Raw genomic sequence first — 144,179 nt, 5'->3', positions numbered from 1 at the left:
GGCCCCACTATTCCTAGAGCCTGAGGGCTCCAACGTTGTGCATAGTTATTGCCAGAGCCTAGATGGCTCCAACCTTTGGCGCAGTTTGTTCTGTGGGCCAGTGAGAGCCCTTGCCACATTCTACCTTCTACAGCTGCCCAGCAAGTAGTGGGCAGCTGCACCGTTAAGGCGCAATTTGAGTGAGAGTCCCTGAGAGGGACAGAAGTGGCACAGAGGTGCCAGGTCTTCCACAGCTGCACAGCATTTAGTGCTAGCTGCATCATTTAGGCCCCCTTATGTTGTTCTCAGCTGCCCAGCAAGTAGTGGACAGCTGCAACATTTAGGTTTTGCGCAGTGGCGCACCCTTGACTTTCGCTGCCTAGGCAGCAGCCCTGACTTTGGGACATAGGGCGTTTGAGCCCCCTTTCTAAGATGGCCAGTTGGACAGGAGGATTATTCCATTTATAGGGCGCCAGGCCTTAATATGATTTATATGCTAATGTGATTTATGTGCTAATGCTTTTGGGTGCTAGGAAATGTATTGTGTATAGTATGATTTGCGCACCCTGTTTAATACCTCTACAAATGGTTTATGATTATGAGGTTTGTTTTACCTATGTTGGTTTGTGTTAGGGAGATTACACTTCCCTGTGTGATTTACGTCCCTAGTGTAATTTATACTTAGGTGGTTAGAGTCTAATGTATTTAGAGTTGTGGGATACTGTGCATAATGTAGTTTATGTCACAGACTGATGCAAAGTACAGTGATTACCAGTGTTTACTGGTTGTACGTGTTATGATCTATTTTACTTTTACCAAGTTAACTCTGTAATGGTTCTGACAGTAGTCCATGTGGCCCTGTCAGGTGTACATAATCCCTTGTAAATATTGCCCTGTGCCAGTTGGAACAGTGTACATTATGTGTTTACTATTCTAATGTGTTTTGAGAATACAAAGGCTATTTTTGATATACCCTTGTGTGGAGTTCCTTTTGGTGGGAGCCTGGGATGCTGTTTCTGATGGATGTTTGCACAAATGCTTTACACATTTCCTCCGGGATAAGCCTGACTGCTCATGCCATGCTATCAAGGGGGTGAGCAGGGGTTATCTTTGGAGTGTAACCCCCTTGCCCTAACTAGAGTGGTGGTCACTGCCTGGCTTTGGCGCAAGCCTCAGACAACCTGAGATCCCATTTCTAACAGACAGTTTAACTGACTGCTCAGTATAAACTAACTGTAAATCATTAGTGCACCCACCCAATGCCCCCACCCTTAGCAACCCTCACTAATATCCCCAACCAACTCTCTGAAAACCCATGTGCTCACACTCAATACCAATCCTCTCCCTACTGCATGCTGAACACCACCCAACTATCCAAAACCACCCATGCCAACTCTTCATCTACAAACGTGTACCAACACCCAATATCTCCATACTCACTGCCCGCCTCACTCAAACCACTGAAAACACCTTGGGCCTCATTTATGAAGCTGTGCGTCACTTTTCCGTCGCCGGTGCGTCACTTTTTGTGACGCACCAGTGGCGTAAAAAATGCGCCTTGTTGCGCCATATTTACAAAGTGACGCATCTAGGTAGATGCATCACTTTGTAAACCCCTTCGCCACATTATACCTGCACCATGTATAATGTATGCAAGGTGGGCGTTTTGACGCATGAAAGGGTCATGGAAGTGACGCAGTGAAATCTATAAGATTTTGCTGCGCCATTTCTTAGCCGCTAATGCATCAACATCTTACGCCTGCTTCATGGCAGGCGTAAGACTGGCGCAGGCACTAACAACATAGGACTTGCCCATGTGAAAGTACACATTGCTGGAGTTGCGTCACTTTTGTGACACACTCCAGCAATGCGTAATTTTTGCGCCTATAGATACGTCAGAAATACTGACGTATCTATATTATAAATATGATGCATCGATCATGACGCAAGGAGTGTGCACTGAGAAGTGACACATCACTGCTTTCACGCAGCGATGCGTCATTTCTCATAAATGAGGCCCCTTGTGTTCAAACTGCTTACAAAACCCCGTCCTTCTGCTCAATCCAAAAAATCCAACCATCACCTTAAGCATAGCTCGTTCTGATACGTGTAAACTCATATACATAACCCAAATTACCCATACACCTCTCATTCACTTCCTAACACAACACCGCCTCCCATTCAAACTTTCCATACCCATAGCCCATACAAACTCCGCCTCAACACATTCCTTATGCGAGCCAGAACCAGCAGCTTACTTCACCATTTCACTTCATCTACTGAGTATTATGTTCTCTCTCCCTCTGCCGATCGGACCGTTAAAGTGTTCTCACCCCGTGTGCCCAATCAACTCTAATCATCCACTAAATCAATTCAAACCCTGTGCTTTTCTCCTCCTATGACTGTGCTTTTTTGTTGTAAAGAAAGTTCTTGATGAGAACTCAGAATCCCACAATGCACTCCACTGACACCAAAAGAACCATGCGCTCAACATCCACCTTCCAATAAACCCACATCTATCGAATAATATAGTTTGTGAAAAATACGAATACAGAGATGTTCTCCCACATATATAACAACCCAAATCTAGATAAAAAGCAAAATGGTAACTGTCCAAAAAAATATATAATATTGTGTACAAAGTCCATGAGTGATTTACTGTAACCGTAGTTGCAAACACATGAAACCTGTCGAGCACTCCAAATTCAACAGCCACGCTTGTTAATTTCTGCTGTTCTCATCAGAAATGTTCCGTCATAACTACAAAAGCTGCACTCCAGATTTTCCATTTTACTCTGTCTCCGAGGTGATGAGATATTATTTGACTCTTTACGTACAACATTCAATTCCAACAATCCCTAGGGTGGAAACACGCGTTGGGATGATACATTGCAAAGCAAAGGAAGTATGTGACATTATGCACTGCTTCCCTTAAGTGTAATCCTTCATAACAAACTATTCTTTTGCCTAGAATCATCCCATATCGTGCCCACCTTAAAGCCAGACTTGGGGATGCCTGGAAAAGCCTACCTGGCCTGAGTAAGCATTTTAAACGCCACTAGACTAAAGGGTGTCTGGTCTGATTGAATCCAAGACATTTCTTACCAATCGAATTTTTCAGAACAACGATGACTTCAATATTTGTTTAGCAGAGGACAGTAGCCCAAGTGATGCAGTAAAGTCATTTGGAGCTTTGTGTTCTGCTATCAATTTGAAATTGACCAAAAATGATATTCCAAAGAAAAATTGTGCTAAGGATTGTTTTGAAAATGCTTGTAGGAAGACACAGACAAATCTAAAGAAGGTGCAACGTCACCCTAAATATCATATTCCAATTACCCAATGCAGATCTCAGTATAAGCAGGCACTAAAACATATTTGCAACTGTCCATTCTTTAGGGAGGTAAAAACTTGTCTTTAGGTCAGGGGAGCTCAGAAGACCAATGGATAGCCCACTAAAGCAAATATTCTTGGATGAGACATGCAAGGGTGTTATTATCGATGATCAACAAATTCCAGCAGTTACTTAGTTTAATATAAACTATTGTACTGATGAGATTCAACTGGCATTGAGTAGGAGGTATATAGGGGCAAAGCAGTAGAGCCTGATGGTGTACCAAATGACCTGTTTAAAGGTCATTATGAACTTTGGGTTGCACTATAAACCAAAATATTGAATATGGTCAACAAGGGTGGGCTCCACTCCACTTCGTGTTAAACAACATTTACCCATGTTTTAATAAGGGGGATAGATGTGTCCCTCAATGTTACCAGCCAATTCTCTGCTTGACAGCTCAGTAAAAATTCTGGGTAGGATGCTGCTGGAGAGGTTAGAAAATTGGGCAGAGTAACACTCTTTTAACTCTGACTTACAATATGGTTTCAGGAAGCTTTTGGGTACGTTAGAAGAATGCTTAAATTTAGAACTAGTTGTGGGTAAATACAAAAGGTAAGAAAGGCATTCTCTTTCTGGCTTTTACCGACCTTTGCAGTGCATTTGACTGTGTTAATCACACTAAATTGTGGCAGATGTTGTATTCAATGGGGGCCGATCCTCGAATACCTCATCTGCTGAATCACCTCTTTCTGAATGCTACTGCTAGGGTTTGGTTCGGTCCGGGGGGAGAGGGATGCACTAGGCCTTTTCGGGTGCCAAAGGGAGCAAGACAAGGGTGCGTTTTGGCCCCTTTTCCGTTGTACATAAATGGTCTTGAACTTGTTCTACTTTAATATACTATTTATTTACCTAAGATTGGCACCCAATTTATTCCTGCTTTATTTTACACAGAACGATGTGGTTCTCTTGGCCTGCACTGCAAATAGACTCCGGCCATTGTTAGATTCATTGACATCAAATATGAAAGAGCTGAACCTATAAGTTAATAAAAAAAAGGTTTTTGTTATGACATGCGGAAAGGGTATTCATAACTGGAGAAAGTTTGTGTAAAAAATACTGTGATTCTCAATGTATCTACCCTTTCTTATCTGAGGGTCTTGTGTTTGCTTGGTCTTATTTGATAAAAAGGTGAATTGGGCACCTCAAATACTGCTTAAGACTCAAAAGTTAAAGAAGACAGCTAAATCTGCCCTCCACTTTGCTGCACATGTAGAGTCTAGAAAAATAAGAGAGATGCTCACAATTTACAATTGTAAAAGCACCTCGACCACCACTTACAGATCTAGCATCTGGGGTTATGCTGATTGTCAATAATTACAGTGGGTGGGAACATAGGGGCATATTATCAAGGGGGTTTATCTCCGCTTTTTTGGCTTTAAAAGCCAAGAAAGCGGAGATAAAATTATCTCCCTATTACCTAGCTGTCGCTAACACCAGTTAGCGACAGCTAGTAGGAGATAGCGACCATCTTGGGCCCCACTTTGCATGTCAGTGATATTTATCACTAATGACATGCAAAGTGGGCGTGCCAAGATGTTAGCGACTGGAAACAGTCGCTAACATCGCTATCTCCTAATACCAACTTTTGGAGATATTCGTGCTAAGCGCGAATATCTCCAAAAACTAACACCTGGCCTGAGCAGTTCTTAGCCATGTTATCCAATGGGAGGTGGATAACATGGCTAAGAGCATTAGCTCGGTAATGCATGAATATCGCTGACTTTTCAGCGATATTCATGCATTGCGGCCGTTTTTTATTGCATTTGCGATAAACCTTGATAATAGCAAGGTTTATCTGCGATAATTTCTGACGATGCTTAGCGTTAAAAAATTCGTTGCTAAGCATCGTTAGCGATAAATATTGCTTAACGTTGGTAATATGCCCCCTAATTCTCAGATTACTTTTAGTTGTCTCCCAAGCAAGGAAGTGGGGGGCATATTAACAACCAATAGAGATCATTTTTGTCTCTAACTTGTTTAGAGACAAAAATTCGGCGATTTTTATCGCAGATAAACCTTGCTATTAGCAAGGTTTATCGCAAATGCGATAAAAAACGGCCGCAATGCATGAATATCGCTGAAAAGTCCGCAATATTCATGCATTATCGAGCAAATGCTCTTAGCCATGTTATCCACCTCCCATTGGATAACATGGCTAAGAACTGCTCCTGGGCAAGTGTTAGCTTTTGGAGATATTCGCGCTTAGCGCGAATATCTCCAAAAGTTGGTAATAGGAGATAGCGATGTTAGCGACTGTTTTCAGTCGCTAACATCTTGGCACGCCCACTTTGCATGTCATTAGTGATAAATATCACTGACATGCAAAGCGGGGCCCAAGATGGTCACTATCTCCTATTAGCTGTCGCTAACTGGTGTTAGCGACAGCTTGGTAATAGGGAGATAATTTTATCTCCGCTTTCTTGGCTTTTAAAGCCAAAAAAGCGGAGATAAAGCCCCTTGATAATATGCCCCGAAGTCTCCCTTGCTGTGAAGATACTATTAAATGATGACTGATGCACCTTTGGCGTTCAGTGTGCATGAAATTTGAACCCACCTTGAATGGGGCTCTAATTGTTGATTGGCTGTCCCGTGACTTTTCCCATAAAATAGCTTGGCTAGTATTATTAGATCGACCTACGAATTTTTAGGTTTTACCCTGGGCACTACAGATGAAATCATTCTTCCCACAATCACAAAAATCACAAAACTCGAACATAAGCAGAATTTGAAAGGATTGCCAAGTGAAGCCAGGGAACACAGAGAAAGTGCTAAGAGTTCAGTGGCAGCCAACGCTGTAATTCCCTCAAATTATGATCTGCAGTTGTATCTTTTGCTTGTTTTAAATAGCCATCAACGTTATATTTTAACCCGCTTCTGTCTTGGTGCAATTCATTTTATGGTGGCATATCCCACAGGACCATGGTTTAAAGGAAACAGCGGATGTTCATGTGATGAAGTGTCGGCACAAAGCACTTTACATTTAGTCTTTTTTTGTAAGTTTTATAAAACACCTGGGACTTGTTTTTTTTTTTTTTAGATAATCTGTATTACATTTTGAACAGTGCAGACCCAATCATATATTTAGTCTTTGCAAATTTTACCTATCTGTTCTCAAGTGTTAAGCTTTGTAAATAGTGCTTTGAGAATGAGGAAATCTTACCTGATATCCATGCGCGTTGTACCTTATTTAATGTTTCTTTTTAAAGAGTCTCTGTATTTATTGTTTTAATCTAACTTTAATGGCTGTGTAGCACTAACCAAATAAGGGGGCATATTACCAACGATTAGCGATATTTATTGCTAACGATGCTTAGCAACGAATTTTTTAACGCTAAGCATCGCCAGAAATTATCGCAGAGATAACTTGCTATTAGCATGGTTTATCTCAGAAGTGATAAAATTCTCACGCTAACTGCCAAATGAGAGATTATCGCTGGAAAACCAACGATAATCTCTCGAAGTTTGGCGTTAGCTTGATAATAGGGGCTCACAAACTTAGCCATGATATCCACCTTCCATAGGATATCATGGCTAAGTCAGGAAAATACCAGGTGTAAAAAAAGCAGTGCTAACCGCGGTTAGCGCTGCTTTTTTTATCACTAACAGGGTTAGTGAACTCCTTGATAATAGGAGAAATGTTGCTTAACAACATTTCTCCTATTATTTTTTTCTGGAACGCCCCCTTTGCATCTCATTAGAGATGCAAGGGGAAGCGTAGAGAAAAAGGGTGCTAACATGAGAATTTGCGTGTTAGCACCCTGTTGCTGATAGGGAGATAATTTTATCTCCGCTTTCTTGGCTTTTAAAGCCAGAAAAGCGGAGATAAATCCCTTTATAATATGCCCCAAGATTCTTTGAACTGATTACAGACATCAGGACATAGTGTGAAAGGAGACATATAATCAGCACATTCAAGAAAGTGATCAATCATTTGTTTAGTACAATTTAAAGCAACGTGTGATACATTTATTTATTTATAAAGTTTTATATACAAGTTGTCCTGGATGCTGGGCTAAAACCTAAGTTAAAACATCAGCACCGTAGTCACTGAAACACATCTCCTCCCTCATAGAAGTTAAGAATTGTTGTGCAAACATGTCTGGGGCAGATACGCCATGGTGCTCTTCATCCTACTTGCTACGAGGGGAACATATTCAGGCCCTTGATATGGGGGAGTAATTGTTTTCGCCGGACATAAATTTGGTTCTGGACTTCTGTGCCATCCAAAACCACACTGGGAGCCTACTGTTCATGGCATTACTCTTGTCCAATAGGGAAATGAATATGGCTTTCACTCTGCTATTCCTAATTCTGTACCCACTTATGAAAACATTACTGTTAATTCTTCAGAAGTTTAGGGTTTGGGGAACGCGTTAACCTCGATGATCATCCACAGTTGTTTTACTTATTTTCCAACAGGGATTTCCCCATTGATAGAAGAATACATAGCTTCAAAAAGCCATCTTCGATTACAGACAGTCAGGGTTGCTAGGATTCATTTGTAGGAAGCTAACTGCCAATTACTTTTGGATGAATTTCAGACAGTGTTTTCTCATCGTTATCCATGACTGGCAGAATAATATTAGGCTACATATTTTCTCTTATTGAGAGGTCAGTTTCTAGCCTGCATCCGGCTCTATGATGCAATTCATTTGGACACTGACCTCTTGTTCAGTAAATAAAAAAATGTTACATAAACACCAGCTTTGCTTCAATAACAAACCAGGAACTAGATAATGAGAAGAAATGATTGAGTGAAAGCAGAGCAAGAGGCACAAAAAGGCACCCACTTCCAAGTGATTCAAGGGAACATTTTAAGCAGGTTCTCCACGACTAGCATTCAACATCACATAAACACGTCAATCAAAACCATCACATGATTTGTGAATCTTGTCAACCTGTTCTACTCGTTTCTAGAACTTAATCATGTGATGGATGATACTCAAGAGGGCTCTCACCCAATAGAAAAACATAGACTGTCATCAGTACTGTTCCGAGCAATGTACTATTGTCTGTCAATGTTACCCATGTCAATGCCTTGAATATAGAGTTCTGTCTGCAGAATTAAGCACTGCTGATAGTTCTCTCTTGTTATACGAGCTATTAAGAACTGGAACTCACTCCCCAAAGATCTGTGTTGCAACCACTCCTTCCTCAGCTTCAAAAAAGGTCTATAGCAACATCCCGCTACCTAATCAGGGTCTCTCAACCTGCCCATGACAGTGCTATGTTCCTTTCCACATTATACCTGACTTACTTCCCCCGCCTCTCTCCCTCACATATACTTCCACCCTCCTTCTACTAGTCCTCATATAATCTCCACCTAATCCTACATGCTATCCCCTCTCCTATCACCCACCCCGGTTCCACCCTACCCCCTACTTTTCCCCGATCATTCCTTGCTACCTACGCTTACACAACTATCTAAATCATGGTAATGAAATTTCTGTACTTCTGATCTTCTTGTCCATTTATTTATTGTTCTTTGTATTTTGGTCATGATCTTTTTTACACCCTTTTTCTTTTTGTACGAATGTATTATTGCAATTTGTTTCTACTTCCAACCCCTTTAAAGCGCTCTGATACCTCTGAGTCTAGCTAGCGCTATATAAAACCGTTTAAATAAATAAATACAATAAATCAAATATTGCAATTTTCTAGTGCTAATTGAGAAATAGTTCACCTCCTGTTCCACCAAGAGAACACAGCAGGTGCACATTGGCTCTTTTACCTTGATCAGTAAGATCTTATGCAGAGTTTCTCAGGGTTCTCACATCACACCTTTGTCGTGGGGCTGAGCCTTGTTTTCACACTGTGTTAAGTTGACATGAGCTTTTTAGAAGTTTAAACGCCATTTTTCCTTTCTGCTGCCTTTTGCATAGGGTACACACTATAATAAATGTTTAGAGTTTAGCAAAGTGTTTTGCTTCACACGAGAATAATATGTTTTTCTATATTAGCAGCCTTGCTTGGTAAGCTTTGTCTGAACAGTGAGTGCCGAGGCCTTCAAGGTTATTTCAACACAGTGGTTGTTGTTCGGACTGATAAGCACACGTTCTAGACATAACATATATGCAGCTGTGGCCACCTCTGATTTTGGCGCGTTTAATAATGTACTGTGTAGGCATGATCACACACACTTGGAGAACATCTGTATGCTGAGAGCTGGTGCAGAATCTGATGTGATCCATTTCTGCTAGTACCAGAGGTATGGGGCCGCCTTTGTAATCCCAAGAGACCTTCTGTAGATGTAAAATAACCTACTAGCAAGGGAGGGTGAAATTTAGGTATATTTTAAACCTGTTTCCATTTAGCATTATAACATGCTTTCTCCCTTTGTATTTTATGGAATAGTAACAATGCTGATAATCTTGGTTCTGATCAAATGTCTGCTTGTATTAGCTAGGATACTGTGCATGAGAACACAGCATTAGAAATAAATATTTCAAACTTGCACGTGTCTTCTTTTACTCCCTGTTTTGGACTGGTATGAGAGTATAACGAAAGAGTGTTCATGTGTTCCACATTGCCTGAGGTAATCTAAGTTCCATGTTCTGGGTTGTCTAATCATTGGTCTTTTGGAAGAGCCAATGTGACACTGATGCTAGTCTGGTAGGGGATGTTGGGTACTAAGGTGAGTTTTGGCACACCCTAATTCACTGAGGTCCCAAGTCTCTGTGCACAGTTCTGTGTAGGAGCATAATCCCTGCGACATGGCGCCCTAACGATGGTGGTAATATTACATGACGCTTGAGTAGTACTTCAATCAGTCCTTAGCCGCTTCACTATTGTTTCCGGATAACAGTAGTGTCGGACAAACCTACCTATAGTTACATAGGTCTTTTCAAGCTTTTATCTAAACTGTTTCTTTTGAATTACTACCCAGTTGTGCTACATTGTTTTACATTGTACCTTTTCTTCTCTGTGTCGCTATGGCTAATGTTGACATACCTCAGCATAGTCGCACTGCGGTCCGTAATCATTTGCAGGCTTATAACGTTGGTTTGGAGGACATGGCAGTTACTTTGGTGGTGAGTGCTGAGGTTGCTTACCCTTTTGAGATTTTCTACTCATGGGTGATGTTTCATCCAGTGGATGCGGCTATGCAGGTATTTCACACTTACACTCACACAGCCGTGCCCGTTGAATATGTTCCTTATAGGACACAGGAGATTCCGATTTCTGCATGGCAGCACCATGTTTGGCTTGATGGCGCCCTTCCCCACAGTGTAACGGTGGTTAGATTGGGTCCTTTGTCCAATCCAGGCACTTCATGGCCTGTTTTGGCTGGATTCACCCAGCATCCTCGTATGGGGTTAGTCGTTGTTGCTGAATTACGGCCCCTGTATAACTCTGCAATCAGTATTATCCGGGCCCTAGTTCAATATATTACCCGTAATTTCCAGGGCGGGCCCCTGGTGTTGCGGCGCTTCCAGCTGGACCCAGCGGAATGAAGCTTAGTCCCGTGATGGTTAATGCGGTTATGGGCAAGCGTCCCCAAGATAAGGTTGATATGCCTTTTAGGCTTGCCAAGAAATTTAACCAGCTGGAGGGGGTTTTATCCTAATTCGACTCCTGTAGAAAAACACTGGATTCTTACAATTAGTTTACCCAAGGACTTGATACCAGAAGCCGGTGACTGCGAGACATGGGGTAGGATTTTTGAGGCAGTGTACACGAGGTTCTTCAGCACTCAGTCAATGGCTGTCCTTCCGACGGTCATTAAGTGTGTTCAGGATGAACACGGACCGGAGGCTGCGGTTGAGTTGGGAATGAGACTCGTGGGCTCATTTGATGTAGTTTCCAATCTGGTCCTTTCTAATATAAAGGGAGATGCTGGGAACTTTCAACTGGCTAATGCCTTACGTAAGGTCCCCGATGCCGACAAACCCCGACAGTTACCAAAAATTATTACGGCGGCTTATAAAACCTTTGGCCGCAATAGTTTAGGTGTCAAGCCCTTTTCTGCTAAAGATAAAAAAAACAACCTCAGGGTTCGAAGTCTGAAACGGTCATTTAACCCAAAGCTCCAAAGCAAAATTGGAACAGAAATAAAAAACAGGGGAAACAGCAACAGAAACAGGAGTCTCGTCCCTCATCACCAGTGCCTGTGTCTACTGAGCGCGTTTATGATTTGAGCGACCGCACTACGATTAAGTCGCCTGATAGATTTCAGGTTCCTGCTCAACGCTCTCCTCGTTCTTTACAGGACACATCGGCCTCTTCGTCCGGTGGTGGAGGCGGCGGCAGAGGTCGGGGTGGCCAGCAGCGTCGCGACCAGCCCCGCCGAAAATTGTGGAAAATGCAAGCAGGACGATTCTTCACAGAAAAGATCCCAGTTTCAGAGAAAGAAAGTTGCCACTTTAACAGCGAGATATGCCACAGATAGTGAGAACGCAGCTTCGGAATCAGACATGGGCGCTGACATTGTTGGACAGCGCGGCGGAGATTACCATAGTACAAGAAGCCGTGCGTCCACTACTGAAGGTGACAGCGACTGACCCATATGTTGTTGTGGAGACAGCTGATACTAGAGTAGCATACAACGTGCCATAAAAGGGGTATTTTGGGAAAATCTTACAACTACCTGACATTTTGTTAGCGGAGGCTGACTGGCCCCCACCTTTTGTTCTCGCAGCTCCGAGAGGGGAGGAGGTAATTCTCCCTAGTTTCGCGCACACAGTGTCTAAGGAGCATGCACTGAATTTTGCAGAAGAGTGGGCTGAGGCACTTGCGCCGGCTTTGTAAATTTTCCCCACACCACGAGATTCCCTCACGGTCTATGCCACAGCCTCAACCTCAATATCCCATGCGGCGTGAAGCAAAAGCTTCCGAAACGGAAGTCCTTAAACAATTAGAATATCAAGGAGTGATTGGAACTTGTGTGTCACCGATGAATAACCCACTTTTTACTGTGACCAAGCCTGATGGTTCATACCGTTTGGTATTGGATTACCGGCATTTAAACTCGCATTGCCGTACCTGTGCAGTACAGAATACCCACGGCTCTGCTTTAGTGGATGGTCTTGTGCGTAAACGGTTTAAAACCACACTTGACATATCCAATGTTTTTTTTGCCCACAATTTGTCTGGTCTAAGTTCCCAATAGGATTCATAAAGGGGGGTGGTGATGGACAGAGTATCTGAATTAAGCAGAACACTCCTACCCAGTCAAAAGATCAGGACTTGATCCATCACCGTTTATTAGCTCACTGCACCATCCCAGTTCAGAACCTGGCTACATGCAAATTAGTCTGTCCTGGCCCAGTGCATCATGGGAACAGGGCAGACCAAACTACCAAGCCAATTCTTTACTGGAAAGGAAACAAGCTTCCGGGGACCGGTTTCTGGCATTACACCCGTCTTCGGCCCGGCTTGCTTGAATCCTGATGGTGCAGTGAGCAAGGGACTCACATCTGAGCATACCCTTACACGCTTGTGGTGGCCAAAACGATTCATAAAAGGGGGTGGTGATGGACAGAGTATCTGAATTAAGCAGAACACTCCTACCCAGTCAAAAGATCAGGGCTTGATCCATCACCGTTTATTAGCTCACTGCACCATCCCAGTTCAGAACCTGGCTACATGCAAATTAGTCTGTCCCTGGCCCAGTGCATCATGGGAACAGGGCAGACCAAACTACCAAGCCAATTCTTTACTGGAAAGGAAACAAGCTTCCGGGGACCGGTTTCTGGCATTACAGCCATCTTCGGCCCGGCTTGCTTGAATCCTGATGGTGCAGTGAGCAAGGGACTCACATCTGAGCATACCCTTCCACGCTTGTGGTGGCCAAAACGATTCATAAAGGGGGGTGGTGATGGACAGAGTATCTGAATTAAGCAGAACACTCCTACCCAGTCAAAAGATCAGGGCTTGATCCATCCCCGTTTTTTAGCTCACTGCACCATCCCAGTTCAGAACCTGGCTACATGCAAATTAGTCTGTCCCTGGCCCACTGCATCATGGGAACATGGCAGACCAAACTACCAAGCCAATTCTTTACTGGAAAGGAAACAAGCTTCCGGGGACCGGTTTCTGGCATCACACCCGTCTTCGGCCCGGCTTGCTTGAATCCTGATGGTGCAGTGAGCAAGGGACTCACATCTGAGCATACCCTTCCACACTTGTGGTGGCCAAAACGATTCATAAAGGGGGGTGGTGATGGACAGAGTATCTGAATTAAGCAGAACACTCCTACCCAGTCAAAAGATCAGGGCTTGATCCATCACTGTTTTTTAGCTCACTGCACCATCCCAGTTCAGAACCTGGCTACATGCAAATTAGTCTGTCCCTGGCCCAGTGCATCATGGGAACAGGGCAGACCAAACTACCAAGCCAATTTTTTACTGGAAAGGAAACAAGCTTCCGGGGACCGGTTTCAGGCATTACAGCCGTCTTCGGCCCGGCTTGCTTGAATCCTGATGGTGCAGTGAGCAAGGGACTCACATCTGAGCATACCCTTCCACGCTTGTGGTGGCCAAAACGATTCATAAAAGGGGGGTGGTGATGGACAGAGTATCTGAATTAAGCAGAACACTCCTACCCAGTCAAAAGATCAGGGCTTGATCCATCACTGTTTTTTAGCTCACTGCACCATCCCAGTTTAGAACCTGGCTACATGCAAATTAGTCTGTCCCTGGCCCAGTGCATCATGGGAACAGGGCAAACCAAACTACCAAGCCAATTCTTTACTGGAAAGGAAACAAGCTTCCGGGGACCAGTTTCTGGCATTACAGCCGTCTTCGGCCCGGCTTGCTTGAATCCAGATGGTGCAGTGAGCAAGGGACTCATATCTGAGCATACCCTTCCACGCTTGTGGTGGCCAAAACTATTCATAAAGGGGGGTGGTGATGGACAGAGTATCTGAATTAAGCAGAACACTCCTACCCAGTCAAAAGATCAGGGCTTAATCCATCACCGTTTTTTAGCTCACTGCACCATCCCAGTTCAGAACCTGGCTACATGCAAATTAGTCTGTCCCTGGCCCAGTGCATCATGGGAACAGGGCAGACCAAACTACCAAGCCAATTCTTTACTGGAAAGGAAACAAGCTTCCGGGGACCGGTTTCTGGCATTACACCCGTCTTCGGCCCGGCTTGCTTGAATCCTGATGGTGCAGTGAGCAAGGGACTCACATCTGAGCATACCCTTCCACGCTTGTGGTGGCCAAAACGAATCATAAAGGGGGGTGGTGATGGACAGAGTATCTGAATTAAGCAGAACACTCCTACCCAGTCAAAAGATCAGGGCTTGATCCATCACCGTTTTTTAGCTCACTGCACCATCCCAGTTCAGAACCTGGCTACATGCAACTTAGTCTGTCCCTGGCCCAGTGCATCATGGGAACAGGGAAGACCAAACTACCAAGCCAATTCTTTACTGGAAAGGAAACAAGCTTCCGGGGACCAGTTTCTTGCATTACAGCCGTCTTCGGCCCGGCTTGCTTGAATCCTGATGGTGCAGTGAGCAAGGGACTCACATCTGAGCATACCCTTCCACGCTTGTGGTGGCCAAAACGATTCATAAAGGGGGGTGGTGATGGACAGAGTATCTGAATTAAGCAGAACACTCCTACCCAGTCAAAAGATCAGGGCTTGATCCATCACCGTTTTTTAGCTCACTGCACCATCCCAGTTCAGAACCTGGCTACATGCAAATTAGTCTGTCCCTGGCCCAGTGCATCATGGTAACAGGGCAGACCAAACTACCAAGCCAATTCTTTACTGGAAAGGAAACAAGCTTCTGGGGACCAGTTTCTGGCATTACAGCCGTCTTCGGCCCGGCTTGCTTGAATCCTGATGGTGCAGTGAGCAAGGGACTCACATCTGAGCATACCCTTCCACGCTTGTGGTGGCCAAAACGATTCATAAAGGGGGGTGGTGATGGACAGAGTATCTGAATTAAGCAGAACACTCCTACCCAGTCAAAAGATCAGGGCTTGATCCATCACCGTTTTTTAGCTCACTGCACCATCCCAGTTCAGAACCTGGCTACATGCAAATTAGTCTGTCCCTGGCCCAGTGCATCATGGGAACAGGGCAGACCAAACTACCAAGCCAATTCTTTACTGGAAAGGAAACAAGCTTCCGGGGACCGGTTTCTGGCATTACAGCCGTCTTCGGCCCGGCTTGCTTGAATCCTGATGGTGCAGTGAGCAAGGGACTCACATCTGAGCATACCCTTCCACGCTTGTGGTGGCCAAAACGATTCATAAAGGGGGGTGGTGATGGACAGAGTATCTGAATTAAGCAGAACACTCCTACCCAGTCAAAAGATCAGGGCTTGATCCATCACCGTTTTTTAGCTCACTGCACCATCCCAGTTCAGAACCTGGCTACATGCAAATTAGTCTGTCCCTGGCCCAGTGCATCATGGGAACAGGGCAGACCAAACTACCAAGCCAATTCTTTACTGGAAAGGAAACAAGCTTCCGGGGACCGGTTTCTGGCATGAATGAATGAATGAATGAATGAAAGTGGATTTTTAGAGCGCGAATTGCTGCCCTGAGGCGTCCAAGCGCTAGAGTAACCTGTTGGTAGGCTGAGTGAGGTTGCAGACCGGGGAAGAGGGATGTAGAGCTGAATTTGTTAAGGAGAGTTGAACAGGTGTGTTTTTAGTTGTTTGCGGAAGGAGACGAGGTCAGGGTTGGATCTCAAATGAGAAGGGAGGGAGTTCCAGATCTTAGGGGCATTGAAAGAAAACATCCTTCCACCCGATCTTGTCCTTTTAATTCTAGGGACTGTTGCCATAAAAGCCTGGCTAGATCGCAGGTCTCTACCTGGACGATACTGGCTTACTAGGCTCCGAGTAATTTGAGGTCCTGAGTCCCAGAAGGCCTGGTGAGCAATACACATTGCCTTAAAAATGACTCTCTTACGCACTGGGAGCCAGTGTACGCTGATCAGTGCCGCTCTAACTGGCATTCTGCGTGGGAACTGCAGTAGAGTGCGGGCAGCGCAGTTTTGTACTAGCTGTAGTCTCTTTAGTGTGTACTCTGGAGCACCCAGATAGAGGGCATTGTTAGAGTCCAAACGTGACTGTATCATGCCTTGTATAGCTATCTGCTTTGCCTCCATTGGGAGCAAAGGATGAACTTTCTTCAGTGTCCTGAGCAGACCAAAGCAGGTGGCTGAGAGCTTTGTGACCTGGGTATTAAGTGAGAGACTCCTGTCCAGCCATACCCCTAGGCTTTTGATGTTTTCTTTCGGAGCCGGGGGGGGGCCTAGACAGGAGGGCCATAATGAGTTGAAGAAGGTGGGATCAGCAGGGCCCAGGAGCATAAGCTCCGTTTTGTCACCATTGAGCTTTAGCGATGACAGAGTCATCCAGGCCTTCACCTCCTCCAAGCATTTTGTTAGTCCACCTGAAAGTGGCTGTTGAGCCTCCTGCGCTAGTGAGACCACCAGCTGGGTGTCGTCCGCATAGGAAATTATCTTAACTCCATCCGGACGAACTACCTCAGCCAGTGGCCTCATGTAGATATTAAAAAGTGCGGGGCTTAAAGAGGAGCCCTGGGGGACTCCACACTTCAGGGGCATGCTGGAGGACACTGTCTGTCCGTCAAACACTTGGAACGACCTGTTGCTTAGAAAAGATTTTAACCAGAGCCAGGCCTTGTCCACAATGCCGACGTTCGAAAGACGGTTCAGTAGGGTGTTATGACTGACCGTGTCGAACGCCGCGCTGAGATCAAGGAGGATCACTGCCACTGATCCTCCCTGATCAAGAATGTTCCTGGACTCCTCGATGACCATTAGGAGGGCGGACTCCGTTCCATGCTTAGGCCTGAACCCTGTCTGGGTGGTATCTAACAGCTGGTTATCTTCAAGAAAGCTAACCAGCTGGAGATTGACATACTTCTCCGTGATTTTACTCACCCAGGGTAACAGGGAGATAGGACGATAGTTGGCAAAGTCCAATGGGTCCAGGTTTGGCTTCTTTATCAGTGCTCCGACCATCGCCTGTTTCCAGGCAGGAGGGACGATGCCAGAAGCGATGGAAGCGTTCAGGAGGTTCTTGATGATAGGTAGGACCGTCTGAGATGCTAGCAGCATGGCTTCTGGGGGTGCTGGGTCAGTTGGAGATCCGGATTTTACTTTCCGAGCCATGGACTCTACCACTTCGAGATCCATGCAGGGAAAGTGGTCAAGCGTGGGTGAAGAGGCTAGAACGGGGTCTGACCTCCTGGTTTTATCCTGGGCTATCAGATGAGTAGTAGTGCATGGGAAGGAGGTGTATATTTTGTTTACTTTAGGCGAGAAAAATTCCGCCAGGTCGTTGCATTGGGAGACAGATTTTTCCTCATATACGCTGGGGGGGGGGGGGGTGGTTTTGTAAGTTTTTGCAAAGTTTGAAAGATTTCCCTGGGTTTAGATTTTGCAGCTAAAATCTTATCAGAAAAGTATGCCGCTTGGGCAGCTTTTACTTCCTTTTTGTAGGCTTTTATTTCCTCTCGATATCGAATTTTATCCTCCATGGAGTAATCTGAACGCCATTTCCTTTCAATTTTCCGGCATTGGCAATTTTTGTTCCTGAGGGCTTCCGAATACCAAGGTGCTGTTTTATGGGGACGTTTTACCATAGATTTCTTAAGGGGGAGGATGGTTTCGAGGGAGTGCCGGATCCAATTCTCATAAGCCTGGTACGCCAGACATGGATCTTCATTATTAAGGGGAAGTTCATTCATAAGTTTATTTTTCCATTCGTCTACTGGTATCCGCGCCCAGGATCTGGCATGTCTTATCATTGGTGTTACCGGGATAGGTTTCTGGGTAGACCAGGTGAAAGGCACCAGGGAGTGGTCAGTCCATGGGAGGGGGAGTGGAGGCCCCCCCACCAAATCCACACAGTTACTGAACACTGGATCTAAGAGGTGTCCCTTCACATGAGTTGATGTTTTTACTCGTTGGATAAGTTGAAGCGCGGCCAGGTCATCGGCTAGTGTGGTAGCCGTGTGGTCCAGCGGTGAATCAAAATGAAAGTTAAGATCGCCTAACACAGTGTAGTTGGTGGCAGCGCTAATGCGTGGTGCCACTATTGCTGGTAGGAGATTATGGAATTGTTTAGGGGGGCCAGGTGGGCGATATATCAATGTGCCCGAAAAACAGTGGTTGGGAGAAAGCTCCAGCGAGAAAGCTAAGCTTTCACAATCTGGGATGTTTTCCAAGATGAGTCTACAACGATATTGTTCTTTAAATATAATTGTTAGCCCTCCCCCTCTACCCTCCGGGCGGTCTTGTCGGATGATTTGAAAGCCAGAGGGGAGGGATGTTACAACATCAGGGTCAGAGTCTGACGCCAACCATGTTTCGGTGAGAAACATTGCGTCCGGCATACGCTCTTCCAGTAGGAAGGAAATTTCCACCTTATGTTTTGGCAGGGATCTGCAGTTTAATAGGAACATACAGTATTCATGCTTCAGGGTTTTGGTCTGGCATATGTTAAAAGGGACGTTACATTTAGGGCAGGTGGCTGGAAGAGACATTGCATTGAGGCAATGCCTTTCACAAATCTGTCCCAAGGACCTCATACCATGTAGAGCGTCTGCGCTGTAGGCTATAGTCTGTTTGGCCTGAGATGTAGGGGACGAGGCCCCTGGCTCAGACTTACAGCCATCTTCGGCCCGGCTTGCTTGAATCCTGATGGTGCAGTGAGCAAGGGACTCACATCTGAGCATACCCTTCCACGCTTGTGGTGGCCAAAACGATTCATAAAAGGGGGGTGGTGATGGACAGAGTATCTGAATTAAGCAGAACACTCCTACCCAGTCAAAAGATCAGGGCTTGATCCATCACCGTTTTTTAGCTCACTGCACCATCCCAGTTCAGAACCTGGCTACATGCAAATTAGTCTGTCCCTGGTCCAGTGCATCATGGGAACAGGGCAGACCAAACTACCAAGCCAATTCTTTACTGGAAAGGAAACAAGCTTCGGGGAACCGGTTTCTGGCATTACACCCGTCTTCGGCCCGGCTTGCTTGAATCCTGATGGTGCAGTGAGCAAGGGACTCACATCTGAGCATACCCTTCCACGCTTGTGGTGGCCAAAACGATTCATAAAGGGGGGTGGTGATGGACAGAGTATCTGAATTAAGCAGAACACTCCTACCCAGTCAAAAGATCAGGGCTTGATCCATCACCGTTTTTTAGCTCACTGCACCATCCCAGTTCAGAACCTGGCTACATGCAAATTAGTCTGTCCCTGGCCCAGTGCATCATGGGAACAGGGCAGACCAAACTACCAAGCCAATTCTTTACTGGAAAGGAAACAAGCTTCCGTGGACCGCTTTCTGGCATTACAGCCGTCTTCGGCCCGGCTTGCTTGAATCCTGATGGTGCAGTGAGCAAGGGACTCACATCTGAGTATACCCTTCCACGCTTGTGGTGGCCAAAACGATTCATAAAGGGGGGTGGTGATGGACAGAGTATCTGAATTAAGCAGAACACTCCTACCCAGTCAAAAGATCAGGGCTTGATCCATCACCGTTTTTTAGCTCACTGCACCATCCCAGTTCAGAACCTGGCTACATGCAAATTAGTCTGTCCCTGGCCCAGTGCATCATGGGAACAGGGCAGACCAAACTACCAAGCCAATTCTTTACTGGAAAGGAAACAAGCTTCTGGGGACCGGTTTCTCGCATTACAGCCGTCTTCGGCCCGGCTTGCTTGAATCCTGATGGTGCAGTGAGCAAGGGACTCACATCTGAGCATACCCTTCCACGCTTGTGGTGGCCAAAACGATTCATAAAGGGGGGTGGTGATGGACAGAGTATCTGAATTAAGCAGAACACTCCTACCCAGTCAAAAGATCAGGGCTTGATCCATCACCGTTTTTTAGCTCACTGCACCATCCCAGTTCAGAACCTGGCTACATGCAAATTAGTCTGTCCCTGGCCAAGTGCATCATGGGAACAGGGCAGATCAAACATACAGCCAATTCTTTACTGGAAAGGAAACAAGCTTCCGGGGACCGGTTTCTGGCATTACAGCCTTCTTCGGCCCGGCTTGCTTGAATCCTGATGGTGCAGTGAGCAAGGGACTCACATCTGAGCATACCCTTCCACGCTTGTGGTGGCCAAACGATTCATAAAGGGGGGTGGTGATGGACAGAGTATCTGAATTAAGCAGAACACTCCTACCCAGTCAAAAGATCAGGGCTTGATCCATCACCATTTTTTAGCTCACTGCACCATCCCAGTTCAGAACCTGGCTACATGCAAATTAGTCTGTCCCTGGCCCAGTGCATCATGGGAACAGGGCAGACCAAACTACCAAGCCAATTCTTTACTGGAAAGGAAACAAGCTTCCGGGGACAGCTTTCTGGCATTACAGCCGTCTTCGGAAGCTTGTTTCCTTTCCAGTAAAGAATTGGCTTGGTAGTTTGGTCTGCCCTGTTCCCATGATGCACTGGGCCAGGGTCAGACTAATTTGCATATAGCCAGGTTCTGAACTGGGATGGTGCAGTGAGCTAAAAAACGGTGATGAATCAAGCCCTGATCTTTTGACTGGGTATGAGTGTTCTGTTTAATTCAGATGCTCTGTCCATCACCACCCCCTTTTCTGAATCGTTTTGGCCACTATAGGAGTGGCAGGGTATTCTCAGACATGAGTCCCTTGCTCACTGCACCTTCAGGATTCAAGCAAGCTGGGCCGAAGACGGCAGCAATGCCAGAAACCGGTCCCCGGAAGCTTGTTTCCTTTCCAATAAAGAATTGGCTTGGTAGTTTGGTCTGCCCTGTTCCCATGATGCACTGGGCCAGGGTCAGACTAATTTGCATATAGCCAGGTTCTGAACTGGGATGGTGCAGTGAGCTAAAAAACGGTGATGGATCAGCCCTGATCTTTTGACTGGGTATGAGTGTTCTGTTTAATTCAGATGCTCTGTCCATCACCACCCCCTTTTCTGAATCGTTTTGGCCACTATAGGAGTGGCAGGGTATGCTCAGACATGAGTCCCTTGCTCACTGCACCATCAGGATTCAAGCAAGCCGGGCCGAAGACGGCTGCAATGCCAGAAACCGGTCCCCGGAAGCTTGTTTCCTTTCCAGTAAAGAATTGGCTTGGTAGTTTGGTCTGCCCTGTTCCCATGATGCACTGGGCCAGGGTCAGACTAATTTGCATATAGCCAGGTTCTCAACTGGGATGGTGCAGTGAGCTAAAAAACGGTGATGGATCAAGCCCTGATCTTTTGACTGGGTATGAGTGTTCTGTTTAATTCAGATGCTCTGTCCATCACCACCCCCTTTTCTGAATCGTTTTGGCCACTATAGGAGTGGCAGAGTATGCTCAGACATGAGTCCCTTGCTCACTGCACCATCAGGATTCAAGCAAGCCGGGCCGAAGACGGCTGCAATGCCAGAAACCGGTCCCCGGAAGCTTGTTTCCTTTCCAGTAAAGAATTGGCTTGGTAGTTTGGTCTGCCCTGTTCCCATGATGCACTGGGCCAGGGTCAGACTAATTTGCATATAGCCAGGTTCTGAACTGGGATGGTGCAGTGAGCTAAAAAACGGTGATGGATCAAGCCCTGATCTTTTGACTGGGTATGAGTGTTCTGTTTAATTCAGATGCTCTGTCCATCACCACCCCCTTTTCTGAATCGTTTTGGCCACTATAGGAGTGGCAGGGTATGCTCAGACATGAGTCCCTTGCTCTCTGCACCATCAGGATTCAAGCAAGCCGGGCCGAAGACGGCTGCAATGCCAGAAACCGGTCCCCGGAAGCTTGTTTCCTTTCCAGTAAAGAATTGGCTTGGTAGATTGGTCTGCCCTGTTCCCATGATGCACTGGGCCAGGGTCAGACTAATTTGCATATAGCCAGGTTCTGAACTGGGATGGTGCAGTGAGCTAAAAAACGGTGATGGATAAAGCCCTGATCTTTTGACTGGGTATGAGTGTTCTGTTTAATTCAGATGCTCTGTCCATCACCACCCCCTTTTCTGAATCGTTTTGGCCACTATAGGAGTGGCAGGGTATGCTCAGACATGAGTTCCTTGTTCAAAGCACCATCAGGATTCAAGCAAGCCGGGCCGAAGACGGCTACAATGCCAGAAACCGGTCCCAGGAAGCTTGTTTCTTTTCCAGTAAAGAATTGGCTTGGTAGTTTGGTCTGCCCTGTTCCCATGATGCACTGGGCCAGGGTCAGACTAATTTGCATATAGCCAGGTTCTGAACTGGGATGGTGCAGTGAGCTAAAAAACGGTGATTGATCAAGCCCTGATCTTTTGACTGGGTATGAGTGTTCTGTTTAATTCAGATGCTCTGTCCATCACCACCCCCTTTTCTGAATCGTTTTGGCCACTATAGGAGTGGCAGGGTATGCTCAGACATGAGTTCCTTGTTCACTGCACCATCAGGATTCAAGCAAGCCGGGCCGAAGACGGCTGCAATGCCAGAAACCGGTCCCCGGAAGCTTGTTTCCTTTCCAGTAAAGAATTGGCTTGGTAGATTGGTCTGCCCTGTTCCCATGATGCACTGGGCCAGGGTCAGACTAATTTGCATATAGCCAGGTTCTGAACTGGGATGGTGCAGTGAGCTAAAAAACGGTGATGGATCAAGCCCTGATCTTTTGACTGGGTATGAGTGTTCTGTTTAATTCAGATGCTCTGTCCATCACCACCCCCTTTTCTGAATCGTTTTGGCCACTATAGGAGTGGCAGGGTATGCTCAGACATGAGTCCCTTGCTCACTGCACCATCAGGATTCAAGCAAGCCGGGCCGAAGACGGCTGCAATGCCAGAAACCGGTCCCCGGAAGCTTGTTTCCTTTACAGTAAAGAATTGGCTTGGTAGTTTGGTCTGCCCTGTTCCCATGATGCACTGGGCCAGGGTCAGACTAGTTTGCATATAGCCAGGTTCTGAACTGGGATGGTGCAGTGAGCTAAAAAACGGTGATGGATCAAGCCCTGATCTTTTGACTGGGTATGAGTGTTGTGTTTAATTCAGATGCTCTGTCCATCACCACCCCCTTTTCTGAATCGTTTGGCCACTATAGGAGTGGCAGGGTATGCTCAGACATGAGTCCCTTGCTCACTGCACCATCAGGATTCAAGCAAGCGGGGCCGAAGACGGCTGCAATGCCAGAAACTGGTCCCCGGAAGCTTGTTTCCTTTCCAGTAAAGAATTGGCTTGGTAGTTTGGTCTGCCCTGTTCCCATGATGCACTGGGCCAGGGTCAGACTAATTTGCATATAGCCAGGTTCTGAACTGGGATGGTGCAGTGATCTAAAAAACGGTGATGGATCAAGCCCTGATCTTTTGACTGGGTATGAGTGTTCTGTTTAATTCAGATGCTCTGTCCATCACCACCCCCTTTTCTGAATCGTTTTGGCCACTATAGGAGTGGCAGGGTATGCTCAGACATGAGTACCTTGCTCACTGCACCATCAGGATTCAAGCAAGCCGGGCCGAAGACGGCTGCAATGCCAGAAACCGGTCCCCGGAAGCTTGTTTCCTTTCCAGTAAAGAATTGGCTTGGTAGTTTGGTCTGCCCTGTTCCCATGATGCACTGGGCCAGGGTCAGACTAATTTGCATATAGCCAGGTTCTGCACTGGGATGGTGCAGTGAGCTAAAAAACGGTGATGGATCAAGCCCTGATCTTTTGACTTGGTATGAGTGTTCTGTTTAATTCAGATGCTCTGTCCATCACCACCCCCTTTTCTGAATCGTTTTGGCCACTATAGGAGTGGCAGGGTACGCTCAGACATGAGTCCCTTGCTCACTGCACCATCAGGATTCAAGCAAGCCGGGCCGAAGATGGCTGCAATGCCAGAAACCGGTCCCCGGAAGCTTGTTTCCTTTCCAGTAAAGAATTGGCTTGGTAGTTTGGTCTGCCCTGTTCCCATGATGCACTGGGCCAGGGTCAGACTAATTTGCATATAGCCAGGTTCTGAACTGGGATGGTGCAGTGAGCTAAAAAACGGTGATGGATCAAGCCCTGATCTTTTGACTGGGTATGAGTGTTCTGTCCATCACCACCCCCTTTTCTAAGTTCCCAATAGACCAGTTTTACCAGTGGTGGCAAACAATGCCAATTTAAACGCCTGGCCATGGGCTGTAAGAATAGTCCAGATGTGTTTGCTGCCTGTATTGTCTCTCTTTTGGAGAGAGTTGACCCAGATGCGTGTTCGTATGTGGATGACATCTATCTCACAGACGACGAAATGTAGGCGCATCTGTGTCGTGTTGACAGCATTATTTGTAATTTTGCGGACTTCGGTTACAAGTTCAACCTTGCAAAGTCTCACATTGCAGAGCACACAGTGTTGGTCCTGGGCTATGAGCTCAACAATTAAGGTCGTGGATTGGCTCCTCACTTTTTGGAGAGATGCGCAAAGCTGCGCGCTCCTACAACACTGAAAAAATCAGTCCTTGCTGGGATTTTTGAACTTCGGGCGTACATATATTCCCGAATATGCCCAGAGTATCAAGCCATTGTATCCCTTGATACAACCTACTTTTACCAAATTGTGCTGGCTGCCTGAACATTCAGCCATTTTGCAATCTTTGCAGGCTGATCTTCTAGAATCTAGATTCTTATTGACTCATGATAACCACACCAACCTGGTGATAAGAATCATCCCTGGGGCTTTAAGTTTCACACAACTTACTTTTAACGAAGGTGACACAGTACCTATCGCTTACAAGTCACACTTGTACACTTCGGCTGGAATGCGGTTTTCCACTGTGGAAATTTTTTGACAGCAGTGCAAATGGCTGATTTTGTCAAGGGTCCGGCTTCCGGCAGATCCAAAAGGTGGATATATGCTATTTACAACGAGGTTTGGAAACTGTCCCGGATTGAGGCTGCTTCCCGCATTAAAGCAATAGATCAAGCAAATTTATAAAAAGTGCTAGCAGTTGTAGATAACAGCATTAACACGCTTTCTTCGTGCATTTACACATTAGATAATATTGTTTCATCTGTTGTTGATATTATGCAAGAGGATGTATCTGTTTTATACCATTGTCAAAATCAATTGCGTTCCATTATGCAATTTGCATGGACTTTGCAGACGTTGAAGTCAGGAAAGGTGCCCTGGCACTACATGAACACCTCATCTTTGTTTGCCCCTTTTAATTTGACTGAAAAGGAACGTTTAATGTCGATGAAAGATGCAACTTTTTCTATGTTACATATTGAAAAGTTTGAACCGTTGCCCTTTTCTGTGGCAGAAACAAATTCTGCAGTGTGGCAAGTTCATGGGTTAATAACTTTACCTTTCTTTCTGTTCAAAATCGAGTCCTGCATGAATTACTATGCAATTTTCAGATATGAACCTCTGGGCACCGCTTATTTTCATGAAGCTAGGTCACTACCATTTACCTATAGGTGCCTTAGGGAGGGTAAAGAGGTTTATTTAAATGGAGAGGATTGCACTACAACACCAGATCACTCAATGTGTAGGAATATCCAATTGCATGGCTCTTGTAATCAGAATGAGTCTAATTTAGCCTGTGTTTTAAAAGGTACACCGGCACCTGCTATCATAACCACATTCACATTACTAGCAAACAGTAGTTATTTACTTTTAAATAATGAGGATTGTTGTGGGATGGTAGGCGGCATTCCTTACGTGGTTACAGTCAGTGAACGTGCAGTCTGCTGTAAAAACTTAATTTTCCTCCTCCACATTGGAAGCTCGATGTTTCCATCTGGCCGTCGATTTCGACCTTGAAAGCAGAGTTCAACAAGATGAGTCGCATAAGAGCTCTATTGTCTCAAAAAGAAGTCGCTCTCACATCTGCTCGTGAAACATTTGTCCTTCACGTGGCAAACACCCGCACAGAAGTGCATACTTTATTAAATATGGATTTGCCCTTGCATTTCGGTGAATTAATTCCCACTATCTTTAATGCTTCCTCCACCACAGGGCTGGCTCACTTTTTTAAGGCTGTTAGCAGTGGCCTTGTGCCATCTTTTCAAACTATATTTGGTGTGTTCCCAAAAATGTTTCCTTCTATTTTTGCAAGCCTATTTGGTGGGTTTCCCTTGATGCTTGCTTTGGTTGCAGGCGTACTTCTATTGCTTTGTTTATTTCAAAATGGATGCACGTCCTGTGTTACGAGAAGATCTGCCACGGCTGTTGCTGCTCCGCAACCGAATGCTTGAATATTATGGAGCGCTTCCTCTTGCTATATTGAGTGCAGCTTATGTATTATCGTTTTGATTTTCCTTGTTCACATGCATCCAGCCTGTGTTTCATTGCCTGAGTTGCGATTTCGACTGGGCCCTGGATTTGTGTCTCTGCAATACGGTGTCTCCCAACGCGGAGTATGATCAACTGATGAGCCCCTTAGTTGCTCATGAATTGCTTTGTTCTGGCAGAGGGATTATGGCCTTTGCAGCGATGCATGGAGTCCTGGGACGTTAGAATGTTTTCGCAGCGTTGCATGATTTCTTGGCACGCAGTTTCATTGAAGAAAACCTGAGCTGTCCTCTGATGGTGCTAGAGGCTCCAGTTATTGAGGAACATACATGTTACTTCTCATTGCTGAATTGGATGTCTGAAATGTTTTCAGATGAGAACAATGACTTCCTATTGGAGGCTGTTGCGACATACTTTGCATATACATTGTTGGAGTGAGATCTGTCGACGCTTCTCTCTCTTCCATGGCCGAGGTCACATGTTGGACATCGGATTTTTTTATTACCGTCTTCATTTTTTTTCACCCAGGCCTATTGATTTCCCTATGCCCGTAGGTAAAATTGCTTGATTTGAAGTACTTTCGATTTTTGGAGTTTGCTCCCGTTTTTTCAATGTGGCAATTTGAACTTGGTTCTGACTGGTGTTCTTGAACTCTGCTTTCCAAATTTCCCCCCTTCTTATCTGCGCTCAGATCAAGGGAGGGTGTCGTGGGGCTGAGCCTTGCTTTCACACTGTGTTTAGTTGACATGAGCTTATTAGAAGTTTAAACGCCATTTTTCCTTTCTGCTGGCTTTTGCACACGGCACACACAATAATATATGTTTAGAGTTTAGCAGAGTGTTTTCCTTCACACAAGAATAATATGTTTTTCTATATTAGTAGCCTTGCTTGGTAAGATTTGTCTGATCAGTGAGTGCCGAGGCCTTCAAGGTTATTTCAACACAGTGGTTGTTGTTCAGACTGATCAGCGCACGTTCTAGACATAACATATATGCAGCTGTGGCCACCTCTTTTTTTGGCTCGTTTAATAATGCACTGCGTAGGCATGATCACACACACTTGGAGAACATTTGTATGCTGAGAGCTGGTGCAGAATCTGATGTGATCCATTTCTGATAGTACCAGAGGTATGGGGCTGCCTTTGTAATCCCAAGAGACCTTCTGTAGATATAAAATAACCTACTAGCAAGGGAGGGTGAGATATAGGTATATTTTAAACCTGTTTCCATTTAGCATTATAACATGCTTTCTCCCTTTGTATTTTATGGAATAGTAACTATTCTGATAATCTTGGTTGTGATAATATGTCTTTTTGTATTAGCTAAGATACTGCGCATGAGAACACGGCATTAGAAATAAATATTTCAAACTTGCACGTGTCTTCTTTTACTCCCTGTTTTGGACTGGTATGAGAGTATAACGAAAGAGTGTTCATCTGTTCGACATTGCCTGAGGTAATCTAAGTTCCATGTTCTGGGTGGTCTAATCATTGGTCTTTTGGAAGAGCCAATGAGACACTGATGCTAGTCTGGTAGGGGATGTTGGGTACTAAGGTGAATTTTGGCACACCCTAATTCACTGAGGACCCAAGTCTCTGTGCACAGTTCTGTGCAGGAGCAGAATCCCTGCGACACCTTATCACCTTAGCCATGGCCATTATTTTGTGGCAGTGCGGCAGTTCTGCAGAGTGGGTGGGGCCGCGTCGGCCGTTGGACGTTCGCAGCACCAGCGAGGTAGTGTTCGCGACAGCCAACGGCCGACGGCAGCAGGGAAGGGGTTATTTATTCTCTGTTGCAGACCAATGGTCCCTCTTACATATTCTCAAAGACTAAACTGTTCACAAAGTCTCAATCTGTGTTGTATTTAATGTGTGCAGTGTTCTGTCTAAAATGTTCTCTTCAGTGTTTTTCAGATGATGCATTACATGAAATAACTTTAAAATACTTACAGAAAGCTTTGGTTAAAATACTTCACCAGCCCCATCAAATGAGGAAAGGGCAAATGCGATGGAATGCCATTAAATGTGTAATGATTCTCGATGCCTTGGCCGGCCTTGGGTTGATGATGTCTGATGCCAAATGAGTCAGTGGTGTCACCATAGTTGGCTGGAATTAGGTTATGCCAATGATAACTAAACAAGCCTTGATAATTCAGAATATCAAGATGAGAATCAGGACCATGTGAACAGCATTAGTGTGAGTGTGACAGAATCTTGCAGCTCTGGCCTTTCATGTACACCTTTAGATGGAAGTAAGCCTGGGTCTCTATTACATCTGGTACACCTGGGGGATGGACAACTCAGAAGGCATTTTTGGTCAAAACAGCAAACCTCTTATTTAAATATATGTATACATTTTAGCTTCTGTGGCGATATTACACATATGTCGCAATTTGCTTGATTGTGCCGGGTGCACTTTTTAAAATGTGAACCCTGTGCAATCAAGGAAAATGCGCCGTATTAGGGTGAATGCGCTGCCCCAAGGGCACGTGAAAAACAGAGAGGCTGCTTTGTTATGTTATGTTAATAAAACTTCTAGAGTGCAACTGTTACCCAAAGGTGTTCTGGCACTGAGCACTGCCTAAATGGTTGCCAAAGATTCAGAGAAAACCAGGTTTTCAGCCCCTTCCTGAAGGAGAGGAGCTCGGTAGAATGAGATACAAGGGTAAGCTGTTCCAGGCCTTTCCGGCACAAGTGAAAAAACTCCCACCACCCCAGTTGGCTTTTTTAACACTGGGGACAATCACTTGTTTTGCCTCTAAGGAGCACAGCGTTCTTCCTGGGACGTACCATTGTAGGCGTTGTACCAAATAAGCAGAGTCAGTGCCCTTAAGGGCCATGAAAACCATACAGAGGGCCTTGAATTATGCGCGTTGCTTTACAGGGAGCCAATGAAGATATCGAAGTCCCTTCCACACTGAAACAAACCTGGGTGTGCCGCTTAGCAGCCTGGCGGCCACATTTTGTACTCTATTCAAGTGTCTCTTTTCAATGTTCAAATAGAGATTATTACAGTAGTCCAGTCGTGACAAAATGAGCGCTGTAACTGCTATCCTCAGGCTATCAGGATCCTGAGGTATAGAAGCTAGTTGAGACAACCCCACTTATCTGATTACCAAAAGTGAGTCCAGAGTCCACAATCACCCTCAGATTCTTCGCCTTCTCAGTAGGGGCCGGAAGCATTCCCATTACATCTGGCTGCAGTCAGGTGTCCCAAGATTTGCGGTGTGGCCAACTATAATGACCTTCATTTTTCCTACATTGTTTCAGGCAATTTGATCACATCCAGCCCACGTTTGCTTTCATGCAATTATGGCATCTTTATTCAGTCTCAGCTTCTTTGCCCCGCTTAAGGGACAGCACAATTTGCATGTCCTCCGCACAAGAAGTCAGTTTAACCCAAAGGATCTTATCAGGGCTGCCAGCGGGGACACATACATGTTAAAAAGTGTATGACTGAGGGATGACCCCTGCTGCACCCCACACAGAATGGAAAAAGGGTGAGGTCTGTCGTTGCCCGGGTCCACCGTTTGGATTCTATCGGTGAGAAAGGATTTTAGGAGATTCCAGGCCTTGAGTTGAACACCCCCTTCAGATAATCGGTCCATAAAAACGTCATGATGGACCGTGTCAAAGGCCGCCGAGAGATCCAGCATGATCAATATCACAGCGCCCCCCTGTTCCAAAGCCTCTCTGATCTCCTCTGTGGATTTGATCAGGGTCGACTCAGTGCTGTGTACAGCAAGGGAGCCGAATTGCGTAGGATCCAATAAACAATTTGTCTGGAGAAACGTGCTAATTTGGATGTTCATGGCCTTCTCGATTATCTTTGCCGGCAGTGGAAGACACAACATGGGTCTGTAGTTGTTTGGGTCTTTGGGATCCAGATTGGATTTTTTTAATAATGAGAGAATCAATGCTATTTTCCAAGATTTAGGGAACTGACCCAAATTAAGAATGGTATTGAACAGGGGGGAAAGGGCAGAGCCAATAATGTCAGGGATTTGTTTAATCACAGATGCTGGACATGTGTCCAGAGGGGATCCATATTGAATCGCCAACAGAAGTTTAATGGTATCTTGTGTCTCCAATGGCGTAAAGGCTTCTAATGTGAGAGTTAGTTTGGTGTCTGTGGGTACCACCTTGGCTAAAACCTTATTGTCCTCTGTTCACTGATGGGTGAAAAAGGAGAAGATGACCTCCATTTTTTTCAGAAAGAAGGAGGCGAGTGTTTCACATAGTTCGGGCTGCTGTGGGTTTTGGGGCTGGTGGGGGTTGTGAGTTTGGTTATGGTTTTAAAAAGTTATTTGGAGGAGGATTTAGCCTTCCTGATCTGCTCCCCAAAATATATATTTTTGGTGTTAAGGAGTAGTTTTTTATACAGTATAAGACTTGCTTTATATGCCTATTTATTGGTGTTTTCATACCCTCTTCTCCAGGCTCACTCTATACATGTACAATCAAGTTTGTTCATTTTTAGATTTTCTGAGAACCAAGGGGCTGAATGGAGGGCCCGCTTGGGAATGCACATTTTAGCCGGGGCTAATTTACTGCAAGCAGAATTTACCCATTCAGTATAGGCAGCCATAGCTTTCTATACACTAGAGGGAAGGATGTGGGTTGTTGCTTTGAAGCCGCTCTGTGTCTTCACAGTGCAGGCAGCAATCTGCCTGCACTTTCAAAGGGCATTAGAGATGGAGTGAGTGACTGTCAATGTGCCTCCTGACATCTTCTTTGACTCTGCACATGCGTCTGTAAAATGGGGATGGCGCAGAGGCAAAGGGATTCCCTCATCGTCTGCAGCCCTTTCTGTAATACCAAAATTCCCCGGGGGCACACAAAAATAATACAGCCCCTGGTGTGCAGCTCTTTGTGAACCAGGATGTTGTTTACTTTTTCTTGCAACTATCCAATATTTTGGTAAAAGTGACATAGCAGATGAAAGCACTGCTATACCTCTGACCATAAATATTTCACTATTCCCTCACATATTTCTTTTAGCCTCCAGGTTTCAGGTCTAGATTTGCAGAAAACAGGAAGGTTAATGTCCTAGCTCCATTCTAGTGAACAGTAGGGTGATTTGCCTTCCCCATTCTAGCATATATTATCTCCATAATGGATATTGCTGATATACATCTATAGACTTTGATACCACACTGTTCAACTGGAGGATATGAGATCACCATTTAGTATTTTTGTAAAAGTAAACCAATGCATAAGGGGGAGGCCTTGGATTTGTGATGCTAGTCTGATAATACAGTGCCTATAGAAATGTAGCCTTCTAGAGTGGGGTAGCAGGTTCAGTGGATTTCTAATAAAGATTTGCCCAAACCTAGGCTGAATTTACGTTTTCATAAATCATTTCCTCTGAGAGCATTTCCATGCTTAGACCAGCAGATATATGTTAGTCTCAATCTGGAAATCTTTCACTGGCTTTCGCTCCCCTGCTGTATTTTAATTGCAATGCTGATGGAAATGTCTTAAAGTTTTGCCTTGAATTCAATAGCGTTCCTTCATGGTAAATATCATGTCTACCGGTAGTCTGTGAAAATTTAGTGCTCCAGATTGCCAACCTTCTTACTTGGTCATTTATTCAGGCAGGTAGGTAAGACACCTATGTCAGGGACTTCTTTAGAAAGTGGGCTCTACCTTTTGCAAAGAATGGGATTTAGTATTCTCTGTGATTTCCCCTACCATGCCTAAGCAATGGAACGTTCAGCAGTTATGGAGTTCTGGGGATACCTGAAGTCCTCACCATTCTCACTAATTAAAGGAGGAAGAATGTTATCTTCCTCAGGCAGGCTGGGCTACATGGATGAAAAATTTCTCCACCTTTTGGGGATAAACTGGAGGGGCATCCTGGTTGGTTACTTGAAGGGCAGCTACTGCAACAAATAACCTTGATATTGGTCTCACAATTAACTGGTTGATCCTGGTGTGAGGGGTAAAACATTGGGAGTGAATAGCATGGTTTTGTAAGCCTAACAATGTGGATTTTTTTACAAAATGTTTCGGTTCAATGTTGTCTGCAGAACCTAGATGTAGTAGCTTATTGATTGCTATGTGGAACAGCTTTATTTGCTCACTGGAGTGGAAAACAGAAAAGGTATCCTCAGAGAATAAGAAATAGAACGAGAAAAGGAGGTGATTTGGGTATTATTTAATGATAATATTAATTTGTAATATGTGTACCATACACTTCCTCTCAGAGGTTTTTCTTTTTCCTTCCTTCTTGTATCAAGATAATGTCTCAGGATGTAGTGGATGTCAAAACCTCCATTATGGGACCAAATTAATCCACAGATGGCCTTTGATTGGAAAAGGGGTGTGGAAAGGATCTTGAGTTTCTGCCTTCTCGGATGGACCCAGGTGCAGGAGAACGTTTTGATTTAAGAAATGCATAATTTTAGTAACTACACTGCCAGTAAGCAACCTCTGAATTCCTCCCAATCCCTGTGACCTATATGCTGTAGCGTCTTCCTCAGCCAGGGTATCCGCCAATGACTATGCCACACAAAAAGCGTAGTTTTACACATCATTCTTCATCTGTGTGCAACTACTGACTCAACATTCTAAACCAACCTTCAATGCATTCTGCTCTAACACTTATGTCACAGTTCTATGGAGCCCTCTGGAACCATAAGGGTTCCATCATTTCTAATTTGCAAGACACTGCATCTCCTCTTCTGTTAAATAAAAAAAATCATTTTTTTTGCAAAATGTATCTATAGCCAGACATACACAATTAAATATCTTCATTCACTCTTTTTGGTGCTTTAATTGTTTGACCTGGTCTTGTTCTCGGAAATTGGGAACTGTCATCACCAATGTCTAGGATCTGTGTCAGCGGTAGAGGTAACAGCAGTCACTGATGGCTCAGACCAGGTCTGTTACAATAGTTAGATCTGATGAATGATTAGTTGAATGCCTAAAGTGAGACAAGCTTCTGGTAATAGACTTCCCATGGAGCTGAACAGTCACCATGTGTCCCTTGCTAGACACCACTTGAACAGGCTCCACATCAACTGGAGCATCAAATTGTCTTCTCAGCATCTGTTGTGCGAGCACTCAATCACCTTTCCTAAAGATAATGTTCTTCACGCATCGTTTGGTCAGCATATATTTTCATTATCTGTTTGTTCACCAAGTCTTTCTCATGAATTGCTTTCTCATCTCTCTTTCTCTGATTGGTCCATTGAGGCAATGTGGTGTTTTTTGCTCTCCTGAACATCAATGTTTCTGGACTTTCATCTGTGGTCTAGTGTGGTGTTGAACAATAAGCTCTCAATGTAGAATACAACACAGTTTTCAAATCAAGCTTCTCAAGATTAGCAATATGCATCACTTTCTTTAGTGCACTCATTAACTGCTGTACTGCCGCCAAAAAAAGTGTGCTCTTCTGATGCTTTATATTCAAATGCTACAAGAAATCTTTAATCTCTCAACTGTTGAGAGAGAGCCATTGTCAGACTTCACTATGACTGGAACACCCCATGCCTCAAAGATGCCATCTACTCTTTCAATGATTAGTTCTTGTGTAGTAGATGAAAGATCTTCAATTAATGGAAATCGTGAATACTTACCCATACCCATAATCATCAGCAGGTGATGTCAATTTTTGAGTAGACTAAAAAAGTAAACAGCTATTCTCTTCCAGGCATGCTTTGGGAGTTCTGACATGCTCATAGTATGGTGAGTAGATTTTGGAGAAAGGGAGTTGCATAGATGACATGCATTTAATTCTTTTTCAATCCTGTGATCAAGATAAGATGAATGTACAATGTCCCTACGTGAAGGACACACATATGTCATCAACTTTTAAGGAAAATTATTATTATAACATATATACATATAGCACTTGACTTATGCACAGATTAAACCACATACCAATGTGTAGAAATACAATTTCTTAATAGTTTCTTACTAAAGGAGAGAAGGAGCTATTCCTTCTCTTTGTCAGTTGGCTTAAAGATAATACAAATAGGTCCACAAGAAAATTTGTTAAAATTTTTTTTTACAATTTATTACACATATGTTGATAAAAATACAATTTGATAAAAAAACGATTTGATAAAAGCATTAAAACATTTTATACATCACAAAACAATTCAGATATTTGTTAAAACAGAAAACTACAGTCGACGCGGCGTTTCGGTGATGTTATAATAATAATTTTCCTTAAAAGTTGAAGACATATGTGTGTCCTTCACGTTGGGACATTGTACATTCTTCTTTTGCTTACTTACACAGTCCCTATCTCAATCTGTAGGGTATCTCCCTTCTTTTCAACCATCAAGATAAGATGACCAGGTATGGTCTCGGAGAGCTCATTGTTTTGCAATGATTCCACAATGTCCTTCATGAGTCACTTCAAATACTTTCTGTCTCAGAATCCCTGGAATCAGAATTCTCAACCCTCATACGATAACTCCTTCCTGAGTTATAAACAGTGGGCTAGTGTCAACAAAAACCTCTGCATGAAGCTTAGACTTGAAGTACGCCATTCCCGTAGCATTCTCAATAGCTTGTTTCATTCTTTGAAACTTTTCTCATATTCATTTAACCAATGAAATGAAGCATTCTTTTTCGTCAAGACTCTCAACTGAGCACCTACAGTGGCAAAGTCTTGTAGGTATCTGGAACAGTAACTGGCCATGCTAATAAATGAGTGCACCATAGAAACATCCTGTGGGGAATCAGCATTTGACAGTGCTTGCACTTTAGCAGAATCTGGTGTCATACCCCCATCAGAAAACATATGGCCAAATAATTTTAGTTTGTGTTAGAGAACTCACACTTGTCTACATTCAAATTCAAACCTGCTTCGGAAAGCAAACAACATGTGTAAGAGCTTTATCAAGTTCTTTTTGTGTAGCTCTGAAAATCAATATGTGATCGCTGTAATTGAACACATTAATGACAGGCTGTATGATATGTTGAATGACATTTTGAAACAGTTCAGCAGCTGATAACACACCAAAATGGGTCTTTCGTACTGAAATAGATCAACAAGTGTAGAAATAGTTGTAATGTACCTGCAATTTTCTTCAAGTTCTAACTGATGATAAATTGTATTTAAATTAAGGCGAGAGAAGTCCTTTGCACCATTTAATTGCGTTATTATGTCAGCAATCTGTGGACCTGGATGTCGATCATGTACAATTACCTTATCTGCCTGACGCATGTCAACGCATATCAACGCATGTCAATGCATATACGTAAAGTTCTTTCATGGTCCTTTTTAGGCACTACCTCTATCAGAAAAAAAAATTGAATTGGACCAGTTGAACGCTCAATAATGTCATGCTTAAGTAATTCTGCAAGTTATTTTTCACAGCTTCTTGCAAATGTAAAGCAATTTGTCTATGGGCCTTATTACACATCTGGTGGTCCATGGATCGCCAGCCTCACGTTGGTGGGGCCAATCACCGCCGCACTGGTGGTTGTACCGCTGTATTATATGTTTGGCAGTCAGATTACCATTTGTGTGCCACAACTGCCAGTTAACCATGTTACCAGGTAGTGGCGTGGCGATGGTGTTCAGGGGCTCAGAATATGCTGCGGCACTGCCATTTATATTTTCAGTTTCCCAACCACCAGCCTTACATGGAGGACAGCACCGCCATGTTCAAAATGGTGGTGGGGAAACAAAGACGACCCAAAAGGGCCCCCCTTGCACCATGTAGGTAGGTGCATGCAGAGGGGTCATGTTGTTCCCCATTATGTGCAAGCACACCCCCAGTTCCAGTACAGTCCAGGCCATGCTGGAATGGGCTGTGGTGGCCCCATGGCAGGGCAGCACTAAAGACTCATTGAGCCTTTCCAATGCACCTCAGTGGGAACATCACACTGCCCGCCCACCAGACGAGTTGTATCATAATCTGGCATGAGGACAGCATTTGGGTTTGGCGGTGTGGGACCGGGGCTGTGGCAAACCGCCCAAGCCCCCATTGGCAAATTCATAATGAGGCCTTAAGTCTCTGGGCAACAGGACTGACATCTTCATTAATATGCAACTTTACTTTCATAATCTTACGTTTTCCCAAACCATGAAATAACAAGGGGAACTGACTTACTGTTGCTTGGTGAGCATTTATGTTGTACTTTGAATCCACATGCGTTGAGTATCGATTCCGTACCTCAGCTGCAACACACGTGGAAAGCACAAGCAGTTTGCTTGGACCACGACAAACTCTCTGCAAGAGCACTGTCGATCTTTGGGTTACTTATCCCTTAACTATGTGCCAGTTGTCACAGCTTCAACAACTAGGGGACTCGCTAATGAATACATCACACAAGGACCTTAGTTTTACATGTCTTTATTTGTGTGCGTGTAACTGTGAACTCAACATTCTAAACCAGTCTTCAATGCATTCCCCTCTAACACTTATGTCACAGTTCTATGGAGTCCCTCAGGAGCCAAGAGTGTTCCATAATTTCTAACTTGCAATTCACTACACTTGCAACCAAGCACTTGGGATTGGCTTAAAGCTGTCATCCCAGAACATGGGTGCTTTGCCTTGCTGGCCATCTGAAATGTCATAAAGAATATATCACTTAATCAATGAGCTAAAATCATCATTATCATTCATCATAGTTTTGTCAGCCTAAAATTTGGCTGTAGTTGTATTTTTCCACCAAGTAGAATCAGTGTGGAGGTGTCCTTCACCACAGTTTGCATCTTCATTCCATAAACAAAGACAAGCATCTATCTGTAATCCACATTAACCATTACTTTGTCATGCTCAATAGTGGACCAGGAGCTAAATGGAGACTTGGAAAATCCATTGATATCAGCCACACATTGTACCAAGTGAGTGTATGAAGTGAGTCCACCCGTCTTTATGAGATTTGGAATGGCAAATTATATCTGGGTCTACAAGAAAACTGTGCAGGTTTCCTCAAGCCTCCTTTGCCGGCTGGATAGTTGATCATCATCTTGTTTATCCATCCCTAGAGGCAATCTGGTGGTCCTCAGCTTACAGGGGAAGCGTTGGGGGTCCAGTGCAAGGGTTGGAGCCAGACTGCATAGGTTCAGCAATTGAACCTGAGGGATGCCACAGGCAGGCAGCTATGAGAGTGAACTGAAGGGTACATTTCCACAAAAAGAAATCAATGCTGTCAGTGGGTCGCAAGCCAATGCTGTCAGTGGGTCGCAAGCCAATGCTGTCAGTGGGTCGCAAGCCAATGCTGTCAGTGGGTCGCAAGCCAATGCTATCAGTGGGTCGCAGGCCAATGCTGTCAGTGGGCCGCAAAAAAGAAACTGGAATCTGTGTCAGGACAAGCCCGTCTGTTTAACCCTAGTTCTAGTGTGAATGAGTAGGATGCAGGGTTGATAGCTGTTTAAAAAGAACCACAGGAAGACGATTATTCATTTCTTACCATACATAAGATGCAAATTATATTTTAGAGCAAACTGTTCATGTCACACTGTGCAGACCAAACTATTCATTAATTACCTCACTGCCCTCAGAAGTAAATCAGTGAATTACCCCAAATACAACGATGCCGTTTCTAATTATTTTTGAGGATCAGGCAATGAAAACTGCTGGCGTATGTCTCTCAAAATAAAATGACTGTGGGTGAGCATACTGTTGTAACCTCCCTCTTTCTCCCAAACCTCCCCTCTCCCATCTCCCCTCCTGGTACAGTCCGCTCTGCCTTCTGAAGAGCGCGTTGGAATGTTCGTTGTGAGAGACTGCCGCCAAGCTGGGAGCACCTGTTATACTTATGACAAATAAACTAAATGTTGGAACCCTTATCAGAAGTGGCGTTATTACTACATTTCTGGCGACGAGGGTGGGATGCTGAGCCAGGGTCAGTAAGGTGCTTCCCCCCCTGGATATGTGATGCTTGTGCGGAGCTTTGAATTGAAAAGGGAGACTCACCAGTTGATGATTGAAGATAACTGTTCAGCAGACGTATCGGCGATCCAGGCGGTAATCATTGAGGTGTTCCCTTGGGGGGACGTGTGAATCCCGATTCTGGAACATAAAAGGGAGTCGGGTGTGAGGCCTCAGAGAAGGTGAGCCGGTGCCGTGTGGAAAAGAGGAACGTTCCCTCCTCGTATAAGGTCTGACTGGCGACGGCGATCCGGTCCCTTGGCGGTATCCCGCGGTGGTGGAAGTAGCGTTCCAGGAGCAGCAGGAGGTATCGCCGGGACAGTTGGTTGGGACGCGACAGTGAAGAAGTTGTCCGGTAGCGGGAAACGGATCTGCTACCACGGAGAAAGAAGACGCTGGGGAAAGCGTGTGAGGAGTTATACCTGCTGTTGTTGCTGTGGAAGAACATTGCCGGACGGCTAGGGCTGTATGGTTCGGGCACGGTCTTCTTTCAATGTCAGTTGGACTCCAACAGTAGCTGGGTTTTCTACCACTACCGACCTGGTGATAAACGTGAGGCAGTCTTCTACCAGAAGGGTTACTGATTGGATGCCAAGGCTGAGCTGATAAGCCGTCCCAACCAGGGAAGCAGTCGGCTGAATAACACACCCCGGAGGAAGTTGAGGTACGACATCTTGAGGTGGGTGTCTTTCACTAGAGAAACATATGAGACAACAGTCTTAAGGTGAAAAGCTGCGAAGGGTTTACGATTCTCCTTGAACTGAGAGGTTACTTAATTATTCAAGTAATTTTCTGCATAACGAAGGAAGGACTAGTGTGGTAAACATTGGATGAAATATTACCCTGTCGGAAGCACAGTGACTTTTTTGCATAATTCAAGGGTGTGCACCTATTAAATTGATTTGGAGGAGAATTGGAGTGAGGCTAATTTTAAAGTTTGACAGGTGCGAGTGTCAGTTACCACAGCTTTCAAGCTGAGCGGGCGCTACGTCGCACTGCCACCTTGTGGGCCATATTCATCAACGCACGCTCGTTTCCATCCGGGATCGTAGATCTTAAATAACATTGTGAGGAGCGTGGAGTGTAGCACAGCGGGCTGTAATCTTATGAAATTGAACGGCAGCAGTGAACTGAGCTGTGCAAGGAAATATCAGAGGAACAGAGAGAGTTTAGCAAGCTTTCGTTCCAGTTAGTGAAGATTAGAGGTGGCAACACGTTTAGCTGTATAAATTAACTGAGTTGAGTAAGGGAGGGAGATAACCCCTGTGGCCACGAGTGAAACGGAACAGTGTTGTAATTCTATGAAAGGTACGGCAGCAGTGAACGGAGCTGTGTGAGGAAAAATCGGATGATCAGCAGTGAATTGAGCTGGGTGAGGAAATATCAGAGGAACAGAGAGAGTAGCGAGCTTTCGTTCCAGTTATTGAAGATTAACTGTGGCAGCACGTCCAGTTGGATAAATCATCTGAGGTGATCAAGGAAGGGAGTTAACCCTGGTGGCCATGTGTGAAACGGAACGGAGGCGGCGCTGGGAAGCGGTGTGAGAAGATTGCAAAGGGTCAGGGAGTTCAAGGAACCCTTGCAGCGGAGTCTCTACAGAGTTTAGGCAGCCCGCCTTGGAAGGGACACGTAACCTTTTGGCATCTGTGTTCGTGGATCTACAAGGGCCTTAAACCTACCAATGGCACGAGCAAGGCATATTTAGTGATTTTAGGGAGCCAAGAAGTGATAACAGTAGGTGGAGTAGGAATGCTTCCGCCCTGTTTAGAACACAAGTGCCCACGTCCTGCGCATTACTTGTAATCAGCTCAGGGAGACACAGAACTCTACAAAGCGCACCTGCACCGCCACCTTTCGGGGGTGGTGGATATCACCTCTTCACGTGAATTCCTAGAGCTAGCGGTGCATCCAACATGGAGTGGGGTCTAAGGTATAATTTTCCGCCACCAGTGCTGTCTATGGAGGTGGATGAAATTAACACTACAGAATGGAGTGTGTGGAAAGAGTATATAACAGTCGTAGAGGAAGAGGAAGTATTCCTTATACCGGAGGAAAAGGCTGAAGTATTACTTCACAGCTTAGGTAATGAAGGACGGAAAAAGTACCACGAAATGAAAAAAATTTACACGAAAGGGTCCGTCAGAAATGTGAATGAAGACATCGTGAGTGCGTGGGAGGAATATAAGAAACAAGCCTCGTTGGTAAAGGTACAAAAGGTAGAAGTAAGCAAGGAAAGAATGGTTAGCCAAGAGAAAGATAATACTAGAAAAATAAACCCGGAGTTCACCATCCTCATAGGTGGAGTAGGGACGGATATGATCTTAGTTTCAGGATCACGCCATGAGTCGGTAAACAAGAGTGAATGGAATAGAGACTTTGCTAAAAATAAGAATGGAGATGGATTCAAAGAGGCCAACGTATCCTTAAAAAAGTACACAGGGGAGGACATCAACGCTATAGGTTACAAAGTAATGGATTTAATGCACAAGGAAAACAATACGTGGAGTACCAGATATATAACGGAAAGAGGACTCACCAGGTCAGGGTGGAAGAAGCAAAAGAAATTGGAAGCATCAAGTTATGGAAGAAGAAAAGAACAAGTGAGTGAGCTGGCACAGATCCAAGGCATGCAGGGAACAAACAGTGAAGTATTGAAGACTCGTGCGTTGACATCAAAGGATTTGGGTGTTATTGAAGTAACTGCAAGTAATAAAGAGTATAGAAAAGAAGTTAATAAACATGTGAGAAAAAACAGTGAGAAAAAAAAGGAAGGAAAAGGAGAATTCGAGAGAAAGGGAGAAAGCAAAATTAGTACAGCTAAGGAGCGGCAGAGGATAAAATGTAGGAGTAACCAATTCAGTCACAAAGGGATGTTGAGGAGAACCACATCGTCTGAGCCCAAGACCAAAGTGATGGAGGAATATGATGACAAACGTGAACAGGAAAGAGATACAGATCTCCACAGACCGGGGCGTGAGGAAGCTCTTAAAGGGAGAGCAATTGGCACGGATGCAACCAAGGGCGAAACATGGGTTGCTCGCACGTTTCCGTATAAAGGATCGGTAGTTTTTCGAGAAGCTGCAAACAGTAAAGGACGAGAAAAAGAAATAGCAAAGGACAAAATAGGGACGAAACTTGAAATGTACAAAAGTTGGGTGGATGAAAGAGAATTACGTAAGAAATGCGAGAGAAAAGCCAGAGGAAGTGAAGCTGTGAAAAACGGAGAATTCGAGAAAAAGGAGGAACGCATAGTAAACGCAAGAAATGAGCGAGGAAAAATGAAATATAGGAGTAATCTCTTTAAGTGCAGGGAGACGAGGCAAAGCACCACACCGGTTGAGTTCAGGACTGAAACAGGGGAAGAATATGTGGACTATGGTGGGCAGAAAAGAGAAAGGGACTTAAGTTTGTCGGAGGATAAGAGTGCGGAGAAAGCTAAATACTTTCAAAGGCCTTACAGTGGTAAGATTGAGAGTGATAGTGGGGAAATGCTGAAAATGTCAAAAGGTCTCCCACTAAGAGGCCTGACAGGGAAGAAGGGTCCACTCGATAAATTCTTGGAGCAGGCAGGAGCGTCATGGCCCAAGAAACACTACGGAGTTCTTCCTGGGGAGTCAAGGAGGGGAGCAGAATGACAGACTATGGTCAGCAGAGACTGATGTTAATTTTCCGGAGCTGTTGATATGGAGTTCGAAAAGGTCTGGATTCTGCTCACGGCCAAGGTAGGAGGGTAGAAGTGGGACCAGACCAGTCATCGTGGACGACATTGAGAGAGAGTTGTATCTTGTCAGAGGGAGCAGGCGGGGTGTGTTCGGGCCCCAGCTACTGCCCAAGGAAGAAAACAGCGTTATTGCCTATGCACCCCCCTTGAGGGGTATGGAAAGAATAGTTTAAAACTGCTCCACTCCAGGGGGGAATAAACTGTATTTCTTGTTCACACGTAAGAAAAATAAGTCAGGTTGCACTCTTTCTTGCCCCTTATCCATGCCTTGAGACTTACCATGCAGAGGATAGAAACGCTTTGGCAGGAGTGGACTTTTAAGGACCGGCATACCTGCTACACGCATGGTAGCACCCAGGGTGCTTATCTCTAGGGAGAAAGGCCAGGACTCATTACGGATCCTGCAGGACTTGAGGAACTTAATGCTCAGGACTACCTCTTGTCAATCCCACACTGAGGTTAACGTGATGGTTTTATAGTTCAAGGTTTAATGTGTTCTTTGATGTAGCCCCAGCTTTCATGTTCTCTCTCATCTACTTCTTTTCCTGTCCCCTTGTTCCCTCTCCTCCCATTCCTTTCTTACCACTCTCGTCTCTTTTCCCTCCTTTCCCGCCAGCCTGGGGCGCCGTTTTCCTTTCCTTTTGTTCTCCTTAGAGGGGAAGGTGTGTTGTAACCTCCCTCTTTCTCCCAAACCTCCCCTCTCCCATCTCCCCTCCTGGTACAGTCCGCTCTGCCTTCTGAAGAGCGCGTTGGAATGTTCGTTGTGAGAGACTGCCGCCAAGCTGGGAGCACCTGTTATACTTATGACAAATAAACTAAATGTTGGAACCCTTATCAGAAGTGGCGTTATTACTACACATACATTTTGCAGAGCGTGTCTGTTTATAAAAGAACATGTTTCGCACCTCGGTCTCTCGCTGTTCCTTTCGGAACGGGGAGGGGGCTGCTGGCAGTGACTCACACAACAGATGCCAATTACAAGTTGTCCACAGTGATGGCGCCTGTCTTCACACCGCAGCACATGTCGCGGTGCAGGGGGAGGGAGCCATCTCCTTTCCCCTCGAATACCCAGGCCTTGGAAACAATGTTCTCCTTCCTCTGCAACCCCTATTATTAAGAAAGGCCGACGATTTTAGCTGTCCATTAATTTGCCTAATTACAGCAGAGTATTTATAGATGGCGCATTTCCACGTCCCTCCCTCCCCTGGTGCCTCTGTCAGCCCTATTTCTGGTGGGTGTGTGGGCAACCTAATTGTGTTTGTAATTATTACCAGCTGATTCGTACATGTTATTCTAATCATCCACTGCATACGCCTTCTCTTTGAAAATGCAGGCTCCAACAATTATGATTTGATAGCACAATGTGGTACTTCAATCCTTAACTTGTTCTTCTCTTTATCTTTAAGAGAAAAAAACAGCAATGTTTTCAGCTAAGTGATTTGATGGCACCGCTGTGCCAGGCACTTGTTTGAAGTTCATTGTCTGCTGGGATCAGAGGCTTTGGAGGAGGCTGGGTGTGGGGCGTGTGTTGGAAATAATGAAGTTACACAATTATCACTTAAGAAGTGCTTAAAAAATGTTTTGAAGCGAGATGATGACGAGTGCAGTTCTATAGCTGTCTTGCAGACTGCTGGTCTTTTTTTTTTTTTTTTTTACTGGTCTGGTATATGTCTTATTGCTATTTTTCATTTGCATAGCGCCCAACAAACCACTGGCGTGGTTTTGCAACGCTTTTCGAAAGTCCAAGTGTTACTGCTCCAAATGTTTTGAAGTTTCCGTTGCAGCCTAGCGTCATTTTCCTTGCAGACAGGAGTCAGATCCTGTTTGCGGAGAGGTGGGGTCAATGGAGTGTCCAAGACTGCAACTAAGCTGGGCGGGTCAATTTTAATTAATTGTGAGTGCAACATACTCACAGGAAGGTTGTGTGACAGAATATTGAGGAGAAAAACATTGTGTAGTCAAAATATTGTGGCAAAAATATCGGGACAAGACTATTGAAATGTGCAAATAGGTAAGTATGTATTTAGACTTCTTACCTTCACATCTGCGCACCTTGATTATATATTTATCACCAATGCACATATATGTAGAGTTAAGCATTCTAAAACTTTGATTAGCCACATAAACGTATCTTCTCTTTATTCTTACCACAATTCTTTTCCCACAAAATATTTTGTTTCTCTATATTTTTGTCAATTACCCACCAGGAGCTCCAGAAGCATCCAATTAGCTGGTGTTTAGAGCTGGAGAAAGTGCATCACAGCATCATTTATGATATGGTGGAATGTTGCCATCCTCTGAATGTTGTTCAACCTTGAATTGCGTGGACATTTCCACTGAAGAAGACAATTATTTGCCTTTGAGAAACTCTGCGCATCCAACAAGTCTATAAGAGTGTATAACATTTTTCACCTATCCAACCTTTATATTCTATATATTGTTATGCAATCAAAAGAACAGCATCAGTTTCATAACGTATACTAAACCACTTGAAGACCGTAGAGAGTCAACTTTTAAACCCTAAAAATCTTGACTGAACCAAAAGTGGCAGCAGTACATAGGCTCTTTATGATGCCACAGACTGGTAGCTCTGCCACTCCCATCATGGTTTTTCTCGCCCAGGCAGGGCCATGGTTAACCTTTAATCTGTGTCAAGATGAAATCAGAAAGACTATTGGAAAGTTCAGGGGACTGGATTACTGAATTGGCCACAGGTTTTAAAATAGGGCTATGTTGTTTATTCATCATGGTATGACTGCCATCTTTCGGCATGAGGAACTATTTCTGTAATTGACATGCTGATGTAAGTGCTCAAGCAATAATGCGTGCACCAGGGAGGAGGGGGTGAATGAGTAATGTTAGACTCCACTGACCTTCTGAAGCGATGAACGCTCTAGCTGGGATTTACGACCATAGGGAAATTGACCAAAACTAAGTGTCTCTCTGTTGCACAGAGGTCAAGCGACAACTTATCACCACAGAGCCAATAACCATAATCAATGATGCTCCAACTCTAAATTAATGAATCCCTAAAGATAGCATGCATGACTGCCACTTACATTCTCTGTAGAAAGAAATATGACATACTATGCTTAGTCCAATAGGAATATTTGAATCACAGTAGGCCAGCTGGCCTAAATGTTATGTAGCTAAATGATAACTTTTATGAACCCACCAAAGGTTCGATGTGCGGACATGGCTGCTGAAAATGTGAGTGGTATATTGTAAAATGAACTGCTTTCGCCAAGTTGAAGGCAGTAAGACCAGTTGCTCAAACGTTTTTTTTGTCGCCATGTTATTATGCCTGGAGCGAATTATATAGGTTACCAGATGTGATGTTGGGAGATGTTCAGAGGCCTACTTTGTATCCTGGTACAAAATATAGACAAATGAATGATTAGATTAATGCGACACCCTTGTTGTAATGTAATCGGTAAAACAATGCTGTGTGAGTAAATTAATTAATAGTGGTTTTCAATTGACTCATGCACCCCTGTCTGTTGTATAGGTAAGTTGCTATTATTCCCACTATCCCTGCTTATTTTCATTTTAGTTTCATTGCTTGCAGCGTCTGGCTTGCTTTAAAAAAAAAGGAAACCGAAACAGCAGTGTGGGAACAACCTCATAAAGTTTTCTCTCACTCCTGGGCATGTGATAAATAGCCAACTGCCCCCATCCTGAGCCTCAGAGACCCACAAAGCCCAGCCGTAGTAATAAAGTAACACCCCTCCAGTCAGAGCGCCATGCTCTGGGACACCAGCTGCATCCCGCTGCACCAACTGAAACGGCACGTTCTGAATTATGGTACCCACAAGGATGCTCACAGCTGTCAGCTGTGACTTTTGGAGAAAGTCTTTTCCAATCTCAGCCTCAGATCCCAAAAGGCAACCAACTTTCAGAACTTAAAGGGCGGCAGGAGTAATGCGCCGTCCCTTTCTTGTATTAATTTGCACATTTAGACTCACTCATGAGAACTTAGTGAACAGGTAAATTACCAGTGGTTCAAATTCTGTTACTGTCAATACAGGCTTTTATTCAATGTGAACGACAAAGTGACACAAATCAACGAATCAGGTGTGACACTTTGAGGGTCAGGGCACTGTTACACATCTCTATAATCAACTCTCTGGACAAACATGCGTGACTTGAGTGACGTAATCCAATGATGCTAAAAGAGAGTGATGTGTTATATTAACAGTTGTGTTTTAGCCAATGCCAGGTATGATGTCATCAGTGATATAACTAGCAGTTCAATTTCGTATATTTTCTAAGTGTGCAGAGCATAATTGCTGCTACAATTACACCAATTTAAAAATGCATAGCGTTACTAATATTAAATGCAATCGGAAGGTCACAGAACGCTTTGCAAAAAGTAAAAAAGTATATATTTCCACTGTCAACAAAATTATGTTGAAAAGTAAAAATGTGAAGGGCTGTGGCACAGGGTACTTTCTCCACACTATCTGGCTGTGGCCCAAGCCAAGGTGGTTCTAGAATACAGTTGGTGCATGCATGAACTCCTTACAGGAAATGTCTCACTCTGAAGGGCCAAAACTTTGGTGCCGGCCATATGGAGTGAGGTGCAGTAAACATAGTGTGCTTGGTAGCATCGGTCTAATGATGGACTAAAGGAACACTGCTGTAGTACAGAAAGGTCCTGACATTCCAACCAGGGCAGTAGCTTCAAGGGGGAGTGTTTGGGGTGTTACTCCTCCCCATTAGATGTATTTTCTGGTAAATAGTTGTGTGCAGATGCTTTCAGTCGGGTATGGTGAGATATCTGTCGGATTTCACCAGTAATTTTTACATACACAGACAAAAAAGACACACACACTCTCTACCTCTCTGTTTTGAAAGTCTTCAACAATGTTGCCTATTTTGCACATTAATGTGTTTTCTCTCACTTAGTACCCCTACCAATCCGAACTAGTCGCCCTTTCCACTGCCCCTTTAGTGCCTCAAATGCACTGTGCTTGTTGCATAATGCATTTTAGCATTATATGCCAATGTGATTGCTGGACAATCTGAAGCTCATCCCCCCCAGTCTTACTCACCAAGCTAAGCCCCAATTCCAACATTTGCTCTAAGATAGAATGGTGTACATTGGTTGAGAAATATGTTCACGGAAGCAGAGTATGCCCCAACTAGTTTTAACTAATTTGTGAATCCTAGTCAAAATGTAAAGATCTCGGGTAGAGAACCAAGACATACGGGGCAGTAGACATCGGGAGGGGTAGAACATTTTTAAAGTAGACCTGCACGTGTTGTGTTTAGATCTTGAATACTCTCAGGAGATGTACATATATCCAGGCTGTCAACCATTGCCCCTAACATGATGTGGCATTGATATTTCTCATATAGAACAGGCTGTGACCATGCTCCGTGTATTTAATAAAGTGCATTGTTTAAACATGAAAACAATAAAATATTGTTCAAAACAATATTATTATGTTGCAGATGGCCGCCAGAGCTGGAGCTCCATAGGCAAACTCCTGGGCTTGGGATCACATATCTGTGAATATCTCTGATTGGGCCCTGCCACCCCCCTCCCCCCCATCTACTAGCTCTCATCACATAGAAGACCACATTGGAAAGCATAAGAACGAAACTGGTGCTACACACATGCATGATTTTGAAGACTTTCCCATCACATATGGTCAATCTCAGAGAACTCGTATTTCATCAACTCTGGGCAGTCTGACGAGCTGGCCCTTTCACTGCCAAAATCGGAGGCCCTATCACCGTTCCGCTTGACCTCCATCTCCTGTCTGGGAACCTACTAAGAGGGGCACAGTGTTTGATTACCTACTGGAAAAATCTTGAGCTCCTCGGATGAATCATTGTGGCGGCCATGGCTATTGCAATTCAGCACCTCCTGAGGTTTTGGCTTGACCGCTGACATGACCTATCTGTGGACGGCTGCTGCCCCGCTCTGCAGTTGACTTGATGTGAGGGGCGGGCCGGTGCCTGAAAATGCTGTTGCCGAGTGCAGTTGCCGTCCTGGATTACACCTTAAATTTCTCAGTGGGCTCTTGCCTGCGCTCAGCCATACTATCAATACGGTTTCCTGCCATACTAGTCCATACTGGCTGCTTTGGAGTATCGCCTCATGGACGTTTAGCCTATGGGGCTCGATCTCTGTTACCAACTGATTTGGGAGCCTTTGTTTTTGTGCACCTCCTTCCCTCAATTTCTGCTTGACACCATGTTCAGGGGGTTCCACCTCTTTCTGCTTCAGCTTGACCGATCGGACCTATCATATTTGCTTGTGCATAACCTTTTTGTCTAAAGGTGGATCTCTAGGGTGCTTGACTAGCCCTACATTTTCAGCGTGCACCTGGCCCACTCCTCCCTGGAAGGACCTACCCTAAAATGCACCACATGCTTTCCGAAGAGTAATCGATTTAGGATTGCACCCAAACTACTGCTTAGAAAATGAAGAAGGACCTCATTGCCTATCTCTACCTAAAATGGCCGACATGCTTTCTGAAGAATCATCAATACAGGACTGCAATCACATCACTACTTAGAAAGTGAAGAAGGACTTCATTGCCTATCTCAAACTTAAAGTCACTTCAGAGGGGCGACCATCTTGCAATGGTATTAGGTCTACCCTAATCCAATTGAAGGTATTCACCAGTCTTATTTAAGACAGCCTTTTCACAGCCACCCATTATCATGACCTTTTCTAGAGCCTCAATGTCGTATTCTCCTTATACTTTTAAAGAACTTCCATGTTAGTAAAGTTTTTAAGAGTCAGATGTACATGTTACTCCTCCACAATATTCCTCCTCTTGCTTTTATTTTTACTCACTGTGCATTAGACAATTATCTGTGGACTGGTTGAGCACAGTTGGGCTTTAGTTGCTCTCCCAAATATGGTTCCCAACCACCCCCAGAGCACCTGACTTCAAACTAAAGCCGGTCAGACGCAATGCTTTTAAAAGTAAGTATCCACCCAATTAATCAAAAAATGCATCAAAGAGCTTTAAACACAGACTCTGCAAAGACTAATCACTGACACATACTTCCGTTCAAATAAAGGAGCTATGATTAATGACCTTATCTTCTACACACACATACGAGCCCACTGAAGGTCAGCCCTATGCAACACGCTGCTGATTACCACCTCCAAGAAAACTCCACATAGTCTAAGACTCTCTGTAGCACCCTCATCCTTCTGTAGAGCAAATGCAACCATATCCCTATATAACAATGGGATTATCATCATTCAATCATCAAATAGGCACCTAGAAATACCGGGCAAAATCATTGCAGCCATCAAGATCACTATGAGTAGAAAAGGAGCCGCCCCCTCCCAAGATGGTCCTAGTTTATCAGGCACCACTATGAAACCTCTATATATGCCCACACTGCCCCTCAACACACCTAGCTCCCTAATTATCCCCCACACTTGCTCCACCACCTCAAGCCTACGCATAACATCATTTATTTTACCCCTCTGTTGAGGGCTGTGCCACTATCCAGGAATTGAAGTATCAGACCTCACTCACAGCACCCCTCCAGAACTTGGAGCACAGAGCTACACAGTACTGGAACTAACATCTGCCCCCCATTCTGATGAATTGTAAGCATAACCACGCCCAAACTGCTAACCTCTGCTTTTGGTTGCTTCCCCACCCCTCTTCCTCTCCTCTCCTGAGTAGGAGAACCATACCCCTCCAACTCCCCCCCAGGCCCATTAGACTGATTGATAGAGTAACTTTACAGTGGCATTCAAGCCCTCCTCCTTACCTATAACTATACTAACAACGTCCAAATACACCCTATTCTTGCTAACCCACACAGATAACCCAGTCACAATGCTAGAACTGTTAACATAGATAACCTTAAACACATCACCTTCACCCAGACTCCATAAGCTGATTCCATTACTCACCTGAATTGCGTGTTACCCAACTGCAGACTGGCTGTTGAACATGCAACAGCTATCTCTGATCTCATCCTTAAACTTGAGCTCGACCTTGCTATCCTTACAGAAACATGGCTAACGTATGCCTCTGTCTCTCTTCTAGACTTACTAGTCTCCCCTTGCACAATATCACAGACAGAGCTAACAGACCTGGCTGTGGGATGTCCTGCATCTTGTGTAACAATCTCTTAGTGAAACAATCTCAAACTGCTGCCCTATCCTGCGAATACATGTGCATTGCCATTGCAATCAATAACATTCCCATATGCAAACTTCACACGATCTATCATCCACAGGGAGACACCCTTCCATTCATTGAACAAATCATGGAAACCATCACAACCAATGAGGGACATCAAGTTACCCAGATCTTCCTTAGAGACGTTAACCTACACTGGAATGACCTGAATGACTCAGCAGTGAACAGCTTTAAAACCTCTCTAGCCGATCTTGACTTGACCCAATTCTGCGACAGCCCTGCTCACAACAAACGTGCTACCTTGGACATTATTATTTCAAAAGTGGAAAACATCCAACTCAAATCTGTAGTACCTTGTAACTGGACAGACCACCTCTGTATCACCTTCCTCATCTCAAATACTGTGAGTACAAAAAAGAGTCAACTAAAGACTCCCAAAGTATGCAAAAGAAACATGCAGAACTCAAACCTAAATGGTCTTATTTCCCTCAGCAACAACATCCTACCCGCCAGGTTGACATGATAGACATCCAAGCCACTACAGATCACTACAATACCTCCATACTGAACATCCTCAACTTGATTGCACGCTTACAACTCGAAAGAATATCCACCAAAACCATGGTTCAATGTTTGTCTAAATGCGAAAGATGCATCCTGCATCAAAAACACTTAAGATCGGTGAGAAACTCCTATAATAAACACATCAGAAGTTCAAAAACAAATAGTTTTAGAACTCAGCTAGACCTAGTTAAAAAAGTCCCAAAAAATCTATGAACTAACAATCTAATAATCAACCCAACCCAGCTATAAATGAGTCCTATCTACTGAAAACTGTGAGGAATTTGCCTCTTTCTTCTTGGGAAAGACGAAAACTATCAAAAAGGATCTGTGGACAGCAAGGGAGCTCCTTCAGGTTACACTGCCTGTCAGCCTCCCTCCCACATGAATAGTTGAGCCACTTCAGCTCTCAGGGCAACCCCCAAAAACAACACCTCCTGGAATACATTCAAAACCTTCAATGAAAATGTCACAACATAGTCGCTGTGCTTAAACACTCAAACACTATAATAACCCGTTATCATTGAATATCTTCAGGGAGATCAAATCCTCTTTCCTCCCATTTTGGACCAAGATAGTAAATGCTTCACTTCAGAAACGCACTAGCCTGGACTACCTAAAAGTAACGCAGGTAATTCTGATTCTGAAAAAGCCCAAAGCAGATCGCTTGAACTCATGGACGTGCAACCCTTTGTGGTCTTCCTAGGTCCAAGTTGGCTCCGCTAACGGCCACTCTCAATGCTGCTGCCAGGTTCATCACAGGATCAAAAAGAAACAATCACATCTCCCCCGATCTTAAAAACTTTCACTGGCTCCAATATGAGGCAAGGATACAGTTAACAATTGCCTGCATGACCACAAAGCCCTTCATTACTACACCTCAAGTTACGTGGGACAGAAACTAGAACCATCTGGTGGATGCATGCCCTCTAAATGCAACAGCACCTTGTTACTGAAATTTCAGAAATTCCATTAAAAGAAAACATGCAACAGAGCCTTCTCAGGTATTGCCATGAGAATTCGGAACTCCTTACCACATGAAATCAGACTGACTCTTTCGACTGCATCTTTTGAAAAAAAAAAGTAAAATGACTACTTATGAACAAATTCCTGCCCAAGATCATACAAATCAACTTAAGATCTACACCTATGATTCCATTAGACTGCCCGACCACATCTATTGTTTCGTTGACTTGTCCTAGAGACATTACTTACTCTATTTTGTGAAATTACTCAGTTAGTACGTCTCTTTACTATGTTGTTGTTTACTTTCTTGTTTTTCTTGTTTTCAAGCATTTTTGTAGTGTTCTGATATCCTCAAAGGCCATGTTTGCGCGATATAAAACCTTATCAATAAATAATAGGAGAAAATAATTTGGATTCAGGGATGTTATCAATGCTACCTTCTATTTTGTAATCTATTTGTGTTATTTTTAATATATTTTCCCCAAACCAGGTCGTAGTAAGGTGCTACTGGTCACTGAAACAGGTAAGTCCTTTTTTAAGGATTTATTGAGGGTGTTGAGGATAGGAAGGGTTTGAGGGGGTCCATAGGTTAGTTACATGTGTTGTTTTTTTTGTTTGTATGTTTAGATGTATTAGTATTAGTGGTTTTCACTTGATTGTAGTTTGGCGTTTTAGTACACTTTTTTACTAATGCTTCGCTATGTTATGTTAATTGGTATTATGTTAGTTATATTTTGATGACTAGCCGCGATATATATGTATTTTTGGGGATGTGATGGGTTTTGCGGGTGGTTTTCGAATTTACTTTACAGGTTTTTGTCTATGAACATTTCCAATGGGCATTGGGAGTGTACATTTTTTTTTGTAAATTAAATCATTTTTGGTTTATAATATACTAATGCGTTTTACTTTTATTTCCTTTATGTTTGAGTTTCCTGGAGCATTTCTTTTCTTTAAACACGTTTTTGGGTTTTCTAAGGTTCCTAGATACTTTAGAGTGCTTCAAGGCATTTCTATTGGATTTGTTTTATTTTTGTATTTTCTGAGGGGCTTTTTGGACAATTTAGTGCCAATTTTTAATAGATTCTTATTTTTAATTATGTGGATTCAGAGAAAGATCTGCAGCTGTAGAGCAGTATGTTGTATTTATTTCATTTCTTTTGGGTGGGATATGTGATATCATATTGTTTGTGTAAATATTATGTAATTATTATTTGGAATTCTTTGTTTTATGTGTTGTAATTAATTTATGTGATGGATTGAGTTTGTTTTAAATTTCTTCGTTGAAGTTTGTTACATTATTTATAAAATAAGTGATATATACAATTTTATTATATCAGTCTTCATCAACATTGGAATTTTAGTACATTTGTTGACTAATGTAATAAATATATTTATAATTTAAAACAAAAAAGCCCTGTTATGTTGATTTATATTTTGTCATAATTTTTTAGGACTTTGGCAGGTTACTTTTTTTTATAATATGTTTTTTGGCAATCATTTGTAAGTAATTTTCTCTATTGCTATTTGTGAAGAGTTTGAATTTAAATTGTAGCATGTCGTACATTTTTTTGCTTTTTTTTCTAAGTTCAGGGGCAATTTGGCAAACAGATTACTCGATTCATAGTTGTTGATAGCTTTGCTCTTTTTGTAATGCTCATATAAATTTTTTGGAGTGTAGGTTGGGTTCTGCCTAGTGTGGATTGGAAGGCAGTCTGCTATTCTTCCACTGCCTAGTTAGTTTTGGCTTCCAGTGAGTAGGTGCTGTCATAGACATTCCACCATGCTATTTGGAAATTCAGTTGGCGTCTGTATCCAGAGTAATGCATTCTGCTAACCCAAGTGTCTTTGAAATAGTCCATCAGGCACTTTGTCCTCATTTTGTTGGTACAAAAGGGCATTCTATTAGTATATTGTAGTGATTGGCTACCTCTGTGACAGAGACACACAGGGTACTGCTTTCATTATTTTAAATTTCACAGACAAATTGGCTATTTGTAGAATATTTTTTACTTAGGGCCTGATTACAATTTTGTCCGGAAAGGCTCCGAATGGGATTCAGTTTTGGAGAATCCAATGTAGAACCCTACTTTCCGAACAAATTGTACACGTTTGCCAACAACAGATTACGATGCCCGGAAACCATTCGAGCAGTCCGAATGAGTTCCGTAAGGCATTCAGACAGCCTCAGTCTTTGAGAGCAGATTTGTACAGCTCTATGGACACGGTTTCAGGAGGAGCATTTACGATGACTGATTTGGACAGCCGTTCCGATTTGGTCTACCCGAGATGAAACTGCTGTCAGAATCTGTCTTTGGGGGCCAGTTGTGGGCCTCCCTTCACCTTGAATTATACAAATGGAGCCTGTGGGGGTACCAAAGGGATCCTGCTTCCCAACCATGGACAATGTGGCAGGCACCATGGGGTGTCCGCCACAGGGTGCAAGGTTTTCCAAAACCTCCCCTTTTTTCAATAGGGGCCAGTGTTCTGGTTCGTAACACAGACTTCCATTCAATTCAATCCGACCGAATGATGTTGGGAAGCATCGTAATTGGTTGTCTGAACTCGCAGGACCTGATTTGTTCAGAAATGAGTCAGAGACCGATTCATTCAGAATAGTTTTCTAACAACATCGTAATCTGGCCCTCAGTGGAGATTTTCGGAGGGCTCTCCATATACTCTGATTGAAATGATGGTGACAGTTATGTGGGGGTCATTTTTTAGAAAGGTTTGAAAGATGGCTTGCTCAAAGTCTATGATTATTTTTTGGGGTAGTGGTACTTTGTTTTTTTGTTTAATACGGTTTAAGAAGTCACAGTAAGTGCTGCTTTGGTAGTAGGGCTTGTATAAAAGGGATATTTGTATTTTGATATTCACCATGCATTGCGCATATCAGAGTGAATGGTTTGGGACACATTTTGAAGGTCTCATCCATCTTCAACGTTTGACATTTGCTACAGTTTAGCACGTTATCTGCTGTAGGGAATTTTAGGATTTGGTTCTCATTATTTAGGTTGTCATGTAAAAGGAAATGTTGCTCATTATGGGGCCGATTCCGATATGGGTAGGAAATCACTCCAACCAAGCCGGATCCGGGGTGTTTTCCGACTGACCTGGACTCCTGGAGTTCAAACAAGTGAGTACGGTGCGGCCGTATGCTGTCGGACTTGTTTCGGTCGGACTCCCATTGAAGTCAATGGGAGCCAGTCGTACAACGCGTACATGGGCTCCCATTGACTGAATGGGTACTATCCGAACAAGTGCGCCCCCTACAGTGTGTACGCATCAGTGTCATCCCCACCGTACATGCCTGTGTTGGGGAGACCATTGGGTCTCCCCCTGTGTCCGAGCCGTAAGGCTGCGGGTACCAGAGGGTCCGATGCGGACCCCCAAAGACCAGCTCCTGGAGATATTGCGAGCCGGAAGCTCCGACTCGATCCGGCTGTGTGACTCTCGCATCGTACTGGCTCGGTCGGAATTCGCCTCCATTGCACGCCACGGTTAGCTGACGGTCGAAACGTACGGAGTGGTTCGGACCCGTAACCGATACGGCCAAAGATTTCGCGCTTGTTCGCATCGTAATTCATCGTCCGGACTCGTGTACGAACCAGACGAAAATTCAGCCTCCGAATCCGACCCACTAATCCCGAACTCGATCCGGAGCCCTTCCTACCAAGATCGGAATCGGCCCCTATGTGTTTTGTTAAATATTTAAGTATGGGTATGTCTTGGTATCTTCTATAACTAGGCCTAGGGCCCAAACTTGAATAACATGGTGAGCAAAGAAATGATGGATTTAGGCCCAGATCTCTGTACTGGGGGTGAAAGTTTGACATCGTTCAACATTCCGTCCATCAATTGTTCTTTTTGCATTTGTCAACCTTAGTGTTGGGTATGCCCATATGAGGGGCATGTGCTTTCCATGCCACTGGAGTCAAGCTAGCCTGGCTTATATGGGGTGATACCCCTGAAACCGGTCCCAGCATGCTTGTTTTCAGTCCAGGGAAGGCCAGGACTCGGCAGTTCGGGCTGGACTGTTCCAATGGGAAGTAGGGTCAAGACTGATTTGCACATTGCTGGGTCCACACTGGAATGGCATAGTGAGAAAAAAAAATTAACAATTGATTTAGGCCAAGATCTTTCCACTGGGGGTGAGTGTTTGACATTGTTCTGTATACCATCCATCAATTGTTTTTTTTGATTTGGTGAATTCTAGGGGCAGGTGGGGTTTCACTGGTAACTTTTTTAGTACATGCAATTAAATGTTTTAAAGTGGCCTGTTATGTGTTTAGGGACTTTAGGTAATATATCTTAAAAAAATTGGTGGTAGGTTCCTAGGAGCAAGTTTTTGCCTCTCTGATATCCTGCAATATCTCCTATACTTCTATTTCTGTCAAATTTGTGGAGTAGTTGTGCTCTCTTACATGATCTTTTGCAGCTGCCCTCCCATAGCATGAATTAACATAATGTTTACTACATTTCTAGTTTATACTTTCTGGTGATACACTGCCTTAGGGTGGACCCCATGTGATTTAGTACCTGTTTTCCTTTCTGTGAGTTGATGTACTTTGCAGCCTCTGTCACTGTTTCTGAAAGTATAATATTATAAAGTTTCTATTTTTGTTTTTTCCATGTAAATGTATGCAACTACTTTGATTTTGTATACTCACATGCATGTTCTATTTAGATGGTTCACACAGTTATGCTGCTTTTCTATTAGGAGTGAGGAGCAGATGCTTTTTTTCCGTTAGATGAAAAAAAAGTTTCACTTTGAATGGCAATTTGTCAGTAATTTGTAGAGGTTGAAGTCATTAGGTTTCTTTTTACTCATTCATTTTATTAGCTTATAGTTTTTTATTCATTTCTGTATACTCACTTCCATGTATCCTTTTGCTGGTTTGTAACAGCTGTTATTTTCTGCCAGTTTATCACTTTCGTAAGGCATAGTTTGTTCTTTTAGGAAGTCTGTGTAAAGAGATAGACATTTGAGAGTCCCTTATTATGTATTTGCTTTTTTATGTTTTTAAATTTATTAACAAGTACATTTTAGTTTAAATATAATTTTACTTATTTGGTTAATTTGTTGCTGAGATGCAAATATTTCTTCTTTAATGGTCTTGTCAGATAATCTGGCAGTGTTTATCCATCTTGCAGCTTTTGTCTTTTTTTAAGTATTTAGTTGTTTAAATTAATCTAACTTTTATATTGTTGATTTAACTTTTTAAATATTTTTAGTTAAAGTTGTTTACAGTTTTATTTTATTGGTTAGCTTAGGTTTAGTTTGAATTATGTTTTGTGAGTTGAGACCTTCTATAGTAAATGCTAATTTAGGTTATATTTTTAATGTATGATATATAGTTTTATAGTTTCAAATATATATTTAGGTATATATATATATATTTATTAATATTTAGGTTGCTGTTTAAATGTTTGTAGGTAATGCTAATATCTTTTGAGGTTGTATTGTTATTAGTTTAGTGATATAATTTATTGGAGTGAATGGTAAATACAGATTTAGTTAATGTAATATATTTGTTTTATCCAAATATGTGAGTAAGATGTTTTGTGGTTATTTCAAAAAATGTTTTTGTATATTTATTAATCATTGTTTCATTATTTTGGCGATAATGTTGTAGTCGATATTGTGTGAATTGATTTTTTTGAGATATCTGTTCTTTTAAAGGTAACAATGTTTTAGTTTCTGGTATTTTTGTTTTCGATATAGGTAACAATCGATATTTTCAATGAAGATATTTGTGTATTCAATATTTGTGGTTTTACTACTTAAGAATAAAAAGTGATGTCATTAACCTTGGCATTCCTGTTGTCATGTGGTTATAGAGAAGCTATACATATGCTAAAAGACACAAATTTGCATTGGAAACAATTAAGTAGCCTTGTTAGGGTCTTATTGACTAATGTTTTGGGCATGCATTACTAAGCTTAACAAACCATTATGTCCTTACCTTTATAAAAAAATGAAGGCACAAATGTGTGCAATATCATGTTTGTGCCCACATAACCCTTACCAAATAGCTCCCCAATATCTATAATTAGATATGTTTAGAATCATGATGTTATGTATTGTCCGGAAAGAGATGTGAAAATAACACTATTGGAGTCATTGATGTCAAAGCACAGTATTTGAAATAGTACACTGTCTGTTTTATTTGGCAACTTGTTTTCAAAAAAATTATGCAGCGCCGCACTGCAAGCCATTTTGCTGTACCGAGCTCCATCATTTTTAAAGCACAGGGATGCATTGTATTAATAACAATATGACACATCCTTGTGCTTTCCCCTTGCTGGTGCACAATTGGCTGCCATGTGCCAGCACAGGCACACTTTTACCACGTTGCAAGGGTGCCAGTGTTGCGGGGAGGATTGTTTTTGTGCAGGAAGGCAGAGCACAAAAACAATCCTTAATGGCATTTTCCTCTTTCTTTGCATACTGTAGAGCATGCAATAGCCTTGTAAATGAGCCCCCCTGGCTATTGGTCATTTGGATCTTAAATGCTTGGAGATAGATTGGCTACAAAAGGGCTCTCCTACACAGGAAAAGGTCTTGTGACTGTCTGCCTCTACCAATGTTTGTTTTCTTATTGCCATAGTTCAATTGTGGTTGCTAATATTGAGAAGGTTATCTTTATTAGTCTAGGTTGTATTTTTTGCACATATTGTCTAAACCTTATAAGATGGTCCTATAGTAATGTGTTCTTGTTCCATATGCCCCTTTTCCTGTGACTACTTACATATAGTAATAGGGTATCATCTTTAAATCTGCTGGTCTTGAAACGTGCAGCAATTTCGTGGAGCGGAAGTATTTGTGTGTTGGGCCACTCTCTACCATAGTTGTGATGTGTGTATTTCAGTATCTTTACATTTGTAGCATTAATCCTACTGATGTGCGTAGTTGGGTTTGGTTGACAATATCCTTAGTAATTTTCGAACATTGAGAAGTCACTCCTTGATTCCAAAATTCCTGCACATGGAATGTTTGTTATCACTCTGCAGGAGTTAAGAGACATCACATTCCCTTCATGATCTCACTCACCCCAATGGATTCCATTGGCCATGCCATCAGCTATTATGAAGTTGAAATACATATGGCACTAGCCACCAAGATGTTATGTTATGTTAAAATTATTTGTAGAGCGCACATAAACCATTTGGTTTCTTGGTGCTGCTTAGGAATGGCCTGAGTCCTGGTGAGTTATTCAAATGCCTGTGTGAACAGCCATGTATTGAGGAATTTCTTCAATCTCTGGAGGTTAGTACAGGATCTGACATCAAGGGGAAGGGCATTCCAGAAGCGAAGGGCCAGCACCGCAAATCTGCTGCCGCCTAGTTGCTTCAGTTTGTAAGGTGGTGTGGCCAAAAGGTTCATGTGGGCTGAGCGCAGATTGTGGGTGGGTATATTTCTCTGAATGAGATTGAAGAAATATTTTGGGCTGGTACCATGTAGGGATTTAAACATGAGGCAACTGACTTTGAAGGCACGGCATTGTGGTATGGGGAGCCAGCACAGCTTCCTCATAAGAGTGGAAATATGTTGCCATCTAGGCTGATGAAAAATCAGTCTTGGGGCCTGGTTCTGCACAAGTTGGAGTCTTTTGATTAGGTACAACGGTAGGCCAAAGTATAATGAATTGGAATGGTCTATGTGGGACATGACCTAAAATGATTTGCACTGCAGTGCAAGGGTTGATAAAACAATACATTACCTTGATAACCTTCCCCTTTGTGAGTGTGTGCATAAATATTTGTTAAGAGCAGGTAGTGGTCCCAGGGATCACTGCCTGCCTTTCAAAAATGAAACTGAAAAGTTTTGTTTTTGTTTTTTAAAATAATCCAGTTTTTCTTTAAGGAAAACGGGCTGCATTTAAAACAAGCATTGGCATAGCCAATAGTTCTCGCTTTTGGGACCTTATAAGTATTTAATTATGCAGCACAATATCCATGGTGCAGCAACATCAACTGTTGCATTGCTAAGCACTTATAAGGTCCCAAAGGCGAGACCTATTGGCTATGCCAATGTTTGTTTCCTTTTAGTATTTGTTAGACCTGACATCATTGGCGTGAGTCTCCCTTCCAGTTTTTGATGGATTGCCTCCTCTGTTTTGATATGTTTTTGCTGGATTTATGCTTTGGGCACTGTGCCACTGCTCCCTATGTTAAATTGATGTACTGATTGGTTATTCCACAAATTGGGTTATTTTGATTTACTGTCAGCCCCTAGTACCATGCACCCTGTGTGCCCAGGTCTTGTAGATCAAATGCTGCTGGTGGGCTTGCAGCACTGGTTGTGCTGCCCATAGAAGCAGCTTGTAAAGTATGTCTCAGGCCTGCCATTGCAAGGCCTAGTGCTGTCTAGCACTGCCATGTCGACTTGGCCAAGTGCACCCACTTGCCAGTCCCTAAACCTTCCCTTTGCTTCATAGTAGACACCCCTATGGTAGGCCCAAGGGCAGGGTGCATTGTAAGTATAAGGTAGGACATGCTCTGATGTGTGTAGCATGTTCTAATAGTGAATTACAGCCATTTTCGTTTTTCACCATTGAAGGCTACCTGTTCTCATAGGCCAGGATGGGCAGGGAAGATTATTACATTCTTATATTCCTAACTGACTCAGGGAACATGATAGAAATTTGAATTTAGTATGCCTGAACTCAGAATAATACAATACATCTTTTAGTAAAGTTTATTTTAATAGTCTGTGTTTGCAAATACCACTTTTAGAAAGTAGGTATTTGCTTGCCTAACCATTTGAGCCCGCCTCTGCTGATTGTGTATTCCTTGTCTGGGTTTGTGCTTGACAGGGCTGGGGAAAAGCCAGGAGACAGTCTGAGACAGCCGAGTGGTGAATAGAGAGATTTACATCCAGATGGGAGGGGGAGAGTGCACCTGGGACCTGAATAGGGCTGGGCCTTCCCTCTACAATTCTGGTTCCACCGCCTGTAGCTTGTCTGATGTCTCTGCCCTGCACAGTGAAAGGAGAAGAGGAATCCTGTCAACAGAGTGCTCCAGACCTGTATCTTCCCTCCCCTGTGCTGGCTCCACCTCCTGTGGGGCGGCTGATGTCTCTGCCCTGCACAGTGAAAGGAAGAGGAGAGTCATGTCAACAAAGTGCTCAGGAACTGTTTTGAACTAGGCAGAGGCCTCTCTGCCTTCAGAGAACAAAGGATTTTGGGGTATAAATATTGGGACCCAGTCCCACAGACTTTAGATCGCTTCTGGAACAAGAAACCTTTCTGCCAAGGAGAAGAACCAAGGAAGCTGCAGGAGTTGGACTGCCCCTCTGCCAGTGTGCTGTTTGCTGGGTTGGCCTGCAGTGGTTGCTTCATTGCCAAGGGAAAGGAGAAGGAACTTTGTAAGGACTTTCATCTACAGAAAATTTGACAAGGGTTTGAACTGTGCTTGCCTCCTGCTGAAGTCTCAGGGCCAAAAGACTTCACCTCCAGCTCCCTCCTGAATGTCCTTGCTGGGAATTATGACTCCAGTCACTTGCGTGCCGCTGGGAGCTGGAAGCATGACGCATCGAGAAGAAGCGTGTCGCCGCAACAGCTGAAATCATTACAACGCCGGAGAAGAGAACCTTCGTCGCATCTCCCTGGAAGCGTGTGTTCATGGAAGCTGCCTGCATCGCCGGAGAAGCGTGACACCATCGAGAGGGTCGCCATCGAGAGCGGCTCCAAAGTAGAGTCGTCGCATTGTCATCGCATCACCGCATCAAGAGCACCATCTTCTCTCATCGCAACTGGATCATCGCATCGTCATCGCATCAAGTCGCCATCTTGCGCACCGCAACAGGTCGAGAATCTACGCATCACCTTCGCACCGGTAAGGCTCACGTCGAGTCCCCTACTCTGCGCAAGCATTGAGGAAGGACGCAACCGTTCCCCCGGGTCACGGAACCGATGCATCTCCCCTTCTGCGAATCCTTTTGTTTACTTTGCATTACGCATCCAGGTACTTTGTGGAGAACTTTGTCGCATCTACCATCAACTTGAACTAAGAGACTTTAAATCATCTTTTAAGTAATCTTAAGTGTAGTATTGTGGATTTTTGTTGTTTGTAGTCTTGTGTTTAAGTCTATATAAAGAATACTTATTTTTATAAAACCTGTGTTGTGTCCATCTGTAGTGTTATCACTGTATTACTGTGTATATTCACAAATGCTTAACATACTGCCTCTGAGATAAGCCTGTCTGCTCGTGCCAAGCTACCAAGGGGGTGAGCAGGGGTTTTTAAGGAGTGTAATCTCCCCTTATCCTGACTTAGAAGTAAGGGTCCCTATTTGGACAAGGGTGATAACCATTGCCAACTAGAGACCCCCAGATCTAACAGTATTCCAGCTAAAAATAAAAGCAGCAGTTCCGGACTTGAGCAGCTCGGCTGTGTTTTGTTCTCTGCTTGTTTTGAATGTAGCATGGAGTCAGTAAAAGGGACATGTTGCCTCCAGTGCCTTGTGCATTAAATATACCTGCATTTTAGTAGCTCCTATATAATGTTGCTGCAGAAAGAAGCTACTTGGAGCTGGCTGCATCTGAGGTTGCCCTGCAGCCTTGTAAAGCTGTTTGTAGCAAACATGCTCATCTTTCCAAATGTGTGCGCCCTCTATTGTCCCTGACAAGCGGTTGGATACCAACTGGCTTTGAAGGCTGAACAGAAATTAGTTACTTAAATAGTATACCATCACAGCATAATACGGCATAATATAGCCTAACAACGTAACAGACCATCAGAGCTTCATATTTTAATGTAGCATAACCTAGCCGAATACTGTATAACATGACATGCAGATAAGCAAAGCATGGCATAAATAAGTAGTTATGTTAGGATAATATACGGTCACCTAACCTAATATAGTGTAGTATACTAACATAAGACAACATAACAGGATGGTATGACAGATGAGAATGGTGTAAAACCATGGCATGGCATAACTGCTTACTTAAGATAACATATATTGGAGCCTGATATAGCATAGAATATCAATATAAGGTAACACAACATCACATAACCTCACAAAGCCACTAAATATTTCAGGCGGCTCAAGGGGGTCTCAGTAGTCACAACACCTTTCTTCTCGAAACTCCCAGATTCAAAAAATTGGCTGTTCAGAAATCATCCTTCTGTGGAGCTACCACTGTTGCCTGGAACCCTTTACCTCCAATGCTTAATTTGTGCTGGTGATTGGTAGCGATTCAGAAAAGGGGGTGGTGATGAACAGAGTGTGTGAATTAAGCAGACCACTCTTACCCAGTCCAAAGATCAGGGCTTGATCCATCACCGTTATTTAGCTCACTGCCCCATCCCAGCTCAGAACCTGGCTATATGCAAATCAGTCTGTCCCTGGCCCAGTGCATCATGGGAACAGGGCAGACCAAACTACCAAGCCAATTCTTCACCAGAAAGGAGACAAGCTTCCGGGGACCGGTTTCTGGCATTTCAGCCGTCGTCGGCCCGGCTTGCTTGAATCCTGATGGAGCAGTGAGCAAGGGACTCATGTCTGAGTATACCCTGCCACACCTATAGTGGCCAAAAACGATTCAGAAAAGGGGGTGGTGATGAACAGAGTGTCTGAATTAAGCAGACCACTCTTACCCAGTCCAAAGATCAGGGCTTGATCCATCACCGTTATTTAGCTCACTGCCCCATCCCAGCTCAGAACCTGGCTATATGCAAATTAGTCTGTCCCTGGCCCAGTGCATTGTGGTAAATAAATAAATAATACCTCTCTTTTTGAATGCATAAATGAATAACAGATAGCTCAATAAATAAGAGTCAAGATTCGAGGTAGTAGGAGTTTTGCAGGTTTAATACAGCATAAAGACAGGGACGGGACAACCTGCACAGAACTAGGATGGCAGCCCTGGCAGCGCTGCCGGGGTCAGGATCGGAATCGGCGGAAGGAAGGAAGGATAACTTTTTAATAACAGTACATGAGCATATATACATAACGCAAACACATAGCATTACATCGCAATAGGCGTGGCAGTGGGTGGAGCAATAGGCGTGACGCGTAGCAGTCGCGAAAGATAAGGGTGAAAAGAGGTGTAACAGGGCGTATACATAGACATGTGATGCAAACGTAACAGAATATGTCATGAATGGGGTGGAAACCATGGAGGGGGCTACCTAAGGAGCCGGGACCTCTAACCTGATGGTGCGCGCAAACTGGCAATGACGTGTTACTAGGAGAAGCTGGGGGCTATGAACTCTGTGCTAGGAGCAGAGAATGAAGTCTGGAGAGTCAGGGCGACATGTACCTAAGCAGTATCTAGTATCTGATGTTTAGAGAACATGTTGATATAAACTAGAAGTCAGGAGGGGAAAAGCTAACAGACTCTAAGACTGGAGCATGCATTATTCTACATGTAGTGCGTGATGAAGAATATTAAATGATCATTAAATGCAGTATTTCTCTTACATGGAGACGTAGAGGCTAGACAATGACGGAAACTATTGATGCGATTCAGTAGCTTTAGGAATGCAGAGAAGGAGGGCTGTACTGATAACTCGAATCATAACATACTCTTGGCAGACTCAGAGGCAGAGCCAGGCTGAACCGGGCACTGTGAGGCAGGAAGTAAGTGAAGGGTCGAGGATACAGGCGGGGGCTGTATCGCTCCTCAGCGAGGCTTCAGGGGACAGGAGCTGAATCTGGTGTCCAGGCCCTTTTGAGGCCTAGAAACGGAGATTTTACAATGGAATAACGTGCACACTGAGAAACGTGGCAACGTAGCTTTACATAGGCCTGATATTCGTAGTATTCACGAGAACTGGAAACTGACATACTAAAGGTGGACACAACTATAATTGCGTCTTTAATCGAACATGGGGAATAACATATGCATATTAATCATGCACAGATAACATATGATGGATGACACGTAGGGACACAGAACATGGCAAAATTTACTTTTCCACATTCCCTCCTTGTCACTACGTTTCCATCAGGAAACATCAATATTCATGATACCATCTATTATTTCATACAGTATCATTTGCTCGTCTCGAATTTTCTTGGAACGGGTTTTAGAACGGGGCTTGGGACTAGGAATACATGATGTAGCACAAATGCCGCAAATCGCAGGGCCACATTGTATACAGAGGCAGCAGCTAAATATGATCGCTACTGCAATACCTAGAAAGGACAAGACTTTCCATCCCCAGGCGGAAATTATATTCCAGAACCAACCGGACCATGTCCAGGTGCCTGGATTTTGGTGTAACAGATGGGCAATTTTATGAAGTCTGGTTATAGCTGAATAAACAGACGGCGCGTTATTTGGAATGAAAATGCAGCAACTAGATCCGATGACTCTACAGGCCCCACCCCTATCGGCCAATATGACGTCAAGGACGAGACGATTCTGGAGCACGACAATTCTCATAAAGGATTGTTCTTCGGTTAAATTACTTAGAGCAGAAGTAGTCTCAATTACTACTGCTTCAAGGGTTCTGGTTAACCTACGTATCAGTTTACTATTCACAACTGTACCTAAATAAGGGAAGACACCTTTATTGATATCTATATATTGTTCTAGAGCAGTTTCAGTATAATCGACAATCGGGAGGTTTCTCTTGTGTCTTGTATGTACTAGGTGGGAATTCCTATGGTAGTCGGGTGGGGCTAGAAAAACAGGTGGCAGTAGGAAGGCAATGTAACAGGTTCCCTCCCAATCGAGGGGCAGACGAACATATGCGGTCTGACCACAAATAAAATAAGAATGACGTGAAGCTTTGAAAATAGATTTCCCACTGTCACTATACTTGACAATAGTAGTACAATCACTATGTCCTACGTGTGTAGAACCATTATTTCGGACACATAATTCGCCTTTGACTGGTAGTACTGAAATTGCAGGTAAGTCTGGAGTAGTATCAGACTGAACATTCAGGACCATGAAATTCGAAGAATAATTACCTAGATTATACACTTCATTTTCTAGATCTAACCCGGTTCTGTGGGGGAGACCTTGCTTGTCTGGAAAACATGTACTGTTAAGAAAAGACATATCTGTTGAGGATGACGTTAACGTGGACCATGCTCCACACGAACCATTATGTGAAAAAGGATAAGGAAAGAGTGGCAGAACTCCCTTCCGTGTCTGAAAAGGGGGGAGTCGACCACACACCCAACAAGTAGTGGCATTGCTGGTCTGGTGTGAATAATGTAACATGCGGATGAAAGAATTATTTCGCATAGCGAGGCGGTAAGAGAGTTCATGAGGAGGCAGATCACTAAACGTGTGCTCCACCGTAACATTAGCAGACTTATTTACATGAGAAACTGGAAAATACAGGTAAAATGCATAACTGGTGCAGGAAATCATAATGCTGAGAAATAATATGAAACATAGAAAAACGATACATCGGATTGAGTTTTGACTAACTCTCTCACTATGGGGGTCTATTTTATACATGTCAGAAACAGTCTAACCGTTTCACCTAGGGGAGGACTTAGACAATCAAACTGGCTGACTTATTTTACTAGACCGGAGTTTCAACTTATACTCCTGCTGCGGAGTTTTCTCTAACGGGGAGGGTGCAGTATCATTGTTCTTTGCGGGACAGTCCTTAAGAATAGTACTTTGGTAATCCTTCGAATCCTGGGAAATGTTCTTTGAGACCGGTTTCAGTCCATAAAACTTCTTTATATGTGAAAGATGCACCCAGCCTTTGCGTCCCTCCAACTTCACGGCTGTACGGGTGGCGAGGAGGACCTGTCGGGGCTCCTTCCAGCGAGGCTCTAGCGGACTTGAGCGGTCAAAATTTCGCACCAGGACCATGGATCCTGGAACGATTTCATGCGGTGCCACCTCGGTATTGTCTGGAAATGCGGCGGCAACCTGTGAACGACAAGAGTTGAGGGCAGACATCAAGGAAGCTAGGTAATCTGTCAGCATATTACTTGAAACATCGGTAATACTTCGGGGTCTGGGTGTACCCCACATGTTAGGGGGGCGGCCGAAAACGACCTCATACGGGGACAGACCTGATCTGGAATGTGCGACCATGCGCATATAGAACAAAGCGACTGGCAGAGCTACTAGCCAGTCCACACCTTTCTCTTTACATACTTTGGCGATGCGGATTTTCAGAGTCTGGTTATGTCTCTCTACGAGACCTGCTGCTTCAGGGTGGCGTACACAATGGAACTTCCACTGGTACCCTAACAAAAGGGAAACATGCTTCATTAACTCTGAGGAGAAGGGCTGGCCGTTATCAGAATATACGACCCTAGGGAGTCCATAACGGGGGAAGAACTCACGAACCAACTGCTTGGCAGTGGTTGCGGCTGTGTAATCTGGGACTGGATATGCTTCTGTCCACCTGGACAAAGCGCATACAACTACAAGGACATACTTGAAACCTCGACATCGCTCCATCTGAATATAATCCATCTGGAGGACTTCAAAAGGGTGGTCAGGAGGTTGGAATCCACCTTGTTCCACCGGGACACTTTTACCTGGATTAAACTGACAACATATCATACAGGTACGGACTTTCTGCTTGGCTGCAGCTCGTAAATGCTTGTTGAACCAAATGTTCTGGATACTGTCTAACATAGCTTTTTCTCCTAAATGTGCTGGACTATGTGCGGTATTGATAATGACTTGAACCATAGAGTCGGGGAGAAACCAAGTGGCTTTTCCTTTCGTTAACCATCCTTGATCTGTCTGGACCCCTCCTTGTTCGGACCATTTCTTGATTTCTTCGGGAGTAGCATGTAACTGGATATCTATGACATCTTGAGTAGGGTCCTTAACTGTCATACATGTAGTCGGATCTGGAGTGTGTGTCATGTTAACTGGAATGTCTGGAGTCTGTGCTGTAAGCTTGGCTGTGCGATCTGCTAGATCGTTACCCTGGGAAATAATGTCAGTAACTTTCGTGTGTGCCTTGCATTTCATGATAGCAATGGATGTCGGTAAATGTATTGCATCTAACAGAGCTTGAATAAGGAGACCATGCTGAATCTTGGTTCCATGAGAAGTCATGAAACCTCTCTCCTGCCAGAGCACTCCAAAGTCGTGTACGACTCCAAATGCGTAGCGTGAATCTGTGTAAACATTAACTTTCCGGTTCTTAGCGTGTATGCAGGCTTGTGTCAGAGCAACTAGCTCTGCTGCTTGAGCGGACAGGGTGTCAATACGGTGTGTCTTAATAACTTCGTTGTCGGTAGTCACTGCATACGCGGCGACTAGTTCTCCTGTACTTGTTCTCATACATGAACCATCCACATAAAGTGTCAGGTCGGGATCTGGTAATGGAATATCTGTCAGATCTTGTCTTGGCTTGGTCGTAATATTAACTACTTCCACACAGTCGTGTGTGTCCGGACTTAAAGTAACTGATGGTAACAGTGTAGCAGGGTTCAGGATGTTGCAGCGTCTGATTTCTATGTGTGGCTGGAACAGTGTCAATTCATAACCTGTTAAACGTGCGATTGTCAAGTGCTGAGTCTGTGTTCGGTTTAAAAGAACTTCCACGGAGTGTGGAACTTGTACTGTCAGGGAGTGTCCTAATACTATGGAATCACTTTGTCTGATAGCTAGTGCTGTGGCTGCAACTGACTTGAGGCACGCAGGGAGAGCCTGGGCTACAGGATCTAATGTGCTCGAAAAATAAGCACAAGGCTTGTATTGTCCTGCTTGATCTTGTGTGAGAACAGATAATGCTGTACCTTCACGTTCTGTGACGAAAAGTGTAAAAGGCTTACTGTAGCTTGGTGTGGCTAGAACTGGAGCTTGACATAGGGCTTTCTTTAACTCATTGAAACTGAGTGTATGTTCAGATGTCCAAGGGAGGACAGTCGATACGGCTGCCTCCTGTGTCGTTAACTGTATCAGTGGCTTGGCTAGAAATGCATACTGAGGAATCCATTGTCGGCAGTAAGAAGTGAGGCCGATAAAAGCACGTACCTCCTTCTGGGTCTTGGGCTGAGGAAGACTCGCTATTAACTGGATACGGTCTGGTGTCAACTGCCTACCCCTCTTGGACAGTAAGTGTCCTAAGTATACCACTTGCTGGACACAGAATTGAAGCTTCGAAGGGGACACCTTGTGCCCCATCTCGGCTAGGAAATACAGAACTGTGAGGGATGCTCGCTCGCAAGCACGTTCAGAACGGGCTGTGACCAGTAGATCATCGACATACTGGAGCAGGGCAGTGTCAGTTGGCATGTGAATGTTGTCTAGTTGTCTCTTAAGTGCTTGACTGTAAATACTAGGACTTTCTGTGAAACCTTGAGGAGCTCGTGTGAACATATAGCTCCTTCCATTTAAACAAAATCCGAAAAGGAACTGGCTGTCTGGATGAATGGGGACACTAAAAAATGCATTCTTGAGGTCTATGACTGTAAAAAATGAGGCTTCTGAATCAATGGCTGTCAATAGGGAAGAGATATCTGGGACAACTGGGTACTGGGGAATAATACATTTATTAAGCTCTCGTAGGTCAATCACTAATCGATATACTGGGGGTGCATTTGGATCAGTACGTTTCATGACTGGAATGATCGGAGAATTGCATACATTGGAGTCAGTTTCTACAACCACTCCTTGAGCGATGAGCTCGTCAATAATTTTGGATAAGGCTGCTACAGCCTCCGGTGGCAATCTATACTGTCTGATTCGTGGTAACACTACACCTGGCTTGAGAGTCACACGATGGGGTGTGATTTGCATATAACCAACATCAGTTGGACCTTGCGCCCATAGATGCTGCGGAACATTGGACAATCTGGGATCAAAATCTCGTAATACATAGTGACCCTTAAAGTCACGCAGGAACAATCGTATTCCCTCTGGGGAACAGCATATAACTGCACCTAACTCTTTCAGTGTTTTAATACCTAATAGATTCTCTGGACATGACTTAGTAAGTAACAGATCAGTAGTACGGGACAATGGACCTACTTCTAGAGTAACTGGCTTTGATATTTAATTTACAATGGGTTTTCCTGAAAATCCAAGGGAAACATTTCTTGAGCCTGAGAGCGGAGCCCCTGGAACTTCGGCGTGGCTAATTGTGGTCCTACTTGCCCCTGTATCAATCAAAAACTTTCTGTCTTTCCCTAATACTTGACTGTGAACATAGGGACCTTCTTGATCTACAGGTATCTCGATGAGAGGCAAGCCTACCTCCCTCTCTAGGCTGTTTCATGAATATGGCTGATACTCTGGATACTCAGACTGTGCATACTGGTACATCTGCTGTGTAACGTGCTGTGTTGCAGCGATGGGCTGCGGTGCTGTAACTGTCTGTGGTGCATTCTGTGGCTGAGGAATCTGTGAAACTTGTTCTTGTCTAGGCGGACGTGGTCTTTCTTTAGTCTTACCAGTAGCTATGTTGTGTTTCAGAACTGCACACTCGTTTATAAAATGACCTGGCTGTTTACAATAATTGCAGTTCCCTTTAACGGGAGCTGCAGGATGACTGGCTTGATTCGGACCCCTCTTCTGACTGTCTTGAGGAACAGATTGTGCAACTAGTACTTTCATTTTCGTGTCTTTCATACGTTTTCTCTCGTGTTCTTGCTCTTCTCTGATTCTATTCTGGTGGTATTGGAGCATCTGTAACATCTGGGACGGGGTATTAGCTTGCCAGGTACTTTCGACTTTCAAAACTCGATTCTTAATTTGTGGACTTGAATTCTCGACTAATTTAGTAACAAAAAGGTGAGGGTATGACTCACTACTTGTCTTGAGGCCACTGTTGATGCTAAAACATTTCTCAAATCTAGAATAAAAATCACTAATGTCTTCGTCTTGTTTCTGTTTACAGGCTGAGATTGCATCCCAGTCTTCCTTTTTCGTTGTTAACAATCTGGGTAAAACTTGAATCAATAATTCAGGTAATTCTTTACATTTCGCTCCAAGACCGGTACCTGGTACTCGTGCCTTATCTTCAGCTTCTAGAACTGCCCAATCGATCTTTTTCTCTCCCACCTCCCATTCTTTTTCCTTGAGCTTTTCATACACCCCTGCGGGCAGCAGAACCTTTAACATTTTAATTACATCTGGATACGTGTATTCTCCCATACGGAGCATGTCTTTTAATTCTCGATGGAACCCTGCTGGATCTTTATCGTGACAGGGAATTAATTTTTTCATCTCTAAGAGTTCCATCTTTGTGATCGGGGTGTAAACAAACACTCGTTCTAGTTCGCCACCCGTTCCTCTAACTGGGTGGACTTCTCGTAACGGATTCTGTCTCTCCATGTAAAATGGTTTACTTTCTGGGGGTGAGACATGAACAAAATGCGGGTTCAAAAACGTTCTATATTTGTGACGCTGTTCTAGAATGACACTAATTAAATCGGTACCTAAACCTTTCCATCTATACTGGAGTAACTCGTTCAGGATATCATGTAACGGGCCTGGATCAGAGTGCTGACCCTCATACAATGTAATGAGGTGCTGAATCATATACATACCCGCCAGTCGTTGCTCGGCTGGGGGCATTTTCAGAAACATTTGTGCCACTATTTCGTCTGGAAAAGTGGTAGAATCAGTAGTCCATCGGACTGCTGATCGGGCTAGTTCTTGTTCATGCATAGTACTTAACTCACTGTAACCGATTCGTGATTTCAGAATGTGATCGGTAGCTTGAAACACTTGTTCTAGAGAACCTTGTTCTGGTGCTGGATGATGGAAAGTTGACTTGTGTTCTAGGCGTAAATGGCGATCTGGAAATCTAGATTTTCCTACATACGCTATTCTGGCGGGATTCTCGTCGTCTACCTCTTCAGTATCAGAGTTACTTTCTTTCTCGCTTACTTGTGCTGCTTTACGCTGTTCGTGTAACTTTATTATTTCTTTACGGATTTTCCTGTACATACTTTCCATAGCACTGATGGTCCTGTGCTTACCCTCGGCTATATTATCACTCCACTTTGTCAGGGTTCTCATTTCGGCTTGATCTTTGGACGGGTAATCTTGTTCTCTTATTAAACAATTAATCAAAAACTTTAGTATCATGAGCTGGATCTCGGCTTTCCTTTGAGACATGACTTCGCCAATGCTTTCTGGATCATCCCCTGTACGGATGAAACGATATATTCTGTCTAGATCTTCTTTCATATTCGGTAGGGTGACTAGATACTCGGCCACCTTTCTTACACGTAATGAATATAAAACCATATTATCCTCGCCTGGGACTGGATCATAGCCGCATTCATTAAGGGCTTTTCTTATTTCTGCTACAGACTGATGTCTGGGCGTACGCTGTGACGCTTGTGCATGTAATTCGGCTGACGTTAAACGCTTATGTGGCGGCGGGGTCTGAGGAGGACCTCCTCCTGCGGCCCCTAAACTAGAATCGTCGACTGATCCTCTTCGTACTAGTGTGGCAGGAAATTGAAATGCGGGCTGAACTGGTATGGCGGGCTGGACCGGGGGGACCGTAACAGGTACTGCAAGGGGTACCCCGGTGTCTGGAGAAACGGGGAGTGCCTGATTTACAGGGACTGGCGGAGCGCGAACAGGATTTGCATATTCTGGGACTGTGTCGTCCAAATAGGACGAAATGAAAATATCAGCTGCGGTCTGTTTGTGACGTAGCTTGGTCGGAACTAATGGTGGCGGAAAGTTACTGGATGCCTCCGGGGTCGCTTTTGGCAGGCCCTCAGCAAGAAGAGGATACATACCCTTAATAAGAGCATGCCTCTGTCTGTCTGACTGTTCGGTTTTAACTCGTTCACCAATCTCGATTAATTCCCTTTCTTGGGCTCGTTCCAAGGATTCTCTACTTAATTCTGACTTTCTGATTTCTTTTTCGGTTCTTTTATGAGATTCTTTGCGCCATAACTCGATGGCATCTTTCTGTGACTGTCTGGCTTTCTTTTTCCATAATGCTTCTTCTACTCTCATGATGCACTCGGCATCCCATGTGCCTGACACAGGCCATCTATACTTTTCCTCTAACTGTTTGGTATACTCGACCCATAAATCTAGATACAATATGGCGCTTATGCCATGCTTCTGATACATAAAATGACCTGGACTGTCCCTAGGCGGGACAGGAACTGCTGCTTCTAGCAGACCTTTTCTAGTTCTCAACTGACGCAGTTTTGAAAAGAGCGGCATGACTGAACTATAATCTGGACACAAATACGATACACAATAAACACGATAACTACTTCACACTCATTCCACGACATCAAGATACATAAAGAACATTCAGAATAACAGTTCGAACAGAATACTACCTGGAATACGGAAAACAGAATACATGAATTTTCTCGAGAACAGAACTGACTAGAACAGAAACTAGATGCACTGCTGAAACAGTACGAAACTTACCGGTCTCATACAGAGACACGTCAGGACCCGTATCCACCGGAGTGGACACTTCGTTTGTGGGCTTGTGTACCACCAACCCACGGACCAGAGTCAATTAAATTGACCCTGTCTAGATACTACCCCAGTAATGGTACTCACCGGGCAGTAAGAACGGAAAGCCTCAGACTGGACGGGACTGCTTGGACGCCGGACGGACGAACTTCGGACTTCTGTTACGGGTGGGCCTCCGGATACCTCGGACCTTGGACTCTCGGCTTGGGCTCTGGTCGGGACTCGCCGCGTTCCTCCACCGTCTCGTCTGGATGCTGGACCGCCTCCTCCGTCTCCTCCGTGGGCCTGAGGGATACTTGAAGCAGAAATATCTGCCGGTGCGCAGAAGAGTTCCGTCACGACTGCAGAGGGTCAGGGGGTCGGCGTGGCTTCACCGACGCGTGGGGAAAGGGCAAGTCCCTATTCGGGCGCCATTATGTGGTAAATAAATAAATAATACCTCTCTTTTTGAATGCATAAATGAATAACAGATAGCTCAATAAATAAGAGTCAAGATTCGAGGTAGTAGGAGTTTTGCAGGTTTAATACAGCATAAGAGAGGAGGAAGGTGGAGAGGAGTCTTGCCGGTGGCAGTGGCAGGCTCTATCCGCTCGCGCTGCTAATCCTCACAGCTCACTCTGTTTGTAGCGCTGATCTATAGCGTTTTTAGCGTTCTTTTAATGTTTGAGAACTAAAGCCTCATTTTAAAAGTGTTTTTGTGTGGACTGTAAACCTACTTCACCTATTCTCTGCCGACTCCCGCCCCGGTCCGCCGCGTCCATTCCTGGGCGTTTGTTTGCGGAGGGTGAGGAGGAGCCTAGCACTTCCGGGCTCGGGCGGATGGTCAGCGCTCTAGCTGCGCTGTAGGCTCATTGTATTTAAACACCAGACTTTCTCAGGCGCGCTGTGGAGAGGAGTCTTGCCGGTGGCAGTGGCAGGCTCTATCCGCTCGCGCTGCTAATCCTCACAGCTCACTCTGTTTGTAGCGCTGATCTATAGCGTTTTTAGCGTTCTTTTAATGTTTGAGAACTAAAGCCTCATTTTAAAAGTGTTTTTGTGTGGACTGTAAACCTACTTCACCTATTCTCTGCCGACTCCCGCCCCGGTCCGCCGCGTCCATTCCTGGGCGTTTGTTTGTGGAGGGTGAGGAGGAGCCTAGCACTTCCGGGCTCGGGCGGATGGTCAGCGCTCTAGCTGCCCCTACAGCCTATAAATGTGTATTGGCCAGCGACCGCGCAGCGGACGCGTGCAGCGGGCGCGCCGGAAGCGCACCGAAGTCGAGCCAAAGTCAAGCCCGTCTGCGCCCGTCCGCGGCCGGAGGGGCGCGGGGCCACAAACCCCGGTCAACCACAGCCCCCTCGATTACGGTATGATAAACAAACTCTGCTTAATCTACGCCCTGACCCTACGTCATCCTGCCTACACTCTATGAAGGCGCTATCCTTACACTACTGTTCTGCATGCCATTTCACTCCTGGCACCTGCTCTTCCGATAACCCCCACAAAAGCGTACTAAAAGCTGCACTACTTAACTGTCGATCTCTCAGCAAACATAGTACCCAAATATATCACCTTCTTGAGGATGAAGCTCTTGAGATTTTATTACTGACTGAAACCTGGCTTGGTGAACATTCTGATCCTGACATTATCGAGGCGATGCCTCCAGGTTACTCCCTCGCCAGGCTCGATAGGCAGGATGGTAGGGGTGGTGGAATAGCCATTGCCGTCAGAGCCCCTTTGGAATGCTCTCTATCTCCTCTGAATATTGATCACTGCGAAGCTGGATCTTTCACTATCACAGTGGGTCCTAAATACTCCCTATCTGGCATCCTCTTATATAGACCCCCGGGCAGACTGTTTGACTTTACCACCAGCCTTATAGAGGCCACAGCTCATCTCGCTCTAAGGAAATCTAGACTCCTGGTACTGGGCGACATGAACATACACTTTGACGACGTCGGGGACAAAGACGCCGCCTGCTTAAAAGCAGAACTACTCTCTCTGCAGCTAGATCTTAAACATCAGAGCCCGACCCATAGGCAAGGTCACCTACTCGACCCCGTATTTGGTAACTGGAATGGAGTTAAAGTGCTCCCTCCAGTTCCCATTCCCTGGTCTGACCATTATATAATTCCCCTACATATACTTGCGACAGAGACTGAAGTCAAGAACGGAAACTTGCAGACCTATCAATGTCGCAAATGGAAAAATTTTAACCTAGACACGTTTACCGATAAACTTGAAATGGCTGGACCCCCTAATGGTTCCGACTGTGAGACCGCCTATACCAGCCTAAAAAATGTTATCCTAACTGCCCTTGACGAGACCGCTCCCATCCGTAGTTCAGTGGCCAATAAGAAACTGAGAAAACCATCCCCTTGGTTTTCAGCTGAACTTCAAGATGCTAAAACCGCTTGTAAAAGACTGGAACGCGAATGGCGTGTCAATTTCTGCCCCTCAGCAAAAGACTACTATAAGAAAGAGCAAGCGAGATATTACAAACTGATACGCTCCGCTAAAGCACTACATTATAAGACCCGTATTGGTGAAGCAGAAAACTCCTCTAAGGAGCTTTTTAAAATTTTTAAAGAAATCTCGGTAGTCACTAACGAGAGCAATGCCCATAATGACTCAGTTGAGAAATGTAATGATATTGCCAAATACTTTGCCAACAAAATTACCACAATCTATTCTAATTTCTCCACCGACCTGCCATCAGGCTCTGACTTCACTGAAAATCTGGAGCTTATCCATGTTAAAAAATGCCTGACAAGCTTTGCTGTTCCTCACACTACTACATTTACTAATATCTGTAAAAATATTAAATCTGGTTCTCCCCGGGACCCTGCCCCCCCCAAGATACTAGCAGCCAGTCTGGAGGTCCTTGAGCGACACTTCAGGCACATCCTCCAACTCTCCTTTTCCACGGTTACCCTCCCCATGGAATGGAAGAAAGCCATTGTGCTGCCTATAAAGAAAAAACCTAACATCAGTCAGGACACTCTGGAAAATCTCCGGCCCATCTCTCTGCTACCCTATCTGGCGAAGGTGGCTGAGAAAATAGCTAACAGCCAACTCATGGCCCATTTAGAGTCTAACAATGCCTTCCACAACTCCCAATCAGGTTTCAGGTCAGGTTATTCCACCGAAACCGCCCTTCTGAGAGCGACCGAAACCCTACGGGCAGGTGTAGATGAAGGACAGACTATGGCACTTATAATGCTGGACCTTAGTGCGGCGTTCGACACTGTGGCACACTCCATCTTGCTACAGTGTCTGAACAAAGCCGGGGTCATCCAGGAAGCATTGGGCTGGCTTAAAGCCTTCCTCACCAATCGCTGCTTCCAGGTTCAGAGAGGCGCTTTTCTCTCTGAAAGCATTGCCTTGGAACAGGGGGTACCTCAGGGCTCTGCCCTGAGCCCTACCCTGTTCAACCTGTATATGGCCCCTTTGGCTGAAGTGGTTCAATCGTTCGGCATTGAATTAGTCTCATATGCCGACGATACCCAACTTCTCATCTCCCTATCCCAAGCCCCCTCTGCTTGTGCAAATAACTTTAAATCTTGCATGCAGGCTCTGGCAGGTTGGATGACCCAACACTGCCTGAAGCTCAATGGCTCGAAAACAGAGGTTCTGGTCATGGGAGGTAGGGATACGAGCTGGACCAAGGAGTGGTGGCCTTCGTGTCTGGGGCCGTTACCCACCCCCTGTGAAGCAGCCAAGAATCTGGGGATTTGGGTTGACCCCAAACTATCCTATGACTGTCACGTGAACAAGGTGGTCGGAAAATGCTATGGGGTCATGAAGACCCTGAACCGCACCCTTGATCTCCTTCCCCTTGAAGCTAGGCGCACTATGACACAGGCTCTAGTGACCTCTAGGATAGATTATGGGAATGTGCTTCTGCTTGGAACAACTCAAAACAACATCAGGAGACTTCAAGTCCTCCAAAATACAGCAGCTCGCCTAGTTCTTAGACTTCCCAAGAGAGCACCCTCCAAACCTGCTCTAGATACTCTCCACTGGCTACCTATAAAAAAAGAGTTCTCTTTAAAGCACTCTTAATGTGCCATAGGATCATCTCCCAAAAAGCTCCTCCTTACATGAATGACCTAGCTATTCCCTATGAGCCCAATAGAGCTCTCCGCTCTGGGGGAACTGGCCTGCTCAAAATACCCCGTATCAGGAAAGCCAGAATGGGTGGCCGTTCCTTCCGGGCTATGGCCGCTAGGGAATGGAACGCTCTCCCTATGGAGATTAGACTAGCGGACTCGGAGACCGCCTTCAGGAAAAGCTTAAAAACCCACCTGTTTTCCCTGTAATTCCCTTTCTCTGGTCTTGACTTTCTCTCCACAGCGCGGGGACACGCCGTGATGGCGTCACCAGGCGCTTTATAAGCTCCTTTGTTGTTGTTGTTGTTGTCATAAAGACAGGGACGGGACAACCTGCACAGAACTAGGATGGCAGCCCTGGCAGCGCTGCCGGGGTCAGGATCGGAATCGGCGGAAGGAAGGAAGGATAACTTTTTAATAACAGTACATGAGCATATATACATAACGCAAACACATAGCATTACATCGCAATAGGCGTGGCAGTGGGTGGAGCAATAGGCGTGACGCGTAGCAGTCGCGAAAGATAAGGGTGAAAAGAGGTGTAACAGGGCGTATACATAGACATGTGATGCAAACGTAACAGAATATGTCATGAATGGGGTGGAAACCATGGAGGGGGCTACCTAAGGAGCCGGGACCTCTAACCTGATGGTGCGCGCAAACTGGCAATGACGTGTTACTAGGAGAAGCTGGGGGCTATGAACTCTGTGCTAGGAGCAGAGACTGAAGTCTGGAGAGTCAGGGCGACATGTACCTAAGCAGTATCTAGTATCTGATGTTTAGAGAACATGTTGATATAAACTAGAAGTCAGGAGGGGAAAAGCTAACAGACTCTAAGACTGGAGCATGCATTATTCTACATGTAGTGCGTGATGAAGAATATTAAATGATCATTAAATGCAGTATTTCTCTTACATGGAGACGTAGAGGCTAGACAATGACGGAAACTATTGATGCGATTCAGTAGCTTTAGGAATGCAGAGAAGGAGGGCTGTACTGATAACTCGAATCATAACATACTCTTGGCAGACTCAGAGGCAGAGCCAGGCTGAACCGGGCACTGCGAGGCAGGAAGTAAGTGAAGGGTCGAGGATACAGGCGGGGGCTGTATCGCTCCTCAGCGAGGCTTCAGGGGACAGGAGCTGAATCTGGTGTCCAGGCCCTTTTGAGGCCTAGAAACGGAGATTTTACAATGGAATAACGTGCACACTGAGAAACGTGGCAACGTAGCTTTACATAGGCCTGATATTCGTAGTATTCACGAGAACTGGAAACTGACATACTAAAGGTGGACACAACTATAATTGCGTCTTTAATCGAACATGGGGAATAACATATGCATATTAATCATGCACAGATAACATATGATGGATGACACGTAGGGACACAGAACATGGCAAAATTTACTTTTCCACAGCATCATGGGAACAGGGCAGACCAAACTACCAAGCCAATTCTTCACCAGAAAGGAGACAAGCTTCCGGGGACCGGTTTCTGGCATTTCAGCCGTCGTCGGCCCGGCTTGCTTGAATCCTGATGGAGCAGTGAGCAAGGGACTCATGTCTGAGTATACCCTGCCACACCTATAGTGGCCAAAAACGATTCAGAAAAGGGGGTGGTGATGAACAGAGTGTCTGAATTAAGCAGACCACTCTTACCCAGTCCAAAGAGCAGGGCTTGATCCATCACTGTTATTTAGCTCACTGCCCCATCCCAGCTCAGAACCTGGCTATATGCAAATTAGTCTGTCCCTGGCCCAGTGCATCATGGGAACAGGGCAGACCAAACTATCAAGCTAATTCTTCACCAGAAAGGAGACAAGCTTCCGGGGACCGGTTTCTGGCATTTCAGCCGCCGTCGGCCCGGCTTGCTTGAATCCTGATGGAGCAGTGAGCAAGGGACTCATGTCTGAGTATACCCTGCCACACCTATAGTGGCCAAAAACGATTCAGAAAAGGGGGTGGTAGCAGCACTGAAATCTTAACACTAGCCTTTTTTATGACAGTCCACTAAATGGTGTTTTTCAGCAGACTCCATCTAATTAGCTGCGCGATAATTAGCAAGGCAGTAGGTGGTGCTAGCTGCAGTTACATCCTTAGCTATACCTTGGGCCCTGGAACTATTTAGTTTATTAATTTAAGCACTTTTACCTCCTAATCTCAGAATGTTGATCCCCTCTTCATGTTTACATTCAACTTAAGACTCACCTTTTCTAACATTTCCCATGCTAAGATGTTTAAAGCAACCTTTTGAACTTTCAAAGCACTCTTAGTCTGGCTGTGTATTAAGTTGTAGAAATCTTCTCCCTTGCTCGATGGAAACCCAACATTTTAATATATTTGCGTTGTAAAGCCTCCTCATATCAAACGGTGCACGCATGCTACATAAACGGATCAGTAAAATATTAATATGCTCTAACAGGATAGGGCCAACAGCAAAGAATGACATCACAACATAGTTTAACATAAAAGGGTGTAGCAAGACATGACAGAATAGCTCAGTTCAAAATAACAAAGCAATGTCCTAGTGCTCTGACGATAAGCGTGGCCATGAGTTTAGAAAAACGGCATACAAATTACACCGTCAATTGCGAGGTCATAAGGGCCAAGTAATGGTAATCTAGAGAACATTATAATATAATGCAGGCGCTTAAGGGAAAGAATATTGCCGTATCACCCTGCTGTGTAGAAAACCAAACAGCCCGCCAGTTACAGCAGTGAGGGGAGACGGCATGTTGGTTGTCACATAACCAACTCAACTCTGCAATTCACGATGGCCCATTAAGCGCGTTGTCAGGGGACAGGAATATCAGTCGGTTACAGCAACCATTTATTCTGCAGGTTGACCCGATTCCTGATTGCTTCCTTCTGAGAGAGCGAAAACTGCCGGGAATGGCAGTCTTCCGGTCTTAAACAGTAGTTTCATGGAAACCTGATGGGGCAAGGGTTGCCTCCTGAATGGTGTATTCGTAAATGGAGTGCAAGTTTAAACAAGGAGTAAATGGCTCCAGATACATGTCTCGCAAGCACCAGGGATCAAAATAATATAAAATAAAAAACCAAACACGCAAATGGTGCAGGCGCGCGCACGATACGGCAAAAGTGAAAGCTGATCGGGCGCTGAAAGCTAGGCCAGCAACGTCGCGCGCGCTTGTGCGTGTAATAGCAAGCTGGTGGCCGGCAAGGTAGCACTTTTCAAGCAGCTACTAAATGTCTCACCAGTGTAGCGCATGCGCTGGCTCAGGCGAGATCTAAAAAAAAATCGACCTTCTCTATTGAAAAAGCAGTCACAGACATGGTGGTCTGCTGACCCCAGGAGAGCACCATCCCTCTGAGTGTTATCCATTCTCAATGGGGTCGCAAATTGTGCTTGCATCATGAATATTGATGAGGCATGCAATGTGTAACCCCATTGGGAATCGCAAACAGTGTCTGAGACACTGTTGCATATTGCATTTTGCGACTCTCAAATTGAGAGTTGCAAAGCAACGCAATTTGCGAGTTGCAAAATGCAATCGTCGTACATCCCGCCCTATGTATTTTTGTTTTCATAAACAGGATTAACTGCAATGAATCTTTTGAAGAGCTCCACCGATCAAGCAATGGGGACGCAACATCTTTCCAAACTGAAGCTGCGCTATAGCAGAGCTAAATACTACAACCATGATAACACTATTGGTAGCCACTAGGCCCACGTGGAAGAGTGTGATCTTAAGAAGTCCTTCATTACAGAACAATGTGAGCGTAGACAGATTAACTAGAGACCTTTGTAATACTACTCTGAAACCTATGAGCCATTCCAGCAGGGTCTATACTTCTTATCTGTCTGGCCGACTGTCCCCAGCTATCTAAATTTCCTATCCCTCCAAATAAGCCTGGCAATCAGATTTCCAGTTTGATCCTCACCTCTGTAAGTCTCTTTAGCTCGCAAATGTAATGGGACGGATCTTCATTTACCATAAATGCACTATACTCAAGTCAGACATGACCCAACTAACAGACCTCTCTAAGGACTAGGGTAAGTATCTCCCATACCTTAGCCACTGTCTTGGTTTCTAACCTATGTACCCTTTTACGCAACTCCACTTTGTATTGGGAACCCTAAACATTAGAGGAGAGTTATAAAGGCCTGCTGAAGAGTGAAGTTAGATACCACAGACCCCTCATTGTGCCAAAAGTAGGCCCTCAGGGTCTGCTTTAAGTTTGGCAGATGGGTTGCTTCATCATTTTTTTATTTTATTTTATTTTATTTTATTTAATGCGATTTTATATAGCACGAAGATTACCCAAAGGGGTCAGAGCACTTTACAAAAGAACCAGTTGCGTTACATAAGGACTTTGGATTACATGAGTTACATAAGAGATACAAACAGAAAGAATTGCAAATGTACAAGATGTAAAGCGATACAAACAGATAAACTCTAAAATCACATAGGAGTGGTAGTAAGAATAAAGTTCTACTACATATACTAGTGGTTAGAGTTACATATGTACAAATTGCACATTAATTCAGGATTACATTTTAACAGCTATTAGGTTTGGACAATTATATATTACATATTTACAAAGCATGACATTCTTGCCATCGTTCAGCCAGGTGTTCAGGTGATGTTGCATTCAAGGGTGGTGGTCTTGGGTCTGGAGGAATCCCCAAGGTGGGGGTGGAGATGTCCATAGGGGTAAAAGGCCGGATGGTGGTGGGCGATGCAGTATGCTGCATGCTCTTGGGGTCAGTCCTTACAAGCAAAGCTCGCCAGAATGAAGATGATACCATATATCATATATATAGTTCATATCCTTCAAAAACAGGTACCACAGCTGAGACAGTTGCCCAGGACCATAGGATTCCAACGCGAAGACCGGTAAGGGAGGAAGAAGCGCTCCCAGCACTTCTCAATGGATGCCATCTTAGGGTCAGGTCATAAAAGTAATACTCAGTGGAGCAAAGACCATACTGTATAAAAGCAGTGGAAAACCATACCTTAGGGAAGAGAAGAGAGTTCGCCAAGAACATCCCGCAACGGGCACTTAGAACGCAAATTAGGCCCCTATCTGTTTTGACGGCGATGCAGTCTGCACTGTTGTTGTTCGTCAGACATTTAAGTCCATTGCATTTTAGGGTCAGGCTGAGTTGAAAACTGGGACGAGCCTCTGAAAAATATAGGGCTCAGAGAAACTGAAATAGCAGAGTGCCTTGTATGGTGCATGCCCCGTTGAGTCTCCTGTCGAACTCTGGTAGAGATCCATGCCCTAGGAGGGAAACCGGAGCTCCTGTTTGCAGCAAGCTCCGCCGATGAGCACTCCGCCATCTTGTGCTCAATGAGAGCGCTTCCGACTTGGGCAACCCAAGGATGTTCCACTTGATCACTGCCCGCACAACCGATGTCAAACGCCTCTGGAAAATGCCCCACAGCATGTGGCCACTTAAACCAACTCCAGGTCTTATCCGATCAACTGTTGCGCAGCGAAGGCTGCACCATTGTCTTCATGTCCGGTGAATAGGTGCGACCAGGCAGCAGTTAGCTCTGCCGTCAAGAAAACACACTCCATCAGTCATCGGCACAGCCAGAAGGTGAAACGGAGGACCGGAGGGCAAGGAAAGCCCATGCAATCAAGAGAGGTCCAGGGAGGGTGCAGACTCCCGGGGACACAAGCCAAATGGCAATCCCCAGCCGGGAGAATATGTGATTTATTATCATAAATGTGGCGGATACCCTGTCTACCTTTTTATACATGCATTATATCCTGTGGTACTTAAAATAAGACAGATAAGATCTTCACCACATTTGTGATGAACATTTCAACCGCCAAAGTCTGTATCTGGCCCAAGTTCTTCAAACCTTTCCAGAATTACCCTCTGTGAGTGCCTACCATAATCAGAAAAGATCAATAGTCAGGGAAGTTCCTTGCAAAATATTCAATGCCTCAAATGGAGAAGCTGTTGCTTACTGCTTTCGTGTGATTCTCCATGCAGCCCAAAGGCCCATCACTCCTGAAAACTTGGCCAAACTTGGCCAAACACATCAAGCCTCATTCAAGTGTCCCACAAATACATATATTGACTCCAGAAAGTCAGCCAATACCTCACTCAGTTTACATAGGACCTCGCCTGGTAGCATCAAACTCGAGTGTAGACAGACAATTACTATTTTCATAAGGCCTCTCTCTCTTACTTACACTGCCACATAGCAGCCATTTGGGTTTACTCACTTCATTTCTACAAAGAATAGAAAGCCCTTCTGTGCATATATCGTCATCCCTCTGAAACCTCCATGTGATGCAAGCATTCTTCAGCAGTGAGTATCATCCCCTAATCAGCAATTGGGATTCTTCTACAGTGTTATAAGAGCACCAGGTATATCATTACTTCCAATATGTGAGATATGCAGTCTCTATATTTTGTTAAATGTCATCTAATTAACTAGCGTTACTCACGATGACATGCACACAGAGTAAATTGCTTATTAGTGATACATTGTGTTATATTAACTGCATTAGGAATATGCACCTAGGGGGCAGATTTACAAGTAGAGTGACGCAACTATAGAGATGCGGCACTTTCCCAGCGCCACTATGCAAAACCCTTGCGTCACCATGGATGCGCCCTATTTACAATACGGCGCACCATGGGGCAAGGATTGACAGATGCGTCAAACGCATTGTTGGAGTCGTGACGCAAGCACAACATAACTCCAGCAATGCGTGTTGCGGCCTATTCCCAATACACTGCGCAGTGGGGTCCTAAACGTCATGCAGTGAAATCTTGTAGATTTCACTGCGTCACTTTTACGAGGCTTTCCTGCATTGGAACGCCTACCCTGCTTCTTAACATTCCTCAATGTACGCTCATCCAGGAACATTCCATATGGCACTAAGCTCACCCCAGCGCCATCATCAACCCTTCAAGCTGTCCTCACTGTCACCCTCTACAAAAGCGGCATTGTACTGATCCAAGCCTCAACTAAAAACTTGGACAAATTCTCAGACCTTTTTACCACTCTCCGAAACCACATGCATGGCACTGGGACGCCGACCAACACCTGGCCTGACCGTACTCCAACCTCCTGCCCAATCTAGAACACCTTAAACCCCTAACCACTCCCACCAACCTCCTTGACGCCTTGGACCAGAGACCTGTGATTCCACCCCTCAAGGCTCCCCTCTCGAAATCCTCGGATCCCTTCACAGCTCACCTTAACCCCACCAGGCCTCCTTTAACCACCCCGAGCGAAATAAACCCTGAACCCTTGGTCTCCTTCCTCCACGATCCCCACTCGGTCTCTATGACCATTACATCATCAGCATCTCTCGCTGTGGCAGTTCAAGTCCACCCTTGCCCACCAACCCCCTCCTCCTCAGCGACTCCTCCTGTAGCAGGTCACGCCAGCCCCGCCAACACTCAAGCCACCCCTCCCAAGACTCCTAACATAGCCCTCCCTTGCCCTCCTGCCCCCTCCCCCCCAGCGACTCCTGCTATTGCAGGTCATGCCAGCCCCGCTAACACGCAAGATACCCCTTCCATAACGTCTAGCACAGCACACCCTTTCCCACCAACCCCCCCTCCGCAGCTATCCACTCTCTACACTCCAGAGCCTCCAAAATAATTCAGAGCCTCCACTCCTCCATCCTCGATCTAACTAACCTCCTCCACCTCGCCGAACTCTCTTGCACAAAAACCATACCTCAACTGTCACTCGCTCCAATACCATCGCTCCCCACACGCCCCCTACCAACATCCTTGAGACATCTTCGCCCCCGCAAGCACTCCAGCTACCTATCAGAAGAGGAAACCCTTGACCTCGCCCTCTCCTACAACCTTTCCCTCTTCTCAACAAATTCACAAGACTTCACTGAAAATGAAATCCTGGTTTTTCTCAAAGACCATAACGCAGCTACTACCTCTCTACCATGTCTACCAGATGCGAGTGCCGCAAACCCCATCTGCACAGTCGCTATTAACCCATACAGATCAGCCCCCCGCTGCAATAGAAGGATGATCGTTAGCAATCTTAAACCCGTACCCCTGTTGGTCCGACCCCCGCTACCACCCCTCTCCCTGCTCTGAAGGGGCTCTTAATCAACTGCCGCTCCGCACTAAAGCATGCGGCCGATATCGCTGCTCTCATCCTGAACAACAACACAGACTTAGCCATTCTAACAGAATCATGGCTTAACGACGCATCATCCCCATGCCTTGACCTCTTAATCCCCCCCAACTTCAACATTGCCAGGCTAGACAGACCACATAACAAAAAAGGTGGCGGAATCGCCTGCATCCATCGCTCTAACCTCCTTGTCACAGAACTTTTAAAGGATACCACTGATGCCTGCGAATATCTAGCCCTCTCAGTCTGCAGTAGCACCACCCTCCTCTGTAACCTACACATATTTTACCACCCCCCCAGGCAATAACGAATCCTTCACGGACTACATCATGGAAGTTATCACAGCTAAGAACTCCCCCAACACCAAAGACATTTTCCTCGGTGCCTTCAACCTGCACTGGAACGACCTTAAGGACCCCCATGTCAACGCCATTAACCACTTGGCTGCTAAGGTACTCCCTCTTCTTCCCATTGACTTTCCATTGAAATCAATGGAAAGTCCATGACGAGTTACCCTTGTCATTAGCGCTGAAGGGGTTAAAGACCTCATGACCGATCTTGCCCTGACCCAAGCTTGCCCTCTCCCAACACACTCGAAAGGGGCCACTCTAGACTGGATCATCTCCAAGGAGACAACCATCAAGCTTATATCGATTGACCCCTGCTACTGGTCAGACCACCATGCTATCACCTTCCTGCTACCTGGCACACGCAGAGCAAGGACACCACAACCGGTGCTCTCTAAAAGCTGGCCCGGAGATACCAAAAACCTTGACCTCAACGAACTTGAGACTCGCTGCAAATCCGACCTCCCCCCTCCCCACCACATCACCTCAGTCAGTGACCTTAACGATCACTACTCTGTTACTATGTCGAATATCCTGGATGACCTAGCCCCTCATAAACTAAAAAGAACTCAAGTCAAAGATAGAAACCCATGGTTCACTGGTTCCCTCAACGACGAGAGGAGATCCGTCCGACAAACCGATAGAATCTGGAGACAGCACCCCTCGGCTGACCACCTAAAACTTCGTCGCCAGGCCAGAAATACTTACAACAAAAATATTGTCAATTAAAAAAAAAGAGTTTTTCAAAGCGGAATTAGAAAATGCCCAGAACAGACCACGCAAACTCTTTGAGATGGTCAAACTCCAATCGAACAAACTATCCAAAACAGAGAAAGAAAACCCTAAGTCTCCCATCTCCTCCGAGGACTTCTCCTCGTATTTCGCAACCAAAATCAAAACTTTAGATGTCGAACTCAAGGCGGCCTCACTCCCCCCTCCATCCCTTGACCTTCCTACTCCTCTCACCTTGCCGCCATGGTCCTCACTGAAGAATCTAGCACACTGGTCCGAATTCACACCCTACGATGAAGACGCTGTCGCAAAAATCCTTTCCACCCTGAACCCTAATAACCATTTCAACGAGCCGCTCCCCTCAAACTGTCTCGCGTCCTTTGCAAAATCCATCATTCCTAGCTGGACTACGATAATCAACGCCTCTCTCCGGCAGGGATCTATTCCGGCCTCACTGAAAGCTGGCCAAGTCCTCCCCATTCTGAAAAAGACATCATTGGACCCAGCCTCCCCAGACAACTTTAGACCAATTTCCAACATTCCTCTCTTGGCCAAAGTGTTGGAAAAGTGTGTACATTTACAACTAACTCACCTCATCAACAACTTCCATCTGCTCGACGACTGCCAATCCGGCTTCCTACCAGCTTACAGCACTGAAACCACCATGCTCCACATTGTTGATGACGCTCTTCAAGCCCTTGACCAAGACAAAACCTGTCTCCTAATCCTCCTCGATCTATCCTCGGCCTTCGACACGGTCAACCATGAGATGCTACTCGAACGCCTCAAACAGATGATGGGATTAGATGGCACAGTCCTCGACTGGTTCAGTTCCTACCTTCAAAACCGTTCTCAGAGATTCCTTATCAATGGCGATTTGTCCGCTCCCTCCGTGGTCACGGTGGGAGTCCCTCAAGGATCAACGTTGTCCCCCACCCTCTTCAATCTCTACTTAGAACCCCTTACCGAAGTCCTTCGCACTGCAAACATCTCCTTCCACATGTACGCTGATGACACCCAGATCTATATAAAAATCTCCTCTCTGGAGGAGATCCTCACCTTGAATGAAGCCCTGAAAGCGACTGTCAGATGGCTCTCCTCCAACCAACTCAAACTCAATGCTAAGAAATCCGAGTTCCTTTTAATATCCTCACCCAAGAGCAACCCTGAGATCCAGTCTTGGATTAAAGCCATCACAGCCTTAAACTGTACCCCAACCATTGTGGACTCGGCCAAATCTCTGGGAATTACCCTGGATTACAACCTGAACATGCGAGACCACATCAACGCAATGGCCAAATCTGCCAGATTCCACCTGAGCTATCTATGGAAACTGAAAGCCTTCCTTGACGCTCCTGACCTAAAACTAGCAGTCCAATCACTACTTATCTCTAGACTAGAATATGGCTGCGCAACCCTCTCCGGCTTACCCAAGACCTCGCTGGCTCCCTTAAAAGCATGCCTCAACGCAGCCGCTAGACTACTTACAGGGTCCAGGAAATTTGATCATATCACTCCTCACCTGAAAGCTTTGAAATGGCTTCCCTTCGAGGCTAGGATCCACCTCAAGCTGGCATGCATCACGCACAAGGCCCTTCACACTAACTCCCCTGCGTACCTTGCACAGAAGCTTGTGATATCCGGAGGAAGCAGAAACCTACGGTCGACCAATGCCCTCCTCCTCCGGCCTGCAAGATTCAGGAAAATAAAAACCCACAAACGGGCCTTCACCGGGACTGCACCAAGAATATGGAACTCCCTCCCTCCTGATATCAAAAGAATCCCTTCCCTGGCACGCTTCAAAAAAGAGGTGAAATCCTTTCTCATGGGTAAATTCCTGGGATAATCCCGCTCCACAGCCACCGGAGAGACTATTTCTGCGACCCTGTACAGGACTCATGTTGATATCCTGCATATTTGTATGACTCTGTCTCCTCATAATGCCCTGATGTACAGCTTTCCCCTATCCCTAATGTACTATACTTGTGTGATATCCTGCCATCCTTATGACCCCGCGACCCTCCCTGATGTACTTCTTCTCCTACGATGACCCGCCTCTGTATTACCCCATGAATATGTAAAGCGCTCTGATACCCTGACAGGTCAAGTTCGTGCTCTATAAAACCTTAAAATAAAATAAAATAATAAATAGATTATACCTGACGCAGGTATAATGTCACGCAGAGCTTTACAACATGATGCATCACGTTGTAAATGGGCTGCAACTTTTACGCTGCCGCTGCATCACAAAAGCGATGCAACAACAGCGCAAAAGTGACGCAAGGAGCTTGTAAATCTGCCCCCAAATATATTACAGTAGGAAGTGTAATATTCCTATGAGCACACTTTCACTTAAAATTCTCATGCTGCGGTTATTGCACACGAAGAGGACAACATCACCTTCTCACACACATTTTTTTCATTTGAGTGAGAACTGAACATAATAGCAGGGTGCTCTGAATTAGGTCAGGGAGGAGTAACTTATCCAGGGTGCAGCATGTATAAGGTCATCTGGCATCTTTCCGAGGTACAGCACAGTCTGTGGATGCGAGCATTTAGGAGCTATTTTATACAGGAAATATATACAAATATATTTAATGCTTTTTATTGTCATTCTTTAGTCTTGCTTTATTTTAGCTATTGCAAGTTTGTTCATGATTGTTACTATCATTTTGCTGCATATATTCTGTACTATGTCAATCCATGAAAAAGCAATATATCAGTGTCACTGCGATTATGCGACAGGGGAGCACCAAAGTATGCAGAAGGGTTCAGTAAATTATGTAGCAAGAAAAGGCAAATTATGCGGCATAATGCAGCACATTTTTTGATAGTATTACTTCATTAGTTTGTCATTTGTACTAATGGTGATACTTTCTGGGCAAACAAGTTTAAAAAACAAAATCGAAATAAGCAGCTGAAAGATGGTCAGTTAATCTTTGTGAAGGGCCTTTGACAGCCCACAAACACATCACCACGTTTTTAGTACATTTTACTGTTTGAGCTAAAACAATTGTTTGAAATTAAAATCTTCAGATTATGCAGCATATTATGGATTAGCATTAGTAGGGCCCTCATCCCCCAATAGCCTCCACTACGGGGCTTGAGGGCACATGTAGAGGCCACCCAAACATCCATGGACCCTATGTCAGACACTCCATGGTGCCTGGCACACGGTGCTTTGATTTTTAAAACATGCCTATTTCTATTATGGCTTGTGCTGCAGCCCTTTCCCAGGCCACAGCACAAGCTGCAATAGAAAACGGCATGTCAGATTATAATTTGGTGAGTGGAACCACGGATGGACCTTCCGACTACATGTTGGCCAGAATCCATCCCGCAATAATAGCGGTCGGACACTCATCATAATAATGCCCTAAGAGTTAATAGTAATTTTAAGGCAGTGGAGACTCCACAGTTGGGGTGGAGAACTCTGCACATAAAAAGATAGGACAGGACTATTTGTTTATGTGCAGAGTTTTCTGTCCCGACTGCGGAGTCTGTGCAGTTGTAAACGTACTGTTAAGTGTTAACTTGTAGTGTGTGCATAGCAAACAAATAGTTAACGTACACAAAAGTGTAAGTTTTCCTTTGTGAATCAGTCCCTAGTACATACAAATGGATGCATCCTCATGCATGCTGGAACCTGATACTCAGGTGGTCGACTTGCATCGAAATGTATGGTTGCTTGAAACTTTGTGATAAGAAATGAGATGCCGCAAACACTCTTGGGCCCATATTAGTCATAGGGCACACTTCCTTTGTTTGGTGCCATGGGGCACCTTTATTCAGTTGTGCCAGGCACAACAGGGCCGGTGTGCCCCATTACAATGAATGCACTGCCCCTAGCTTTGAACTTGCACTGCTTTGCGGCCAGCACATTCAGTGAAATGTGCAGCAGCTGCTTCACAGCCACTCCCTGTTTTACAATGCGGGTGACACTCAATAGGTGACTGCACCCACCGGCAGGGGGAAGTCAGGGGGCCCCTATGACGTATTTTCCCTCTATAGAGGGCTTCTGAGGACTGTCCTGAGGGGTCACACTGACAGTTGAATTGAGAGTACATATTGGTAAAAAAAAATAGGGTTTGCTAAAAAGAAACACAAACACTTTTGTTAATGGAAACTTGTCCCACATAGTCTTAATAGAAAAATCTTCCTAAAAAAATCTTTTTATATTTTAAGTTTTGCAAATGGCCAGCTTTGTAAGGGTTTGGAGTGTAACCTTTTCCAGAGGATTTAAAACACTGTAAATGTATGTCTATAGACAGCGCAGTCACGCTGTGCACATCATACACAGTTGAAACTAATTTCCTGTTTCTATCGAGATACCTGAGTGTCACCTGGTGATGGAGTTGAGCACGGGAGCCCTGAGCTTGGCATTAGCGCAACTATAATACATTGAGGTGTCTGATTTGAAGTACATTGAAGTCAGATGCTGCAAAACCTCATATTTAGTGAGTGACAAAGTGGCCAGACAAAAGGTAAGTGAGGAGCTCTTCAAGAACTCTGTGTGGTTATGCACGTATTGTTATGTTTTCATGAATACAATGATCACACATGTATTAAATGATAGGGGGAGATTAGTGATGGAGGGGGCAGGGAGAGATATGTAATGTAGTTTAGGATAACCCTTCATTCACAGAAGAGCCTACAGAAGAGCCATGGATATTGTGAAGTTTGTACTTAATGCAAAATTGGTAACATAAGGAGTGTCAGTGCCCAAAGCGCTGCTCAAAAGACAGCGACAGGTGCTATTAAATGTCCCCACAATGAATGCCAAAGCTGCATTGTCGAGAATCCACCTCATGCATCTTTAATCCACTGCCATGATCTCCTTGACTCTTTATCTCACTCTTGAATTATCCAGCCTTTTCTTCTTTCTTCTTTCCCATTTGTGTGTTTTCCACTCTGTTGCTTTTGGGTAATATCTGATAAGGAAAAATAAGGGCTTGTCGGCACCACAGGTCCCAAAGATGAAAACCGGTGAGCTCCACCGGGACCATAAGCTCAAATTAAACACTCCTTCGACTCGGCCCTTGGTGTTGTCTGTCACCCTTTCTGATTCCGACATCAACAACAGATTGATAACACATGCATCAGTTTGTGATTGTTAGAAATGGAATCTCTGGTTGGCTAAGGCTTGCACCAAAGCCAGGCAGAGACCACCACTCTAGTCAGGGCAAGGGAGTTACACGCCAAAGATAACCCCTGCTCACCCCCTTGGTAGCTTGGCACGAGCAGTCAGGCTTATCCCGGAGGCCATGTGTAAAGCATTTGCGCACGCACAAAGCAACGACATCCCAGGCACACTACAAAAGGAACTCCACACACGGTTATATCAAGAAATAGCCTTTGTATTCTCATTACACATTAGAATAGTAAACACATAATATACACTGTGCCAACAGGCACTGGGCAATATTTACAAGGGATTATATACACATGACAGGGCCACATGGACCACTGTCAGAACCATCACAAAGCGAACTTAATAAAAGTAAAACAGATCATAAACGTACAACCAGTAACCACTGGTAATCACTGTACTTTGCATCAGTCTGTGCCATAAACTACATTATGCACAATATCACATCAGGCGCGAATTACATTCTGCGCCAACCTCACAAGCATAAACACTTTATGCAATCATCCCACAAGTCTAAACGCATTAGACCCTAACCTCCTAAGTATAACTCACATTAGTGGCATAAATAACACAGAGAGACATAATCTCACTAGCATAAACCATGATATGCAAAACAACCTCATAATCATAAAATACCACATTTAGAGGGATAACACAAGGTGCGTAAAACATACTACATGAATTACATTGTCTAGCACCACATCACATTAGGGCCTGGTGCCCTATTTACCTCCCAGTCCCCCTGGCCAATTGGCCTTCTCAGAAAAGGGGCTCAAATGCCCTGTGTCCCCAAAGTCAGGGCACGCTGCGTAGCAGCGGAATCCAATTGTTCCACTGCGCAAACCTAAACAGTGCAGCTGGCACTAAGTGTTGCACAGCTGTGAAGGGATGATGGAGAGGGAGTGCATCTCACTCCTAGCTTACAATCCATGTCCCCCAAAGAAACAAAGGGCCTAAACGTTGCAGCTGCCCAGTACTTGCTGGGCAGCTGTGAATCTCCAAATGAGGCCTGGCACCACTGTGCCGCTTCTGTCCCTCTCAGGGACTGCTAAAATACTATAGCCCCCTTGTTGGAGCGGCCCCCCAGATGGGGATGCTCAGCACCATCAATGTGCCTGAACAAGCACCAGCACACCAGAGTCCCAACGGATCGCCACTCACCCGCCCTGGAGGCAGGACTCCTCGCGTCCGCTCTCTCGGTCAGCTCCAGGCTGCACATGGAGCAAAGGCAGGCAACGTCTCCTTCCTGCGGCCTGCCATCACCATGCGGGGCTCTCCATCCCACAGGGGAGCCCTGCACTGGGATCAGCGCCCTCGGCTGCCACTTCTTACTTCACCTGGGCCCCCATCCTGGGACCCAGGACTTGGATGCGGAGCCCATGAGGCTCCCGCCGTCTTCCCAGTCCGTCCTAGTGCGGGGTGGGCTCCCGCCTGGACCTCCAAACGCAGCGCTTCATTTCCGGCTGCACGGTTCCTCCCCTTTCGTCCGCTAGGCCCTGCCCACAACTGCAGGGATTTCTTCGGCGGCGGCAATACGAGGTAGGCTCCCGTCATTTTAGCATATAAAGCAGGGTGGGCTCCTGCTATAAAGATAACAAAGTAAGCGGGGTGGGCACCCGCTCGATAACACAGGCACAGATCAGTGTGGTGGGCTCCTGCTCAATCCTGAAGCACGGTAGGAAGCCCTGCAACGGGGATTCCCTCTATCCCAGTCGGCATCTGAGCGCTGCAGAGCAGACACGCTCCTCTTCTTGGCCAAAGAAAAATAAAGCGCTCCCAGGGCGCTAGGCCAGCAAAAAGGTCCTGAAGAATAGCAAATGGAGCCAAAAAGGTCCCAGTAAAAAGGTCCTTACATATGAAAATGGCAATGCAGGGCCCATGGAGGCAAGCCCACATGGTAGCCCCCCTCTGGGCCCCAGCAGCAGCACCCCCTGGCAGGAACAGCAACCAAGAACTGAACAACCTCATGGGGTCACAGCCCCTTCTTTTATACACCATTTCCCTTTCTTTAAAGGTGCCGGGTTTGGGGGAACCAGATACAACTGGTTCAGGGGAGCTTTGGAGCACTTTGTTGTGTTCAGCTCCTCTCTCCGTTGTCAGGTGGGGGCTAGGTGCTCAAATGCACCACAGGGGGCGGAGCCAGCATTGTGGAGGGAAGGCACAGCCCTATTCAGGTCCCAGGTGCAACTTCTCCCTCCCATCTACATGCAGATCTCCCTATTCACCACCGGGCAGATCCATCCTGGCTCCTGGAGCCACCTACATCATCCAGCACCTGTCAATCACAATAAAGACATGCAGTACACAGAAATGCCAACTTCTAAAAGTGGAATTTCTCCACCAGTCACCATAAATCTGCGCACACCATTGCACAGCATTTATTCTCACAGGTTCGCACATACTAAACTCGCCCCTGCTCTCCTCTCATATCAGGAACTACCTGGGACACACAGCTCCCTCATGCATTCCTATGGGAGGGTAGGCCAGTCTCACCACATTTACACTTTACATTGGACCACAGGGCTGAAGTACGCAGAGGCCTAAAATCACCAACACCAGGCTAAAGAAACAGGCTAGGAGAACGCAAAAAGCTTTGAGGTGAACCTGCCAAAAGGGCCAAGTCCAACAGTGATGCTGCTGGTGATTCAGTTTCATAAATGCACCTTCCTTGCACATTTTATTTACTGACTAAAAGTTTAAAAATGAGTGCTAGGATGCGGACAGCGCTGGCTGCATATAGGGCTTTTAAAAACATTACTGGTGTGATGGTGGGGTGGGAGGAATCTACCTTCTCCTTGTTGCACACCTTCCATCTGAGACTCCTTCCTCCCTGCCATACCCCCAGCAATTTAAAATAAGGGTTAAGGCTGTGTCATGGTGATTTAAAAAAAACAAAAAACTTTCAGCCATGCTGCACAGCAGTTTAACTGCTGTGTAGTATGGCTAAAACATTGACAAATAGAAAAGCGTGCATAAGCAACACCTAATGGCTTTTAAAATGCTTGTTTTAATTATCCCTCTAATTTTCTTGCAGGTGCTGGCATGTATTAGTATTGGGGGAAGATCTCAATGTATCCTGCTAATGATCTTGGATTGTAATTGGCTCATGTGCTTACATCCACCCCCATGCGAGCCATGCCCATACCCAAAACTGGTGGTTCTGGGGCATCCTTTGAAAATTACTAATGAGCTCAAGCGGTTTGCATGATAAACAGATACAATTTTATCTGCATTGACCTGAAGCAAAAAGTGAACAGCCTTTGTGGGGGAAATTGGTGGCTGTTCCAGGCACTCCGGGGCACTTCATGCTGCTGAGAATGCTCTGCTACAAATCCCATACTATTCAGCTCTGCTACAAATGGCATTTGACCTCTCCCACCAATGCAAATGTGTCTTCCGCGCATGAGGTTCTCTGCAAATGTTCCATGTGCATGCCATGAAAACTAACCGGACTAGTGTTATGAGTGAACTTCCACCATGCATGTACCTCTCCTACACTGTAGCTAAGTCTATCTTCTTTTCTATCCTGCACCTGTGCACAAATGCAAAGTTGGGCTGAGGGGCTTATGTATCCACTTTGGGAGTTTGTTTCTGGAACCCCCAAAAATGTTACTTTTGGTAAATGACTGTCAAAATTGACAGTGGCCATTCACCAAACTTGAAGGGAACTGCTGTGACCAACAAAGTATGTCATGTTTCGTATCAAACAATGTGCCTTCTTACCCCTGATACGATTCTTGTGACACTATAAGGAGTCAGGAACAAAGGGTTGGGCAGGAAGGAGGTCACACCTCCCTACTCCCAAGCAGGTTGGTGAAGTGGCACATCAAGACAGTGAGCTTCAAATCTGACTCCCAGTGGAGGAAACAACCCTTCTCCTTCCCCTAGGCACATTTCCATCCAGACAGGTGGAAAATTAGTTAGTCAAGGAGGGGTACACCCCTAAAAGGCTGGACACACCTCCAGTGTGAGCAGCCATGTCTGTACACTAAAATTAGATTCCTGCCATCTTTCGAAGTGGAAGAATAGAGGGTTCTAGGTAGGAAACGTGACCACACCACCGGATGTGGTCACGTCAGAGGCAGACCAGCTGCAGGGACTAGCTGCCCATTGGCAACTAGTTTCCACACCCCTGACTCAGCTAAATTTAGGATTTAAGGGGCCTCCCCCCCCCAGGTCACCAGAACCTCAGTTATGAATAACCTGCATCAAATAGAACAAAAGAAGAGACTTGCACCATGGACAATAAGACTTGCACAAAGCAAAAAATAGATACCCTGCACCCGTGACAACGTCCTTGGAACTGCCAGATTGAGACTCATCCTAGGCTATTTCTCAGTGCTCCCAGACAGAGGGATCCCTGTGGACGCCTGAAGTACCCAAGGGCTCATCAAGACTAGTGGCACTTGTCCCTTGCAAAACTGCAGGTCAAACAATGCTCCAGTTCCAAAGAATTGCTGGCCATCAAGCGCTCCAATGAATTGACCAAATCCATATGGTCTAGTGCATTGTGGGAACTGTAGCCCTGCTTTCCACAAAGTTACAGGCAGCTAAGGCTTTCACCTGGAACCCTGGACTTTGGAGTTACTTTCTGCTCTGCTTACTGCTGCCAAGGCTTCTTGGTCACCAGTCTGGCAACCAACCCCTTTACTCAGCCCTGCTTTGAGAGGTAATTCTAGTTGGACTTCAAACGACAACAGCAACCACATCGTAGTTGTCTTTTTGCATCTTTTTCCCCTGCAGCACTATTTCAGTAGTTAAAGCAGCTCTCCTGTTGCTCCTGTTCAGCACCAAGGACAGTCAGGACAACCTTGCACCAGGGCTCCAGGGGCCAGGTAATATTTAACTGACTGTCGTAGCTTGGTCCCGGGATCTGCATCCCCTTTACCTTGAAATGTGCAATGCAACACGACCTGCAAGTAACCAGTTCTCCCTACTGGTTTTTCCTTTTGACCGCAATTTAACATTTTCTCTGTATAATTTTGTTTGTATAATTTTGCATTGCTTTTCAATTACTTCTAAAATGTATAACTCTGGTTGTATGTATGCTGTTCCAATCATTTTGGTGTCTAAATTAAGATAAATATACACTCTATTTGTATACATTGGTGTTGGATTTCTCTCGAGTCGTGTCATCTACTTACCGTCCATGAAGGTACTCTGAAATGCTTAAAACATGTTCCGCTAGTAGAGCCTGACTGCTCTTTGCCACATTACAAGGACAGAGCTAAGGATTTATTAGTGTGAATCAAAGCACCATCTTTGGGGTATCGTGATAGTATTACTTTTTGAGGTCTAACCACCACACCATGTAATATTCTACTTTCCTACACAGGCTTGCTGCAAAAATGACTTTTGTCAGGCGAGAGCCTCAACACCCCTTAAGCTTTGAAATTCCAGCATGATGAATTCATTCAGGTCCTCCACTCAAGTCTGAAACCATCCAATGCCTATCAAAATAAAAATAAATTTTAAAACTACTACAGGAAACTTAAAAACTAAAGGAAGATGAGTGCGTTTTTTCTGGGGAACCCCTAACACCAATTGATTACCTTTTATTTAAAAAAAAATAACATTGTTATCCATTTGCCCTGATGGACACAAAGGCCACTAATCTTTTAAACTGAAAACACAAACAAATACATTCCAAAGTACCTAAAGATATCCCCTCACCTAAACCCAACTCACATTTCTAAGAAATAAATGTACCTTGAAATATTATCAAAATAATTTGTGTTACCTGTTCTCAGAAACAACATTCTTGTGCTCTTGACTGCAATGCTCTACCAACTGCAGAAACAAATTGAACAACAATAAGAATACAATTGTGACAAAAAAGTAAAATAAGACTACTTTCCTCATAGAAATGGGAGCCAATTCACAAAAAAAGTAGAAAAAAATAACTATCAAAATAATATTAGTAAATTCTTTGTAATGTAAGTAATTTTAAAACACACCGGGGTCTATTTATAGCCTGCATTTTGTGGTATGTGAGGTAGTGCTACAGTAGTACTACTCATACACTACAAAATTATATTCACTAACAAACATGCGGAGACCTAAACCACTACCACTGTTTTTTTCTGTGCGGTCGGTCTCTGCCACATGTGTGGCGATCTCACATAAAGAACTACCTTCAGGTAGTAAATTTGGGAGGGACATGGGGCAGTGCCTGGAAAATCAGAAATTCATCTAAATGGCACATCTTTAGTGAGAGATAAGGAAGGATTTGGGGTGGGGGAAATACAAACCCACGAAAGAGTAAGGATGTTGCTATTCACAAACTGCACTTCTATTCTATAATTTATAAATGAATCTGTTCAAGCATTTGATTACACTAAACAACTGCTACTTTTTCTGCTACTAAGGTGGCACTATTTATTTTTCACTCTCCTTGGGAACTCTCTTCACTGCTAAACGTTTAATTGTAACTTTTCCAATAAGCAGTGTTTCACTCTCCTAGGACCAGTTTGTGGTTCCTTACAAATATTCTGACAATTCATTATGTGACTGTTGTGGAATAAGGTGGCTGCCACTAGGTTATTTCTCAAAGGTTTGATATATAAGGCTACAGGACCTTAGATAGCGGTTATCAATATAGACCAACAAGCCATTGCCAACCATGTTGATCTCTTGGCATCACATATTTGATTGTTGACATATTGTGAGGCATGGTTGACAGATCTTTGAACCGCCCTAGGAGTACATGGTTGTATTTTCTTTTGAGATGTCAGATGTGTAAATATGGTATATGTGAAGATCGTTGGATAGTTTACCCATCAATTTGTTAAAATGGTTCTGAAACTGAATGGTTTTTAGAGTGTAAGATACTTCATTTTACGAAAGTTATGTGAGTATTTCGCTACTTCGATTATATTTCAAGATGGGCATTATGGTCTCATGAATTCTTCGGCCCTTTCCAGCCACAAATATGTCGCGGGAACACGTAGATGTTTACGAGAGAATTTATGAAGTTATGGCTGGATACTCGCACACCATACATGATACAAATAGTTTAGGATATTCTCTTTTTGTGGTTTTCAAGTGAGTACGTAATTTAATTGTAACATGCACACTTCAATATACCCGCCAAGTTGAAGTGTTAACTTTTGCTTCTGGTCTAATTTAACTACAAAACAGGAAAGCAAGATGGCGCCCACGCAGAACGCCACGAATACCGTATGAAATGGGAGCACTCTACAGATCTGTAAGACTTATTCAGCTAATAATTTGGGGTGCTTCTCCATCACACTTGTCATGAACGTTTGTGAAATGTGATGGGCACAAGTGAGGAGTACAATTTGTTGTTTTATGATTTTCATTACTCTACTCGGTATGTTCATGTGCAGTTAGTTTTTTGTCTTGTTTGGTATAGCCCTCTGTCTGTTCGGTATGTCCTTTAGAGACATCGGTATTTACACTCTTCTTTTCTTTTGCCCCTCTTAAATTTATCAGAACTGTTTGTTGGGTTTTCAAAAATTGTATTTCCCAGCCCTTGGTAATGTAACGGAGCAGGTCATATAATGTGCCTTTTGAAATTTCCCTGCTACGTGTAACGCAGCGAAGTGGGCTACATTGTGCACGATTTTCATATGACTTGGGCTCTTACGGCTTTACCTTTTGAACATGATGGTTTAGGAGGGGCCTTGGCTCTGTGAATACTATTTGCAAATTGGCCTTTCATGGCTTTGTATTAGGTGGAAATGGTGTGGGGAAAGGATTTTTATTCGGTCCATATGGAAGGCCACATAGTATAACACGTGATATCTGAACTTGATTTATGATTACTGGTGACATGATCATAATTTATATTGCAGACTGCGGAGGTATTTTAATATGCCACTTTAAACTTGAATTTATTCTGGATTGAGGCCAATACTGTGGTGAGTGAGACTTCGCTTGGGAACTTACTAAAGTTATTGTTATGATAGAATCTAGGAAACCTTATGCACATCGGTTTCTCTTTCAGATACTTAGAAATTGTACATGGAGTGTTCTTGTCCAATAAAATTAGGACATTGACAAAATAAACTTAGGTAAGCCATATCACAGGCTGTGGTTTGGTGACTGGGAGTAGGTTTAAGTTAAGCACAAATCTGCATGCTTGACTCCACACCCTTGAGGTGATTTGAATTTTGTTTCTCCTTTTCTCTACTCCTTTTAATCACTAATAATTTCCAGTTATAATCATTTGTTTTTCATTTCTATTCTGCTGCATTTTCTAAAAAATTGATCAACCTGATTGTTGCTTTTTATAGTAGTTTCTTTACAGATTTTAAAGGTGACTAATTTATTACAACCACTGAATTTTCATATTCATATACACATGACACTTGGTGGTATGGAAATGGGTCTAATGTGATTCCATGACTCCTTTCATTCCTTATAGTACTATTTTGTTTGTTTCAGCACTGACGAAGTCCTGTTTAAATTGAATGGACAAAACACGTGTTGGCATGAAGCTGTTTTGTTGACCAAGAATATGTACAGAAGAATTGTGTTCAATGAACGAGAAGCCTTATATCTGAATAAAAGACAATGGATATCAACATACAAAAACAAACTTGTGATTTAATCTTGGAGTGCTTTGAGCCTATTTTTAATTAATTGAGGAGAAGACTGTTCTTTGTTTTTTCCTTTTGGGGAAGATTTGGTGGCTCTCCCTACTCCTGAGCACCACTTATAAATACTCACATTTGTTTATGGACAATTTTGGACCAGTTTGGAGTGTGCGCCATTTACCCAGCCAGCTGATATGAAGCATTGTAATAGCGAGAATACAGTTTCTGGCTCTTTCTGCTTCTGCTTTTTATTTTCATCATTCTTTTGAGTTTTCCCTGTTTGCATTGCCTATGTTCGTATTTGTTTTATATCTTTTCTCCAGTTTTTTTCTGGTTTGCCTGCATCACATTTTTTCTTCAGGCATTGTTTTTCATGGAAAGAGATTTTAATATTGTGGTTAGTATTTCCAGGTTATAGTCTGTATTACAGGGCCCGGATTATGGAAGTGCAGACTCTTGTGCGTCCCCTTCTGTAATACCAATAGCACTGGTGCACATTAAGCACCAGCTGTATCTTCAGAGGGCATTTCCTCATTTGCATGGGGGCGTGGCCCACGCAAATGGGTAATCCCTTTGCCTCTGCACCTTATTACAGATGCGGGGACAGAGGCAAAGCTGTCAGGAGGCGCACTGAAAGTGCACCACCTAAATGGTGGCATCCTGTCAGGGCACCCCCTGATGGCGGCCCTCTGGAGGGTGTAAAGGGGGTCTCTTGAACCCCCAGACATCCCCTTGCAGGCAGGTGCAGTCTCTCACTGCACCCGTCCTGCAGGGTTTCTCTTATCCTCCTTAAAAGTGCAGACAAGTTGCCACCTGCACTGTGAAACAAGGAGCAGCTTCAAAGCAGCCACTCATTTTTCACATGAATGTGCAGCCCCCAGGGCAGGGCAAATTTGTGGCTCCCCTGGGGGCAGCCAATTCCATGTAATAGGGTGCACCCTTCCTGTTTCTGCCTGGTACATCTTTTTTACCAAACAGGGAGAGTGCGCCCTTTACATAATAGGGCTCCTGGTGGTGTTTTCAAGAAGCAACAGCATTGTTTTTAGAATTCTTACTAGTGCTTGCAATGCTTCAGAAACATGTGCATAATCTCCTGGTAGATGAAACGTGTTATTCAGTATTCGTTTAGATGAACAATAAAGATCATTAGTGTCAACTGATTCTTCACTCACTGTGCCATTAAAGAGTCATAATGTTTCCTTTATTGTTTTATTTCTCCTCTGCTGAGCTAATATACTCAGTTTCACATCATGGACAGTGTAATCCAGAGTGATTATTTCTGAGTGATTCTCTTTATTACCGCCAGGATTTTCTTGAAGTGAAACACAAGTTCTTGGAACTTGGAATCTTCCACTGTATTTCCATTGTTTTGGGAGATTGCCCTTCTAGTAGTGTATATTTCTGTTCAGGGAAAAATTCAGGAATAGACGGAAGATCCTCTAAAGAACCGATGTGGAGAGTTTTTTCTAACCATTTAGTCTCAATGCAAGGGCTACCTTTTCATTAAAATTGCATGGGTTCTTAGATTTTTAATAGCCATTATGCCTAGTAAATCATCACTAAATCCAGGTAAATACCACTGCTGTTGTATGGAGTAAATACCCTGTGAGAAAATGGGTTGGTAATTGACTGGGGTGTGAGCCCTGGTCAAGCAGCAACAACAATGCTTGTCAGAGTGAGGCACCAGCCAACCCAAAATCAACCTGTGCTCAACCTTCCGGTAGTTTGGCACATAATAATCATGCTTACCCTGGAGGCAATCTGTAAAGTATATATGCAATACTTCAAAAAGTAATAAAGTGAAAACACCACACAAAAAGAATTCCACACCAGGGTAGAAAAATAGAGCAGAATTTCATAAATAAATCAGACAAGACCAAAATGACAAACATCCAATCAGTAGAAGCGGAGTGTTAAAGATTTTAGTGAAAATAACTCTAAAAAGCACAAAGCGCCAATTAGGAAAATCTGGTGGCCCTGGACTGGCCCAAAATGACACTTTCAGGCCAACCGTGATGGAGCTCACGTTGCTTCTCCTCAAGTTTACCGTCTTAAATCTGTGCCAAGAGATCCATGTGCGATGAAGACAGCCACGTAGAGCAGGTAGAGCTTTGCAGAAAGCTGTTGGCGTAGCGTGAAGAGCAGGCCAACCATCACAGGCTGGCAGGCACGCTGGACCTTCTTATTGGCAGTCCTCTGCTAGCAGTTAATGCTGTAGTGTGAAGAGGCAGCTGCGGAGCTTTGCATTGAATCTCAGTGTGAGCAGGCTGGATCACGGTCACAGAGCGACTGCAAGCTTGAGGACAGCTCTATGAGCAACACCAATGGTCCAGAACCTGAGGGGCAGGCCACAGAGGTTGGGAACTCATTGAAGTTGGGTCCAGGGGCTGGTGCAGGATGTTGGTGACCCTTTTAGGTTCATGAGGCTCAGATCAGAAAGCCAGCAGACTAGCCCTTGTTCTCACTCTCGTATCCTGGGTTCAAGGGTGAAGCTGCAGGCCCAGGCCTCTTTTCATCCACGCAAGATGGCGGGAGTCAGCAGGTCAGCACTGCAGGGCAGCAGCTCTTTCAGAGCACCAGTTCAGTAGAGTGGCAGTCCTTTCAGCAGCACAACAGTCCATCTTCCTTGTTAAATATCAATCAATCAATCAATCAAACAATTTATAAAGCGCGCTGCTCACCCGCTAGGGTCTCGAGGTCCGTTACTGCTCGTACAGCCAGGTCTTGAGTTGCTTCCTGGAGGAGAGATGGTCCTGGGTCAGCCGTAGGTGGATGGGGAGGGAGTTCCATGTCTTGGCCGCCAGGTAGGAGAAGGATCTTCCTCCGGCGGTGGCTCTGCGAATGCGTGGTACGGTGGCGAGGGCGAGGCTGGTTGAACGCAGCTGGCGGGTGGGCATGTAGAAAGTGAGGCGTTTGTTGAGGTACTTGGGGCCCAGGTCGTGGAGAGCCTTGTGAACGTGGGTGAGGAGTCTGAACGTGATCCTCTTGCTGACGGGGAACCAGTGCAGGTCTCTCAGGTGGGCGGAGATGTGGTTGTGGCGGGGGATGTTCAGGACGAGTCGTGCGGAGGCGTTCTGTATGCGCTGGAGTCTTTTCTGTAGTTTGGCTGTGGTTCCCGCGTAGAGGGTGTTCCCGTAGTCCAGTCGGCTGGTGACGAGTGCCTGGGTGACCGTCTTCCTGGTTTCGGTGGGGATCCATCGAAAGATCTTTTGGAGCATGCGCAGGGTGTTGAAACAGGATGACAAGACGGCGTTGACTTGTTTGGCCATCGAGAGGGAGGAGTCCAGGATGAAGCCCAGATTTCGTGCGTGATCCGTTGGCTTGGGGGTGGTGCCCTGGGCAGGGGGCCACCAGGAGTCATCCCAGGTGGAGGGGGATGATCCCAGGATGAGGACTTCCGTCTTGTCTGAGTTCAGTTTCAGGCGGCTGTTCTTCATCCACTCGGCGACGTGTTTCATTTCTTCGTGTAGGCTGGCTCTGGCGGTGGCGGGGTCGTTGGTGAGGGAGAGGATCAGCTGGGTGTCGTTGGCGTAGGAAATGATGTTTAGGTTGTGTTGGCGTGCGATGGCTGCGAGGGGGCTCATGTAGACGTTGAAGCACGTGGGGCTGAGAGAGGATCCTTGCGGTACGCCGCAGGCGACTTTGGTGGCTGCGGATCAGAACGGGGGAGGCGGACTCTCTGGGTTCTTCCGGCGAGGAACGAGATGATCCACTCCAGTGCCCTCTCTTGGATTCCGGTGTTGCTGAGGCATTGTATTAGTGTGTGGTGGCAAACTGTGTCGAACGCTGCAGAGAGGTCCAGGAGGATGAGGGCAGCTGTTTCCCCGTTGTCGAGCAGGGATCTGATGTCGTCGGTGGCTGCGATGAGGGCGGTCTCGGTGCTGTGGTTGGCTCGGAAACCGGACAGTGAGGGGTCGAGGGATCCGTTTGTCTCAAGGAAGGTGGCGAGCTGTTTGTTGACGGTCTTCTCAATGACCTTGGCAGGAAAAGGGAGGAGGGAGATGGGGCAGAAGTTCTTGAGGTCGGTGGGGTCCACTGTTGGTTTCTTCAGGAGGGCGCTGAGCTCGGCATGCTTCCAGCTCTCCGGGAAGGTGGCGGTGGTGAAGGAGATGTTGATGACGTCCCGGAGTTGGGGTGCGATGATGAAGTCGGCCTTGTTGAAGACGTGGTGGGGGCAGGTGTTGGTAGGGGATCCGGAGTGGATGGTGTTCATTGTGCGGGGGGTGTCTTCGGTGCTGACCGGGGTCCAGTTGCAGAGGGTGGTGGTGGGGGGCGTTGGTTCGGTGGTTGGGTGCGTGGTCTGTGTGCCGAAGCTGTTGTGTATGTCAGCGATCTTGCGGTGGAAGAATGAGGCGAGTGAGTCGCAGAGGTCTTGCGAGGGTGTGATGTCGTTGTTTCCGGCGCTGGGTTGGAGAGCTCTTTGACGATGCTGAATATCCACAGGTCCAGAAGTGTCCTGAAGAGATGGTGTCTGATATCCAGTATTTATACCCAATTGTGCCTTTAAAGTGGGTAGAAGCTTCTAGAGGCATGTCTTTGAAGTGCTCAGATGTCCTGCCTTCCTCGCCCTAGGTCCAGACTAACTACAGGGTGAATGAAGCTCTTTGTGTGGAGATATGATACAGCCTAAGTGTAAGTGGGGCTGGGCCTAGTTCCTCCCTCCGATCCTGCCAATGAGGGCCCATCCAGTCACACTTAAGTTCTCAGTTGTGTGTGGCTGTCTAGGGGGGAATACTTTAAGCCGAACTGTCAATAACGTCAAGTCATGTGACCAAGAGGCAGGCTGCAGGCACCAAATGGCTAAGTCAAAAAAATGCCAACTGGTATTTTCAAAATTGTAATTTAAAAACTAACTTCACCATAAGTTAGGTTTTTAAAATGTCAATTCCAGAGTTGTCCCATTTGGAAATTACACTTATAAAATGAAATAAGGTAACTCCATTATTAACCTATAGGAGAGGTAGGCCTCGCAGTAATGAAAAACGGATATGAGTTTTTCATTATCAGGGTATATATAAAATTTAAAAGTGCATGTTCCACTTTTTAAATACATTTCACCCTGCCCTCTGGTTGTCAAGGGCCTACACTAGGTGTGACTTATATGTAAAAAAAAGGAAGGTTTAGGCCTGGCAAAAAGTTTACTTTGTCAGTTCGAAAGGGCAGTTTAAAACTGCACATACACACACTGCAATGTCAGGCCTGAGACAGGTTTAAAGGGCTACGTAAATGGGTGGCACAAACAGTATTACAGGCCAACTAGTAGCATTCAATTTGCAAGGCCTGGGCACAAGTAGTGCCAGTTTACTAGAGACTTGCAAGAAAATTAAATATTGCAATTGCGTATAAGTCAATCTAACAAGTTTTAAGGAGAGAGCACAAGAACTTCAGCACTGGTTAGCAGAGATAAAGTGTGCAGAGTCCTAAGGCCAGCAGAAACAGGAGGTATGAAGGCAAAAAATCAGGGGAAAAGCAAGTCAAGAAATGTGTGGTCTACCCAATCAAAGAAGACCAGCAAGGCAATAAATACATATCGGCCAGGAATTTCCTTATATCCACGATCACCGCCTCAAACCACAAGGAATTTTCTGAGGAGAAAAAAGCCTCAAACCTCAAGTCTTCTACCTTCTACCTTCTAATTTAAAGCCTTAATTAACAGTAAGACATAAGTGAAACATCAGTAAAACAGCTCTTCAAGGGTTAACATCCTCCAGTAGGGTATTTTTTTTTCCCCTCAGAGCGGGATGGGTGCAATTAAAAACAAACACAGAACTTTCTGCTGCCTTCTGCATTCTCCCGTTGAGATTAAATCCAAAAGCAACCCCAGCTCCCTGAAGCAAGACCCCTCTGCATCTGTGATAGCACCCCAGGACATGTCAATGAGACTGTCACTCCCCCATGCTGGCTACTCCATGAGGAGACAAGATCCAACGTATGGAGCCGCAGTGTGGCAGGTCCCTCCTGCCTCACTTAGCAGAGAATTGCTGTCCGGCATCCATGTCATGGGGAGAAAAATCAACTGAGCGGGGGAGAAGCAGTAAATACAATCTATGAAGCAGCAGCAAGAATGAGGGTGGGTACAGAGTGATCCCCCTTGTTCGCTGAAGGGCAGGGATGAACCCTATGATGAAGCATGCCACCATGGAGTAACCATGGTGGGTGAGGGTTATTTAAAGGAAAACTTATTTTTTCCCAGTCCCACATAGAGGTTACATCTCTCTTTCTTCTCCAGCAGGAGGGACTATTTTTTCGTTATTAGATTGTATTTCGGAGGACGAGTCTACCTCCTTTTGCCTCTACCCTCCCCATGTGATATATATATATATATATATATATGATTCAGAGACATAGGCTGATTGTAAGCACTTGCAGCATAATACTGAAGAAAAACACATGTCCGTGGGATTGTAATATCACTATAATAATGCAGGTACTAAAGGGAATGATGTTAACAAACATGCGAGTGAGGATCAATTATGATTCCAGTGAAAAGAACTGATGAACAGTACAAAGGCATTATGGGACTTGTATTCCTAATAAAACGGTCGTGTGACATCATGTTTAAAAAGCAAGCACTTTGCACTTGGCAGTTGTTGAACTACTTACCTGTGAGCAAGGCGACAGCCGAAACGCATAAGGTTACAGAAGACTAGTGCTGCTGTCTCTGAACTAAATGCTGTTTTCTCCGTGATGGGCCTCGCATCTTTTGTTGGTCACGGCTTGTGTTGGTGAGCTGCTCCATGCTCACTGTTTCGTGAGGCCACCCTGAAGGGTTGGGGGCTCCGTGGATTTGGAGACTTTGTTTGGCATATATATATATATATATATATATATATATATATATATATATATATATATATATATATATATATATATATATATATATATATATATATATATATATATATAAATATATATATACATATATATATATATATATATATATATATATATATATATATATATATATATATATATATATATATATATATATATCACGCTCCAACTCCTCCTCACTTAATGAAGAAGACAAACAGCACTCGAGAGGGAGTTATGCCAATCACGCTAGTTTTATTTTGCGGAAGGGGCTCACACAGACGCGTTTCGGCGTGCTGCCTTCGTCAGTGTGTGTTACACACAGTGCATTACCGACATGTTGATAAAGCTTTCAAATGGTCATAGACATGGACAAGGGACTGTCATCACATTGATCAAGGTGAGCGCCATCTTAGAGTGACATATAATCTATCATGTAACTCAGCTAGTCAAACAAAATTGAATGCAATATAGCCCACAGATGGGCAGTCACACCTTAAAAACCACAGTGATGTAATGTTTTTCAAATCGTTTTTCACATAAACACAGATCAAGCCGTGGATCGGCTAGTGTCCCTCATCTTTACATGTCAACATTTCCATCTATACTTATAATGCGTTAGCGAAGAAAGAGGCAATGCTTTGCATTGCTGCTATCAGCTCAATGAATAAATCATGTAAGGTTGTATCTCCGTAGTTATCTAAGATTGTTAGTACATTATGCAGTTACGATTTCATCAACCTAGATCACTCATTCGGAGAAGGATAAGCTTTCGCCCTTTAGGACCAAGTCATGTCAGTCTTATGAGACATTCCCAATTCATTGCCAATTCACGATTGCTTGATTCCTATACAATTAGCATAATTTATAAGTCTAGGGATAATTTCTTCAATCTACAAAGTGAACATTTGATAGAAAATTTCATGTTATACAATCAGCAAATCGTAATTATTCATAGCCTAGTCAAGTCAAATTCGAACCAGTCAAATTTGATCCGGGTTTCAATTGAGAGCTGCTACAACAAACATCAGATACTTGTGACAGGTAATGTTACTCAATGGGACATCACATTCTCGACTTAAAGATGGTACATATTTACATTCCGCAATGGCGCTCATACAGTGTTCAACTTCTACATTCTTTACTGTGAGCCATATCTCTTATTTGCCTAGATGGAATGCCATCTCTTCCCCACTATTTAGACCTTTGGGATGTTTCGTGGAGAGGTCAATTATATATCTCGACTCCAACCTCCGGAGTCGCCTCCAGCGGTCTCCGCCCCTCACATTTGGAGGCACAACATCTATTCCAAAATATTGTATCTTGTTACGATCCCGCCCGTGTACATCAGCAAAGTGGCGAGCCACCGGGTAGGCTGGGTCCGCTTTGTCTATCGCTCTAAGATGTTCTAATATTCTTAGTTTAAGATCTTTAATAGTGCTTCCAATGTAGCAGAGGCCACACGGACAATGCAGACAATAGACCGCATACTGCGTGGTACAGGTGATAAATTTATTGATAGTAATTTTCCTCCCTGTTTCTGTTATTGTGTACGCCAGGACCCGTTTACTACCTGCGCACGCTTTGCAGCGGCCGCAGGGGTAAAAGCCTTTCTGATCCCTTAGGGTATTTTTTCTAGGGGCAGGTTTATCAAAGTGGCTCCTAACCAGCATATCCCCAACTGATCTTGCTTTGCTGAAGTAGTAGTGGGTAAGTTGGTAAGTCCTCCTTGAGTACATTATCGGTTAACAGAATGTGCCAGTTTTTCTTAAGCATCCTTCTCAAATCTGTTGCCCCTGATGAATATGGGGTGATTAGCCTGAATTTCCCTTTATTCTTAATTGCCTCTTTCCCACGTTCTCCCCGTGTGGGGTTGGAGGTGAGAAGGGTTCCTCTCTCGATCTTCCTTACTATAGTCAGTGTCTTTTTCAATAGTTTTTCGCCATACCCCCTGTTCTTGAAACGGGATACGCACTCAGAGGCAGCCGCCTCAAAGTCGGAATCTCTGGAGCAGTTTCTGCGGAGCCTCAATAGCTCCCCGTAGGGAATGCTATTGATAAGTTGAGGAGGGTGGCTGCTGCTGGCAAAGAGTGTAGAATTGCCAGCAGTCTCCTTTCTATATAGGGAGGTATGAAGATGTTCTCCTTCAATGAATATTCTCAGATCCAGATACTCCGCTGCCACCGGACTAACTGAACCCGAGAAATGCAGATTCAAGTTGTTATTATTGAGTATGTTTATGTATTCATCTGCAGCTTCCGCCCCACCGTTCCATACGATGAACAAATCATCGATATAACGATGCCAGCATACCACTTTTCCCTCCTGCTCCCTGATCTTACAGCCCCTGGGAACCTGCTCCTCCCACCAGGCCACAAATAAATTAGCGTAGCTGGGAGCGAAGCAGGTTCCCATCGCTGTCCCTGACCTCTGTATATATAATTGATCCTCGAACAAAAATATATTATGTGTCAGGCAAAATTCAATGAACTCCAGAATCATGTTATTATGTCTGACAAAACGTAATTGACGCTGTTCTAAAGCATGCCTCACTGCCTCCAGGCCATGTTGGTGTTCAATGCTTGTATACAAGCTAGTGATGTCCAATACAATCATTAAATATCCCGACTCCCATTCCAGGTCCTGTATTTTCACCAAAAAGTATTTCGTGTCTCTGATGTAGGACTTCAGACCAGACACCAACGGGAACAGGACATTATCAACAAATCAGGACATGTTCCCAGTCAAACTCCCAATGGAGGAAATGATTGGACGGCCTGGAGGGCGGTCACGGTTTTTATGCAATTTAGGGAGGTGGTAAAATGTCGGTGTCATGGGACAGTTGCTTCGCAGAAACAGGTGCTCATCCCTACTCAGCATCTGAAGGTCATACCATTTTTGAATTAGTTCATCATATTCACTTATACTTTGTTGGTAAATCTCATTGGTACAAGTCTTGTAAAATTTCTCATCCGAGAGTTGCTTCAGAGCTTCTTCCTTATAATAGTCCCTGCTCATTAAAACCACATTCCCCCCCTTATCTGAGGGTTTCACCACAATGTTTTCATCTAGCATAAGGGTCTTCAGGGCATTCCTTTGTTGTTCCGTGATATTATGTTCTTGGTTGTGGTGGTCTGCTTTCCGATATTCCATTCGATCGTTATTCATTGCTTCCGTAAATATGTCGATGGCGTCCCATGGGGACTGAGGAACAAAGATGGAGACGGGTTTGAATCCGCTTTCCTCTCTCTCTTGTTCCACTCCCTGCATTTCCGCTCTTTGTGCCAAATTTAGTTGTCCAATGTTGGGGGTTTGTTCCATTTCTAGGCCCTCTAGGATCTCGACTATTTGTAGGTCTCTACTGCTTAGAGCATCAGTTGCAGTTATCCTGGGGCCTTTTTTGCCTCTATCTTGCAAATGTGGACGCAATTTGAAATACTTATGGAGCTTTAATTTTCTTGTAAATCGGAACAAGTCAATCTTTGTTTGTGTAAACTCCAACTCATTGTTGGGACAAAATGTTAGTCCGAGGCTAAGAACTTCCTCTTCTTGGTTTGTTAGTTCCCTTGTTGTTAAGTTCACCACTGTTAGATTGGCCTGATCTTCAAAGCCAATATGGCTTGGTGTTACTACTTTTTGTTTCTGTTGCGGTTCGACCAGCAGGAAGCTCCTGTGCCTCCTCTGCCTCTTTTTGCCGCCTCCTGCCCTCCTTGTCCTCCTGGTTTTCCTGGTCCCGATGTTCCCGCATCCGGCAGTTTGTTTTTTCCGCCCCGGAGCCAGGATTTCTTTATCACCTCGAATTCTTCTTGAAAAGGGGTTCTCTTATTTCTTCCAGGCTGGGTTGCTTGTGATGTTCGATTGCTGCCACGTTCATCTGGGTCAGACTGGTCTTCTCCAGAATCATTTTCAGTTACTTCGGATTCCGAGGTAACTACATCAGTTGAGGCAGCCGCTCCAGCCCTTCCGCCCGTTCCTTTCTGTAAAGCTTTGCGAGGAGCATCATAGTTCTTCGCATATGTTAATACGCGACCTGTCTCGTAATCATTTGCGTCGCGTTCATATTTTTCTTGCTTGCGAAGCTTGATTTTTGTCTCATATTTGATAAGCCGAGCTTTCATCTGATCTTTCATCAGCCCGATAGATGTTATTATATATATATATATATATATTGCAACAGAGCCAACTGTAGAGTCGAAATAATGGCAAGCACACTGGAATCCGTTACGAAAGATTTTAATGCAAACCCCCCTTCACCCCTGACAGACGCGTTTCGCTAATCCAGCTTCGTCAGTGTCAGTTTGTGTATGTAAAGTAGCGCCATTTTAAACCTACCGGCCAGAGCTAGAATCATTGACATCGATGATGTTACATTTTGTCAACGTTGCAGCCATCTTTGAACGTGCATATATCCTCTATTTACAGAGTGAATAGTAGGTAATGGCGCAAAAGATAAAGTGCATGGTGCTCATTTAAAAACATACAAACAACAAACATTTCATAATTCAAGTACATATCATTAATTTTTGATGCTTTCAGAGATATATGATTACAAGACATTAGGTCATAATGTAACCCTGAATAGTAACAGTTTGTTTGGACTTTTTTGGGGGTGTATCACCCTATATACATTCTTTATGTTAACGTCAGACCTGAATGTCATTGTTTATACACCGCTCTTGTTATGTGGCCTTGTATGGGCAGAAGCATCTTATTTTAGTCTCCAGTGTGCGGTGATGTCGGATGAGAGACATAATTAAAACAAAAGGGAGCTATTTATATTTTACAGTAATTATTTAGACATGACGGTTAACAATACACATGATCCCATGTGTATGTTTAGAGATTCTTCATCGTTATTAAGGCCCCATGGCTTCATGTTTTTTAACCCCTTCGATGCTAATGACAAAGCCAGCTCGTCATGGGCGTTACCTGCGCTACGCGGATGACGAGCTGGCTTTGTCATAAACAGCGCGATTTTAAAAAATCAGCGCACAGCGGGAAAACGCGGTAGCGCGGTAGCGGTTAAGTCGATAATGTATCTTGACTCCAAGATGCTGAGTGCCTTTTCTCTGTCTCCCCCACGTTCTGAACGGTTTACTTGATCGATACAGTAAAAGCTTAGCAGATGTCTATTGCTCTGATGAAATTCCGCAAAGTGCCGAGCAATTGGATATGATTTATCTTTATTCACGATTGCTCGCATATGTTCTAATATCCTAAGCTTCGTGGGGTTGATGGTGCTCCCTATGTATCTTCTCTTACAAGGGCACTCCAGACAGTAAACGGTATACTCTGAATTGTAATTTAACAGTTTGTTTATTTTTCTGTTGGGTCTCTCTTCACCTGTTCTGCCTGGGTATTCTAAGGTTTTCCTACTCCCTTTACAGGCTTTGCAGCGCAAACAGGGGAAAAATCCCTTTAGGTTAGAGCGGTTGGTGGGCTGTGGCTCTGGGGAAAAGTGGCTACTCACAAGATGGTCAGAGAGTGATTGACAGTGCCGATATGTTATTAAAGGCTGCTTAGATAGATGCCTTTTCAAAAAAAAAATTAAAAAAAATAAAATAATATATATATATATATATATATATATATATATATATACACACACAAAACTATTAAATAGGACTACCTAGCTGGGTACTATAAGGTAGCAAATTAATCATGGCATTACACCCGACCTGATGCCCAGGTTGAATTTAATGTCACTATTAATGTACAGCAACTTTTAGAAAGTTGCCACTCTGTGACCTGGCTAGTCCAGTCGCCTCACACAGGTGACTGGCCACAGACAGCTTTCTGCCCACCTGGGGAGTAGTGAGTGAAGCCCACTGCAGGGAGAGGTCTCACCTCCCCCTTGCAGAAAGCAACTCAAGTTGTTTGCCCAAAGGCAACGCCACCTTTGGTGGGCAAATGGTGATAAAACTCCTGAGGGGCTGCCCTTTGTAGGTAGACAGGTTAGAAATAGGGACAGAGAGGCAAGACCAGTACCCAAACCAGTTTTCCCGTGGGTGTTTAGCTGCCAGGTAGCTACACCTCAATAGTATGCTACCAAGCTCCTAACAACTGAAGAAGGGTATCAACATCTTGGGAGTGGGCCCAATGATGCACTCTGGGATTGTTAGGTGCTTCACATTGCCGGAAGAGGGATGGGACCTGGTAGCACATAAGCTAGTGACCACCTTGCCCCGTCAGGGCACTTTCCTTGGATAAATATGGCGTGCCTGGCACACTGGGCCTCAGATCACATACAAACTGAACAAGGACTAAAGAAGGACTGCCCCAGTGATCCCTGGACTGCACAAACAGAGGCTGAACCATCTGCTGTCCGGCACCTGCTGCACTGTGGGCTAGCAAAGAGAAAATGGGAAGGTGGGTCGTGGCTTGGTTAAAAGTTATGCCTCAGTCCCAGACTAAAGGTGCGACTCAAAATAATCGTCGGCTGACCCCCTTGAACACGTACCAGGGTCGGCGTTCCTAAGAAACCCACAGCGGCAAGGTGCTCGTCACTGCAGAAGATTTGCTGCTAGCTGCCAATGGGAGCCTAAAAAGACAGATCCTTGATGACCACAAGTTGCCCCCCAGGTCAGTCAGACATGGGAGTGTCTCCAGAATGCAGATACATTGTCCAATAGACACAACTAAAGGATTTCGCTGTGACAGATATGCATGGAAACTGGTAGCCCAGCTACACCTGGCCTTTTATTGTCTCCCAGAGGACTTCTTGGGACTCTGACCTCTGTGGCCAATGTCGCCTCACATGACTCGTAGACCAAGGAATCACCACATAGGTACCCACAGCAACTGCTCAGAAACTGGAGCCTCCTTGAGAATTTTTTCACTGTGTATCCTCAGCATCAGGACCACTCCATTAATGTCTATGGCGGTTGTGTTGTAACGGTTAGAACTGGACTGGAAAATGCCATGCTGACCAGCTAACTGTCCAAATCTACCCCCTTGACCTCCCCCCAAGACCTTCTCCCTATCGGATTTGATCACTCGAGTTGGGCCGGAGTAGCCCAACTAACTTTTACAAACTTTTCAAAAGTTTACAAACTTTATATTGACCACTGCTTGTTTGTGGTTGAATTAAAAAGTGAGAATACCTTTGAAAACCTGAATCTCCAGAACACTCTGGTGAATTTCGTGCTGCATGACTTCCTTATTTTGTTGTTTGGTCCTGTTAAATACTTTGCATTATGTTCCTTTATGCAAGCCTTGCTGCTAGAAGACATAGTTAACCATGGTTGAGATAAGGTTGTCCAGATGAGTCTGACTGGACCCAAAACAGTTTTTGTGAGTACATTCCACAGTAAGGCTGTATATCCATACAATATAATACCCAAAATGTCACATGTTGCCTATAGGGGCTACCTCCAAAGCGCACACTAATGGATTGATCCTTTTGACTCCTCACTCATGTCAGGCACTAGCATTCATGTAGGTCTACTACCGTCTGAAGATGAACGAGTAGCTCATTTAGGTTTGAGGAAAGCTCACACCATGTTATCTCAGTGAAACGGTAGGAGAATTTAAGCATATAGAGGACAGCAACTAGCTTCTGTTGCATTGCTAACGGGTGCACTAAGAATACAGTTGGCGGGTATTGGTACATCATTGATGTGATGTCACTTCCAAATTAACAAATTTGATCTGTGAGGCTTCTCCTGAATTGTCCTAAACATGCCATGTCATCCATGTGTAAACTCTTGTGTCTGCGTGCTTCAGTTTTGGTTTTGTTTACATATTTTTATATTGCTCCATAGCATGGCTATTTTAGGAACTCTAAATTCTTATTTGCTGATTCTCCAGAGTTTAAATCCTCATTCACCTTATTTGTAACATTTGATAAATCTAGAAATGTTAAGAAATCTTTAATCATGGCCCCAAGTCATCTCATTTACTGTATATATTTAGAATTTATTTTTAAATTAGTTGCATTGCAAAGAGCACCACAGTCTTCTTATCTTGAACGGGGTCTTCATCTCCTGGAAGACGCTGGCTGGCCAGTAAGAACATCCGATGAAAGATAATTGGGAGTTTAGCAGGGACATCAGCACTTAATGACTATTTCTACCTAATGTAGGCTAGATTCTTAAATATGCAGAATTAGATGCACCACAGACTTAGATTTATGAAGTACCTATGGTTCCGGATTTTTTAGGATTAAAAAAAGCAGTTTTTTCCGAAAACTATGAATTTCAAGGATATAGGAGATACTCCTACTGAACTTTGTCTTATCGGAGGATGGTCTGCTAGCGGACAATCCACAGGATTAAAGTTAGGTGAGAATGCTTGTTCATTTCTGTCCCCGTTTTTTTCTTTACAAGAAAAAAATTTGCCCATGTGGATAAATCCCTTCCTCTACACCCAAGGGAAATAATGGGGCTTCTGGCTATACTCTCACATCATTGTAATTCACAAGTTGTATCTCTTTATAATTCTTGTTGAATAAACCAAGCTAACTACATAACAGAATTCCGTTGTTAAACTTAGTAACTAATATACATAAAATACCGACATTTGTACATGTACCTATGACAAATTTTGGCAAAGCCATTAGGTCTAGGCTTAAGAAGTACAATCGATTGATTTTGCCAATGAGTTTTCATTACCATTCTCATGCCAAAGTGCCTGGCAGAGGTTCACAGATCATACAAATGCATGTGGTATGATGAAATTGGACACATGCAGATACATAGTTGGCCATCTTCAATAAGTTCATTCAAAGATGGCGTTTGCATGCATCATGACATTCTTTTAAGTGCGTCATCAACATACACCGGTGACCATTTTTAATTTACCATTCCAAAATTAATAGTATATTCAAAGGTAAAAAAGGAAAAAGGTTCATAAGCAGCAGCATACAAAATGGACCTCAGGGTCCTGGTACTACTTTGCATCTGCTGAGCCCTTGTATTAAAGAGAAAGAAAAAATAAATGAGTTTAAATGAAAATAAATGAAAATGGGGAGCAGGTGGGTCACATCTGGGAGTTGCAGAGAGGAGTAAATAATAGAGAGAATGTGAGGAAAAGAGGAACAGGTGGAGAAAGGCTCAAGAATCACGTGCACCGCAATTGAGTGCTGAAATTGAAAGAAAAAAGAGTTTGTTGAAGTCAGTGGTGGATACAATTCATCCAGCCAGAACAGTGTGAGACTAAAATGCTCTTGGGTCGGACAACACATGAATAGGGGAGAAATGCATTGACTCAAGTGCAGACACCAAAGATAGACAACAAAGCCATTTAATTATGAGCAAGATGTTGAGTTGAAACACAATCTATGTTATGTATTGGAATTAGCAGGTATACCTTCTATCATGAAGCATGAACAACTACAAACAAAAGATAGATGTAAACAATGTATCTGTCACCATTAGGAGGAATGTTTAGAAGTGGTGTTAATTGAATGAATAGTGTAGTGACAAGTGCACACTGTGGTGATAACACAAAGAAACACAATGCCATTGGTGTTGTTAGGTTTAAAATCCCCATTCCCGAAATGCACTAGTTTCAGGCTATATTAGGTTAGCAGGGCGTGGCTAAATAGACAACATTTGTGCTCATGTTATGCAACCCACTGAGTTATCCCCATAATGTGTAGGTTTCAATGGTTGTAAGTAACCTGCGTGGCCCCTAAAGGCCACGTCCTTCATTTGGTGCCCGAACAGGAACCCCACACGGTGATTTGCTGGTTGGTCGGAGGATCGGGGTACCCCACAATGACCGAGTTTAGTTCTCACAGCTGCTCGCCTGGCTGATTGGGCGTTTCCTCTTCTGGTGGTCACCGGCTGGGGTTTTGAGAAGGCGAAACCTTGGAGTTGACTGGTCCGAAGAGTCGGCAGTGGAGATTAATTTTACTTAACCTGAGTGCACCAGTGATTCTATTCTTGGGCAAATGGCGCTTGGGAAAATGGCGCCATTCTTGAATGGCATGAGCCTGCGGGCTGTGTCTTGATACAGTCTCTTGACTGTCTTGTTTGAACGGCACAAGCCGACGGACTGTATCTTGGTCTGTTCTGGTTTGCACTTGGTGGGTCTGCGGACCCTTGTTGAAAGATACAGAGTGTTTGCAAACAGTCTGCCAGACCAATTGGTAATTTGGTTCTTTTTCCCGCGCAAAAGGTCTGGGGCTAGAGCCTGTCTTCTTGAACTTGGTACAGTCTCCGGACTGCAGTGAGCGGTGTGCGGACCGTTTTGTTTTGGTTCTTGGGCAATTGTTCTCTTGTTTATTTTCTTTCTTTATTTTGGTTGGTGTTATGTTTGTCCTAAGGGGACAGTGTATGTGTCTTATATTAAGATGCCTTGTTTAAGTAAGTTGGATGCTTTGGATGTTGATGTTGTTCTACCGATGCTCGATTGGAAGAGAGTCAACCTGCGCCTCTGGAGATTTCTCCAAATTTTGACGTATACGTCAAACACGGCATTGGCCATATTATGTTTAGCACATTTTGGCATAAGTATACTAGGGACAATGCTAAGTTACAGTGGCCGCTTACTGGCTTGTTTGATGAGCAGACATTGAGGGGCTTATTTATAAGCTCCAAGCGCCAGTTTTGCGCCACAGTTACTTCACTGTTAGTGACACAGCGGAGGTATAAATATTGCGCCATGTTGCACCATATTTACGAAGTGATGCATCTAGGCAGATGCGTCACTTCGTAAGCCCCTGCGTTACATTACACAAGTGTCAGGTATAATGTATGCACGGTGGTGTTCCCCCGCAAGGAAGGGGTCGTAGGAGTGGCGCAGCGAAATCTATGAGATTTTGCTGCACCACTTCTGGGATGCCAATGCGTCACAACCTTACCCCTGCCTCATGGCAGGCGTAAGGGTGATGCAGGCCCTTTCACATGAGGCTTGCCCCATGTGTAAGGAACATTGCTGGAGATGTGCCACTTCTCGTAAATGAGGCCCTGAATTTCTTGCAGGATAAATTGTTCGCTAAAAAGAGCAGGCAGTCGATGTTTGATTCTCTAAGAGTGTGGCAGAAAGAAGCAAAGCCGTGCCGAATGGCAGCTGACAAGCAGGCCCAAAGGAGACAGACACAAACAGTACCACAGAAAGCAGTGGCCTATGAGAGAGAAAGGGAAGAGAAAGGTATAGAATGCACACACATAAAATTCCGATTACAGACTGATAAATGTTATGTTACTAAAGAGGAAGGTGATGATTTTGTAGAAGAGCTATTGGATTCTCGCCCCACCTCCCTATGCCCCTGAACGGATTTACCCGACATTCTGGATGTCCCAGTCTTCGGCCCCTAGTGCCGCCCTCTCTGGAGTTTCCATTTCTAGCACTACTGCTTCAGCCCCGACCCCACTCACTTCTCCCCCACCCATGGTAGCTACAGGGCCGGGAGCTGTCAGCTCTCCTGTCCTGTCCACTAGTACTATTTCAACAGCTGACCCCTATTCACCACTACAACTCTGTCTCCCTACATGATGATACCTGTCTCGGCATCTGATCTTTCCCCCTTGGATGTGAACGCCCAAATACTATCAAAGGCCGAAGCACCTGTGCGTGGAATGCATCAAGCGAATTAGGCAGCAGGGTGAGATCTCATGGAGAAAGCGTTGGTGCGTTCTGCTGTGGGTGAATCCGGCTACTCGCTCGAAACCCAATCTATAGTGTGGAAGATGTGTGGAGTGTGATGAAAGATTATGTGCACTTTGAACAAAAACATGCTCTTAAGCACATGTCAGCCACGCTAATAGGACTGTGGGAACAGTGTTTTCAGGGTGTTGCACCGCAGATAATATATGACATAAAGGACAGGGTATAAGCTGCAGGTATGGCTCCTAATGAGGTTTTTGCCAATGTATCGACACTGGTGGGGTACCATGGTAGACTGCTCCAAAACGTTCCGACAATAGGGACACAGCACCCTGTGAGGGAAGTCCATCCCATTTACCATCCTGAAATTCCAGAACTGTGTGACTCCATGTACATGGTAAGAAGACCACGGCTTGATGATTGGTTTCAGGAACTGTGGATCTATACTCCTTGGAAAAGGAGTGAGGTCCTATCCCGAAGAGTCAGCTGCCAGACCCTCGGAAAAATCCCACTGCATACTAGAAGGAACTGACAGAGACGGTCTCCTCCACAGTGATGACGTTAACTGATATTGAATTGTTCTTTGGATTGTTGGTACCGGTGGATATATGGAGGCAGGTACATACGCAGAATCATGCATAAGAGATAGGGGGCACATGGGATGAGATCAAAGCATGGGATAAGGAGCGTAAGCCAAGCAAAAAAACGAAAGTGGAGCTCCTAGTTTTACCAGGGTGTATTATCACTTACATGCACTACCTTATCCCACCAAAATAGTGGATTGGGATAAATTGACTGCATGTCACCGGAAGAAGGATTACTAAATTTGAAGGGGTGTTTCTAGATTTTAGTGGTGAAGACCCATCCAAGGAGGATGGTGTTCGGCTGTTTGTTAAAAGATTTGTCACTAATTTGCCTCCAGAGATTGCAGCAAGGTTGCAGGTTTCGGAAAGTACTTGGACAACATCATCCCCATCTGTGATCTTGAGTATGGCACAGTACTATCAGCATAGAGAGAATGAGGACAAAGAGCGGATGGAAAAAAAGTCAAAGGATTTAAAGATGCAGATGATGATGCAATAGACTGTGAGGGCAAGACGCAGGGGTTCAGGTTTGGCTCAGCAGTGACCCAGGTCCAATAGAGGTGGTGCTTCAAGTGCGCCCCTTGGGCTTAACCAATGTGCGTATTGTAAGAAGGAGGGACATTGGCGGAACGAGTGTCCGGAGTTCTTGAAGAGAGGAGAGGCCTGGAGGTTGAGGGTTTGGAGGGCGAGGAATGGGAGGAAGAGGCTGAGGGGGAACACAGTCAGAGGTTGCATCATTCAATAGGCAGAGCGGGATTATTTTGACAATCCCCAAAGCCGACAGTACTACCACGATGACAATGGCCGGGCTGCCTCACAGCTAGGACAGCCAGGGATGGGCCGAGGGACCAGTTCCGGTGCCTATAGATCAGCGAAGACCTTACATCACTGCTGATTTACAGGGCACTACAGGAAAATGTCTAGTTGATACAAGGGCTATGAATAGCTCTGTTTCCCATTCACTCGTCCCGCTGGCAGCTCTGTCTGGCTAAAATAATGTTTTGGTGGGTTTTTCAGGTGTGCCGGTTGCTAGCCCAATTTCCAAACCTCTTGCCTTGACTATTGGTTCTTTCACAGTTGAAGTTCTATTGACATCCAATTGTGGGGGGAATTTGTTGGGATTGGATTTGCTAAAAAGGTTACATGCGACCATATTTTGTTCTCCTGATGGTGTGTACATGACTATTGGACTACAGGTGGCCCAGGCAAAACAATGATTTGCAAACGATGCTCCTCTCCCTACAGAGTTCAAAGATGTGCCACGCACATTGTGGGCTACATGGGACACAGATGTGGAGTTGGTTCAGTTCCCACCGGTCTCCATTCAGATAAAGTACAATGCCAAATTGCCACGCACTCCCCAGTATAAGATCTCGCAGGCAGGAGAAAAGACCTAATTACAAATAATTCAGGATTTGATCAAGTCTGGTGGGGTTGGGAGACCCCTGATGGACGGCTGACGTGAGCACGCACGTTGCCGTTGTGCTTCCTGCTCACTCTCGCTCCGCCCACGATGATCTGGCGTACCTGATGTTGCTGCTACGGAGCTCTCGCTGCCAAATTCTGCCTTCGGTGAACTCCTGCTGACCGCATCTCAACACGGAGGATTTGGGTGCTCAATACAGTGCTCAATATAGCTTGTGACTCGTCTAGGAGGATTTCGGTTTCCTTGTGGTTCTACGGCGATGTTTGCACTAACGACCGTTAACAATCGATGTGAGTATTACGATTGAGAAGCATACCTTACAGGCGTTTTTTTCTGCCACTAGCTGCCTCCTTTGCCGCTTGCCGCATACTCCTTGGATTTGAGGCTATTACTACACTGCCGAGCTTCGCATACCAGAGCATTCGAGGATTATATCTTGGAGACACCGAGATGCTACAGCGTGGCAGGGAGGCGGCGAATGCCGGATGGAGCAGCTGAGTGACGAAGAGACCGGTTTAAGCCGAAAATGAGGTGAGGCGCATCGTCGTGAATACCCTTCCCGAATCAAGTTTGCCCCCTCTATAACATTTGGCAGCACAGCTATTAGCGATTATAACTACGATAGGGGTGACACCAGCCGGCAGCATAAACTGAATCAGCTTACACACAGCAGCTTCTCAAATTCCTGTTTTTCTTTTGCAACTATGGCGGCTAGAGCCAGGGGCAAGCAGGGAAAAGTGGACTCTGTAAGGGATCTGTTAAAATCCTCACCAGGAGTTGTAGTGTTACCCACAGCTAAGGGCGGGGAGAAAAAAAGTAGAAGAAGAAAAGAACAACAAAGAAGTGCGTTGAAACTAAAAGTCCAGGTCCATGGTGCAGCAGAGAAACATACACAAAATAAGTACAGTATTTTAAATAACCAGGCTGATGAACTTGAGGAAGAAGATCTTGAGGAGGAGGAGGATAGGGATGAAGATGAGGAGTTGTTATCAGAACTCTCAGCCGAGTTGAGTCTCTTGGTGGTTGAGGAAAAGAGCAAACAAAATAGAGACAAAGTGAATAAAGCGGAGAAAGTGCAAGAGGCGGATAAAATGGGCAAGATGGCTATTACTGCCACTGTGAAATCCCCTACTAAGAGGGCCTGTAGTCAATCAAATCCAAAGAAGTACCCTCTCTTCACTAAACCACTGCTCCAGCAAAGTCTATTCACAAGTACACCCACCCGGGAAGAGAGAAGTCAAAAGAGCGCTGATGGTACGGTGGAGAAAGAAGCCACTAATGAAAAAAGAAATACATTTAATTCAACCTCACTCCCGGGGGGGGGACAGAGCCAGGCTCGAAAGGAACATCAAGTGCTAGCTTGCCTCCTCCTACAACTGTTCTACAATCAACCCAAAATCAGGCTTTGATAGCCCCCAGTTCAAATGCGTCTCTGTCCTCTTCTCACACTCTCTCGGGTTCCAATTCGCAGACCCAACTCCACCACAGCCCTACTGTAACTCTAATTGAAATAACGGCCTGCTCCACAATAAAAGCATTTTCTTTGAATAATGACCTTCTACCATCTCCCTTAGCTCTGGTGGTCCCGGGACAAGATATTTGTTTGTTACATAAGACACAAGAAGACGAATTAACCTTACCTTCTAACATCCCAAAAGAGAATTCTGTCGAGGATATGCTCGCCTCAACAATGTGTATAGGGAGTTACCCTTTCTGGCAGGAAAAGGAATGTTTTTTAATTATTCCTTGGAAAACCTTTTTTAAATGTGTGAATAAAATTGTGTATATGATTTGTACATACTACTACCTAAGATTACTTATTCTAATAAATGTATGAAAATGTTTTAACTAACAAGTATGCCTCATGGTTTTAATGATATCTTTATGGTCCATACATATTGAGTTGTAAATTTGGTAATCAGTGTAACACTGCAACCCATTCCTTTATTGCAAATCATCCCCCAGTTGGGATCTTAAGCATTATTTACTCCCAGGAGAAGGAACCCTCTTTTTGTTAGAGGATATGCTCGCCACCATACTTCGAGAAGTCAGAGATTTCAATACTTCACAAGCTCATGAAATATTACAGTTAAATAACAGGCTTACGAAAATGGAGCATTGTTTTGGAAATCTCCCTATGAGGGTCTCGGAGGCTGAATCTCGCATCTCAAAATTAGAAGATACTCTAATATCAACGCAGAAAGATCTTCTTGCATCAAATAAAGAAAAATCCCATTTGCTGGAAAAAATGCAGGATTTGGAAAATTACAATCGGAGGTCCAATTTACGCCTGGTGGGTATCTCTGAGGACCTGGAAGATAAGGACGTAGTAAAATGGTCAGAGTCCCTTTTGAAAAAAGCCATACCTGAGTTACAAGGCGACTTGACGATAACTAGGGCACACAGAGTCCCTGCCTATAAACCCAATAATCAGAAATATCCCCGTACAATACTGTTACATTTTTCGGATTACAGGGTAAAAGAGAGAATATTGAATACTGCTTTCTCAAAGAAAACATTTAATGCAGATGGTGTGAACTTTCGGATTTTCTCTGACATGTCAGCAGCATGTGCACACAGACGCAGGGACTTTGTAAAGATGATTGATCTTTTTAAGGCCAAATGGGGCTCAAGCCATGATCGTACAACAGTCTAAACTGAAGGTCCTTGTAAAAGGGAGATTTTTTATCTTTACAGAAGCCCAGTCATTTCTTGAAGGTCTTGTTCCATAACTTCAATCATACGCCAGTTCTCTAAATAATTTCCGTTTGAGCACGAAAGGGCGGTTTCTGGGATGAGATAGGAAGCACACAAGGATGCAAAAAAATGGCATCCAAACAGAAGAAAAAGCAACAGAGGAGGACGGAAGTGGGACACGGGGAATCTCCATCCACTCTAGGGGAGGGTGGGAAGGGGGGTGAAGGGGGTTGTTGCAGTGGGAAAAATGAGAGTTCGCATTCTATGAAATTGTCTGATCTACTATTGACACAGTTATGGCATGGAAAACTTTAAGTATAACTTTGCAGTAGGAGTTTGCTATATGCTAATAGATCTTTTGGTGATAGTACAAGAGGATACTATATGTGTGTATTTTGCTTCTGTGTGTTTAGATTGTAATAACGTTCAAATGATGGTAGCGAGCTTTAGAGGAAAAAAGCTAAAAAGGTTTGAGTTCGTGATTAACTGCACTTTATTTGCTTTTTTTACACAAGTTCCAACCCTTGGAATTTTAAGGGTCTATATAACCTCTATGCATTTGCACTTTAAATATTGAAATACTGAAGTGCAATTCCTGTTTTTTATAATAGGGTTGTGAAATTTGTATATTTTGCACAAAAGGCTTTTTCAGAATTGCATTTTCTTGCTCCCTTTGCTCTGTTTGCTGCTATTTAAAATACTGTGCTGCTCATTTGCGTATTTGCACAAGATGAGGTTTAAATCCCTCCTGTATATACCTCATATTTTAGATATTGATTTATTCTTTTTCCTAATTATTTTAACCATTGAAGAAACATTAGTATGCTGAAAGTTGTCTCTTTTAACGTAAATGGTTTGAATAATGTTCGCAAAAAAAATGCTATTGAATGTTGGTTAAAAAATCTAAGCCCAGATGTTATTTATTTACGAGAAACTCATTACAGAAATCAGGTGGAATCAGACAAAATCTTTAAGGGATGGGTTGGTCATAAAATCGCTGCAGCAGCCGGATTAGCGTAGAGAGGAGTATGTATACTAATAGGACGTCACATAGGTTTCTCCCTGGAAGGGGCACCAAGTGGCAGATGGGCACTTGCTCATGGTAAAATAAATCATGTAAACATAATTTTCACCACAATCTATGCACCAGTTATAGATGATCCTCTCCCAATTCTACAGTTAAAAACAGCTATAACGGGTCTTCCAGGTAAAATAATATGGGGAGGAGATTTTAACTTTTTACAAAATCCCTTTGTCGACTCCTCCAAAAAAGACCAGCGTCAGAATAAACCCCAAGCTGCTATTGCCATACAAAGCTGTAAACAAGATCTCGATGTCATTGATCATTGGCGATTCTGTAATTCTCTCAAGCGCGAATACTCATGTTATTCAGCAAAATATAAATTCTACATCTAGGTTAGATTTTTTTTAACATCTTTTGGACTAGAGCCTCATAAATATGTCCATCTACCAAACGCATTTTCAGATCATGCAGCACTTCTCATGGAGGTAAAATTGGGGAGACAAGAATCAGAGTCACCAAGAAGGTGGTATTTTAATAAACGGAACCTCCTGGATTCACAATGGTGTGCAGATGTTGAGGAAGAGATTGAACAGTTTTTTGCACCGAATAGAGGCACAGCTCCATTAAATACGATCTGGGACGCATTTAAGGCCACTATGCGGGGGATAATTACATCTAAAGAAATACCCAAGCAGAAGGAAAGAAGGGAGGAGAAAATTAAATTACAATCAAACCTTACGCAGGCAACTGAAGGACACTACAGGGTGAGATCGGCACTTTCAGGGCAAAGGCTATCTGAAGCAAAGGGTAGGATGAAGGATTTCCACTATGATCTAGGTGACTCCAATAGCAACCTTTATCCCCAAAAGATATACGAGGAGAGTGAATACACAGGGAAACTATTGGCCTGGCAAGCCAAAGAAAAGCAGGCCCGAAATAGGATAGAACAAATAATTGACCCTGTCTCTAAGATTAATGCCAAAATCACTGCCTCCATTGGTGACCTGTTCTTAAAACATTACAACAGAGTCTATCAAGCTACAGAAGGGGCCTCACCGGAAACCATTGGGGAATTTTTAGAGTCACTCGAAATACCGAAATTAGACCATGGGGATAAGGAATCTTTGATCGAGGACTTTACAAAGTCAGAACTAGATAAGGTTATAGCTTCTCTCCCCAATGGTAAAGCCAATGGCGACGATGGTTTTCCGGTCGAATTAAAAAAAAAATGTGAAGGTATTCTTCCTAAAGAACTTTTACTTCTAGTTAATTATTTATCACAAGGAGGTCGTCCCCCGGACTCTTTTCATTCAGCAGTGGTGGTTGGCATTTTAAAAAAAAGGAAAGGATAAGGAAAATACAAATTCATATAGGCCCATAAGTCTTTTAAATACAGATTATAAAATGTTTACGAAACTTTTAGCGAACCGGTTGAATAAAATAGTAGGGTCCCTTATAGGCCCTGATCAGTGTGGTTTTATAGCAGGCAGATACCTCCATACAAATACAACATTTTTATTGGAGGCACTGGATTATTTTAATACGAATAAGGTGAAAGCTCAAATCTGGCTTTTAGACGCGGAGAAAGCTTTCGATCTGGTGTCTTGGGACTGTCTTTTTGCTATTTTGCACTCTTTTGATTTTCAGACTGTTTTTATCTCCCTTTTAAAACAACTTTATCTGAACTCTAGCGCACAGATTATCATCAATAATGTCAATATTGGGACATGTCAGGTTAACAGAGGCATGCGGCAAGGATGTCCTCTGTCGCCAATTTTATTTGCATTATTTATCGAACCATTGGCGATCGCAATTAGGAACATAAAGACCGACACAGTTCCGGTAGTTGGAATGACAAACATAAAACTATATGCTGATGAAATTGCCCTTTTTTAGATTCAAAACCTACAAGTCAAGTTAAAATTTTAAATATTTTTTCCGACTTTCAAAAGATAGGGGGATATAAGATAAATGTTAACAAGACGGAAATAATCTTAGCAAACTGCACTGTAGACACTTTATTGCCGGAATTTAGGCAGATCTATAACACACGCCCAAAAAGATATCTGGGAATATTTATATCGGATAAATTGGAAGATCTGTATTCGCTAAATTATATACCTCTGTTAAAAAAGATTGGGTCCCATTTGGATCGTTGGAATCTACTACCATTGCCTATAATGGGTCGGGCAACTTTAATATGTATGTCTATTTTACCTCTTTTTAATTTCCTTTTTAGTGCGGCCCCCTGCGCAATTCAGGTTTCATTTCTTAAAAAGGTAGATGCTTTGATCTCCTCTTTTCTCTGGGCAAAAAAAATTTCTAGGCTTGCACTTAGTACTTTATATCTCCCAGTTGCACAAGGAGGGCTGTCCCTCCCAAACGCTAGAGAATATTACTTTGCTTCTTTTGCACACTATAGCTTCAGATTTTTCTTTTTAGACGATCATGAGGCAGACAATTTTTTTATGAAGAAGATGTTGTTGGAATCTAAAATCACTGATCCGGTTAGAATTACTAAGGATCCAAAAAAAGGTTCGTTATAAGTCCCTTCAGTGGGTCTTTAAACAGAAAACACAGCTCCTGAAATTTTATGGTATGTCTAAAATAAGTAGTACAACGAAATTAGCTAATTTAAGCTTTGGAGAGGGGCGTCGATTGGATAATAATATAACGAGACTGTGGAAGGCGAATGGCTTTGAAAAAATTGAGGACTTCATCACTGAGAATAGATGGAAAGTTATGTTATGTTATGTTATGTTATTTTTATTTGTACCGCGCACAGCTGCCCCAGCAAAGGGGCGTCCTGGCGCTTTGAAAAGGTAAACACAACACAGCATTAAGAGCAAACAGAAGGGAGAAGAGACACCTCAAAGGGGCTAAACAAATAAAAAGGTCTTGATGGCCCGTCTAAACTGAAAGAGCTCATCGATGGCCCGGATTTGCGGAGGAAGAGAATTCCACCAGCTCGCCGCCAGGACTCGGAAGGAGCGGCCACCAACTCTGCTCAGCTTAAAACGCGGGACCACTGCTAAGTTCTGGCCTAGAGATCTAAGAGTGCGGAAGGGGACATAGGAAATCAGCAGTTTCTCCAAGATTTGTGGGGATGTACCCTTGAGGATTTTAAATGCAAGGCAAAGACCCTTGAATCTAATCCTCTGCTGCACAGGGAGCTAGTGGAGAGAGCGCAGGGTATTGGACACCAGGCACCGCCTAGGCAGACCTGTCACCAGTCGGGCGCAGCGTTTTGAACCCGCTGCAGTCGAGAGAGTTCTGACTGGTTAACCCCCGCCAGTAGTGAGCTGGCATAGTCCAGCCTGGACAGCACTGATGCTTGGACCACCAGTTGTCTTGTGGGTGCATCAAAGAATTTGAGGATGGGTTGAAGTCCTCTAATGATGCCGTAGCAAGAAGCCGCCACCTTCTTGGTATGACAGATGAAACTCAGAGAAGGATCAAGCCACACCCCCAAGTTTTTTATCTCTGACGCTGGGAGGGGAGTCACACCCAAATCCGAAGGCCACCATTTGTCGCCCCACAAAGCCACCTGTTTACCAACCACCATAATCTCCGTCTTCTTGGTGTTTAACTGGAGACAGTTGGAATTCATCCAGTTAGCCACTTCCCGCAGACCATCACAGAACCTGCGAGCCTCCAGACCTGAGTCTCCGCTCAGTGTGACCACCAGCTGCGTGTCATCTGCGTAAGAGACCATAGTCAGGCCCCACCACTTGACGACCGCAGCCAACGGTCTCACATAAAGATTGAAAAGGGTGGGACTCAGCGATGACCCCTGTGGGACTCCCTGGTCTAACGGGTAAGAGGACGACTTACCGGGCGGGATCGCCACCTGGAATGACCTATCCGTAAGAAAGGATCGAAACCAGCACAAGGCGGGGCCAGAGACGCCCTCCTCCTCAAGACGCCAAAGCAGAATCCCGTGCGAGACCGTGTCGAAGGCGGCACTGAGATCTAATAACAATAGTGCCGCCGTCCGACCCGAATCCAGCACGGAACGCAGGTGCTCGACCATAGAGTTTGGGAGAAAATCTCTAAACAGATCCATCATGCTTTTACAATACTGAAATGGTCTTTTTTCTTGCTTCATGTGGATCTCAGAGAGTTAGATATAGGTAACTTCTTTTTTTAAAAAGATCTGTCTACAGCATTAAATAATCCAACACAAAAGAAGATTAGCATGTGGATTAAATTATTGAAAGATGACATTGGAATTGATTCTTCTGATAAGATTATAAAAAGGTGGAAAAAGAGGGAAGACATTGTAATTAGCAAGCTGACATGGGATAAGATTAACAAATGTAATAAAACCATATTTCGAGGTGCTAATTTGAAACACATGCAATTTTATAATAAATGGTTAATCTATAGAACTCCCTCATTCCTCCACAGTATTTATCCCCAAGTTGCTGATAAGTGCTTCCGTTGTGAAGAAAAGGGTACTTGGAAGCATATTGTCTGGGAGTACCCTAAAATACAACCACTGTGGTGAGAAATAGAAAAATATCTTTCAACCATGATTAAATCCACTTTTGCTTTTGATGAGTTAACTGCAGTCCTGGCCTGCTCGCCGAGCCACACTCTCCACGATGGAACCTTATTTATAGCCTCCCTCATAGCTAAATCTCTTATTTTGCAGTCCTGGAAATTAGAGCTAGCACCAACCCTACAGACATGGAAGACAAAATTACTACGAATTCTGGGTAGGGAAAGAAAATTTGCACTGCGATCAGGGACACTCAAGAAATACGACAAATACTGGAGCGTGTTTGAATCCTAGTTCAATCCCCTTTTATATCCATTCCTAACAACTCTCTTTAACGTTAGCCTTCTAGATCGTTAGAATGATAGCACTGTGCATATTACACTTTATGACTAAGATCCAAATTGTTGAAATTTGAACATGTTTGAGTATAAAAAAATGAAGCTAGTTGCAGCAGGGCCTAGATTTCGATTCTCATCTTTTGTATATGCATTAATTTTGTTAGCATTATGTAACCCACATTTTTATGCACTTGCACTTTAACTCGTACTGTATCATCTCTGCTGCTACTGTGTCATGTAATGTTTATTTCTTGATTTTGAACTCTCAATACATTTTTTTTTTTTTTTAAAGTCTGGTGGGGTTGAAGTGTCAGTGGCGAATGTGTGTAATAGCCCAATGCTTCCTATTCTTAAAAAGACACCCTCGGACTCTTCTGATGCCCACCCTGACGTTCACCGTTTTGTGATAGACCTCAGAGAGGTCAGTAAGATGGTGGTTCCCCAGTACCCTGTGGTCCCAGACATTACTATGATCCTGACAATGATTCCCCCATCTGCCAAATTATTTTCCGTAATTGACTTAAAGAATGCTTTCTTCAGCATACCGATCCACACAGATAGCTGCTATTTGTTCGGTTTTGCAATAGCCGGTCGGAGCTTTAGATTCTGCTGTGCTATACAAGGCTATACATAAAGTCTTAGTATTTACAGCCAAGCTTTGCAGACTCAATTGGACTCCTTGGAGCTTCCCCCTGGTAATGTGCTGTTGCAGTACGTTGATGAATTTCTTGTGGCTTTGGACACTGAGGATGGTTGCAAAGAAGCCACAGTTAAATTACTGTTACATTTGGCACATCATGGGCACAAGGTGTCCCTTTCGAAATTTCAATATCGTCGACAGGAAGTCACCTACTTAGGTCACCTACTGTCGAAGGAGGGCTGCAGATTAACACCTGAACGCATAGCTGCTATTACTAATATGCCTGTTCCTAAGACCCAACGTGAGGTAAGCGCTTTTATTGGGATAACTTCGTATTGTTGGCATTGGATCCCTAATTATTCCCTACTAACAAAACCCCTTCTTTACCTGACCACCAAAGATGTACATGAACCTCTGCCTTGCACACCTGCATGCCAGCAAGTTTTTGAGCAATTAAAGGTGTGCTTTGCTCTGCTCCTGTGCTTGGTACTCCTGATTACCAGAAGCCTTTTGTGCTCTACATACATGAGGCAGACAGTTGCATGCTTTATATTCTAACACAGGGTTTCGGTGGTAAGCAGAGACCCTGCACTTAATTCTCTACCATGCTTGATAATGTCGCCTGAGCTCTCCCGAGCTGTCTGAGAGCTGCTACTGCAGTGGCAGTTTCTATCAGGCAATCGGCAGGGCTCGTCCTTGATATTGATCTGACAGAAATGGTACCTCATGCTGTGGATACGCTTTTGAATATGACAAAGACACAGCACATTACCAGTGCACGTCTTACTGGATATGAGCTGACTTTGTTTGCTCCGCACATTACCATCAAACAATATGCCACTCTCATCCCATTCATATTACTACCCCTCCCTTCGGAAGAAAAGGACAATGATGTCCATGATTGTTTGTTTCGGACTGAGGAAGAAACAAAAGGATGGGTGGACCTGACTGATGTTCCCTTATCTGACCCCTGAGGGGAACTATGGGGCATATTATCAAGAAACGGCGTTAGAATTATCGCCGCTTTAGCGGCAGAAAACTGCAGCAAATTGTATCATCTTTCAAAGCACAGTAAATAGTAGATGATGACCTTAAAGAACATCAGGTTACCCACCCAGTCATTTGTACCGATAGACATTCTTTCAGAGAGCACCAAAAATAGACACAAGTAGTGAATCAGAGGGAACAAAGTAAAAGTGAGACCAGCCCCCACATTGTGATCCGCCAAGATGGTGGCAGACACAAGGACTACGGCTAGCCAGTAGAATAATTAAATTATGGTCGCTCCGGTCAAGAAGTGCGCACCTTTGCTTGTCTGGTGACTCTCATCACTCGTGATGCTGCAGTCACGTGCAGTTTTAATTGCCCAATGTGCTGTGCGCATGCGGGAATCAGGGAATTACATCATCAGCACTCCCTAGAGATGCGCGCAAACTCCGCGAAGGAGGAGACAGTGCATAATTCTGTGCGCTGTGCACAGGCACCTCCTCCTCGGTGTTTGGTTGCACAGTCAGACACGGTCAATCAGGTTTGCTGTTGCTGGTGCTGCTGTTTTCCCTGCAGGCTGCAGCTAGAGCGGAGTGGACTCATCTCAGTCTGAGACTATTCAGGCCTGGTAGTATTTGGCTGGGGGGCCGATTTTCAGTCCGACCGTCGCTACTTCAAAGAGAAGTCACCAGGTGTCTCAGACACATGTTGACTTCTCTCTGAAGTAGTGACGGTCAGACGGAAAATCGCCCCCCCCCAGCCACAAAACCAGCCCCCTGTTCGAAAACCAGCCCCCACCCCCATCCAGCCTACCGGGGGATTGCCCGGTGCCCGAAAGCACCAGTCCGGCCCACGTGCAGGTGTCAGCTCATCCCACTGTGCCTCTTTGTTCATGCTCGGCCTAGGCCGGTATTTTTCCATAGAGGACGTGGTTGGGGGCTTCACGAGAGGAATGATTATCCACTGTAGACTGTTGGGGGGGTCAGTCCCTCTGCAGACATCTTTGGGTGAAGGACTCCTCTGCAGAGTATTGCTAATAAAACTAACTTATATTCCCTAGTGTCTGACCGTCTCTTTATTCTTGAGAAGGCATACCAGGTGGTTGTAATTAATCCGCGTGGCCCCTTCAGTGGGGAGACAATAAACTGACTTTTTCCACAGTATGCCTTATAAGGTAGCAAATTTCAAGGGAAATATGCAGAACATAGTGCTTGACTTCACCCAAACATTAAAATACTATATACCAATTATATCTTAAAAAGGGTAATGACTTCAAAGGGCTGTAGGGTAAAACACATTCCATTTGTTAACTTTGTCTACCTTCAATCACTAGCAGAAGAGTCTACCAGATCCAATAAACTGAGTGTAGAGAATTCTACTGAAGGTTGGTCATTCATGATATCTAATGGTTGCTCCACCCCCTCTCCATGTGGCAGCCTTTTATTGTGGTCTTCACCGATCTCTTTGTTCATGGAACTACCATCTTCAGAGAACTAAGTTTCAACTGAAAGAATTACTTGACGATTGTAATCTGCAATCAGAGTGTTACTCAGCGCCCTACTTCAAACTGCAGGCCAAGTAGTCAATGGTTCTTCATTTCTTCCTGAAACCCTTGGTGAGATTTACTTGACAGACAAATGTTACTTTCATCAGAGAAACGAGGTAGAACTTACTATTTTTTTTGAGTTTTTATATCATCACATCTTCTAGTATGAATTAAGGAGAAAATAATGCAACTATTAACTGCCCACTATAACCAAATATAGCAATTTTCCTGGGTCGAACAGCAAAGGGGTTGGCTGCTAGGTTCCTCAAGGGCACAGATGGGCACCAATACACTTTTCCTTAGGTGTGCCGCCTTTCAGTACCAAAACAGTAAAAAAGTCAAAAAACATGACACAATATAAAAATCTGACTCCAATGTACAACAATAAAGAATATGTTCATGAACAAATTGACATCAAATGCCATCAAAACAACACAAATCCAAAAAGGGGAAAAAGGAAATATGAATTTTCAAAGTTTTGAGAAAAATAGTCCCAGGGTGCTTGTTTCTGGTCCAGGGAGGACTTGTCTTGGCAGTTGGGCTGGACTGTTCCCATGGGGAGAAGGGTGAAAAGTGATTTGAATATGGTAAAAACTGGAGAGAGAGGCTCGAACCCAGGTCCCCAGCCTCAAACCTAGAAAATGTATTCAGTGCTGTTCCAAAAGGGGAGCCCTAAACTAATTTTTGGCCAGGCCTTAAATTTTCTTAAGATGGCACTTGGTTGTATAGAGTGACCACCTGGTCACTGAGAGTCTTACATGAAAGTTCCCCATGGCTCAGAAATACTGTACTCTATGGGAAGGTGGCATGTGTTGCAACACAACCTTCCCCAGGTGTTGAAAGGTTACAGACAAAAAGCCCTGTTTGTCCTACATGTGCCCCTCCCCATACTTACAAACACACTGTTAGATGTCCTTTTCCTCACGTTTGCCCTAGTCCACTGCACCATTTAGGATCATGCTTCAGCACTTTCTCTTTTTTTGGGGAGCCTATATCTTGCCTGTATGCCATCCGCACAGAAGTAAAGCATCTTCTCTGAGGTTTAGCCTAACAAGGGTGTGTCTCTGGATTGTCAGAGCTGTGGTGGTACAAGTAACATAAAAACAGGATTGGAGGTCAGAATGTGCTCAACAGACAGAGTTCTTTTCCACTGGTATGCTTTTTAATCTTTAAATAATCACATTTACATACAAATGAATACAGCTATGTATAATACAAAACAAAGAACATAAACCTATTTGACCTGTGCTTGTGTTGGTCATCCATTTACTTACTTTTATGTTATGGCCTGACCTTGTGGATATGTCCCTTAAATTCGATTTTTTGTCCTTAATATCTATCCTAAATTTGGGACCCTTGACCTGAATCCTAAAAGTAAATGCCAATAATTTACCTCCCTGCCAGGTAGTCACCCTACTGTTCAACAAAAGCTTTCAAGGCACATTGTACAGATTCCAGTAGCTGCAAAGGCCAGCTTTTTCTTCTGTGTATGAGGGGTGCACCGTTGTCTTTATATACTGACTAGACATAGAGGAATGCACAGTGTGTTTCATCTGGGGTGACCCCCCCACAACTTACAGGAGTTGATCGAGTTCAGCCAGGACTCTACAGGTACTAAGCTTTTGTAGTTGAAATGGAGTTGTGCTTGCAAACCCGTCTCCATCCCTGGTCCTAGACCATACTTGAATGAACGCTGTTTAAAGGTATATGTGATCAAAGTTCAAGATTCTACTTCTTGATTTCTTCATCTCATTACAGTTGATTGTAGCATGCTAGTAGATTAGCCCAGAGGCTCCTAGAGATTCACGTGAGGTACCATAGTTTGGAAACTGTGCCCTGTGCTTGTGTTTGATGCCTTCCAGGACTACCTGCCTTCAGCGGCCTGCTGTACATCAGTGTCGGTGCAGTAGAAGAGTGCTATAAGCAGGGCTTAGTGAAGACTATTGTGAAGTATACCACAACTGGTGCACCACCGCCTCAGTGTTGCACCTGTGTGTGCTATTGCTGCTCCTCGTAGAGATACCTGATAAGAAAGGTATCTGCTGTTTATATTTCAGGGGAGACGTCTCAGTATTGAATCAAATGCACTGAGAGAAGAGACAAAGCAGGGACAGCGCTGGCTTGAGTCCATACATTTAATAAATAAAGGCCTGTGATGCAATACTCACAATGTTACTCTGTTGGACTTGGCCCTTTCTGCAGGGTTAATCTCAGTTTTTTTGGACACCACCTCCTATTGTATTGCTGAATTTGTTTTTGCTGGCCTTTGGACTATGCGCTGTTTACCACCTGCTAAGCAGTGCTAAAGAGCTTGTGCTCTTTCCCTAAAACATGGCAACATTGGTTTATACCTAATTGGCATATTTAATTTACTTCTAAGTCCCTGGTAAAGTGGCACTACATGTGTCCAGGGACTGTAAACTAAATACTACTAGTAGGCCTGCAGCACAGGTTATGACACCTACTTATAGTAGCCCTTTAAGCATGCCTTAAGCCTGCCATTGCAGAGCCTCTGTGTGCATCTTAAACTGCCATTTCAACCTGGTAGAGTAAACCTACTTGCCAGGCCCATGCCTTCCTTATTAATACAAATATGTCACACCAAGGGTAGAACCTAGACAGCCCAGAGGTCAGGGTGAAATGTATTTCAAAGGTAGGACAAGTACTTTTAAATTTTACATGTCCTGGCAGTGAAAAACTTGTTTTTCACTACTGCAAGGCCTGTTTCCCCATAGGATAACACTGGAGTTTCTGTATTGCATTTTATAAGGGTCATTCCCAAATGGGAATAGATAACCAGTTCATGTTTGGTGTCTCTGGAATTGGAATTTAAAATCCTAACTTATGATGTAGTCGGATTTTAAATTAAAATTTTGAACATGCCAATTTTAAAAGGTTTTATTTTTCATGACTAGGGGCCAGATTAGGTATCCATATACCGGTCGTTAAGGCCGAAAATACCAATTTTCGACCATTACCGACCGGTATTTGGATACTGAGATGTAGGGCATCTCAAAATACAGATTCTGTAATTTTACCGAATAGGTAATTTTACAGAATCGGTAAATTTACTGATTCGGTTCAATTACTGATGCGTTAAAATTACCGAATGTGTATCGGTAAATTTACCGATTCAGTAAAATTACCGATTCGGTAAAATTACCGAATCTGTATTTTGAGATGTAGGTGGCACTGTAAACAGTGCCACAGGGCTTTAAGGATTTGTTATTTACCACCAACTATTAGTTGGTGGTAAATAACGAATACCTGTGTATATGCATATCTGTGCATGTACACCTGTGCCATGTGACAGACATACATGCCCTTAGGGCATGTATGTGTGCCACATCGCACACAAGCACTAATCAGGGGTACAACAGGGTGTCAAAGTGCCACCCTGCCACCCTTGACTTTATCGGTATTTACCGAATCGGTAATTACCGATTCGGTAATTGACATTCATTCCTATGGGCCTCCAGGCCCATAGGAATGAATGGCAAATACCGAATCGGTAATTACTGATTCAGTAAATACCGAATCTTATCGATTCGGTATTTTTTACGGAATTATTATCTACATCCCAAATACCGATTCTGAAATACCGAATCGGTCAAATTCGGTATTTTAGAATCGGTATTTTCAGATTACCTACATCTAGCCCCTAGTCATTTCATGCCTACAACCTGTCTCTGGGTCACATGATCGGGAGTCATTGATCGTTGGGGTTTGTGTATTCCTCCTAGACAAACAAACACAATGTGGAGCTTAGATGTGACTGGATGGGCCGTCTCTGGCAGGATAGAAGGGAGGAACTATGCTCAGCCCCACCTACACTTGAATAAGCTATGCCCTGTCTCCACACAAAGGGCTGCACACCCCCTGCAGTTGGACTGGACCTAGGGTTAGGAATGCAAGGGCACCTGTACACTTCAGAGGCATGCCTCTAGAAAAGAGGTCTTCAAGCTTTTGGATGCAGATACCCCCCTGTCGACATTTTCAGGTGTGAGGACCCCCTCATGACAATAATTTCCAAACCTATAGGCAGAATCTGCACATGCATCAAACTCCAGCTCTGGTCCAGGCAACACAACAAGTTTTGGTCCCAGAGCAGCAGTGGGCAAAAAAGTCTGGATTCATGGCTCTGCTAGTGCCGCAGGTTAACAAACGATTTCCTAAGCCTCCATACTCAGGGGCAGATTTACAAGCCCCCTGCGCCACCACTACGTCACTTTTTGTGACGTATTTGTGGCGCAAGGGGCCCCTCCATATTTACAAGGAGAGGAAAAGCCACCCGGCGTGACATTTCCTCTCCTCATAAATATGGCCCCTTTACATGCAGCACTGTGCCAGGGGAGTTCCATGGAAGTTGCTGTGGGTGTTCCCACGCAACACCCATTGAACAAGACACATCTCCATATTTACGAGAAATCATAAATCTGGAGATGCGTGTGAATGCTACGCCACCCTTGAGGTGGCGTAGCGAGGCGCAACGAGGAGAAATGTTTTCATTTCTCCTCATTTTTTCCTCTTTCAATGCGTGCTGCATTCTACAGAAGGCATTGAAAGAGGAAAATGCCTGTAGTGATTGTCTTTGTGCAGGAAGGTACCCCTTCCTGCACAAAAACAATCTCCCCACAACGCAGGCATCCGTGCACCATGGTGCAAGGGTGCCTGCGCCGGCGCATGGCTGAAGCTTGTGCTCCAGCGCAGGGGAAGGACAGAGGTGCGACATATTCTTGTAAATATGTTGCATCTCTGTGCTAACTAACAGAGCACGGCGCAGCAAAATGACTTGCTGCAACATGCTGTGTTATTTGTTGTAAATCTGCCCTAAAGTGCTTTAAAATGTTTACAACTCCAGCACATCCACAGGACCAAATTCTTACGAGTGCGAGATGCAATGGGACTTGTATGTAACGTTTTATAGGATAAATTATTCTTATAATAGAAATTGGCAAAAGTGAAAAACATTTTGGGGCAGATTTACAAGCCCCTTGCGCCACTTTTAACATGGGAAAAGTGACGCGAAAGTGGAGAAAGGGGCTTGTAAATCCACCCCTTGGTGTACAGAAAAAAACCTTTTGAGATGTATGAATGTCTTTTCTGTTCTTGGTTAATTTCATTTGTTGTTGACCTGTGACATTCTTAACTTCCTGGAGTTTTATTCACAGCTGCTGTGTGATAAAACTGTTTAAATGTAAGGAATAGACAGAGTGGAGGCCCGGGGTACTGGAATCAGAACAAAAACAAAGCCTCTGTAACCAGCTTACAAACGCATGTAAATATGCATATGATCTTTAACGACCTGTCAAAAACTCGGGTGTGCCGGAGATAAGACTCCAGACACTGCCCAGCTCACAGCAGATCGAAATGCACTGCAGCAGCCTGGGCTGAGACACAGACGAGGAGGAGGGGGGCTAAAGCCCTTGTAGTTCTATGGGCTTGGGCCGAAGTTTCACTGGGAATGCGCTACACCCTTTGTATCACTCCATGCCCCCCCCTGGGGGTCGCGCCCCACAGTTTGAAGACCCCTGCTCTAGAAGCTTCTCCCTACTTCAAAGGCACAACTGGGAATAAATACCAGGCCTCAGACACCAACTCTTCAGTACAGTTCTGGACCTCAGGAAGAAGTACTGTGGTGCTGGTATAAGGACTGCCACTCTGCTGGACTGCTGCTCTAAAGGAACTGTTGCCCCCCTATGCTGACATACTGCCTGCTACCCTATTCCCTAGGGAAGATGAACTGGACATGCAACTTCATCTTGAACCCAGGACCCCAGAGTGACTCCAAGGGCTTGTCTGCTCTGAGTCTCAAGGACAAAATGGGCTTCAGAACCAGCTCCTGGACCCAGTTTGTTAGAAATTGGGTTCTGTTTGGCTAGGGTTTGCACCTAAGCCAGGCAGAACCCATCACTCTAGTCAGGGTAAGGGAGTTACACATACACGATAACCCCTTCTCACCCCCTTGGTAGCTTGGCAAAGCAGTCAGGCTTATCCCATAGGCAATGTGTAAAGCATTTTCACACCACATACAAACACCAGTGACACACGAAATAAACCACAAAAAAGACTCCACACCAGGTTATATAAACATTTCTCATATATTGTATATAAAACACATAGACTACAGTTACATTAATCAAAGACCACTTTGCCAACTAGGCAATTGTCATCATAGAACATGTAGTGCAATAAAGTAAACACTTATAAGTTGCACACGTCATAGAAACATTATGAAAACAACATCCTACATCATCACTGTACATATAATGACAGTCCTGAAAATGATACTTGTTATCTTGTCGTCGCAAGGATTAGAATGGCATTGGTCGTAACATTAGGACGTAACAATGCAGGTTTAGATCATATATAACTCCTGGTGCCTGGTCATACCATGCCATCGCTGGACCTGTGAGGCAAACAACATGTATCCCCCAAATCGGGTACTAAACTGCAGATCAGGTTAGGGGAACAGGGAACACGTGAATAACCAATTTGTGCCCTAAGCACAAAGGCACAGCGCTTCTACGCTTCTCTAACAGCTGATACGGTAATCCCAGATTCAACTGAGTGTATAAGCACCTGCCCTCCTACTAGAGACCTAGACTATTGATTAAATTGACTTAATCCACAGGATAATTTATAGATTAGAAATGCGATTCAATCTGCATTAGAGGAGTCAAGCTCCATGGGAGAAAAGGTTATTAAATAGGCAATGTACACCATACCCACATTTCAAATTTGTATTTATCAAAAACAGAATAACACAGTTATTTACATTATCAAAACAATTATTCAAATACACGGCGCAAAGATTAAGAGAGCAATAGTCAAAAGTGAAGAAAGGGGTGCTCAAGTGGAAAGAGGAGATGTAGAAAAGGTTAAGGCATATGGTTCAAATATTTACAAAAAACAACAGTCAAGCGGTATTATTTCCGCTGATTAGGTAGGCCTGTCCAAATTGTTCTAGGGGAGAAAGGGGGACAATAAGGGGTACAGGCACAAAAACTAAAAAGTGTCGACGTTTCGACCCTGATGCTCTAGGGAGTTTTGCTTCCTCGGCTGCGGGTCTTCTTCAGGACATGGGGGGGGGGAGGGGAGAAAACTGGCCGTGATCACACTCGTTGTCTGGATCAGCCACCTGGGGTATGAAAATGGGGTAGGTTTTAAAAAATGTTCATTTCCGATAGTGGTAATTTTATAGGGGTTTGATGGGTACATTACCAACACAGCTGGTTAGGTGCGACTCCCTCCTGGCTGGTTAGGATTCACCTGTCAGGTAAATACAAAGGGGGGGGGACATGAGTGAGAGCCCGTCTCCCAGGGGCTACAAACTTATGGGTATCATGTCCACCGCAAATGACACATGAACTCACCTAGTTCTGGTTCAGACGGTCTTATATAATGGAATTGACTTGTGGTATGAAAAAGGACCTGTAAAGGACGAATGGAGTCAGTTACTCTCCAAGGACGAGTCCATAGTTCACAGGTAATAGCGCTCCACAATGTACTAGATGCCTTCAAGTGATGGCAAACTGCACCTACCAATATCGTGTGAAGCAGATGTATCCTACCGGCGCCTCCTGGGCAATCCGGTAATACGGGGAATTGTTGGGCCACCGCTTGTGTAAGTGATTACAAACACTTGGCATAGAATTGAAATTGCCACAATTTCGTTCCCATAGGGAGTCAGGTACTGGGGTTACCTGTTGGTAAAAGTAAATAAGGCAGAGAAGTTCAATTAGATACTTCTTCTGTCGTTCTAGAATGACTAGATATGTTCTGAATTTAAAAGGAGGGGCGGGTCGGCCCTTCGGATATATCGTACCTGTGTGGTTATGTCCCTGCGTGGTTGTCTCAATTCAGGGTTTGCGGGCACTGGTCACCGTCAATATTCCCAAACGGGGGAGGGAGCGGCAGAAAACGGTTCCTACTTCCGTATTCTACATGCGGTCACATGGGGTGCCTCTCAGCCAATGGGAACCGGCCGAGTCTAAATCTCGACACTAAAAACAGACTTGAACAGATAGCGTGATAGAGCAGGGAGTTGGGTTTGATCGACAGTGAGATAGGACCACTCCGAGTGTTTCCATGATTCCATTTGCATAACGTTACTAATAAAGGCAACTTCCATATTCAAGATACAATTTCTCACAGTCCTTTGTATGAATAGCATATGAAATTACAGTTTATAACATTAATTTATGAATGTTGGATCTGACCTGTTCGAAAACATGTGAACACAACCTTGTTTATCACAGCTATCTTCATTTTAGATATTGACACACAAAAAAGTGTGTGCACACATTGAATTACATACCAATACAGTACAAAAAATACAAAAGATAAACACTTGTTTCCACAAACAGAGTTCATATACTATATAGTGGAACCCATTGTCGTGAGGATACTGTTCTGTACAATGGTTTCTATGGGTCAAATAGTCAGAATGTTTAAGCAGATACTTATCAACCATTTCTAATAGATACCATCTGTCTCAGGACCTCTTCCCGATCATTGAGGCCACGGTTCACTGTGTCAAATAGGTGCATCCAACGACATTCTCGAGTACTTAAGAGTTTTGCATAGTTCCCACCACAGGGATTTTTGATAACTTTCTCAATTATCCACCAAGTGAGACTTTCAGGTTGGTGGTTAAATTGTAAAAAGTGATCCACTAGTGGTGCACTAGTGGTGCACCTGATACCAGATTATTTCAGGGAATCTGACGTATTAATGAAAAGGTTAATTGACCGAGGTTACCCTAGAAATATGATTAAAAAAGCTCGTAAACGAGCATGGTTCAACAACAGAGAGTCCCTGTTAGAACCTAAGCCCAGAGTGGATAAAACGGACAACAGACTCATATGTGTTACCACCTTTAACACACGCAGCACAGAAATCAAACAATCGATTAACACACATTGGCACCTAGTAGCGGAAGAGATAGGTATAACCGAACCTCCGATGCACGCCTTCCGTAAAGGTAGAAGTGTCAAAGATTTTGTGGTACATTCCATGCTGTCACAAAACAAAACTGACAACCAAACATCACTCTGGAATATCCCCCCAGTATTAGGGCATTCCAAATGCGGAGGCTGCAAGGCATGTAAAATGACATCGGAGAGGAAATCATGTACCTATAACAATTACACCCATATTTTCCAACAACATACCAACTGCAACACGATGGGCGTTATTTACGCCATACTGTGCCCGTGTGGTTTCATGTACATCGGACAGACCACTCAGAAAACAAAAACACGCATACTACAGCATTGCAGCAAAATACGCTGCAAGGTATCAGGTGCACCACTAGTGGATCACTTTTTACAATTTAACCACCAACCTGAAAGTCTCACTTGGTGGATAATTGAGAAAGTTATCAAAAATCCCCGTGGTGGGAACTATGCAAAACTCTTAAGTACTCGAGAATGTCGTTGGATGCACCTATTTGACACAGTGAACCGTGGCCTCAATGATCGGGAAGAGGTCCTGAGACAGATGGTATCTATTATAAATGGTTGATAAGTATCTGCTTAAACATTCTGACTATTTGACCCATAGAAACCATTGTACAGAACAGTATCCTCACGACAATGGGTTCCACTATATAGTATATGAACTCTGTTTGTGGAAACAAGTGTTTGTCTTTTGTATTTTTTGTACTGTATTGGTGTGTAATTCAATGTGTGCACACACTTTTTTGTGTGTCAATATCTAAAATGAAGATAGCTGTGATAAACAAGGTTGTGTTCACATGTTTTTGAACAGGTCAGATCCAACATTCATAAATTAATGTTATAAACTGTAATTTCATATGCTATTCATACAAAGGACTGTGAGAAATTGTATCTTGAATATGGAAGTTGCCTTTATTAGTAACGTTATGCAAATGGAATCATGGAAACTCTCGGAGTGGTCCTATCTCACTGTCGATCAAACCCAACTCCCTGCTCTATCACGCTATCTGTTCAAGTCTGTTTTTAGTGTCGAGATTTAGACTCGGCCGGTTCCCATTGGCTGAGAGGCACCCCATGTGACCGCATGTAGAATACGGAAGTAGGAACCGTTTTCTGCCGCTCCCTCCCCCGTTTGGGAATATTGACGGTGACCAGTGCCCGCAAACCCTGAATTGAGACAACCACGCAGGGACATAACCACACAGGTACGATATATCCGAAGGGCCGACCCGCCCCTCCTTTTAAATTCAGAACATATCTAGTCATTCTAGAACGACAGAAGAAGTATCTAATTGAACTTCTCTGCCTTATTTACTTTTACCAACAGGTAACCCCAGTACCTGACTCCCTGTGGGAACGAAATTGTGGCAATTTCAATTCTATGCCAAGTGTTTGTAATCACTTACACAAGCGGTGGCCCAACAATTCCCCGTATTACCGGATTGCCCAGGAGGCGCCGGTAGGATACATCTGCTTCACACGATATTGGTAAGTGCAGTTTGCCATCACTCGAAGGCATCTAGTACATTGTGGAGCGCTATTACCTGTGAACTATGGACTCGTCCTTGGAGAGTAACTGACTCCATTCGTCCTTTACAGGTCCTTTTTCATACCACAAGTCAATTCCATTATATAAGACCGTCTGAACCAGAACTAGGTGAGTTCATGTGTCATTTGAGGTGGACATGATACCCATAAGTTTGTAGCCCCTGGGAGACGGGCTCTCACTCATGTCCCCCCCCTTTGTATTTACCTGACAGGTGAATCCTAACCAGCCAGGAGGGAGTCACACCTAACCAGCTGTGTTGGGTATGTACCCATCAAACCCCTATAAAATGACCACTATCGGAAATGAACATTTTTTAAAACCTACCCCATTTTCATACCCCAGGTGGCTGATCCAGACAACGAGTGTGATCACGGCCAGTTTTCTCCCCTCCCCCCCCACGTCCTGAAGAAGATCCGCAGCCGAGGAAGCAAAACTCCCTAGAGCATCAGGGTCGAAACGTCGACACTTTTTAGTTTTTGTGCCTGTACCCCTTATTGTCCCCCTTTCTCCCCTAGAACAATTTGGACAGGCCTACCTAATCAGCGGAAATAATACCGCTTGACTGTTGTTTTTTGTAAATATTTGAACCATATGCCTTAACCTTTTCTACATCTCCTCTTTCCACTTGAGCACCCCTTTCTTCACTTTTGACTATTGCTCTCTTAATCTCTGCGCCGTGTATTTGAATAATTGTTTTGATAATGTAAATAACTGTGTTATTCTGTTTTTGATAAATACAAATTTGAAATGTGGGTATGGTGTACATTGCCTATTTAATAACCTTTTCTCCCATGGAGCTTGACTCCTCTAATGCAGATTGAATCGCATTTCTAATCTATAAATTATCCTGTGGATTAAGTCAATTTAATCAATAGTCTAGGGCCATTGTTTTGTTTATATCATAGATACCCAGGTCCTTTGATTTTGTGGGTGCTACCCCATTGATTTAATGGGCTCCTACTAGGGACTACATGGTAATCCCGGTCTCTGCAATTATGAAGCAGGGACCTCTATTGAGGACTCACTTGTCGGGTATCCACACTCCTGTGCCTCCAAGTATGTGTCAACATGGGTAGGGGGTGCACACGCTGTAGCTTTTCGCAGGGAGACCTCATCCAGTCCCCCTGGGTGCCACTGAACAAGCCACTGCTCAGAAATTCAATGAGTCGCTGCGGTTTCTCGCAGCCTCTCTCCAGCCCGCAGCGCCAACAATGCTGGTTTACCAGCCACGCTGCTCTCCTTCTTTAGCACCTACCGGGTACATGTAGAGTGGTTCCCGCATCCTTGGGGAGTCGCTCTCTTAGCCACAGCCATGAAGGGTCGGCGTGTCCTTCCATACCGGGCCCTGCCCACAGTACAGCATCAGCGGAGTTTCACCGCTTTCTATATAGATGATGCCCTAGGGCTGGGCCAGACTCCCTTCAGTGGTGAGGGCTCCTCTCTCCTGCTGGGTATGTGGACCTAG

This window comes from Lissotriton helveticus, chromosome 5_1 (assembly GCF_964261635.1).
Source record: "Lissotriton helveticus chromosome 5_1, aLisHel1.1, whole genome shotgun sequence".
Classification (NCBI taxonomy): domain Eukaryota; kingdom Metazoa; phylum Chordata; class Amphibia; order Caudata; family Salamandridae; genus Lissotriton; species Lissotriton helveticus.
The sequence above is the reverse complement of the archived record's forward strand: the minus strand, read 5'-3'. Positions refer to the sequence as shown.